This window comes from Perca fluviatilis, chromosome 3 (genome assembly GCF_010015445.1).
Source record: "Perca fluviatilis chromosome 3, GENO_Pfluv_1.0, whole genome shotgun sequence".
Taxonomy (NCBI): Eukaryota; Metazoa; Chordata; class Actinopteri; order Perciformes; family Percidae; genus Perca; species Perca fluviatilis.
This window is the reverse complement of record NC_053114.1, coordinates 11,580,321-11,724,499: the sequence shown is the minus strand read 5'-3', so window position 1 is coordinate 11,724,499 and position 144,179 is coordinate 11,580,321. Positions and strand designations below refer to the sequence as shown.

Here is a 144,179-nt window from a genome sequence, read left to right as displayed (position 1 = left end):
GCGACTCCAAATGTTTCTTCAAATTTGACGTAGTGTTTTCATAGCTAGATAGCACTTTGTCACCACCAGCACAGAGTGTACAACGAACCTTAATATTGCCATCTTTAGCTGACACAAACTCAAAATAGTGACTGTATTTCCAGCTAGAAAGCGCGCATCTCTCTCCTCCCTCCATTGTTGTTTACGTTTGTGTCGCTGCATGGTACACGTGAACTGTCCACATGCTGAAAATGTGACCTGTCCTCATGCTGAAAACGTGACTTGTCGCATACGTGACTTCACTCCCCGAGACGCAAGAAGAAAGCAAAAATATATATTTTTACTAAGGAAAATGACAAAAATAGTAACGCACAGTGACTTGGATAAGTAACTTTAATCTGATTACTGGTTTGGAAATAGTAACGCGTTAGATTACTCGTTACTGAAAAAAGTGGTCAGATTAGAGTAACGCGTTACAAGTAATGCGTTGCGTGGCATCACTGCAGATGAGGTTGAATTTCATGCACCATTGAAGAAAATGAAACTCAAGACATTTAAGGACACAGCTACCTCAAGTGTCACCAAAGTGAGAGGCCGGGAGATAGCCCTAAAAGCAGATAGAGATCTCTTCGCAAGGCTTATTGTGGTTGGAACAGTGAGGAAGATAGACATAGGGGAAATGCTGGTCTATAGTCTGGGGCCCTTGCCTGCAGCAATTGCAAACATTGATGGCTCGATTGTAAAAACAGACAAAGCCAAATTAATGCACTTCCTAGAAGGGTCAGTAAATCCACCAGCCACAGTTGAAATCCCTGATGGCTCAACCTGGGTGTGTGATGCAATGGCACTGGTACAAGCCATGAAACCCCAAAATACATTTGGAAGATTTGCCAACAATGTACTTAGGTACCTGATCAATGCAGCCAAAGCAAGTAAATCAAAAGTTGTGCATTTTGTCCTTGATACCTACAAACAGATGAGCATAAAGAACGCGGAACGAGACAGACGAGCTACAAAAGGATGTCAGTTGACTAAAATATATTCGGCTGACCAGAAAACACCGAAACAATGGTCCAAGTTCTTGTCTTGTGGTGACAACAAGGAGCAACTGCAACAGTTTTTCTTTGAGTCGTAGTCAGTCTAGGATAGATCAAATTGAGGACATTACATTGGTAGTTGGAAATGGCTCTGAGTGTCACGTAATCAGAATAAACCACAGCGGCAAAGACCTTGAGTCGTTACCACTGCCAGCATTGTCTACAATACAGGAGGAGGCAGACACTCGGCTGTTGCTTCACTGTGCGCATGCCTCACAGTACAGTACAAATATTGTGATCAACAGTCCTGACACTGATGTGTTTGTATTGGCCATTTCGTTCTGCAGGGAAATTGGAGCAAACGTCTACTTTCACACAGGTAAAGGAGAAAACAAACGCACCATACATGTACAGCAAATACAGAGCCATCTAGGTGATAAAATATCAGATGCTCTGATTGGACTTCACTGTTTCACTGGCTGTGATACAGTAAGTGCTCTGTATGGCGTTGGTAAAGTGAAGGCAATTAAAACACTGCTTTCAAACAAAGACCATTGTGCCATAATGACTAGGTTGGGAACAGCTTTTCAACTGAAGCTACAGAAGCATTTACCTGTGCACTCTATGACCTTAAAGACTGTAGGGATGTCAATTATGCAAGGTCTCAGCTGTTCAAGAGTGGAAAGTGCACAGACAGAAGTCTACCACCAAACAGGGATGCCTTGCATAACCACACCCAGCGGGCAAACTACCAGGCAGCCATATACAGAAGGTCCCTGAAGAGTCAGCCTGATGTTCCCCCACCAATGGCCCATGGTTGGAAGATTGAGGGAGACTTTGGGATTGACTAGATGACACTTCCCCCACCCCCTGTTGGCATCTTGGAGCTTGTGTACTGCTCCTGTAAAAAAACAATGTGTCAAAGGGAGATGCACATGCAAATTGAATGAGCTCCCATGTACAGACATGTGTCTTTGTGTGGACTGTGAGAACTTCCCAAATTAGGTATCAGTGTAGGAGTCTTTCTAGCAAGCGCAAAGAGAAATGTAAAATAAATTTTGTTTTAATTGCTTTGTTGTTGTTTTATGATAAAATGTATAACATTAAGGATAACTATTGTAAAGTAATGTTATTTAATGCATAATCCCATGACTAGCTATTAGGATATCTGCTGTTGATGTAAACCTATGTAATACATGTTATCTCTTCCATGCCTAGCTAGTAACGTTAGGTTATCTGTAGTTGATGTAATCTTATGTAGCTAGCTAATAATGTTACATGTTATCTCTTCTATTTGTTTGTTTGTTTTATTTGGATCCCCATTAGCGTCAGCATAACCTAAAAGCTATTCTTCCTGGGGTCCATGACTAGCTATTAGGTGATGTAGTGATGTCATATAATTTCCGGCACTACGTAGCACACAGTTATTCTATCAGGCTGTACAGCCTGATAGAATAACTGTGTTTACGTTAACGTTAACATGCACACTGCTAACATTACATCTAGCTAACGTTTACATGCTAACACGTTAGCTCTGTATCTCCTCAAAACAAATGTTTTCTTCTCTGTGATCTGTATGTCATTTCTAACAAATGTAACGTTACCTGTAAATACAAACATAAAACGGAATAACGTTATATGTTAGCGGTTTACAGAGTTCATGCACTAACTAAGCTAACATTAACGTTATAAGACAGGTATAAACAGCAGTATTTACCGGAGCCAATACACCTGGAATCTTGGATGCCGCTGTTAATGTTTCTCGACTTCGGATAGGATTTCTGCTGGAAAATGTTTGATTGTGTAGTTTTTGTTAGAGAAGATTTTATGGTGATTTCCTCAAGATTTTACACCATAGAAAATGTTCCCGCTGTTATGGCATGTCATGTGCTCATGGATGTAGCTAGCTAGCTAGAAAACGCATGTGCTACGATGTGCTCATTGACATATGTGCATGGATGTATGCTACAGTCGTGGGAACGGCACTTTGTTTTGAACGAATATTATTGGCAGACATTTGTCACGTGACGATAGAATTTGTTTTTTGATCGGTTAGATGTATAGTACTCACTCGCGTTTGCCTAATCCGTTTATTTAACGTAAATTTAGTTTTCAAAAAAATATGATTGACTTAACACTGCCAACAAACGGATACGTGTTCAGAAAAAAAAAGCAGCTACTCTATCGCCGAGGATCGATCATTTCAAAAACTAAAGCAGATAGCAGCGTTTGGCCCACCACCTATGGCCCTCAGTTTCAGAAACTGTCACACCAGGGAGTGGAGTAGCAACAGACCCCTCATCCTCCTCTTTGGATTTGAGACAAGGTGAGCTTATATCAAAATTAAAGCAAACCATGTTTAACCATTCTGACTGAAAGGTGTTAAGTAACACTAACATCTTAGTGTATGTTATTATATTAGGTTACAATTAGGATAAGAGGTTAACATCAAATGTATCGTTAATAGAGAAATGTGATAGAGAACATCTGATTGCGGATGATGGGAGCGAAGACAGCAGGGAGCATGAGTGTTGCTCTGAGCACAGTGTGGAAATGAGAGATGAGGAACTGGAAAGTAGGCAGAGCAGTGTAGACCAGTTTTTGCCAGAGGATCCAGGACTATGGCCAGATAAATTAACAGATGATCAGAGAGACACCATAGTACGCAGATTGGCAAGCAAAGGTACAGAGAAAACAAACAAAATGTAGTAGTAACCACAGTAAAGTAGGCTAGAGAATGTTGAGAAAGTAAGTTTGAAATGTGTGTTATCAAGCTACTCTAAGCATTACAGTTAATAGTTATTACCCTATAAACATATAGGCCTACAGATTCATGTGTACAGAGGCCTGATTCTAATTTTTTTTTTTTTAGGGGGTGTTGAGGAACATGGGGGCCCATCTGGACTGCCTATGCATAGGGCCCAGGGTCTGTGCATGAGGCATCAATACTTGAACATATTACGAGTAATCATTATTCACACATTTACATTGTTTTCAAAATGTGCATACGCATGGGTCAGAGTTTGTGTGGAGGACCGCACATTCTCCCATCAAGTTTGTTTTTTATAAATCACAACCTTTGCGTGGGAAGTGGATACACACATTTTCAGCCCCGTTTTGTGCATACGCCACGTTTATAATTGAGACCCCAGACCTGTTTCATTTAACCTGTAACTTTAGACAGCAGGGGCACTTTTGAGCTGGAGTTTTGCGCGAGCTGCGTTTGATGTGGCCACGTATCTTACAAATAGGGGAGGGGGTCTGCGGTCTCAGACGGTTAGGGGATTTATTTTATTTTTTTATGTTTTAACCACAATTTGCTTGGATCTAACAGTTCACCCTTTGCTACAAATTTATCAGCAAAATCCGGTAGGGTACACAAGACATGTATGCATGTATATTTTGAAGCTGATTTTATAGATTATATAGCGCGTATACAAGAGTCACATTTACGTAAAAGAGATGTAATGGCCTACAAAATAAATACTACAAGATTGCTGCTTCATCTAGTGACGACACCAAAACCAAGGGCTCCATTGTGTTACTGTCACGGAAATGCACACTCACCGTAGATAAAAGTAGTAAAGACTTATCAGGCAGGATATCTTATGCAACACAATAAGGAGTAGGAAAATAGCCTTTGTTTCAGTATATGCACCGTCTACATATGACTTAAGTTTTTGCCCGCATCTAACCAATGAATTACTCTCTCTCAATGAATATTCACTAATTATAGGGGGAGACGTGAATGCAGTGCTAGATTTAAATCAGCATAGATCAGGGGGCAACCACACAAAGGCCCAAAAACACACATCAGATATGTTTAGAGCAGTTATGGAATCTCACCATTTTACAGATGTATGGAGGATGCACAATCCTACTAGCAAGGATTACACCTTTTTTTCCACACGTCACCACACCCACTCCCGCATTGATTACATTTGTGTTCTAGTGAGCTTAAGGCAATGTTCCACACGATAGCAATAGAACCAGCAATTCTGTCTGATCACAATGCGCTGATAACCACATTCCACTGTGATATGTTAGGAGAAAGATCTAGAAGGTGGCAATTTAATAACTCCCTTCTCCAGAACACAACTTTTAATGCGGAGTTTAGAGTCAAACTGGCTGAGTTTATATCAATCAATACTGACTCAGTTTCGGACCCGGCCTTCATTTGGCAAGCAACTAAAGGATTTATTAGAGATTTCACATCTTCCTTTGCTACGGAGCCCCCCTGGGGTCAGCTGATAAAAAAAAACTAAACCGTGCGCACAGATTCATAATCTGTGCTCTTAGTTTTATAAACTGTGCGCTCTGTGCTCTCGTTTTTATAAACTGTGCGCACAGATTCATAATCTGTGCTCTCGGTTTTAGAAACACAAGCAAAATTAGAAAGATATTCACAGATTCAAACTTCTGGGATCAATTCTTTATAGCGAAATATTATTAAATCACAAACAACGCATCTTTCCTAAAGTAGTAAGGTTAACAACGAGCTACAAACTCATTTTCATTAAAACGAGCCATCCTCCGACCTGGAGAAATAACATTATTGGTCTCTATGAGCAGCCGGCGGTGAGACTGGGCGTGTTTAGGGACCATCTACAAACTCCAAACTTATTTTTAAAAGTAAGTGCTGTACACTGTAAACCCGGATTTCATATCTAATCAAACATTTAAAGTATAATGTACTTACATGATTCAAATCAATTAAGTTTTGATTGCATTACTAGCAAATGTAAGTATGGTATACTAATTTGTAGACCTAGTTGAGTCTGTGAAAACTTTAAGTGAAATGGCTTAAAATTCCCAAGTTTTTGTCATGACCATCTCTCTAGGCTACATAAAGTTACAACAAAGCCACAAGATCTGAACATAGGCTATTTTTTTTTCATTTAGAGTTGTATATAACCACAGCAAAATTAGGCTACTAGGCTATGTATTGTATAATAGGCTGTTTTTATTAATTAACACAAACTCACGGGAGTTTTGTGCATAAATAAATGATATTACTAACATTATGGTTACGTTAGGGCCGTTGCTTCCATATATTTCAGTTTAGTTTAGTACAACAGAAATTGTGATTTCTGTTGTTTCCTTATGTCTTGAAAACACCGTGACGACGCTTCGCTCTTTCATGCAATGCACGATGGGAACGTGAAAGCCGTCACTTTGCCGCCGTCCACTGTTTATGCTTTTTGCTGAGAAGACGTCACTTTGCTGCCGGGCACTGGACAGTGCAGTTGCTGCTAAAACTTGCCAGAGACGGTAAGAAGCTAGCTTTGATCTCGCTCTCCCGCTGTCCATTGTTTAGCTAACGTTGCTGCTGAGGAGTCAGTAAACTTAATGTTTCCGTGTTTGTGTGTGGATACAAGGGGATGTTGGTGAGTAGTGGGACACTAATTTTAACTAAGTCGGCAGCCATTTTCACCTGCTAGCTAACGTTACAGTTTGAACGTTTTTTTCACTTGGGGCGCTGTTTGTGAGAAGTCCAAATGAAGCAGTTTGACGTCGATGGACATTAATATTGCCACCCGTTAGCTAACTTAGCTACTTAGCTAGCTAGCTAAGTAAGTTACTTTTCTCACTGGAGGGGCTTCAGGGCTCTCAAGTTTTGAAGACAGGCAAGAGTGACACCCCCCCCTCCCCAAAAAAAAGATCATAGATTGGTGGCGGGTTGGACAAGTCGCAGGAATAGGGGTGTTTCATTAATATTATTAGTGTTTTTGTTGTTATTATTAATAATTGCTCAGATTTACACAAGAAAAGATTTGACACATGGCACTGACAATTCAACCAAATACAAAGTATTTATTCAATTTCTGCATGGTTACTTATGATAATGGGGGGGTCTGTGAAAAATTTTGAGCATTAAACTCTTCATTTCCTGCATTCTGGTGAATTTGTATGCACCTATTTATACCTTTTTCTGAATCAATTTATGCTGGAAATCTTTATGTAAAAGGTAAACATAGATTAAAATCCAAATATAAAAACATAATGGAATATATGGCAGTTAGGCTCAGGCATTCTGTATTGCTTTCATCTATTTATTCTCCTGTAGATCGAATTATATCTGAGTCAGCACACATGTAGCCTAGCATCATTTACTCTTCCCTTTTGCATCTTTTGTTGAGGAAGTAACCTCCTTAAATGTGCATATGACAATTATTCACGTCAATGATACATTAATTCATTTTAATGAATTAATAAACCCCTGGACTGTAATATGATTTGTTAGAGCAAGATTTCTGCTCATGTTCAAAACTTTGTGCACATTCAAAATATCTCTTATCTGAGTTTTGGAGGAGTCGTGATACTTTGAGAAAAATAAAGTCATAATAGTCAATATATTTCAGAAAATAATCTACCTGCACCATAGTCTGCTGTGCATTACGTGATTGCTCTGCTGATACGGTAGATATCAGACCTTCTGACAGACACAGAGCCCCGTTTGGGTCTCTGGTCTCTGAATGAGCGAATGTTTAGGGAAGTGTCTGTATGCTTTGCTTTTTTTTCATTGGTTGCTACATTAAATCTTACCCAGATAAAATAGTGCTTTTTTCTGATTGGCTATTGTGTAGCCCCTTTCTTTTTTTTGTTTGGCTGATAAGTGGCAGGCTCGATTTAGATATTAAAAATGTAAGCTACAAGCCGTGGCTTGGTCACGGTCTATGGGCTTGGTAGCGTTGCATTTCCCCTGACTCGTTTCCTGGTTCTATTTCTCCATAAAGAGAGGGTTAACTTTTCCTGCTACAGATTTCCCGCCGTGGTCAGAAAGAACAGGAGGAGACACTTTGTTTCTCTCACTATGACTCTAGAGTCGGTACTTGCTCCAAAGATAATCGCCGTCACTCTCTCACTTCTCCCTCTACCACACACTCCCCCCACACACACACATGTGGCTCGACGCACACACCAGCGCACAAGCATAAACATCAGGCCACTTATGTAGACTACTGCAAGAGCTCTGCGTGGAGCCTCCGCACAACTGTAAAACGGCCAGACGCGTTTGATTCCTGCCGGTTCCATAGTGAGAGCGGCGCAGCCAGAGAAATTTTGGGCGCTGCGGCATATTGAATTTATTATAAATAATTTTTACGCGTGAGAAATACAATGTGTGGCGGGAGTGCGTGACAAAAGACCGAAATGAGTGACTGTCACGCTCAATGCGTGACACTTGAGAGCCCTGGGACTTTTTGTGAATAACGTTAGTGAAAGACGTTTTAATAAGTTCAACAGACATCACCTAGCTATAGCCACTGGTTTGCTGGCTTAGCTAGCTAAATTGCCTTTCTCGCTTGACGCTATTTGTGAACTTAGAAAACTGTCGTTTTAACCACGGGACATTTTTCACCTGTAGCGTCTTGGCGGACGCCGCCCCGCTTTGAACCACCTCTCGACAGATTAAAAGGCGCCGCATTATTGTCTTATGCATGACATTATTTTACCTTCAAGCACTTAAGAGAAAGTGAATTAGCTTCTTATGCAATACATGTTTTGTTTCAGGTTTGTTATGAGTTCACCAGAGTGGTGGGGAAAAGTCTGCAAGAGAATTTCTTTGATGAACTTGACCGTTTCTCTCCAAGGCTGATGGACCTCTTTAGGAAGAAGAAAGGCCTGACTGGCCAGCTTTTAGCTGAGCTTTTACGTCAGACAAAGGTGGGTTTGACTACATTAATCTACTACCTCTTTCCTTTCTCTGTTCATCTCTTTTGTATTTTCTTTCTTCTCTGCTCTTTATCTTTTTCTTTCTTTCTTTTTCTTTCTTCCCATCTCATTTCCCTTCCTTAATCGTCTCCTTTCCTCTCTTCATTACCTAATTTTCATTTTTGTCCTCTCCATTTTCCTCTCCTTTTGTCTTCTTGTACATAAACATTGTGGGGAATTTCTGGAATTTATTTGATAAATACATGGGAGTATCCTTAGCAAGATATGTTTTAACTCTTGTGTCCACTATCTTGCAGACCACTGGGCCAACAGACATCAGGTGCCTATGTCTTCGGGGACTGCCTGTCATCTTGGCAGATGATTCTTCTGCCTTCTTCAAGACATGCTCTGTAAGTTAATTTTTTTTTGTAAATGGTTCAGGTGCATGCTCCTTTTTGTCTCATTTTTAGCTGTTAATGAACACTAGGGTTGGGCATTGTTTGGATATTAACGATTCTGATTCAAATTTCGATTCTTCCTTACGATTCTGGTTCTTATCGATTCCGATTCTTTGAGGGTTGGAGTTGAAACGGGTCACATGCTTATTTCACAAATAAGAGTAAAGTTTTATTTTGATTCAAAGGTGGGTTGCAGTTTGACGGGGCTTTTTCAATGTAAAATAAAGCCACACTAGAGCACCGCTTACTGTGCTCCATAGCTGCAACACAACAAGTGCCTGGCCTCTACGGAAACCAAAACTTGCGATTGTTAAATTTGGAACCCATGATCAGATTTGAAACCAATCCTCCAAACGATTCCAATAAAGAAATGATTTCGATGGAATCTTAAATTTTGAAACGATTCCAAGTAGGAATCGGTTCTCGATGCCCAACCATAATGAACACTGCCATTCATTTTCAGAATTATTTGATCAGCATCAGTGTCTCCATTAAGTCTCTATTTTATGGCCGAACAAAGATACTTTACCCACTTTCAGTCCCAGTCCTATTGAAAAGAAGTAGAAAATTGCTCCCAATAACTAAGGTTGTATGAATCCTTTTACATTTGCCCAATTAGTTTTTTGACTTTACTGTCACCAGTTGGAACTTGTGAAAATGTTTTTGGGTCTTAAACTCAAATGGGGAGTTCTGATTGCACTTGTTAGATTCTGGTTGCTCCAGTCATCAACTAACTTATTGTGTATGTTACTTTCAACTGGTAAAGTAAAAAAAAAAAAAAAAAGCAATTAAGGTGAAAGCTACGGAGAGTCACGACTGTGATTGAAAGTGGGTAAACTCCATATTTGGGGCAAAGTGTCGCAACCTGTACAGATCCGAATATGGCATTTGATAAAAAATTCAAGACTGGTATCGTCCTTTAATATAAATTACTTTCAGTGTGGTTTATATTGTACAATGCTTTTCATTATAAACCGTCACAGGTTATTTTTGGTGGACAAAACACCATTGTCTAACTGGCATGTTTATGTCCTCTCCTTGTCAAAATGTTTCTTTCACTGTTAGGATGTAACTGACAAGGACTCGTACAGTGACACTCCAGTGGGAATTCTCTGCCTTGGTCAAGAAAATAACCAGCTCAACCCATCCAGAGTAGGGATCATCTTGGAAGGGTCTGTGGTAATGGATGAACTGGCCAACCTGCCTCAGGCCTTCTGTGTCCTTTTCGGACTGATCTATGCCCTACACCTGGACTACCCCAAGTGCATGAAAAACACTTTCAACTTTATTCAGCAAGTAATGCTCAAACTGGGTAGAAGTGAGCTGGTACCCAAAATTCAAACTTTGAAAAATCAGCTCGAAGCATAACACGGGCTTCGAAATGGCTCTACTACTGTTCCAGATTTGTTTGCCCCAGTTTGTAACATTGTACTTTTATGAAAACATGTTTACTGTTAGGGTTTGGGGTACATGTGTCCTATTGTATTTGCACAAGATTCCATGACAGGCTTTGGTCAAATTTTAATTTCAAATGAGTTGGGTATTTTAGTTACATTACCAACTAAAAGGCAGATGTCTTGGTGCATTTTGGATTTTCGATAGATAGATAGATAGATAGATAGATAGACAGATAGACAGATAGACAGACAGATAGACAGATAGATAGGCTCCAGTCAGACCCGGAACGGAGAATCAGGCACACGAACACAGATGAGCTGATTACAGCGTTTATTAGAAACGTTGTTTGATAGTGGAGGAGGGAGGTGGCCAGGATAGCAGCTCCAGGTAGGGTCGAAGCCGGAGATCAGAAGGCGGGTGTGTGACCAGGCAGCGAAGAGGACGGCTGGGTGGAATGGCTGGTTGAGAGCGGAGCGGCGAGGTGAGGTGAGTAGGCAGCGAGGAGGCAGATGAAAGCTGGTGAGCAGCGGGTCCAGAGGCAGAATCTGAGCAGAGAAGGAATGCGTGAGCCAGAGCATAAATGAGGTAACAACCAAAACTGGAAACAGGGAAAACAGGGATAAGTCTCTCAAGCACAGAGTAGAGCCACGTTACCACGTGAATGGTTGCAACAAACTGGCGCCAAAGAGGTGAACAGCCCGGGTTGATAACTGGTGGTTGAGTACTGGAATGAGCTGCAGCTGGCTGTTGGTTGATTACTGGAAGGATCTGCAGCTGGCTGGAGCAGAGCAGGTGAGAGTGGCCACGCCCCTTGACCTAGATCTTCTTGAGTGACATGTAAGCTGGTGGAGACAGACACAGACAACACACACACACAAGGGAAAGGGGAACAGGAAAACAGGCAGGGACAGGGAGACAGACACTGATCCATAACATATATATATATAAAAGAATTTCTTCAATCGAACACAGCCCTACTAAACATGACTAAGTAGATATTTTAGTCATGTTTAGTCGACTAACATCGATTAGTTGATTTAATCGACAGATCTGTAAATCTGAGTTTCTCCGCAAAGAGTCATGCAAAAGCACCACTTTAATTCTTGTGTTTACCAGAGATGTTTTCGTACGTTTCTTGGAAATAAGTCATTCAGCATGAAAAAAAGCATAAAACATTACTAATCGACTAAAGAAATCTAAGTTGACTAAGACCAAAACGACTGATTAATCGACTAAGAGGGAGCAGCCCTAATGTTTAGTCATAAAAATGGGAATGTTCAACTATATAAAAAAATTCCCTAACGGGAATGTAAGCTATAATACAATTTTAATGTGATTTGTTGTGATAATCATGTACACATGCCTCAGCACAGTAAGTGTTTTGTTAGAATAGAGGCATGATGGTGATAGACTTAATGTTTATGCAATGTTCAGGGCATTAATGACACACATTTTGCCACTGTTTCAGGCTTATGATTAAAGGTTGTTAAAGCAGGGGACAACAACCTGTAACGTAATGCTGTTTTCAAATAAAACTGTAAAAAATGACTTTTGTATTGCGTATTTGTCTTAATTTAAATGTTCTAGTTTAGCACATTCAATGAATACAAAGGTTTAGTTACTTTAACTTAAAATAGTAAGTGGAGTTCATGTGACAAGGCAATTGATATTACAAGAGATTGTAAATTGAAATCATCTTGGCATTCAGTGTTTTGAACTTAAAATAATAATTCCACTCTTTCATGCATTTAAGTTAAGTGCACTCAAGTTTTCATAATCCATTACTTAACATTTTTAAGGCAACCGGTTTCCTCAAATTTTTTAAGTGAATTCAATTTATCCGGGCTTACAGTGTAGTACAACTACAAGGAGACAAGTTATAATTGAGGTAAATTTGGAGAGACACTTTAGATTATGAATCTGTGCGCAAAGTACGGGGGCTCCATACTTTGCGGTCAATTTGAAGAGAAAAAGAGAGGCAAGGATTACAGAGCCGGAAGAACATTGTAGATCTCTAGAGCAGTCTCTAAAGAGGTGTTTTTCTAAATCTACACATACTCTTTTGGTCACAAGTCGAACAGAGCTGAATGATCTGCTAAGAAGGAGAGCTGAGTTCATAATGCACAGAGTGAGGCAAAATTATTATTAATGGCTGTAAACCAAGTAAGTTGCTTGCTCTGAAATTAAAACAAAGCAACTCCAGAGCTACTATCAACAGAATCCGCACAGACCAAGGTATCTCAACAAATCCTAAAGATCAAAGCCACTTTTCAATCCTTCTATTCAAAGCTGTATGGGTCCTCCTGCAACCCAGATCAGACAAAGTGCCAGGAGTTCCCAAAAGAACTAAACCTGCCTCTTCTTGACCCAGAGGAGGCAGAAGAACTGGGTCAACCTATAACGTTAGAGGAACTTAAATCAGCATTAAAAACAGTTAAAAAAGGGAAAACGCCGGGGTTGGATGGAATCCCATCAGAACTTCTTCTACAGTCCTTTGACATATTAGGACCTATCTTTTTACAAACTTTAACCTCGGGCATTGAGATTTTTCAGCATGTTAAAAGTTCCAGCGTATTTGATCTATCTATAAATTGCAGGAACGTCTGTCTGTCTGTCTGTGTGTGTTATGCGTATATCTCTTGAACAGTTAGTCCGATGGATTTCAATCTTGACAGGTGTCTCGCTACGGGCACAAGTAAGTGCGGTGGCAAGTTTGACGTTTGGATTAGAAATGCAAAATATATTGTTAAATATATAGGTAAAAGAAGCACACCTTGGCTTTTGCCACTCTAGCTCCTGGCCACTCCCCCTCTCACACTGCACACTGACTGAGCACAGCGCAGGACGAGACACAGAGAGGGTCTAAGAAAGCAGCAGAGCTTTGGCAGCTAAAATGTAACATACACCTCAGACCCACAAAAATGTGCAAAGTAGCACTACTTTGGACTGTCTTTGACTTTAAATAAACAAACGACAATTCCCGAATTTAAGGACGTTTCAGAATCCCACACATGCAAAGCACAACCAGCTACAGACAACAAGTGGCAGACAGAGCGTGATGCCACTTAGGCAGGCTGGTGACAGTGTCTGGTAGGCAGGCTACCAGACACTGTTTTTGAGTCACATCATTTTCTGTGTTTGGGGGCATGTTTGGTGGGAAGGTAACCTGCACGCCACATGCAGACGCCCAGGGCTGTTTGAAGGAATTTGGGGGCCCCAAGCAAAATGGACATGGAGGCCCCCCCAACCCCCCGCCCCGCACGCACGCACGCAAAGCTTACAGGAACCACAGCATAGCCATAAAGTTTAAGTTCACCCACACTTTATATAAATAAAAAAAGGTTTAAAGTGCATAAACTGCTGTTGCATAAACTGTGCATAAATAAAAATGTTTAAAGTGCAAATACTCGTGTTGCATATACTGTGCATAAATTAAAAAAAAATTACAGTGCAAATACTGCTGTTGCATATAATGTGCATAAAATTTGAACATTTTCAACAATTGAACATTTGCAAGAAACACCACTGTACCATAAAATCAAATATACATTTAAAAGTGCACAATAACTAAATCCAACATACTTAAAAAACACACACATACACACTCACATTAACATTTTTCAGTTCTCACAAACATGTGCAAATTATCTAAAACTGCTGTTTGCGAGCCTTGTTTTCTGCAAAGGCAATCACAATGTCCTCCATGTCCAAAGACTGGCGAACATCTTGGCCCATGGTGGACCTCATGTAATTTTTTATCAGCTTCATAGCTGAAAAGCTCCTCTCACCAGAGGCTACTGACACAGGGAGAGTCAGGAGTAGACGCAAAGCAATGCTTAAATTACTGTACAAATCCAGTAGCTTCTCACTCTATATGTAATTAAGCATGTCAAATGGGGAAGTGGCTACATGGTCTGGAAAAGTGTAGAGAGATGAATTGTCCCAAGTCATCAGCATCAACGTCATGGAGGGTTTGTTCCAATTTTTTGCATCGTTCATGAAGCTTTCCATTCTTTATTGTCTGCTTCATGTTGTCCTTTGAGAACAGAAAGTCATAAAGGTCATAAACACCCTTCAATCTTGAAAACCTGTCACTTAGGCTTCTGAGGGCTGTGTCAACCATGGGCAGAAAGAAGTCTCTTCTGAAAGTCTCGTCTGGAGTAGACTGAGTGTCCTCTGTACCTTCATATAGAGACTGTCTTTTCTTTTTACGCTGCCTTTTCTCAGGAAGGGTCATTTCCATATCCAGATTTGTTTATCTTTGATATCTGCAATGTCTTTTGCATCAGTTTGACAGGAAGCAATCCCATTTTCCCTGAAGTCTTCAAGGTAGTATTTTACTCCTTCTGTTTCTGATCTAAGTGTTTCCATGGAAACATTTGGACTTTGTAGCAGCTTGCTGAAATGATTGATATGGTACAAAACATTGTACCAGGTCATTGTTCAAAGCAGAAAAGACCAGGTCACCATGTAAGCTTTTAGCAGTGGACATGGTCTCTGAGTCCCCCTTCTCTATAGCAAACGTCTGGAGTGCAGACAATGCATCCAGGATCTCTGGTAACTGGTATCGCACCACCTTCACGCAGTCAATCCGAGCTTCCCATCTTGTTGTTGACAAAGATTTTAAAGTGAGCTGCTTTACATGTTCCTTTAGAACTGCCCAGCGTTGCACAGAGGAACTGAATAAGTTATAGAGTCTTTGCAACACACCAAAGAAGGAGATGGACAGCACTGAGGACTCGGCAGCATCTGCCACAACCAGTTTAAGTGTATGACTGCTGCATGGAATGCAAAATGCTTTGCTGTTCAATTGCAAAATCCTTGCATGAACACCCTGTTTATGGCCCATCATATTGCTGCCATTGTCATAAGACTGACCACGGCAGTCAGAAAGACTCAGGCTGTGTTTCTGCAGGTGGTCAAGCAGGACTTCAGTCAGGCCCTTACCAGTTGTGTCTTCAACATCTAAAAATCCAAAGAAATGTTCTGCAATGGACACAGACGGTTCGCAATTGACAATTCTCAGAACAATGGAAAGCTGTTCCTTATGACTGACATCAGGAGTGCAATCCATAACAGAGTAATACTTTGCTCTGTGTACTCTTCTCACAATCTCTACCAGTATCTTGTTTCCAATTAGTGCAATTATTTCATTTTGAATAGTTCCACTCAAGTAATGCACTCTTGTCTCTTGGTTTTGTATCCTTCTTATGTGTTCAGTCATAACTGAATTGAAATGTGCCATAAGTTCAACTTGTGCCAGAAAATTCCCATTGTGTGGGTCATACAACTCACTTGTGGTCCCTCTTAAAGCCTGGTTGCGTTCTGCTAAGTGACAAATTATGGTAATCACTCTCCTTATGACACCTTTCCAATGCTCAATCTCGATCTGCATCAAGTCTTGTTGTCTTTGATCTATGGTTGTATTGGTTTGCAATCTCCTCTGCAGCTCATGCCAGTTTGTCATATTGTCACAATGCCCCTTTGAAAATTTGTGTTCTTTTAAATGATGAGCTAGGTTCCTCCATGTACGGAAGCCACAGTTGCTTAAGGCATTGTCATGCTTCCCAAAAACAGTGCAGGCAAAACAGAACACTGAGTCTGTGCTCATGGAATATAACATCCATGATCAAAGAATTTTCTCCCCATTTTTCATGCTTCTCATGTAATTGTCATTAGTGAATCTTCGAGTTGGATTCTCAGAATTTTGAGGGAATACAATGTTTATGACTTGCACTGGTCCTTTTTTAACAATTTGACAGTCAGGACTGCTGGCCACTGCGCTGGGTCATCAACTATAATTACAGTGCTTGTGGTACCTTGAGCTGTAGAGGTAACCTCAGTGTTGGGAAGTGGTGCAGACTCAATTTCTGTTCTGGATGTAGTGTCTTCCACTGTGAGAGATGCTATTGACGGTGTAGCTGGGGAAAAATAATTTATTTTAGTTTTTATTAATATAATCCATCTGTCGTGGTACAGAATGCATCACTGAGTGTCTGACACCTAGAAATTTGACAGACACTACTGTATATAAAAAATTCTGAAATGTCCATGGGCAAAAGTGACTGGTATTTACACAGTTTGGTGGGAATTCAATAGTGATTTGCACAGTTTTTTTTTCTAACAATATGACAGCACACACTTATCATTTTAAACTCTGGGCTGTGCAGGATATCAGCTATAATTATAGAGCTTGTGGTGGTGGTACCTTGTGCTATAGAGGAAACATGAGGATGAAGTTGATGGTGTAGCTGGGAAAATAATTGAAAAAGAAATCTGAAATTACCTGTGAAGTACGTTTTACCATTTCACTGTTAGCATATTGAAAGAGGTCACTATTAACAGCTCAGCTCAGTGAGAGAAATTCACTCTACCTTCATCAGTGGAGGTATCCTTAGGAAGAGCCTGAGGGCTGAGAAATTTAAGCAAAGCACCTTGAGGGAGAATGAAAAGATGGTAACACTTTATAATAACAATCATTAATAGATGGTAAATTGATAGTTAATTAATCTTTAGTTAATTGTCATTTAACTGTAAGCAAACAGTCTTTTTACTGTTAACAAACAATGAAATTATAATTAAATGTTTACTAATTATTAGTAGTGCTGTAAATTAACAGTTTATTGTAACACACATTATATTTATCATATAATATATTAGGTATCGGGTAATGATTAAACATTTTTTGTAAACCTTTAAGAAACCATTTTTAAAACATCTATAAACATTACATAGATAGACGGACCAGATATTCCTAACACTTTGTTAAGGGTTACTAATGCTTAAAAACATCCCAAGCTAATGTTTGATGCACGGAATTTATTGTGTGGTTTTCCTAACCCCCATTTGGTAAATAGATTATCACGGTGGAATAGTTAGTATAGCACGCTAACGGTATGCCACTTTCATCAAAACCTATTACAAAGCTATAGCAATGTCATGTAATTAAATACGATAAACAGTGATTCTGGAACAGATCTGCGTCTTCCTTATCCCGTTAAAAAACATATTACAGTAGTATGTAACCATATTCCGTCCATTCGGAAAAAAAAGTTGCACTAACTGTTCGTTACAAGCAGCATTTGCCGTCAGGCAGGTTACAGGTAACGTTAGCTAACATAAACATATTTTTGCTAGCCTACCTGCTGCAAAATTACACCAAGACAAGTAGAGCTATTTTATCCAGTGTAATTTATCACTTACCACTATCTTGTTTTTTCTTATCCTCCTCTTCCTTTCCCTTCTTCCTTTTCTGGCTTCCTGAAGCATAATTCCGCCTCATGATGACTACCGACCGAGGAGGTTTTGTATTTTGCCGGCAGCAGAGATCACGAGAGGGGCCCCTTGATGGGGATCCCGATAACAGTGTCATTGCACTTTACTGCATTGACTATCAAAGGGGCGCTCACACAGTTTGTCGTTGCATTTTATTCTTAACCAGTCGTTGTCTTGGGGCCCCAGGCCAGCTCGGGGCCCCAAGCAATTGCTCGGTTTGCTTGCCTTGTCGCGAAGGGCCTGCAGACCAAGGGGGTAAGCTTCGCTTCAGAACTCGAGCCATCTATGGCGCCATTTTGTTGCTACCTGGCCATCACCTCCTGTTAGCATTCCGCTGACCGACATTTTTTTTTTATGTCACTTGACTGCGAATAACTTTACATCTGAAGCGTTTAAAGACTCTATTTGTCCGTTGTTTATTTCTAAAGAAACACGACAATGTATAAAAGGCTCCATTACGTTGTACCTCACGTTATGGCTCCGTAGCAGACGTTTTTTGTAAAAATAGGCTAACGATTGTGTCACATAGTAAAGGAATTACCGTATAGTACAGGATAAGCTTGCAGGCAGTTTGGCTTATATGAGCTGTTTAGGATTAATTACTAATGTTAACTAGCATTTTCGTTAGCAATAATTAGCCTGTGCCTATGTTATCTCCTTACATATACCTACACTCTCTGTCTCTGTAAGATTGGGAATGATTGAGATTTCTCTTGGCGCAGCTACGAGAATACTTCCAACTTTCAGACACGTTGCTCACGTCACATTCTCTCAGTTGGAGGCTGCGCAGTAAAGCTGGCCATCACCGGAAAAGTGCTTCTAATAGCCTTCACTGGTCTCCGTCCAGAGCAACGGGGTCTGTTGGTCCATTATATACTGTCTATGCTGCAGACGCCACATGCAGAACGCTTTACAACGCTTTACAACGCTTTACAACGCTTTACAACGCTTTACGCTTTTCCGTGTCTATTTTTTCGCTAAGAAGAAACTCAACAAAAAGCCATTTGCCAACACTAAATATCAAACAAAAGCCAGACAATATATAGTATTAAGTTGCTGTGAGCTGTATCCTACATTCACGATTTCTAACCAGAGACAGAATATAAAGTAATCTCGGAGATTATTCCTTCACAGCACTGTGCAATGTGAGAAAATCTCAGAGCTGAACCGTGTCACGGGTACAATGTTGGACTCAAATGCATGCCTCCACTCTGCGTAAAAGGAAAGTTTGTTTATTAGAATATAAACAAACCAGGCAACGGTACAAATCCAACAGGCTGAAGACGTGGTCGAAAATACAAACAAAATATCTGGAAACACTGGAAAACAAACAAGAAAACGCTGGAGAGTGAGATACAAGGAGTAACAACAATCTGGGAAAGGGTAAGTGAACACAGGTGAGTATATATTCACGGGGGATGGGAAGATAACTAGACACAGGTGAATAACATAGGGCGGAGACAGGTAATCAAAAACGGTGGGAAACAAACAAAGGCAGGAAGACAAGTGAACAGGAATACAGACAGTGAATTACAAATAAAACAGGAAGTCCATGAAAACAAACAGAAAATATGAAACCAACTAAAACACAGAAACTTGACACAGGGAGTAGACGTGACAGTATCCCTCCCTCAAGGGACGGTTCCCAGACGACCCAAACTAAAAACGCAAAAGGTCAACCCAGGGAGGGCGGAGATGGTACGGAGGAGGGACGAATCAAAATGTCAAACCCCCGGAGGGACGAAGGGGGAAACAAAAAGTCAGTGAGGCCCTAGGGGACTGGGAACAGTGGGCACTTGGGAACTGGGGACAATGGGCACTCGGGAACTGGGAACAGTGGGCACTCGCGAACTGGGAACAGTGGGCTTGGGGACCGAAGTACTGCGGTTAGCTAAGCCCGGGGTCCAGGACTGCGAACAGTAGCGAAGGTAGAAACCCTCTGACAGGTCGGCGAAGGCGGATCCCCTCTGGAGACTGAGCATGTCGCCGAAGGCGGAAACCCTCTGCGCACACACACAGTCTGGTTCTGGTGGTTGATTAACGCAGATATGTGCTGATTAGCTCTCTTAACGGGCCAGGTGGGTAGCGCACTGCCATGAGTCCATGAGGTTTAATGTCTGGTTACTCCACATTTTCATTGTGATATTTTGTGATTACATTCTGAATCTGCAACGTTCTCTGTCAGGTAAATCAGTAAGTTAGTAGTAGGGTATACAGGGGAGTTGCATATGAAGTGGTTTGGGGTCCTTCTGTAAGTAATTTTGGGGTACAATTTGGTTTTGATGAATTCTACAAGCAGCAATACCACAGGCCAAGCAATCGGCCCATTCCAAACAGGCACATTTTCAACGGGCACTGCACTAGTTGTTTAAAACATGTTAGGGACTGTTCGTAATTTATTTAAGGGGCCACCGGAGGAGTTTTGGGACCTTTAGTCAAAATAGATATGACCTCCCCTCGCCAGTAAAACATTTTCTATGACCCTCCAAAACGATTTGGAAAAAAGGCATGACCCTCCCCCAATAATTTATCAATACCTTCTGTACTGGTTTGCACTTGGCAAATATATACAGACCCTCATTTTTTTTTTTACAGCCATGACATATGTGACTAAACCTCTGCTTTCTCATCTGATGCATCACACTCCTCTGTTATGGTGTGGTGGCCATTTCAGTAGATTTACTCAATAACATTGTTGTGGAAACACAATAAGCATGGAAACTAAATTTACACTTCCTGCATTACTGCATTACTTCAAATACTAAGTTACTCCTCTAGTAAACTAGTATTCACATGAAATAAAACAATAAAATATTGAGACCATTCAGCAAGGCACTCTGGGTAACATTCAACACACAAACTGGTTGCTATGGACTCGTCACTAGGCTTCCTCCACTTCGCCATTTAAACAAAGTGGAATAAACGTAAGTCCAAATCTACACAAAACCCGCAACCAATTAGTAAGCTGACATCAAATGTATATACATGGCATTTAGGAAACCTTTATTGCAACCTTGGCACGGTAAGATGTCCAGACTAGAACAGTCATTTTCGTTTTTTGCGTCCTGCTGCTCCCATCGTGAGCCAGGAAATATTTTTTTTACTAAAGCTGCAGTATATGAAATCAGATGTATTACCTACCACCATTTAGTTGTTTTGTGTTATTTAAGATATTTATAAAATATCTGGTCATGCCAGACGTAATAATTCCACTCATTTTTTAAACAATGCAATTATCCGTTTCAGCCACCAGGGGGGCAGCTCCCCCTGCCCCCAGCAAACTCATGGGTCAGACCCATCTGGTAGCAAAGGAGGGCCGAGACTAAGAGCTACATGGAAAAATATGCACCATGACCCTCCCCTCAACAAAGAATAAAAAAGACATGACCCTCCCCTATTTTCCTCTGGTGGTCCATTCCATAAATACTCAACGGTCCCTTAATCACGTTAAATCAAACCAGCGGGTTTGATTTAACGCTTTAATTGCCCTTTAAACAAAGGGCAGGTGGCGCAGACCGTGAGACACACGCATTTGATTGGTTTCACACTCTCACACGCCACACCCTTGATTACTCACGCTAAAGTGTCAACCCGGTCCGTCAAAGGCCTGAAAGATGAGTTTATCTCTAGATCTATCTGTTGAGCCACTTGTGATCGACTAGTTATGCTTTCAGAGACGGTGAGGGGGTTCAAGAGCGCCCCCTGTCTGTGGAATTTTCTAAATGTTCTCACATTTGCGATGCTACATCACAGGCCATCCCAGGTGCATTTTCCACTGCATTTCCCCGGCTTCAGGCATGTATGCTTTTTTTTTCTTTTTTATATTTTCTTTTTACTTTTTTAAACTTTTACAAAAAATAGAAAAAACCTACATACAAGATGGGTATACAGCATCTGACATTGTAACATGAAGTAAATGAAGTAATAAAAGAAAGACAGAGGCTATATGAGAATACATACAATAACCAGTGGTAGTCCAGTGCTTCCTGTCTCATGATACCGTCAGGAGCATAAATAGAAAATAAAACAAAAAGAACAAACACACACACTCACACAAAAAATAAAAAAAAGGCCCAGAGAGGAGAATCAAATCCCTTAGTCAGTCCCGAAAAAATACAAAAGAAAGAGATAAAACCGTACAAATGCATAAAAGCCTGTTTCATACATTGGTCATTTAGGTCTCATCAAGTAAAGCCAAAAATGTTTTCCACCCTTTCTCATAATAGTTTGGTGCATCCCCTCTGCTAAGGCGAATCTGTTCCATCCTAGAAACACAAACCATTTCGTTGAGCCACCTCTTAAAGCAAAGAGATGATGGAGACTACCAACACGCTTATTAAGAATGGTATTGTATTCATATTTTAATTTCAAGATCTTGTTGTAATCAGCGGTTAAGAGGGAAGATCTATAGGTCTCTTCCAGTACTGGAAGCATTTTTTCAATGTCCTTGAGGCGGCTGTTAAGTTCTCTTTTCTTGGGTGATTCAAATTAAATAATGTGGCCCCTCATAACTACTTTGAAGGTCTCCCACAAAATAGAATCAGAGACCTAGATGTTAAGCAGCGTTATCGGAAGGGAGTTAATATGCCCAGATATCATCAAATACCTGCCATATGGGTCTGCTGTCATACAGTCAAGGTGAAATGGTAAATTTTTTCGGAAAAGAATAGCAACCCCCCTAGACTTGCGGGTAAAAGGTGCTTGATAGACTTGGGAGATCCAATTCGCTCTCAACCTGCGCTGCTCATTTACACTAATGTGCGTTTCCTGAAGAAAAATTACGTCTGGCTTTAATGACTTGAGATGCAAGAAGACTCGATCTCTTTTAACCACATGACCCAACCCCTTTACATTCCATGAGACCAATGTAAACTTATCATTTATACTGCTATGGGTTATTCTATCGGATACTGACATCATCTCTGGAATAAAAGCAATCTGATATCCTCTCAAAAGTGCACAAAACACAATAAAACAAGACACATAAAGAACCTACCTTGTAATCTGAGGTAACACACTCAAACAAACCCATGAACCTGAACATGTCCCCTACCCGCCCACAAGCACTTCCCCAAACGAAGCACAGACATCCCTTCATGCCCGGGACCGTTACACGCACGGCTAAAACCCGCTTTCAAACCTGTAACTCACTATTAAAGCTGTGATAGCTAACTTAGCCCGGCTCCCTTGCCGAGCATACCTGACCGAAGTCAGAGAAATCAAAATGACAGTCTCTCAAAATGTTGAACACAGTTATCTAAATGAGAAAAGCAGCATCAAAATAGTGCTATTAGCCCTCTGTGTAAGTATACACTAAGGGACCACAACAGCCTTAAGATCAGTTCTTTAAGTCAGTGTTCACAAAAGTCATTGCCTCACTCGGTGTGCTGAAACCTTAAACCGATCCTTGTATTTTATCCGGAGCCTCGCAGGGAAGAGTAGGCTGTGCTCCACCTTCAGCTCCCGCAGCATCCTCAGGACCTCGGTGTATTCACGCTGCTGCCGCATCACCTCTGGCGTGTAGTCCGGGAAAATAAGCACCTTGTTGCCTTTGTACTACAGTTGTCGTTCCCTCCGGAGGCGCGCTCCTTCTCCCGATAAAAGTGGACCCTGGCGATGATGGCGCGAGGTTTAGCTCCGATTGTGGGCGGCGGCCGCAGGGTCCGGTGCGCCCGGTCAATAACCACCGGTGACTGAAACCCGTCGTCGCCGAAAAGCTTCGGAATCAATGCCTCGACAAATTCTGTTGGTTTGCCCCCCTCCTTCCTGCTCAGATATGCCGATAATCTTAATATTATTGTGACGCGACCGGCCTTCGAGGTTGTCCACTTTTAGTTTAAGTGCGTCGTTCTCGTTTTTCAGGCGGTTCTCATGGTCCAGCACTTGCACTTCCACCGACTCTACCTTCTCCAATAGCTCCCTTTGCGCGCTTTGTACCTCCTGAAGTGTCTGCTCTAATTTATCAAACCTGCCGTTGATGTGGTCAAGGATCTTATCAGAAACTTTCTCCCAGATTAAAGGCAGATGCTCCGTGTCGCTGTCGCTGCCGTAATGAACTGGCGAGCTACCGCTAGCACTGTTAGCATTAGCGCTAGCAGAAGCTGAGGATGGTCGAGATAACTCGACGTTTTTGACCGGCTTCTTCGGCATATCGTTGCATACACTTAACTGGTTAAGCCCCTCGTATGTAAAGTTATTCCCGAGGCTGATAAAATTAAGTACGAGACAATAACGATTTTAAATATTGGCAAGGAGGAGCCCCTGAAAGCACGTCTACTCCATGCGCTGCTCACTAGCGCCCCAGTTATGTATGCTTTGAGTATTTATTGAGTATATTTATTGAGTATATGCTTGAGTATTTATGCTCTTAAACTTTAAATAACGTTTGCTTATTCTATTGTTATATTAAAGGCATTTTGAGAGCTTTGTGAACATAGGCAATCATTTGGGTCCCTCTGACCTCTCCCCGTTGCTGGCAGGCCCTCGACGGGTGCATTTCCTCCATTTGCCCCAACGGTGCCTTGCACTGAAAGTGCGAAGGAACCTATTGTTTTTCATCAGATTATTATTTTTCCGGGTCCTTCGTCGCATTTTTGAAGGGGTTAGCATGCACGAAAACTCACAAAGATTTGCACACATGTCACAACTGGTGAAAATTGCAAAGTTCTGTAGTGATTGGGCTCGGGTGTTGCCAGGGGGCTCCATAGCGCCCCCTAACGTGCGCCTTAATTCCGAAAAAAGTAATAAGTTAATATACCAAGTTTTGAGGGAACATAGGTCTCATCTTGAACTCCATGGAGCTATTTTTAGAAAAAATTACAAAATTCAAAAATTTCCGAAATCTTGGTTTTCGTGCAATAATCTTCATTTTACGAACACTTGTTTGAGGACTTTAGGATGCACGAAAACTCTTAAAATGTTGCAGCTATGTGCAGAATATTAAACGCTTTCATCTGAATACACATTTAGGCTTGAGAGTGGTATGGTTGCTCTATAGCGCCCCCTAATTGGTTTTAGCCCTTGGGAAAAATTTTGACGGCCTCAATGTATACGAAAACTCACAAAAATTGGCGCCCAAATAAACACCTGGGAGCTTTGCGAGACTGTACAGCGATTTGGCTCATACCTGTAAGCGGGCTCCATAGCGCCCCCTAATGCGTGGAAGGCCTCAACTTGGACATAGTTGCTCCAATCTTCACCAGATTTAATACACATATTGCTCTTATCACTGCGGACATATTTCTCATTTACATTCATTAGCTCCGCCCAACCGGAAGGCGGCCATTTTTAATTATGCATTTTTCATGTGTTTTACATTCTTTCGAACTTGTCCTAGGCCGTGTTTTCAATCTTCTTGAATCTTTGCAGGTAGTATCTGTTGACCGTCATGACGAAAAGTTATCCAGAGAATTTTGATAGTTGAAAAAATGCGCATGTTATAGCAACTTCCTGTCTAAACAGGAAGTTGCATTATCTTGGCAACAATTATTCCGATTGGCCCGAAACTTGACAAGGTCGTTTCTCATGGCAGAATTTGCATCTCTGCCAAACTTGGCGGCAATCGGCCATTAGATGGTGCTGTTTTAATTTTGTTTAATTAATCCGCAAAATTGATATATGGGAAACCTACTCTGTCTAACTACTCCTGAGGCGTGAGTCCAATCGGCACAAAAACTTTCATACAGACTCGGAGGACCCTCGTGACAAAGAGTTATCAAAAGAACTGTGATAGCTAAAACAATGCGCAAGTTATGGAGAACCAACTTCCTGTAGGTGGGTGTGGAAACAGGAATGGCTGTATCTTGCCAATGGCTATTCCGATGGACACAAAACTTAAAACTGTTGTTCCTCATGTGCCAATGAGGTTGTCTGCCAAATATGGCGTCAATTGGCCTTTAGATGGCGCGGTTTTAATTTCTGTAATTAATTAGCAAATTCGCTTTGAGCAAAACCTCCTTTTTTAACTCCTCCAAGAGCGTGAGTCTCATCTGCACAAAAATGTGCACGTAGACTCGGTGGACCCTCATGACAAAAACACATCAAAAGAATTTTGATAGCTAACACAATGCGCAAGTTACAGAGGACCAACTTCCTGTAGGGGGCTGTCGAAACAGGAAGTTGCATATCTTACCAAGACTTATTCCGATTGCCACCAAGTTGTTCCGCATAGGGGCTTGACCATCCATGCCAAATTTAGAGTGAATCGGCCATTAGATGGCGCTGTTAGAATTTTTTTTATTAATTATTCACATTGCGATATATGGGAAACCTACTTTGTCTAACTCCTCCTGGGCCGTGAGTCCAATCTGCACGAAAACTTGGATATAGACTCGATGGACCCTCGTAACTAAAAGTTATCAAAAGAATTTTGATAGCTAACACAATGCGCAAGTTATGGAGGAACAACTTCCTGTAGGTGGGTGTCGAAACATGAACGGTTCTATCTTAGCAAAAGTTATTCTGATTTACATGAAACTTAGAATGTGTGGTCTACATGTGATGTTGCATTTGCCAGTACCCCTCGGGGCAAGAAGCGAGGGCCCGTCATCGCTGCTTGCAGCTTTAATTCTGTTTATTTTCTGATGGACCTTGGGGTTGGGAAAGGCCTTTATTGAATTTCCCTCACTGCCTAATCTAATGAGGTTTGTTCTTTGGCCACAAGTCCCCCTGATATCCAAAAAAGGTTATTTCTATTTATTTAATTTTGAAGGATTAGAATTTATGTAAATCAGTATTTTTTTTTTTTTTGCTGTACGGTAATGATGCTGAATGAGCCCAAAAAAATAAAAAGCCTTGTATGTGGCAAATTTTGGTTGGCCCCAGCAAATCTCACTCCAAGGTTTTTTGAAAAGTTGGCAGCCCTGGAGGAGAGAGGAGCTCAGTGTGTCAAAGGAAATCCCCCGGCAGTCTAAAACTATAACAGCATAGCTAAGAGCTGCAGAGAAGCAGATATAGGGAGGGGGCGCACCATGACTGTGGCTACACACCCTCCCCCGCTGGTCTAGGCAAATGCTGCAACTCCTCACTCCCTAAATATAAGCTTTCTATGAAGAGAAGCAGAGATAGGGAGGGGGCGCGCCATGACTGTGGCCACACACCCTCCCCCGCCAATCTAGCTTTATCAAAGAGGAGAGTTTTAAGTTTACTCTTAAATGTGATGATGGTTTCTGCCCCCGAACCCAGACTGGGAGCTGGTTCCACAGGAGAGGAGCCTGATAGCTTAAGGCTCTGGCTCCCATTCTACTTTTAGAGACTCTAGAAACCACAAGTAACTCTCCATTCTGGGAGCGTAGTGCTCTAGTGGGACAATAAGGTACTATGAACTCTTCAAGATATGATGGTGCTTGACCATTTAGAGCTTTGTAGGTTGGGAGAAGGATTTTAAATTCAATCCTGGATTTTACAGGAAGCCAATGCAGATAAGCTAATATAGGAGAAATATCTCTTTTCTTAGTTCTTGTCAGCACACACACTGCAGCATTCTGGATCAGCTGGAGAGTCTTAAGGGACTTATTTGAGCAACCTGATAGTAAGGAATTACAATAGTCTATCCTGGAAGTAACAAATGCATGGGCTAGTATTTCAGCATCGTTTTGAGACAGGAAGTCTAATTTTGGCAATGTTACGCAGGTGAAAAAAGGCTGTTCTTGAGGTTCGTTTTAAGTGGGCATTTAAGGATATATCCTGATCAAAAATAACTCCTCGATTTCTGACAGTAGTGCTGGAGGCCAGGGCAATACCATCCAGAGTAGCTATATCTTTAGATAATGAGGTTCGGAGGTGTTTAGCGCCCAGCACAATAACCTCGGTTTTGTCTGAGTTTAACATCAGAAAATTGTAGGTCATCCAGGATTGTATATCTTTAATGCTGTTACGGCCACACACAAACACTATTTAAAAAGTGACCATCAACACCTAATAACACCAAACCAGAAAGTAGAAAAACGTAGATCAAAATTTATTCACAAAGTAAACTACAATTAATTAAACCAAAACTATGGGAGTCTGGAGGTCTGGCCAAAATGAACAAAAGAAGAGAAGAAGCCTAGGCCAACCCATCAAGGGCCGTCGGACCCAGAACTTCCCCCCCTAACCAAAGAGTAAACTAACTAATAACAAACAAAGCCGCGAAAACTAGACTACCAGACCTCCATCCTCAAAACAAAGAAACACAAAAGCAAAAATAACAAAGCAACAAAAGGACAACGATAATCTGTGCCGCTTCAATGTCTCTCCAAACGATTTCTGTCTCCCTCTTATATCCAGGGGCGGGGCCACCCTCAATTACAGATTGGAAACACCTGGGATAAACAGAGGAGAAAAGAGAAGGGCGGGGAGCACATAACACCCCCACCCTAAATTAGTGACTATTATCTTCCATTCTTCTTTATACAAAAAGATATATGTCACCAACACCACAACAAGCTCACAGACGCGACAATGCATCAGCCACAACATTATCCCTGCCACGGATATGTCTGACGTCTACATTGAAGGCCTGCATAAAGATACTCCAGCGCATCAACCTTTGGTTCGAGTTACGCATAGTCTGCAAAAACACGAGAGGATTATGATCAGTAAAAACAACGACGGGAACATTAGATGACCCAACATACACCTCAAAATGATTCAAAGCCAGAACCATTGCAAGGGCCTCTTTCTCGATCATAGAATACACGCGCTGATGACGATTAAACTTTTTAGAAAAGTAAGACACTGGATGTTCCACTCCATCAGCACCATTCTGGAGTAGAACAGCTCCCGCCCCCAAATCGCTTGCATCAATTGCCAATTTAAAAGGTTGATCAAAATTAGGCGCCGCAAGCACAGGAGCAGCAGTCATCAGGGCTTTAATCTGCTGAAAAGCATAGTTACATCTATCAGACCATACAAATGGAACTTTTGGGCTAAGCAAGTCAGTTAATGGTGCAGCTACAGCCGAAAAGTTTTTACAGAACCCCCTGTAGTATCCGGCCATCCCGAGGAAACCAGATTAAGCGTCAGGCTCGCTTTACTTAGCCTCTCAAACACTTCCCCTAGTTGGTGAATATGACTTTGCCAAGAATCTGAATAGATTATCAAGTCATCCAAATAAGCCAGAAAGACCAGACAATACAATATTAACCAGTCTCTGAAAGGTCGCGGGCGCATTGCGCATACCGAAAGCCATCACTGTATACTGCAAAAAATCATCATTTGTCAACCAACAAACAAGGAGAACTCCATGAGCTCAAACTGGGCTCAGCAATACCATGGTCAAGCATGTACTCAACCTCTCTCTTAAAACGTCTACGCTTCTCGGGATTAACATGATATGCATGTTGCTTAATCGGTGCCGAAACACCTACATCAATATCATGTTTCAAGACAGTCGTGCATGAAGGGACGTCTGAGAACAATGACCTATATGACAAAAGCAGGTCCATAATGTCAGCACGCTGAGTATCAGGCAAGTGAGCTAAATGAGAATCAAGCTTGTTTAACATTTCTGAGTTCTGTAACCTGCCTTGCATCACGGCTTTAGATGGAACCACAACATCCTCCTCAACCTCCACAGGGTCAAGAGCCACGGAAAACACAGCAGGGTCAACCCCGTCAGCACTGGACAGCGCTAACACACAAACTGGGACAGATTTAACTTGATCAACACTGGACAAGTCAGCTGAAGACATAACGTTAGTTACAACTGACGGACTAGACGTAACACAGTCCGGACCGAGTCCAACCTCACGCTCATGGTACGGCTTCAACATGTTAATGTGACACAACCTATTTCTACGACTCCGGTCTGGAGTAGCAATAAGGTAATCGCGGTGACTCACTTTCTTCTGGACAAAATAGGGACCACTAAAGCGAGCCTGCAAACTAGAACCAGGGATCGGCAATAAAACCAACACTTTATCACCTGGGGCGAAAACTCTGCTCTCAGCTCTCTTATCATACCAGCCTTTCATTTTGCTTTGAGCAGCACATAGATTATCCTTTGCTAACTCACAAGCACGGTGTAGCTTAAACCGAAACCCACACACATAGTCCAACAAATTGTGGGTCTCGGCCTCACCTAGCCATTTCTCTTTCAACAGCTTCAATGGACCACGCACAGTATGAGCAAAAACCAGATCAGAGGGACTAAACCCTAAAGATTCCTGCACCACCTCTCTCACTGCGAACAACATGAAGTGGACTCCATCATCCCAGTCTTTTTCAAGGTCCAAGCAATATGCACGAAGCATTGATTTAAGTGTCTGATGGAATCGTTCCAGTGCGCCCTGTGACTCAGGATGGTACGCGCTCGAATGAACGTGACTTATATCAAACTGCTTAAGAACCTGAGCAAAAATTCGGGACATGAAGTTTGACCCTTGGTCAGTTTGAATAACCTTAGGCAACCCAAACACAGAGAAAAACTTAAAAAAAGCTTTCACCACAGCAGGAGCAGTTATATTACGTAGGGGAATAGCTTCAGGAAAATGGGTAGCTGCACACATGATAGTTAACAGAAATGTATTACCGGACTTGCTACGCGGAAAAGGACCCACACAGTCAACAATAACCCGTTCGAAAGGTTCGCCCACAGCTGGAATCGGATATAATGGTGCCGGCGGAACAATCTGATTTGGCTTCCCAGCAACTTGACACACATGACATGATTTACAATACTGCACCACATCTTTCTTTAAACCAGGCCAAAAAAAATGGCGTAACACTCGATCATAAGTTTTATTTACACCAAGATGACCGGCAAGCTGATGATCATGAGCCAAACTTAAAATGTCGCGGCGATACTTTAATGGAACTACAACCTGCGTTATCACACTCCAATCATCATCCGGCGAAGCGTCAAGTGGCGTCCACTTACGCATGAGCACCCCATGTTTAACAAAGTACCCCCGAGGCACAGACAGACTGTCCTCTGCCGTCGCAGCATTTACGAACAGACCAGATAACTCTGGATCAAGCTTCTGCTCACACACCAGCTGCTCACATGCCATGGACAACTCGCCAACCTTAACACTACTAACCCTGCTGCACTCTACCTCAGCAGGCGCCAGGCTATCAGGAGAAGATGGAACAACCGGCAAACCCAACCCCCCAGCATCAGACGGACCAACATCATCATCACATAGAACTTGACACTTAGACATGGCCCGAGTCACAGCACAGGCAGAAAACACTCCAGGGTACCTCTGGGCCAATTCATCCGGATAATCAGTCACCACAGGAACAGCAGTCACTTCAGGCTTCACCAGCACCTTACCTCCGGCCAAATCATTCCCCAAAATAAAGTCCACTCCCTCAATCGGGAAACAGGGGCGAACCCCCACGACCACCGGACCAGTTACTAAATCCGATTCGATAAAAACAGTATGTAACGGCGCGCCCAAATACTGCATGCCAAAACCCCGCACCAAGACGGAATCCACAGCAGAGTCAGCACAGAGAGACAACACATCATTCAACATGAACGACTGCGATGCCGCTGTATCCCTCAAAATAGTCACTGGAACTTTGACACCCTGCCCAGTCAAGGACACCACCCCCTCCATAAGAAACGGAGCAAACACTTCAAGCTCAGACCTACTAGATGCAGAGGTAACTTCTGACACAGGACGCGACTTGTTGACAAAAACAACAGACTTTGCAGGCCTCTTCTCTGGATGCAAGACATTACAATTTGCAACCATATGTCCCCGCTCCTTACAATAGAAACACACTGGGCTCTCCCTAGATCCCCAACCCTCCCTAAGCTTCCCATCTGCATGAGGCCTACTGGACAGAGTTTTAGAAGGAAAACCAGGAACACTTGGACCTACCCTAAACCGGTCATCACTAACCCGATTTTGCGCAACATATCTCTCACCAAACACAGATTTATGAGTGAGAACATAGTCATCAGCAAGAGCGGCAGCATCAGACAACTTTACAGGTTTTTGCTCATTTAAATAAGTTGTGACTTTCTCCGGCAAACAGTTCTTAAATTCCTCGATTAACATCAAAGCTCTAAGATCACCTAAAGTTTCCACTTTTTGCGCTGCACACCATCGATCAAATAACGACTCCTTTTCGCGAGCAAACTCCACATACGTTACAGGCTCCGGCTTCCTATACCCGCGAAACTTCTGGCGATAAGCCACTGGCACAAGCTCATATGCCCTCAAAATACCTGCTTTAACCTGCTGAAAATCAAGGCTACTTTCAGGAGACAACGCTGCGTAAACTTCCTGAGCTTTACCAGTAAGTACGCACTGCAATAACAGTGTCCACACATTTACAGGCCACTTTAAAGTTGTCGCTACACGCTCAAAAAGAATGAAATACTTATCGACATCGTCCTCGCAAAACACTGGAACAAGACGAATGTATTTACTCACGTCAAAATCAGCTGATCGTCCAGATGACATATGCAGCACTTGTTGAGACCCCGACGCATTAACTTCCAATTCTTTCAAACGCACAACACGCTTCGTCTCCTCCTCCAACATCCGTACCTGAAGATTACAATCGATTTCTTTTTCCTTAACATCCAACCGACGCAACTCCAATTCAAGCTCCTTTAATTTCACCTGATCAGAAAATGACTCCTCAACTTTGGGAGACGTATCCCCGCCCCCAACAGCTGACAGCACCCCAGTCTCTAACAACGCAGACCCAAGCTGATCCCTAATCACCTGCTTCTTGCCATGCTTACTGATAACAATGTCAAATCTGTCGGCAACTAATTTCAAATTCTCCTTAGTGCACACATCCAACTTGCCCCACGTCGGGTCAACAACAAAATCCTCTATATCAAACTCCATCACAAGCTAAAAACAAGCAACTAATAACCGAGAAAAACAGCACTTACATCACACCCCTAACTGTTTGACGAGCCCCCAAATATGTTACGGCCACACACAAACACTATTTAAAAAGTGACCATCAACACATAATAACACCAAACCAGAAAGTAGAAAAATGTAGATCAAAATTTATTCACAAAGTAAACTACAATTAATTAAACCAAAACTATGGGAGTCTGGAGGTCTGGCCAAAATGAACAAAAGAAGAGAAGAAGCCTAGGCCAACCCATCAAGGGCCGTCGGACCCAGAACTTCCCCCCCTAACCAAAGAGTAAACTAACTAATAACAAAACAAAGCCGCGACAACTAGACTACCAGACCTCCATCCTCAAAACAAAGAAACACAAAAGCAAAAATAACAAAGCAACAAAAGGACAACAATGATCTGTGCCGCTTCAATCTCTCTCCAAACGATTTCTGTCTCCCTCTTATATCCAGGGGCGGGGCCACCCTCAATTACAGATTGGAAACACCTGGGATAAACAGAGGAGAAAAGAGAAGGGCGGGGAGCACATAACAAATGCATACTTGAAGTAATGCTAGCTGACTGGTTTCGTCTGGCTTGATTGATAGGTATAATTGGGTGTCATCCGCATAACAGTGAAAGTTATTTGAGTGTTTCCTAATAATATTGCCTAGAGGAAGCATATATAAGGTGACTAGAATTGGTCCAAACACTAAGCCTTGGCTAACTTTAGTGTGCCTGGAGGATTCATCGTTAACATTAACATATTGAGATCGATCAGATAAATAGGACTTAAACTAGCTTAGTGTGATTCCTTTAATGCCAACTTGTTGTCTCTGTAACAGGATGGTATGGTCAATAGTGTTAATTGCAGCACTAAGATCTAGTAAGACAAGTACGGAGACAAGTCCTTTGTCTGAAGCAGTTAGAAGGTCGTTAGTAATTTTCCCCAGTGCCGTCTCTGTGCTATGATGCATTCTAAATCCTGACTGAAAATCCTCAAATAAACTATTGCTACGTAGAAAGTCACATAACTGATTAGCGACTATCTTCTCAAGGATCTTTGAGAGAAAGGGAAGATTAGATATAAAATCCTTCTCCTGACCTACAAAGCTCTAAATGGTCAAGCACCATTATATTTAGAAGAGCTCCTAATACCTTATTGTCCCACTAGAGCACTGCGCTCCCAGAATGCAGAGTTACTTGTGGTACCTAGAGTCTCTAAAAGTAGAATGGGAGCCAGAGCCTTCAGTTATCAAGCTCCCCTCCTATGGAACCAGCTCCCAATCTGGGTTCGGGGGGCAGAAACTGTCACCTCATTCAAGAATGAACTTAAAACTCTCCTATTTGATAAAGCTTATAGTTAGGGAGTGAGGAGTTGCAGTGTCCACCTAACTGGCCTACCTGCTTCTCTTCATAATTGTTAGATTAATAATATATAACAAAAGTAGAGGGAGGCAGGCCAGCAAAGCCCGATCTGGCAGGGGAGAGTTCAAAGCCCGAACAGGCTACCTCTCCTTATGACCTGTCTCTCTTAGTTACGCTGTTATAGTTCTAGACTGCCGGGGGACTTCCTTCCTTTGACACACTGAGTTGCTCTCTCCTATCCCTTTCTATTACCATTTGTGTGCATCCCGTCCCAGAAATGCTTGTTATTAATCCTAGCTTCTGGGGAGTTTACTCCCCGGAGTCCTTATGTTTTTCCCCCCAACGTATTTCCTTGGAGAACGTTGGCACCAAGATCCTGGTTGCAGCTGTCGCCGTGGTCCTGCTGCACTCCCTGCTGAGCTCAGCGGTGCCCTGCAATGTCATGCTGCGTCCTGCTGAACCCTGCTGCTTCCTGCTACGTCCATCCATGCTCTGCTGGGCCACACTACATCCTGTAACGCCCTGCAGCGCCCTGATATGACATGAACTACTGCGACTACCATTTTAAGTCACTGTTCCATTATTAGTTTGACTATTATCGCCACTGTTCATCATATCCCCAACCGGCCCGTCAGACACCGCCTACCAAGAGCCTGGGTCTGTCCGAGGTTTCTTCCCAAGAGGGAGTTTTTCCTCGCCACTGTCGCACTGCTTGCTCTTGAGGGAATTACTGTAATTGCTGGAATTGTTGGGGCTTTGTAAATTATAGAGTGTGGTCTAGACCTACTCTATCTGTAAAGTGTCTCGAGATAACTCTTGTTATGATTTGATACTATAAATAAAATTGAATTGAATTGAATATAGGTCTATAGTTGGCTAAGACCTCATGATCGAGGGTGGGGTTTTTCAGAAGAGGTTTTATCCCAGCTACTTTAAATGACTGTGGTACATAACCTGTTAATAAAGACATATTGATCATATCTAGTAATGAAGTGTTAAACAAGGGTAACGCTTTTTTAAGTAGCCTAGTTGGGATTGGGTCTAAGAGACATGTAGATGGCTTAGCTGAAGAGACTTTTAACATTAATTGTTGGTCTATAGTATAAAAGCAGTCTAAGTATATGTCAGGTCTTGTCGTTCTGTGTAGCGGTCCTGTTTTGTTTTTGTTATCATAATTAAAGTGATGGTTCGAGTAATATTTACCTTAGGGACCATAACATGAAAAACTAGAAGCTTTTTCACCTGGGTCTTACACTGGGTTTAAGCGACAGTGAAAGCAGCGAGTATTTAGCTATTAATGGACTGATCGTCTATCTTTTAAATACCCCTAATGCCCCGAAACTTATACAAAGCGAGTACACTATCTGTATATATAGGTTATACTCTCATAAAACGTAGATCGAAAGTTTGTAAGTACACCAGAAGTTTATGAACACTTGCCTGCTCTCTTCTGCTCTCTGTTGCTGTTGCGCTGCTGCTGCTGCTGCTACCTGCAGTTAGACGAGTGCTTAGGGCGACTATAAATTACATACACGAAAGAGATACAACAAAAATATGTATTAATTTAATGATTAAATAAGGTAATGTCTCCAAACTTACCTCAATTATTACTTGTCTCCTGCTAGTTATATTACATCACTTACTTTAAAAAATAAGTTAAATAAAAAATATTTTTGTTGCATCTCTTTTTGGTGTTGTAATTTGTAGATGTCCCTAAGCACTCGGCTCTCACAGCAACAACAACAGCAGAGAGCAGAAGCCAGCAGGCAAGTGTTATTTACATAAACTTCTGGTGTACTTACAAACTTTCCAATCCATCGTTTTATGAGTGCATAACCTATATATACTAGTGTAGACCTTTGGTATCATTTCGGGCATTATTAGTGGGGTCATTTAAGAGATACAAACGTGGGTCCATTAGCCCCGCGCTAAGCTATTCAGCGGCTAACGCTACTCTACGCTAACTCGCCCAATGTTAGACCTAGGTGAAAAAAGCTTCTGGGGGGGTGTTTGGCTCCAGGTCATGGTGCAAAGGACCCTAGGGTGAAATTACTCTGAACCATCACTTTAAGAATAACAGCTTTTGCTTCCAATTTAATTTTGTGATTCTTTTGAATATTGAAATAGTTACTCCCAGAATAAATGTATAGTTTCTTCTTCAATTTTACAAAATTCACATGTATTGTCCACAGCCACAAATCTTGAAACAGATTTGTTAGTGGGATAAATATTGTGCAATATTTTCATGAGATTGAGATTTTCAGTACTTTCAGTTTATTGGGGATAACAAATTTGTACGGTAGAAGCCATGTTGATTCCCAGTGAATATTAGAGAAAAAAAGAGTTCCAAACAAATTTCCCGCTTGGAGTGATTTTGCTTTTGTTAGACAACTTTTGCGATAATTTCATTTCATTGTAACTACATTGTAACACAAATTGGAGGCCTCCCATTTTTCCAAAGATAGTCTGTGGGATGAAGTACCAAAGGGATGCTGGAGCTTTTAAACATTTTTTCATCCATTTAATTTTAAAAAGGTATTTTTCACATAATAAAGTCGTTTCTCTGGTCTGCTAGAATTTCCTTTTTTAAACAATGGCATTTATTTTTCCAATTAAAAAATTATTAAAATGTCAATTTAGGTTCGGTATTTATGGAATGGACCACCGGAGGAAAATAGGGGAGGGTCATGTCTTTTTATTATTTGTTTTGGGGAGGGTCACCCAAAAGAATTTAGTCAACTTTTGTATTCATAAAACAGCAAAATTTCAAAGTGGCTTGTTTGGTGCATATTTTTCCATGTAGCTCTTAGTCTCGGCCCTCCTTCGCTACCAGATGGGTCTGACCCATGAGTTTGCTGTGGGGCAGGAGGAGCACTGCTCCCCCGGTGGCTGAAACGGGTAATTGCATTGTTTAAAAAATGAGTGGAATAATTACGTCTGGCATAACCAGATATTTTATAAATATCTTAAATAACACAAAACTAAATGGTGGTAGTTAATACATCTGATCTCATATACTGCTTTAGTAAAAAACATATTACCTGGCTGACAATGGGAGCAGCAGGACGTAAAAAATGAAAATTACTGTTGCACTATGTCTGGACACCTTGCCGTGCCAAGGTTGCAATAAAGGTTTCCTAAATGCCATGTATATACATTGGATGTCAGCTTACTAATTGATTGCACGTTTTGTGTAGATTTGGACTTTTATACGTTTTATTCCACTTTGTTTAAATGGCGAAGTGGAGAGGCCTCGTTCATCTGTTTGGAGCTGGCTGGTGAATGTGATGCCCGTAGTATAGGCCTTGCTGAATACACCATGACTCTATTTGTGGATCTACTGATCGCTGTGGATTACTTTTTTTCGTGTCATTGGATTATTGCAAAATATGGATCTTTTTTCTTAACATTTTATGGTGTGGTTGCGCTTGGTTTCTGCGTTTGGAGAGGCATCTCAACAGACTTTAGGTTGAACACTGATTGTTCACTGTTACATTTTAGTTGACTTTGAGTGTCGGGGCATTCCGCCACCGTCTGTCTATTGTGTTCCAAGACAGCCGTGCCGCGATTGGATTTCATAAGGGCGAATTGTTAAATTGTTACAATGTAATTTAAAATCTGCTTTAAAAATAAACATATGTTTTGAATATAATGTTCAACTTCTGCAGCTATGTGCTAAAATATACAATGACTGAGGAAGCCTAGTGATGAGTCCATAGCAACCAGTGTTGAATTTATTTCCCATTGTCCTTTGCTGAATGGTCTCAATGTTTTGTTTTATTTCATGTGAATACTAGTTTACTAGAGGAGTAACTTATTATTTGAAGTAATGCAGTAATGCAGGAAGTGTGCATTTAGTTTCGATGCTTATTGTGTTTCCACAACAATGTTAGTGAGTAAATCTACTGAAATGGCCACCACACAATAACAGAGGAGTGTTATGTGTAAGATGAGAATGCAGAGGTTAACACATATGTCATAGCTTTAAAAAATCAAAGGGCGTCTGTACGTCTTTGCCAAGCGCAAACTAGAACATAGGGCATCAATAAATTGCTAGGGACAGGTGACACAAGGGCTGGAGAACAGTTGAAAGTCATCATGGCCGGGCAGACAATCTCAAAGGCGGGAAAACAAAAGACAGGGAGATGACAAAATAAAACAGGAAACTAAGCATGAAACAGACACACAAGGAAAAACACAGAAGACAGAAAACATGAGATGTGAAACAACAAGGAAACAAAAAAATTGTATTTTGGGATTAAAATTCTTTCCTTGTCGTTCCTTAAGATTTTTAGAGATATGGATTCCAAGGTATTTAGTACTATTTTTCACTGGTATATCACACATAAGAGTTTCATCAGTGTTATACAGACATATAATTTCACACTTCAAGTCTTAAACCTGATGCCAGAGAGGATTGTATTTCCTTGATTGAGTTTTCAATTTGTTGTTTATTCTTGTGTTTATTAAGAACTGTGTCATCAGCTAGTTGAGAAATGTTGATCTCTCTTTCAAAAATCCTTTAACCTTGTAAATTATTACAGTGTAAAATATGTATTGAGAGCATTTCAACAACAATGAGAAATAGAAATGGAGAAAAAGGGCAACCTTGGTGGACTCCTTTGGGTGGTATTCAGATATAGCATGACATAGTTACTGATGTTTTTATAAAGCATTTTAACACCGGAGATACAATTTACACCAAAACCAAAAGTTTGAAGTGACCTAAATAAAAATTGATGCTCTACTCAAATGCCTTGTAAACATCCAGTGATTAGATCCCAGCATCAGCTTCCACATATTCAGAATAATCTATTAGATCAAGAATAAACCTAATTTTACAGCGTATTTGCCGATTAGCCATAAAGCCAGTCTGAGTTTAATTTATGATTTCACTTAAGCCTTTTTTTAAACGCATGGCAAAAATTACTGAAAGTATTTTGGAATCTACATTTAGCAACGTTAAAGGTCTCCAGTTTTCTAACAGAAGATGATCTTTATCTGGTTTGGGAAGCAATGTTATTACACCTTGCTTCATAGTTGTAGTCATATCCTCATTATCGATACAATCTGTTAACATGTTAAAAAATTTAGTTTCAATTATGTTCCAAAAACACCTATAAAATTCAACGTGAAGACCATCCATTCCTGGAGATTTTACTTTTTTCATTTTGTTTACAGCTTCAAGAATTTCAGGTTTTGAGATAGGTTTATCACAATCTAATTTAGAGTCATTTGAAATTTGTGCAAAAAATTCTCTAATTTTGCTGATACATTTCTCATCCTCTGTTTGGTTATAGTGGGAGCTATATAGATCAGAATAGAAACGAGAGGTATAATTTGCTATATCAGACGGATTTGAATTTATAGAGTTATCTATTTCCAAGGAAGAAATATTATTTCTCTTATAATTTCTTTTTGCCAGAAAAGTACAAAGAAATAGCTTGCATTCCGCTTACCTTCCTCTAACCATTTTGCTCTAGAGCATATAAAGGCTCCTTTGGTCATATTTATATACAACTCATCTATCTCTTCCTTCAGACTTGACAGTTTTGATTCTTCCTCTTCATAAGAGTTCCTTTATTTTTTAAGGAGTTCAGTTCTTTTATAGTTTGGAGTTCTCTGATAGTGTTGTGTTTTTATATTTAATAGCCAATTCTCTGATTTTGAATTAAAAAAATGTCCAAGTTCATTGGAATTGAAAATGTCACATGTCGTGGCTTCCACTGATTTACAAAAGGCGTCATCATTCAATAGATTACAGTTAAGTTTCCAGAAACCACAAGATTTTCTGGTTTGTTCTTTTGGATTAGCAAAAGTGATGACAATCAGTTTGTGATCTGAAAAAGGGGCATAGCTGTGTAATGTTTCAGAAACAAATTGCAATGTAAAGGAGGATAATAACCATAAATAAATTCCAGATTGTAGAGAGCCACTACCATTACTCCATGTATATTCTTTTTGATAAGGATGCAAATAACGCCAGACATCAATAACATTAAGTTGTTCACACAAATGTGATATAGGTTTAAACCTTGAGTTAGGGGAAACGCTTGCTGGTAATCTATCCATTTGGTCATCTGCTGCGTCATTTAAGTCACCACCAATAATTAAATGAGCATCTTTGTATTTCTCCTTCATCTTTTTTTAACTCTACTGCTAGGGTATACATGTTTTTTTGCCAAAGCATTGTAATTATGTCCATTTAAAGTATATTATTTACCACCAGAATCACATTATCACATTATCAGTGCCATCTTCAACCCACAGAAAGCGCACGCTGTGATACTTCAGCTTACGTCGTATTTACCAAACCTGCAGTTCATCAGGTAATCAGCGCCTTTCTCCGCCCACACTGTAAAACCTGATAAGTTCACAGTACTCAAAATATTTGACGTAACTGATTACACGAAAATATTTAAGTAATGCTTTTAATTTTTTTGAGTATATATATAAATAAAACATATTTGTTCAATTAACTTAAAATGTATCTTTAGTTGTTTTAAATTTTTTTATGTTTCTTTACTTAAAAGGTTACATTTTTCTTGACATATAACTCATATTTTTTGTTATACTTTTTTAAAATTTCTTAACTTAAAAGTATTATTTATGTTTTTAATAGTTTTCAGTCCTGCCAATTAAATAACATTTATTCCACTACACCTATTAAGATTAGATTTTACCGACTATACCTTAACTGAATAATTGTAATTTTGTACAAATTAGTATGACAAACTTACTGAAAAGAAAACACTTTTCAAAACTCAATTTAAAATACACAAGATGCCACATTTCCCCTTAATAATCCTCAAAAGAAATACAACTTCAATGTTACAATTCAAGTTTTTTTTTTATTAAGGAATAACAGTTTGCCTTTTCAAATCCCTTAACAATCATAACAAAGTAATGCAAATGTTTCTGCAAATGTATATATTCTCCAGGAACAATTAAAATACAATTTTCCAATAGCATACTAGTGAAACAGTATCTTCAAAAAACACATTAGAAACTGCTCTGACAGCAAAACCCTACCAGCTTTATCTTTTCTACCTGCACTGTATTTCAAAAAAAATTTAAGGCAATGACTATGCACAAAATATTCAGTTTACAAAAAAAAAGGTGCTTGGAAAAGTGCAAGTAAAATAAAACAATTCAAGTTGTCACTGAATTTGGATTTTCCAACATCACTCCACTGTTAACCAATAATTAACGGTTGATAAACAGAAAATCAAAGTGCATTCTTAGGCGAGGTAGATATGGCAGAGGAATATAAAAACTGTATAAAAACTATATATTTAATATGAAAATTTGCATCAAGGAACGCACTTAATCCAGTGTTTGATTTACATCATCTTGAACATTATCACTTGAATTGACAGAGGCACATACAAGGATTAACTGTGAATGCGCATCTACATTCAAAGCTCTCGCTTTGTTCACTCTTTGAACAACTCATTTTTCAGATTCAATAGGCATGGTTTGAGCGGTTTGTTATCATCAAGACACATCACTATTTTCTGAATAAAGGTTAATGTGTGGATGACTTTTTTTGGATATTCAAAATTCAATGCGTAAATCAGACCAAACAACACTACGAACCCATCAGCCAACTGGGGGAGATCCTTCATTACAATGTCATCTTCAATGACGACAGAAATGCTCTCAGGGTTGAAGTGGATTGCAGAAGTGCTGGCAGTCACTATGGTAAGGAGAGCCACTGGGGTGTCAGGAGTATCTGGTTCATCCCCCTGCTACAAATGACAAACAATTCCAAATATGAGAATAATTTCAAATGCAAGGTTTAAAATGTTGCAATATGATCATCTGTGCTCCCTCCACACTTTAAGATTAGTACAAGCTATTATGATGCTTTTGCAGTTGCGAGTGAGAATCAAGGGGGCCCCGCATACCTAGTGCTTGTAGCCACGTGTTGCTCATCAGTGCATGGCCCCACAAGGTGAGGTGTCTTTAAGAACACACATCACTAACTTTAGTAATCAAGTGTAGGTTTGTTTTCAAAACAAGTAAACCTAGTGCTGGACGATATGGCCTTGACATAATATTTTGATATATTTAGCATATTCCACAATATACAAAATATATATTGATAGTTTTGAAATATTTTGTCCTACAATTGAACTTCTTGGTTCATACAGTCACACCTGTATAAGAATTCTAGTTGTTCCCGCAACATGTTTGCATTATAACATTTGTTTATATTCATTAGTGGTTTCTATTTTATTTTTATCTTTTTTAACTGTAAGAAGTGAAATAGAAATAACTTATGGCATGTTTATGCCTCCATACAGCCTTGTTTTAAAAAGCTCAACAAAGATCCTTAAAAATAAGGGTTTAATTTCAAAGTTTAATTTAATGTTAATGTATTATGGATCGCAACCTCATGATTTTCAAGGAAACATGGTAATAACAGCGCTGTGCAACAATGTGCCGACGATGAGTGCGAAAGCAAGACACAGTCTAGATGACGTTAACCACGCAGTTACTCATGGACCCTCCCCCTTTCACACATTGGCCACCTGTGGCAGACTTGCTCTCTCCTCCTTTTCAACATGAAATTAAAAAGAGTCATCTAATTTGTAGGTCGCAAATGTGCGACTAGTTTTAAAAATGACTTGCACTGTCTCAAAAAATGGTCGCAAAATGCTGTCTGGAGCCTTGACAGATGAAACTCTGAATCTGTATGTGACTCGCCGGAGCCGCCGCCCAAGACAGCCACTTGAGGTCATACCAAACCACTGCCAGACAACAGACTTTATGGAACCAGTTCATATTCCTCTAAGTATTATATTTCTCCTGTTGCCACAGTGTAAAGTTGCGTTGATGCTTTAATAGTTTTTCTATGTGCTGCACTCACACACACACACACACACACACACACACACACACACACACACACACACACACACACACACACACACACACACACACACACACACACACACACACACACACACACAAACTAGTGTGAGTGGGCGGAGTGGGTGAGAGAGGAACAGAACCATAGGAGAGAGATAGAAAGGCCAAACACTAGTGATTGTCATGCCAGTGGGATAATAAATTGTGTGACGTCATATCGGTATTTGCAATATAGCCAGACCCGTTGCTAGACCTCAGTCTTAAGGGGGGCACATGAAATACATGGGGGGGCACAATTATTATTGGCGTACAGTACGTATATGTATAATAATCATATACTCTTGTTATACTATTCGCACGTAATCATCACGTTAAACATAACCAACAGCAATATGACCAGGTAGCCTATATAGCCTACAACACATTACATAGAAGCAATGTTATGAATATCCATAAAACACGTGACTATACAACATATTAGATGTAACACCAGAAGCATCTCTCAAACATTGCATTTTAAAGCAGTCAATAGAAGAATATGCATTGCTATGCATGTGCCATGAGACACACACGCACGCACGCGCACACACACACACACACACACACACACACACACACACACACACACACACACACACACACACACACAGACTTCGAACCTACCGGTACTTTGAGTGGAGACAGCCTGTCCTCTCTCCAGTCCCTCCTGTCAGTTGAAGCTGCATGCTTATTTAAGCCCTTGTCTGTAAATCTTAAACCCCTTAATGAAGAAGGTCGATCCGATGATACAGATGTGAATTTCCTGCAGGCATAACAAAATCGCGAGTCCTTTTCCACCGAGTAGCCTACGCAAGCCAGTCCCTGTTCAAATACCAGCTACAGCCTACTTTTTTTTAACCAAACATTTTGACTGGATATTTCCTCAACACAACCTGTTTGGGTTTGTCCGTCACACCCCCTGATTCAACAGTTAGTTGTGGCCCAAATTCTGCCCCAGTCGCAGTTGCACTTGACCTGCAGGTCCTGCCAGGCCCAGGGTCGGGCTCCACGGAGCTACTAGCATCAGGCTCAGACTGTCGTCCAGGGGCTCCTTCTCCAACGACAACATCAGGAGGCGTCGGTGCCGTATCCAATTTGGCAGAGGAGAATGTTGGTGGGCTTTTCAACCACTTACGGATATCCATGACGAACTGAAGCGAGTAAGCCGGCGAAAACTCATCCAGCTTTCAAAAATGTGCGGTAACTGTTGAGCAGCTACACTGACGTAGGCTACGTCACGTCGTAGCCTAACTTTCTTTTAGTAAGGCCGTGATAGGCTGTTGCAGTGTAGATTCCCATCAATCAAACAAAAATCACACCATTGTTTATTTATATTTATAATGTTTTAATGATAAAGAATGCAACATTAATGCAACACAAAATTAGCAACTATGATAATATAAAATTAAAGTAATTTTTTTAAGAGATCTGTGCCTCAAGTGGGGGGGCACAAGCATTTTTGGGGGCGGGCCCGGCCCCCTATGGCCCGCCCATAGCGACGGGTATGAATATAGCAATTAACAATATACCACGAGGGACAAAGTCAAAACTGTTATATATATCGATATATCGCCCAACACTAAGTAAACCAACACAAGATTTTGCTGATTTTCAACTTGCTGCAATTGCAGTATGTGCAGCTGGGAATAATGTGTGATTAAGGTTGGTTTCCTATACAATCTTAATACTGTAGTGATTAATTGACATATATGTTAGTACTTACATTGCAGGTCTTGAAGAACTCTGAGGCATCATCGCGCAGATACAGTGGGAGGGCCCGAAGGGCCAGTGTGCGTCTCATGTTGACATCATGTTGTTCCTATAATAAAAAATTAAAAAAAACTTTTAAAAGAAAATTGACACTCCAAGGGATTTAGAACTCAGTACAGACTTCATTCAAAGTCCCAAGATTGTGTTCATGTCTACCTTTATTTTATACTCACCTGGAGGTCATAAATCCTTAAAATCTCTCTCAACAAATCTGCCGTCTTGCCTGTCATGGAGGCCTTCTGCCTGTACAGGGCAATCAATCGTGGTGTGTGTCGGTCAAGCTCACAGTAGAATTGGTTGCGAAGGTTCACATTTGTAAGGCAATGGAACTCGGCAAACACCTGCAGAATGCAGACAAAAAAAAATTACACACACACACACACGAATTTATCAGAAAATGCATTTTTAGCAGTATGGTAATATTACAAAGTATGAATGTGACAAAATGTAATCTGGGCCAGAGACAAAATAATTATATTTATTTTCTATTACCTGTGACTGCATTAGTAGAGCTGGCCAGTTCTCAAAGAAGTCTCTCACTTGTGGATTTTCCACTATTTCTTTGCGACGAAGAGCAAAGGTTGAGTGCATGAGCTTTTCGATCAAAAGCTGGTTTCTCTCTGTCTTTTCAACCTCGTGACATATTTGTATTTTCATTTCTTCTAGAGTTTTTTGGGTCTCCCCTTTAGGAAAGTTTGGTAAGAAGTTCACCTCTGCACATCGGGCTCTCTTAATGTTGGCATGGGGATGCTCATTCTCAGGGTTGTTAGAGCTCCTCTTTCCTGTGTTGATGGAGACCTCAGCACATCCAGCTCTGGCTAGCTTTGAGCGATAATTCCCCATCTTGTACTTCAAATTGACCTTCCAACCATACCACCCAGTATCACTTCCACGCTCAGTGAGGCATGGATGAGTTGCAATCAGTGCTTCAGCTGCTTTACCCACTTCTTTATCGTTTGGATATGGCTTGAAGCTGTGCATCGTTTCGGCCATGCGTTCTAAGACGTTGTGCTTCTGGGCCCTTGTCAATGCAATTGTCTTTCTAGATTCTTCGAAGGCAGCATTTCCTTCTTCTAGAACGTGTTCCACTTCATAAGAAAATGTAGGTACAGGGAAAGAATCTGGCCAATTCTTCTGACGCTGTGTTACAGGAACATGTGGAAGTATGTCTGTGTCTGAACTTGCAGTGGAGGCATCATCACTTTCAGATCTCATCACTTTCAAAGTGCCTTTCTCTGGCAGCTTCGCAATGTCCAGAAGAACACTTAGTTGGCCATCAAAATCAGGGTCTTCATATTGAAGAGTAAAGTCGCAGTCTAGTCTTGGCTTGAACTTCTCTCGCATCATATTCATCAGCTCTTCTACAGATTGTGGTCGCTCAGTTAAAGTTAGTTTCATTGCAACATCTGTAGCAACATATACACGGAGCACAAATTTCTGGGGCGTAGCCATCTTGATTTGGAGTTGATGTTTCACGTTCTGTTATTTAAAAAAAAGAAAAAAAGTGTTTAACAATTCATACAATTCATTTTATATCTTGTCATGTCTCTTTCTATTTCCATCTGTCACCTAATTTCTCTTTCCCTTCCTTGTGTCTCTCTATATTCTTCTAGCTTTCCATGTCTCTGCCACATTCTCATACTCTGCCTTTCTCCCTCTCCAACCCCTTGGCTCTCTCTTTCTGTCCATCTTTCCTTGTCTCTGCCACTGTTTTTATATCTCTTTGACCCCTCCCTTCAACTTCTGCTTCTGTCCATGTATGTATAGCACCCTTTCAGCTTTTGTCTCTGTGCTGTTCTTTGTTCTCTTTACATATGTCTCCACTCTTTCTAGATCATTCTCTCCCCTTTCTTCCTCTCTCCCTCCAACTAAGCCTTTCACTTAGAAAAACATGTTTAAAACTTGTGCTACAATCAACAGGGCTTAATTTTTAGGCACAAGATGAAACCTCATTTTAGTTCAGTAATATGAATCTTTTCGGTGTGAGTCGTCTTCCATGTGTGCTGTATGCAGAGAGAGGTGATTTGTCATTGAGCTCTGAGATGTTCCGAACAGTTAAATTTCCTGGTGAAAGTTCATAAGACCGTAGATGTTCTATGTAGTTTGCTTTGTGTTCTCTGCCAAGAAAGACTACATGATTATTCACGAGGAGAATCTGCTCAATTTTGCAAAACTGAGGCAGCCCTCCCTTCTCCCCCACAGACAGAAATATTCCTACATCATAATCCATTCCATCAATGCTGACTTTAGATGTACTGTAAATCATGTTGCTCTCTGTTATTTGTTCAATGTATGCTTTTGCAACATTGGGAAGCAGTGAGACCATCACAGATGAGACATTTGATGTCTGTTGGTGAGGTTTAAAGAATGACAGGGCACTGAGATAGTAAGCCACCATATGTTGATGCCTGTTTGCCAGTGTTTTTAAAACATTCTTAAAGTTTTGCGTATCATGTACCACACGCTTGAATAAACGGTGTTTTCCCTCAAATCTCATTGTCCACAAGTGGAAAAGAGGGCCAAAGCACCGTATGAGGTCTGGGTAGTGTTCAATGTAGTGATGTTTTGGGCGGAGGATGAAATCAGGAAAGACCTCCTGCAGCATCTGTCTATGATCCTGTATTTTGGTCTGTAAATACTGAATGGATTCCTCAGTAAATGACGGGCAGAGTGCTAACTCGACTATCTCTTTCAAATCCATCAGTACAATCCATGCTTCATCTCCCTCAGGAACAGTGTCACCAATAATCAAAGGGAGTAGTCTAAGCAATGTACCATTTTCATAGCCATTGCCACCAATGCTGTTTTTAATGGCAAAGGTTTTTGGAACCGGCTTGGGTTTATTTACCTTGTCAGTATGTTGGTATGGAAATGTTGCAATTTTTCCATTTAAATACTCAAGGGTGAAGTATTGGCGACGGATCAACTCTCTAATACAAAGGGCCAGTTCTACAGGCACAATGCCCTCAAACAGATCATGCAGCACATCTGGTGGGAAGCCAGTGACTGGCTGTAGACTCTGGCTCAAGACACAGTTTTGCTTAACACCAAACTGATCCTGACTATCCCCTTGTAACACAGCATGCACATCCCTGTCATGGCTGGCTTTTGTCCTCAGACAAAATGTTCCACCTCCAACATCATGAGACTGAACTTCCTCTCTTGTAGCTGTGCAGAATCTACAAAAATATTTGGCTCTGAAACACTGGGTGAAACCTGCTAATGCATGGGCTGCAAGGTTATCGGACACCACACACATGACTGTGCCCCTTACTAGCTTTCCAATGGACTCAATGAACACACCATCTTGTTCAAGAGTATGGATGTCTCGTAACAGAGGACCAAGTGCTCGTTCATATCCAAACTCCTTAATGTCTGACAATTTACATAATGCTCCCAGCTGTATCACATGCAAGGATGATCTGTATTTACTTGGGAGATCAGCAACTACCCAGTAGACAGAACACAGTTTGTGAATTTTCCTCGATGTGCCAAGTGGATTAGCTATTTCAAGATCATCAATGTACAAAATGAGTGGTAGCTTAAGCCCGTCCGAAGAAGACAATAGTTCATTGTCTTTGAAGTATGAGCCATCTTGGTGGCTCTCATAATGACCCTTTTCTGCCATCTTTGTCTCTTGAATTTTGTCCAAAATGTCAGTGTGACTGAACATTTTCTGAATCATTTCAAGAATGGGAATGTGTACTGCTGTGTGCCCAGGTTTTAGCACATACTCGACAGGCATTACCACAGGGTAATTTTTCTCAACAAAGGATCTCCTTCTCTTGTTTGAAGACAACACTTCACCTTTGGCCGTGGCACTGACAAGAATGTTACTGTCCATCACAGCGCTGACTACCTCATCCAAAGTACTTTCACTTGCATTAATGTCATGGCTCTGTAAGACTTCTTTAATTGTATTTCTGAGGAGTGGCTGGGACAAAGTAAAAATCTGGGTCAAATGCTCCACTATTTCCTGAGATGCCATGTCGGATACATGAAGCACAGTCTGCATCTTTAGAAATAATGATGCCAAATTATGGTGCAACTGCTCCCTTAAACTTTCAGTGTCACATTGACTGTCCATATCAGAAATATCAAATATGTCTGCGTTCTCACACTGAGCAGGGTGTTCATCAACACTTTCAGCAGTAGGTATGACAGGGGCACTGTCATGTTCTGATACAAAGACATTATCATCAAAGTCTGCACTACCTCTATGGCGTCTACTTTTGTGCCCATTAAATGATGAATACACATTTGTTGTGTATGTACAGTTCTTGAAAGGGCATGTTACCATCTCATGACTTCTGAGATGACTCCTCAAATGACAAAATACTGTTGCCTCAGAAAATGTTTAAAGTCACATAGAGGACATTTAAACAGTGTATATGTTGAATGTGCTCTCTCAGTCTCATCTACTCTGCATGTATCAACATGGCACCGTCAAACGTGGGTTTTCAATGCATTAAAAGACAAATGTACAAATGCAATCAGTGTATAGACATGGCAGAGGACTGACTCTTGAGTAGTGGCTATGTTGCAAACGATAGTGCCTAAATAATCTTGCCCGGGTGTCTGAGGTTACAGAGCACAACTTACACTTCCACTCCATTGAATCACCTGTACCCTGCAATTTAAATAACATTTTTAATGTGAGTGATTATTTTTGTACCTTGCATTAAATAGGCATACATCCTTAGAATAACTTTAAGTGACCTAAATTAGATAATTTATTTCATGATTTCACAGCCACATTACTTTTTTTTAAATTAACATATTCATTAATCTATTTCATAGGCACATTTCTTCAATACTTTGGCATACTTTTTTTTTAATTGACCTAAATGGCAATCCATGAGATGCCTGTATAATCATTTAAATTACTATATTAATTCAAAAGCAATATACAACCCCTAAAGGATAACTAATCACATGAACATACCTTGAAATTCAGTAGTACTGTCAATCGCCTAAACAATGATAAAAAAAAAAGAAAATCATGTTAGCCCAGCTACAAAGGATGTCTTTAGCAATTGCTATTTTTTAATACAAAACGTAATAGCTGTCATGGCATGAAAATTTCACTTTGAGTTTGTTTTTAAACATTAATATGAGTTCCCCCAGCTTGCCTATGGTCCCCCAGTGGCTAAAAATGGTGATAGGTGGGTATCCTGCTCTGCCTTTGAGAAAATGAAAGCTCAGATGGGCTGATCTGGAATCTTGCTCCTTAGAGGTCATAAGGTTTCCTCCCCTTTCTCTGCCCAGAAATTTGACCCGCCCCCATGAGAAAGAGAGAGACATAATGGCTTGGTCAAGGCCAAAATATTGATGGAAAAACTCTTACAAATTATGTTTGCAATGGTATCAGTTGAGTCAGTCCATGGTAGGGCTGGGCGATATATTTTTAATTGTGATATGGAATTAGACTAGAGGTGTTGAAATTAATCAAATAATCAATGCATTGTATCGCGGACGATGCTGCATCGATGCAGTGGGCCACCATAATCGATTATAACGCAATGACGTCGCTTGTTAATTTTCCGGCTGCGGCATAAATATTCAAATGAAAAATAACCTTTTCAGTAGCCTAGCTAACCCGTTACACACACACAAAACACTGCGGTCAAGCCAGCCTCCACTTCAAAATGAGCGGTCAAACTAGCCACCCCTATATTTCGCGGTGCGCGTATACACTTGCTATTACGGTGAAACTAAAAAGAGGGAATTTTCTAACGAAGGCAATTTCCCATTCATTTATTCTGTCTGCCTGTCTGTCTATCTGCCTGCCTGTCTGTCTGTCTGTCAGAAAGAAAGAAGGAAAGAAAGATTTTAGCACACCTCACAACCTCTGTGACAACTGCATGATATGCTGAATTCCAAAATAAGAGCCCCCAAAACTCAAATATTAGCTGTTTTGTCTACACATTAAGAAAATCATGAAAATAAAAGTCCTAGCTTCCACAGACCAATTTCACCTCAGATGGAGAGGACTCCTTCTCAATGTGTGATCTACAATGTTTCAGGACATTCTGATGTTGTTTTCCAAAAATAAGAGCCCCCAAAACTCATATATAACGCTGTTTTGTCTACACATTCAGAAAGTTATAAAAATAAAAGTCCTAGCTTCCACAGACCAATTTCACCTCAAATGGAGAGGACTCCTTCTCAATGTGTGATCTACAATGTTTCAGGACATTCTGATGTTGTTTTCCAAAAAATAAAGGCCCCCCAAAACTCATATATTAGCTGTTTTGTCCATACATTCAGAAAATCATAAAAATAAAAAGTCCTAGCTTCCACAGACCACTTTCACAAAAAAAAAAAAAAAAAAAAAAAAAAATCAGATGGAGAGGACACCTTCTCGAGGTGTGATCTACAATGTTTCAAGACATTCTGATGTTGTTTTCCAAAATAAGAGCCCCCCAAAGCTCAAATATTAGCCGTTTTGTCTACACATTAAGAAAATCATGAAAATAAAAGTCCTAGCTTCCACAGACCAATTTCACCTCAGATGGAGAGGACTCCTTCTCAATGTGTGATCTACAATGTTTCAGGACATTCTGATGTTGTTTTCCAAAATAAGAGCCCCCCAAAACTCATATATTAGCTGTTTTGTCTACACATTCAGATAGTTATAAAAATAAAAGTCCTAGCTTCCACAGACCAATTTCACCTCAGATGGAGAGGACTCCTTCTCAATGTGTGATCTACAATGTTTCAGGACATTCTGATGTTGTTTTCCAAAATAAGAGCCCCCCAAAACTTATATATTAGCTGTTTTGTCCATACATTCAGAAAATCATAAAAATAAAAGTCCTAGCTTCCACTGACCAATTTCACCTCAGATGGAGAGGACACCTTCTCAAGGTGTGATCTACAATGTTTCAGGACATTCTGATGTACAGTTTCAAAATAAAAGCCTGTCAAAGTCTTGAATATGAGACAAATTAGATATGATTTTGGATTCAATTTAAAAGTAAACACCCTGTTATCAAACAATAAATCCACTTCAGGGTTATATTACACGACCCCGTGGTGTGACTCATTAAGTATCAAGACATTCTGATGTACAGTTTCAAAATAAAAGCCTGTCAAAGTCTCAAATATGAGGCATATTTAGGCTGGTGACAAATGGTCAAAAAGGGCTTTAGTTTTTGAGATACCCCTACTGGAGGTAGAACTAAACCCAACAATGTTTTTCCTCATCCCTAGGGTCTCCCATATATGAAATTGATTCTTGGATAAAGATATTTTACTGCTAAGATTGTTAAATTAACAGATATTGTTACACAACCCAAAACCAAAGAAGGACTAAAATATAGCCTGTCCATGGGAGTTAAGGCATCTAAACTAATGCAGATCAATCACACAAGCTCTGAGAGCTTTGAAACTTAGCATGTTTGTAGTCAGGAAGTTGCTTTACCTACTAGAAAAGACTGGATGTGAATATCATGATGTATGGAATAAATAAAGACATACCTAAAATAGGCGAACATGCAAAAAATTAATATCTATGCAGAATGTTTTCATTTACTTTGTGGTTACTTTGCCAGGGATTATAATAGAAACACATATGATTTCTTGTTGGAAAAGTGGGGTTGTGCTTAATCCAGCAATACCAAATGTGTAAATATAGCATGACAAATCAGGGTGTTCTTTCACTCAATGTATGATGTGTCTAAAATGAAAGAAGATGAAACACTGACATAATTTAGTCTCAAGTCCAAAGCCCATTATCAGTGGTATCATATGGCACCTTGTACTATATAGTCCATATGGAAACAAAGATTGAAATTGAAAGATAACACCTTACCATAGCACAAACAGAAGACCAGGATTCAGGATTGCAGTTTGACCTTAATGAGCCTTTTAATAAAACTATAATTTAACACAATACAAATTAAATGACTGTCTTAAACAAACAAATGGCAATCTAACAAAAGAAACACTGTGAGGGGGAATGACCCCCCTCATCACTGAATCTCAAGCTCTTTCTAGCAGCAACCATTTGGAACATGAACTGCTTTTGGTAGTCATTCTGGGGGTTAGGCCATCTCCAGTGGCCACTTTGGGGAGGTCAGCTCCCCATGATGTTACCACTGCAACACACCACTGTCACTCATCCACATTGTCATCAGTGACAAAGTGGGTCATATTTGGATAGCCTGGGAAAGGGCAAGAGCAAGACTCTGTGCAGGTCAAGCCCACTGAAAGACACTGGCATTTGGTAGCATCGTTGCAGTTTCCGTCTTTACAGTATAGTAGTGGGTGATGTCTCTAACTTCTTTAGGTGCTGGTGTCTTCTGTAACATCACAGGTTCAATGCACCCATCTTCTTTGAGCCTCCATCCTCCAACTGGGTTCCAGAGAAGAGGTTTGACCAGGTGGCTGTGACGCCACACTGCTGTTTGGTACAAGGCTCTCAGCACTTGTTGGCCCAGTACTGGCGATGTAGGTGCTGACAAAGCTAGGGATATTCTTGAGCAAAACCTGTAACACTGTGCGTGATTTGAGGCTAGGACGGAGGTTCACCTTCCAGCAGGACAATGACCCCAAACACACCTCAATCCAATAGAAAATCTGTGGTCAGACTTAAAGATTGCTGTTCACAAGCGCAAACCATCCAACTTGAAGGAGCTGGAGCAGTTTTGCAAGGAGGAATGGGATGATGTAGATGTGGCAAGCTCATAGAGACTTATCCAAAGCGACTTAGAGCTGTGATTCCCGCAAAAGGTGGCTCTACAAAGTATTGACTTTAGGGGGTGAATAGTTATGCACATTGACTTTTTCTGTTTTTTATTTCTAAAAAATAATTTTATGTATATTTTTCTCATTTCACTTCACCAACTTAGACTATTGTGTTTTGATTCATCACATAACATTCAGATAAAAAAACAACATTTAACTAAAGCCTCTAATGTAACAAAATAGGTAAAAAGCCAAGGGGGGTGAATACTTTTGCAAGGCACTGTACATGCAATACACCTTGCACAGTCACATTCTTGTCTAATTGTTGAATGTGATGATACAGATGTAATAGTTTTGCTGCTATACTATTCAAGCAAAGGGATGTTTGGATCCTCAGCAGTGTTTATGCACTCGGGACATGGCCTTAAGGAAAGATTTGTCCCTAGTTGATCGCTCAGAAGCTTGGAGCAGTGCTTTGTGATTGTTTACCTGCATGACACGTCCTCACAGGTTGTAACACCACAAGCAGTTTGTACAGAATTGGGAAGGCCACTGCCTTTACAAGACTGAAGACCCATCTTTGTAAGTTACAGGCAATTACTAAATGTGGACTCTCTGGTAGCCTGGAAGAGGCTTTGCCTGTGGCAAGAAGGTATGCCCTCCTTCTGTATGGCCAAAAGAAAAAGTTGGATGGACATCCAACCTGGATGTGCTGAGGTACAGATTAGCATCTACCAGAGATTCGTCAGCAGCAAATCTACCCCCAACAGAAGATGCTTTCCAGCATGTCTTCATGCTTTCCAGCTTTCCAGAATGTCTTGATACTTACTGGGTCACACTATGGGGTCGTGTACTATAACCCTCAAGTGGAATTATTCTTTGATAACAGGGCGTTTCCTTTTAAAGTGAATCCAACATCATGCAATTAGTCTCATATTTGACATTTTGACAGGCTTTTATTTTGAAACTACACATCAGAATGTCTTGATACTTAATGGGTCACACCAAGGGGTAGTGTACTATAACCCTCAAGTGGAAATAGTCTGTGATAACGGGGCGCTTCCTTTTAAATTGAATCCAAAATCATATGTTCTATGCCTCATATTTGAGACTTTGACAGGCTTTTATTTTGAAACTATACATCAGAATGTCTTGATACTTACTGGGTCACACTATGGGGTCGTGTACTATAACCCTCAAGTGGAATTATTCTTGATAACAGGGCGCTTCCTTTTAAATTGAATCCAAAATCATATCTAATTTGTCTCATATTTCAGACTTTGAGAGGCTTTTTTTGAAACTGTACATCAGAATGTCTTGATACTTAATGGGTCACACCAAGGGGTCGTGTACTACAACCCTCAAGTGGAATTAGTCTGTGGTAACAGGGCGTTTCCTTTTGAAGTGAATCCAAAATCATATCTAATTTGTCTCATATTTGACTTTGACAGGCTTTTATTTTGAAACTGTAAATCAGAATGTTCTGAAACATTGTAGATCACACCTTAAGAAGGTGTCCTCTCCATCTGAGGTGAAATTGGTCTGTGGAAGCTAGGACTTTTATTTTTATGATTTTCTGAATGTGTAGACAAAACAGTGTATATATGAGTTTTGGGGGGCTCTTATTTTGGAAAACAACATCAGAATGTCCTGAAACATTGTAGATCACACCTTGAGAAGGTGTCCTCTCCATCTGAGGTGAAATTGGTCTGTGGAAGCTAGGACTTTTATTTTTATAATTTTCTGAATGTGTAGACAAAACAGCGTAGATATGAGTTTTGGGGGGGCTCTTATTTTGGAATTCAGCATATCATGCAATGACAGGTTGTGAGGTGTGCTAAAATCTTTCTTTCTCTCTTTCTGACAGACAGACAGACAGGCAGGCAGACAGAATAAATGAATGGGAAATTGCCTTCGTCGGAAAATTCCCTGTTTTTAGTTTTGACGGGTCTCACCGTAATAGCAAGTGTATACGCGCACCGCGAAATATAGGGGTGGCTAGTTTGACCGCTCATTTTGAAGTGGAGGCTGGCTTGACTGCAGTCACAAAACGGCTGAGCGGAGACACGGCAAAGTGGAGAGGATCGCAAATCGAGAATAGGAAAGAAAACACTGAGAAACATGGAGAGACGCTAGTTAGCTTGGAAACGCTCTAAGTGGACTAACGAAACTGAAGAGGTGTAGTTACACTACGGCACTTTTCCTGTCTAACAGCAGTGGTTTAGAACAAACGTAATAGTGTGCCTGGCTAAAGTTGGAGCTGACGGACTAGCTAAAGTTGAAGCTAACTGACTAGCTAGCTAGCTAAAGTTTGAGCTAACGGCGGAGAGTTGCTGGTTCGGAGGACGCTGATTTTGGACCGGAGAGGACGACAGCGTGTCTCCCTGCTGAAGAGGACTTTGCCATAGCTGGTGACTGGTTTTCGTTTTCGTGTTCGTGTTTGAGCTGTGTTTCTTGGACTAACAGCTAACTGTAAGTTGGATTTCTGTGTGTTTGCTTCATTGAAGATAACGTCCTGCTGGCTGCTGCACGTCCACATGAGCCCGCAACTTTTTTCTTTTTTTTCCCTCTCGGCGTGTGTGGGTGTGGGTGGGTAAGTTTGTGGTAACACAGTGGTTTAAGAGGGTTTGAGTAAGTTTTACATTGAAATGCTTTAAAGAGGAGTCATTTTGTGTAGCTGGAGTGTTTTAAGTGGAAACTGATAGAGAAACGGGTTAAGGGGTAGCTAGTGTGTAATATCATTTGAAGAAATATTGCAGTTAGCATATTTGAAGTGTGTGATTTGTGTTATGCTTTTTTTTGTTATTCAATCTAATGGCTAAATGTTATTTATACATTTAAGTTATTGTTCAGTAAACAGTACCTTTTTTGTTAAAGAGTTGTCTGGGGACAGTTATTCCAATATAGCACAATAGATTTGCTGGTTAACAGTAGGGTGGTATATGACTAATCCAAAATAGGTCAACCTTCATGGTAGCTACCTTAAAGAAATGAACCCAAACACTTCATCATTCCAGTCTGAAGTTACTTATTGCAGCTCGGGCATTGCACTTGACAATGCGAGTTTGTCAAGTCAAATATCCTATATGGCTTTAATAGAAAAAATTATTTTGAAGCATCGTAATGCATCGAGATATCGAATCGAAGACCTGATAATCGTAATCGAAAGATCAGTGAAGATTCACACCTCTAAATTAGACCATATTGCATATATCGATATAGTTCAAATTTGATCCTTGCTCCAAGCAAGCTGCTGACCCGGAGCTCTCTGCACTGGTCCCCGTGCCCTCGCCACTCCTTTTGGATTGGCCAATTTTATTTTATAAGCTATTTTTATTTAAGATATTTTTTTAAATGTGCACCTTATGGAGCTTTGATTTCAAAATAGGTACTCCTGTTGTTATACAGTGTTTATGTTTACATGTTATTGTTATTTGAACAGCTGAGCATTTAATAATGAACCAGGTGAAGAAATCTGTTTATTATTTATTGATTTGATTTTGCAGCTGTTCACTGAAATAGACGGTTTCTATAAAACTACTTGTGACATGTCATATTTGGCTTTGACTGAACATTTGCGGAAAAAAATATCGGGATATTTATCGTATATCGATATTCAGCCTAAATATATATATCGGGATATGACTTTTGGTCCATATCGCCTAGCCCTAGTCCATGGGCACAAAAGAACTTAACTACAAACACCATTTCTGGGGGCATCATACCTGGTTTTGTCAGAAACTCTGCTTACCCTCCACTTGAACCTACAATAAAAGATCAATTTATCAGTCAAGGTTACCTTAAAATATGAATATAAAATGCTTTAAGAAACATACACATTAATATACAGTCAACTGAAATCTGAAAGTCAACTTTTATTCTTGTTTTAAAGACAATGAAAAATCTGAAACCTGTAACGTTAATGCTGTTTCATACACTTAACATTTCAGCGCACCTCAGCAAGCACTGCTCTGTTGTTTGAGAAAAATGGAGCAAAGTACACCTAGCTACGCCTTCAATGTGAAGCCCAAAAAGCAGAACGGTGCTCCGTACATGCGACAACAGCCACTGACTAATGTTAGCATTCTGACGTATCACCACAAACTGTAACGTTAGCTACATACAAAGTCGACACAGTTGGCGCAATACAAAATAAAACACATTCCATGTCATACAGTATACCGTGTTTCAACATACAAATTAGTTGGGTCAATTTGTTACTTACTTCGCCGATGTAAAAGGCTAACGTTATGTTTAAGATGTTGCTAGCCGACCTAACTTTACGCGCGCATTCCTTAAGTTAATGACAATGGTAGAGAATAAACGTTTTCATCTATTCTAACGAATTAACGTAGCTAAACGCATTAATAAAAATACAATTACAAAACTAGAACTGCAAGCAGTTATGACGGGGCCCAAGCCTCCGATGCCATTCGCCTCCGATGCCATTCGCCTCCGATGCCATTCGCCTCCGATGCCATTCGCCTCCGATGCCAGTCGTCCGCGATGCCCCGGGGAGCCGTGAAAGTCTCCACTGATGACCCACGAAGCTGCGCCAATGCCGGACCCTAAGCATTACGTAGGGGGGGGGGCAAACGTTTGTGAATATCGAGAGGTTTGATGCACGAGGTCTGGGGTACTCTGCCGTTGCAAATGTAGTGGTTAACAGTTCATCTCCATGCATGTACAGACTACCTTTAACAATTCTCTACCATAAACAAACTTCTTAACCCCCCTGACCACAGGGGAAAGCAGAGAGAAATGAGAGATTGACTTAGAGGGGGGAGGTACCGGCAGGTGTGGTGGTTGAAAGAGCAGGGGAGGTGGTCAGGTTGTTGTAAATGGTGTCATAGGCGCCGATTGATGTTTTCCTCCGTGGGTGCTCACAGGCGCATGTCGTTAAAAAAAAATAAAGTAGTCAAAAGTTGTTTGCATTTCAAAACCTTAGGAAATGGACAGCGGCCGACACGAACACACGCGCCAATTAACTCGATAATAAAGCCGTAAAGTAGGCTTTCAACTCAGGACAGCACCACTTCTCACAAATACAGATAGGATTGGAGATGAGAAGTTTAACTGACACGTAACTGCGATCACCTTTGTGGGAAATTAAGAATCAATGCCACCAACATACCCAATCACACTATGACAGACTCTCCACTTAGCACCAACTGCAATGTTTATTTGCACAGTATCAGCGCATATGAATGGTGTTGATTTTGGATTGAAAAAGTGGGAGAAAAGAGTTACACTTGTCCACTGTGAAGGTTGTAGAAACTTTGTCAGGTGGGTTAAGAAGTTTGTTTATTGTAGAACACCAGGGGAGCACGCAAATGCGAAAACCAAAACGTAACGGTAGGAGGTAAACGTCAGTAAATATTGAGAAGTGTGAGCTGCAAGGTCTTTGATACATTCCCATTGCAAATATTCTATTAACATTGATTAACAGGGCAAAACACTTTTATGTCTATTATAGCGCCCCCTAATGGCCGATTTTCGTGTTGATTGCTTCTACTGTTGCAGAGATATTGCAATTGAAAATTTCCCATTGAAATGTATTGAGAAAATTGGCGGGAAAACAAATAAACGTTGCATATAGCGCCCCCTAAAGGCCGTGCTTCGCCAAATTTGGTACAGAGTATCGTAGTGGAATGTTGAACAAGGATCTCAAGTCATTTGGTGATACCTTTAAATTTAAGCAAGATATGATATGATACGTGCGTGGTAGCTAGCTAGGACAATTTGTTTGGTTGTCAAATTGGCATACTTTAACGTAGCAAAATGATTTCCATAACTTTTTGTCAGGTCCATCTTGGAGATGCTAACTACCAGGTTTCGTACAGATCGGTCGCACGGCCTAGGACGAGTTCGAAAAAGTTGGTTTTGCACGTTGCGCGATACTGCGGAAAATTTTTTGCGCGGAAATGGACAGGGCCTATATCAGGCAATTCAGCTTGATTCAAGGAACACGTGGATGTAAGAATTTCTAATGTGTGATGTGTATTGTGGGAGTTAATGACAAAAAACCATTACAGCGCCACCTAGTGGTCCACATGTGTAATTTTTGGTAGGTGTGGTCGATGGCCGATTGTCCATCTACCCTGTAAATTTAAAGTTGTTCACATTAGTGTAAGTGGTGAATCTAGAGTTGGGTCACATTGGGTCCCATAGGCCACGCCCACTTTGACCCCACGGTACTCCATTCTAGGGTTGGCCTCAGGATTGGCCCTTGATGGTACCCATCAAATTTTGTATCAATCGGATGAGCCGTTCATGAGATATAAACTTTTTGTACTTGTAGCGCCCCCTAGTGACCAATTTTCGTAAAACGCATGGGGTACCTCCAGAGGGGCATGGCAAAGAATAATCTTAAGTTTGGGGTTGATAGCATTTATTTTGGCTGAGATATGCCAAAGTTGGTGTTTTCATAGTTAGCTACACAAATTTGTTTGTGCGTTATATGCGCAATTTTTATTGTATAAAAATTCTTTCCATAACTTTTAGTCAGGTCAGTCTGGAGATGCTACGTTCCAAGTTTCGTGCAGATTGGTCGCACAGTCTAGGAGGAGTTCGAAAAAGTAGGTTTTTGATAAATCACGATTTTTCACGATAAAAGTCTAGGCGGAAATGGGCGTGGCCTATATCACGTGATTCAGTTGGATCCAGGGAACGCGTTGATGTATTGTTTTTGAATGTCGGGTGTACGGTGTGGGAGTTATAGGGCCAAACGCGTTTGTGTCTGCTATAGCGCCACCTAGTGGTGGAAATGGGTGAATTTTTGCGCCTGAGGTCCTTGCAGAGTTTTGGACCAGTCCTGAAAATGGCAACTCCCCACTATTTACGGTTTAGGCTGCAGTCGGAGTTTTAGGCGGAGAAGAAGAATAATAACTAGAACTGCAAGCAGTTATGACGGGGCCCAAGCCTCCGATGCCATTCGCCTCCGATGCCATTCGCCTCCGATGCCATTCGCCTCCGATGCCATTCGCCTCCGATGCCATTCGCCTCCGATGCCAGTCGTCAGCCATGCCCCGGGGAGCCGCGCCAGTCGCCCCCGATGACCCGCGAAGCTGCGCCAATGCGGGACCGGAAGCATTACGTAGGGGGGGCAAACGTTGGTGAATGTCGAGGTTTGATGCACGAGGTCTGCGGTACTCTGCCGTTGCAAATGTAGTGGTTAACAGTTCATCTCCACGCATATACAGACTACTTTTAACAATTCTCTACTATAAACAAACTTCTCAACCCCCCTGACCGCAGGGGACAGCAGAGAGAAATGAGAGAGTGACTTAGAGGGTGGAGGTACCGGCAGGTGTGGTGTTTGAAAGAGCAGGGGAGGTGGTCAGGTTGTTGTAAATGGTGTTGTATGCGCCGATTGATGTTTTCCTCCGAGGATGCTCACAGGCGCACGTCGTTTAAAAAAACAAAGTAGTCAAAAGTTGTTTGCATTTCAGAACCTCTGGAAATGGACAGTGGCCGACACGAGCAAACGCGCCTATTAAGTCGATAATAAAGCCGTAAAGTAGGCTTTCAACTCAGTAGGAGGTAAACATCACTATATATTGAGAAGTGTGAGCTGCAAGGTCTGTGATACATTCCCATTGCAAATATTCCATTAACATTGATTAACAGAGCAAAACACATACGTTGATTATAGCGCCCCCTAATGGCTGATCTTTGCAAAATTTGGTACAAATCCTCAGAGCGGCATGCCCAACGATCAACCCATCTACAGTTCTATATATTTTGAGTCATCCAGTGGAAAAATAAACATATTGAACATTATAACTCATAATGGACAAACTATTGACATTTCTTACACACAGTGTATCAATCTTGGATGTAACAGTATGGATTAATTTCACAAAGACCCTATAAACTCTGGACTTCAAGGCTGTACGCAAAACCTTCTGTAAGGGCTAGGAAGACAAAGAAAACACCAGCAGAAAGGGGCAACTGTTAGCTTTTAGCTCCAAAAGACCCTACGCTTTGACTATTTATGATTATGAAGTTATAAAGGTATTATTAAGAAGTGCCGTTGGGCGTTGCATACAACATGCTCGACCTCAGAAGGGATTAAAAGGCCCAAACTGGTATATTCCAACACATGTTGACTATATCGCCCCCTAATGGCCCATCTTCGCCAAATTTGGTAAGGAGCCTCAGAATGCCATGCCGAACGAGCACCACAAATTTCGTGTTAATTGCTTTTACTGTGGTATTGCAATTGCAATTTTCCATTGAAATGCATTGAGTTAGTGGGCGAAACAAATAAACGTTGCTTATAGCGTCCCCTAAAGGCCCATCTTCGCCAAATTTGGTACAGAGCATCGTAGTGGAATGTTGAAGAAGGATCTCAAGGTATTTGTTGATCACCTTCAATTTAACCGAGATATGATATGATGAGAGTATCGTAGTGGAATGTTGAACAAGGATATCAAGTCATTTGGTGATAACTTTAAATTTAACCGAGATATGATATGATACGTGCGTGGTAGCTAGCTAGGACAATTTGTTTGGTTGTCAAATTGGCATACTTTAACGTAGCAAAATGATTTCAAAAAAAAAAAGTAGTCAAAAGCTGTTTGCATTTCAACACCTTAGGAAATGGACAGCGGCCGACACGACCACACGCGCCTATTAACTCGATAATAAAGCCGTAAAGTAGGCTTTCAACTCAGGACAGCGCCTCTTCTCACAAATACAGATAGGATTGGAGATGAGAAGTTTAACTGACACGTAACCACGATCACCTCGTGGGAAATTAAAAATCAATGCCACCGACATACCCAATCACACTATGACAGATTCTCCACTTAGCACCAACTGCAATGTTTATTTGCACAGTATCAGCGCATATGAATGGTGTTGATTTTGGATTGGAAAAAGTGGGAGAAAAGAGTTACATTTTGTCCACTGTGAAGGTTGTAGAAACTTTGTCAGGTGGGTTAAGAAGTTTTTTTATTGTATATAACACCAGAGGCCTGTACTACGAAGCAAGATCAACTTGTCCTGGATCTCTTTCAGTAATCCGGCTTCACCTAACCTAACAACCGCGGTCCATCATAACCTGTACTACGACGCTGGTTATCAACTAGTTCAGTCAACTCAGGGTTTCCCAATCCAGCGCACGCCGTTCACATAAAGAGGCGGGTGTTTGCGGCGCCCACAACCAATCCCAAACATCTACCAGAGCCGCATGTTATATAAGAAGAGCAAATTATAATTCTCCATAAATATGAAGAACACAGACACGGTTTTGCCAGCAGAAATGCAATACCGCTACTTCCTAAAACAGGAAGGAAAGCTGAAAAAAATAAATAAATGAATAGCCGACGGCTGTAGATGTTTAAATCCAACAACGCTTATTAATATCACTTCCCCATCAGTCAGGACCAAGATCTGACCATAATTACACTTGTGCTTTCCATAAACTGTCGTTGCTTTAGCCTATTATTTCAGTTGCAACCCTGGCAGTGGGAAGCGTCGGTGAGAGCAAAGAAAAAATATATAAAAACATAATTCAAACCGATGTGCGCACTGGTGACACATGGCTCAAGAAGCCGATATGTAATTCCCTCCCATTAAAATATATAGGCTATATTTCATAAAAATACCCATGTGAACGGGGTTGTTGGTCTCTCAATGTTTAACTTTTATGAGCACACCCCTCTCTCTCTCTCTCTCTCTCTCTCTCTCTCTCTCTCTCTCTCTCTCTCTCTCTCTCTCTCTCTCTAAATATTGAGAAGTGTGACCTGCAAGGTCTTTGATACATTCCCATTGCAAATATTCCATTAACATTGATTGACAGGGCAAAACACTTTTATGTTGATTATAGCGCCCACTAATGGCCGATCTTTGCCAAATTTGGTACAGCGCCTCAGAACGCCATGCCGAACGAGCACCACAAATTTTGTGTTGATTGCTTTTACTATGGCAGAGATATTGCAATTGCAAATTTCCCATTGAAATGCAATGAGAAAATTGGCGGGAAAACAAATAAACGTTGCTTATAGCACCCCCTAAAGGTCGATCTTAGCCAAATTTGGTAGAGAGTATCGTAGTGGAATGTGGAACAAGGATATCAAGTCATTTGGTGATAACTTTAAATTTAACCGAGATATGATATGATACGTGTGTGGTAGCTAGCTAGGACAATTTGTTTGGTTGTCAATTTGGCATACTTTAACATAGCAAAATTATTTCCATAACTTTTGTCAGGTCGATCTGGAGGCGCAACTACCAGGTTTCGTGCAGATCGGTTGCACAGCCTAGGGACGAGTTCCGAAAAAGTTGGTTTTGCACGTTAACGACACTGCGAAAAAACGTTTGCGCGGAAATGGGCGTGGCCTACATCAGGCAATTCAGCATCATTCAAGGAACACGTGGATGTAAGAATTTCTAATGTGTGATGTGTATTGTGGGAGTTAATGACAAAAAAGCATTACAGCGCCACCTAGTGGTCCACATGTGTAATTTTTGGTAGGTGTGGTCCATGGTCAATTATCAATCTACCCTGTAAATTTGAAGTTGTTCACATTAGTGTAAGTGGTGAATCTAGAGTTGGGTCACATCGGGTCCCATAGGCCACGTCCACTTTGACCCCACGGTACTCCATTCTAGGGTTGGCCTCAGGATTGGCCCTTGATGGTACCCATCAAATTTTGTATCAATCGGATGAGCCGTTCATGAGATATAAACTTTTTGTACTTGTAGCGCCCCCTAGTGACCAATTTTCATAAAACGCATGGAGTACCTCCAGAGGCTCATGTCAAAGAATAATCTAAAGTTTGGGGTTGATGGCATTTATTTTGGCTGAGATATGGCAAAGTTGGTGTTTTCATCGTTAGCTACACAAATGTTGTTTGTGCGTTATTAGCGCAATTTTTATCGGATAAAAATTCTTTCCATAACTTTTAGTCAGGTCAGTCTGGAGATGCTAGGTTCCAAGTTTCGTGCAGATCGGTCGCCACGGTCTGACGGTCGGTGAAAAAGTAGGTTTTGATAATAAATCACGATTTTTCATGCATAAAAGTCTAGGCGGAAATGGGCGTGGCCTATATCACGTGATTCAGCTGGATCCAGGAAACGGCGAGATGTATTGCTTTTGAATGTCGGTGTTACGGTGTGTGGAGTTATGGGGCCAAACGCGTTTTTTCTGGTATAGCGCCACCTAGTGGTGGAAATGGGTGAATTTTTGCGCCTGAGGTCCTTGCAGGGTTGTGGACCAGTCCTGAAAATGGCAACTCCCCACTATTTACGGTTTAGGCTGCAGTCGGAGTTTTACGCGGAGAAGAAGAATAATAATAATAATAATAAAAAAAAAATAAAAAAATCCTTAGAAAAACAATAGGGTTCCACGCTCTGCTGGAGTGTGAACCGCGTTGCCTTGCAACACGCGGTTCCCTTGCCCCCTCGGGCTTGGACCCCTAATAATAAAAAAAATCCTTAGAAAAACAATAGGGTTCCACGCTCCGCTGGAGTGTGAACCGCGTTGCCTTGCAACACGCGGTTCCCTTGCCCCCTCGGGCTTGGACCCCTAATAATAAAAAAATAAATAAATAAAAATCCTTAGAAAAACAATAGGGTTCCACGCTCCGCTGGAGTGTGAACCGCGTTGCCTTGCAACACGCGGTTCCCTTGTCCCCTCGGGCTTGGACCCCTAAAAAATCTTTAGAAAAACAATAGGGTTCCACGCTCCGCTGGAGTGTGAACCGCGTTGCCTTGCAACACGCGGTTCCCTTGCCCCCTCGGGCTTGGACCCCTAAAAATCTTTAGAAAAACAATAGGGTTCCACGCTCCGCTGGAGTGTGAACCGTTATACGCATTACCACGCGGTTCCCATGCCCCTCGGGCTTGGACCCCTAAAAATCCTTAGAAAAACAATAGGGTTCCACGCTCCGCTGGAGTGTGAACCGCGTTGCCTTGCAACACGCGGTTCCCTTGCCCCCTCGGGCTTGGACCCCTAAAAATCCTTAGAAAAACAATAGGGTTCCACGCTCCGCTGGAGTGTGAACCGCGTTGCCTTGCAACACGCGGTTCCCTTGCAACACGCGGTTCCCCTTGCCCCCTCGGGCTTGGACCCCTAAAAAAATCCTTAGAAAAACAATAGGGTTCCACGCTCCGCTGGAGTGTGAACCGCGTTGCCTTGCAACACGCGGTTCCCTTGCCCCCTCGGGCTTGGACCCCTAATAATAATAAAAAAAAGAATCCTTAGAAAAACAATAGGGTTCCACGCTCCGCTGGAGTGTGAACCGCGTTGCCTTGCAACACGCGGTTCCCTTGCCCCCTCGGGCTCGCCCCCTCGGGCTTGGACCCCTAAAAATAAAAATCCTTAGAAAAACAATAGGGTTCCACGCTCCGCTGGAGTGTGAACCGCGTTGCCTGGGCGTTGCCTGGGCTTGGACCCCTAAAAATCCTTAGAAAAACAATAGGGTTCCATGCTCCATTGGAGCTGTGAACCGCGATGCCTTGCATTACGCGGTTCCCATGCCCCCTCGGGCTTGGACCCCTAATAACGATGTTACGGATAACGTGACTGCAAAATAACAAGTTACATTAACGTTACTCGTTACAAATGAAAACGTAGCTAGCTAGCTAAGTTAGTAGTTAGCTCATTGCTGCGGACAAAATAAACGTCATTATTGTTACTTACCACACCACAGCACTTATCAGAAGCAGCAGCAACACACTTTAAAAAACAACCAAGGTTGATGAGTGGTGCAAGACCGACGTTAACGGCATTATTTAGCTGATTTTGCCTATGGCTACTAGCCGCGAACTCGCTCGCATCGGGTAGCCATCTTGAATCTCTTTGAACGAAGCCAGTTGCGTCGAGACGCTGATGATGTCAGACGTTTCGTCCGCCTGTTTACTCAAAAGTTGTCATTAAGATGTTGATATACACTGAAAAACATTAATCCACATACAATTAAAAGCACATTCGTCGTTTACAGGACTTAGTAGTTTATAGTTGTATTAACAAAATATGTGGTTTTGATTGCTGTACCCGTATAGTTTATGAGTTAGCAGTACTGTTCGGGTTTACAGTGCACTATACCGTAAATTGCGCTATAGCAAAGCATTAAGTACTTGTGCTATGATACGGCTGAGTGCAAACTGCGATATTCCCACTGCTGATGCTATGACTGTTTGAAATTATCCTGATGCCAATATTTATAATGTAGCGAGGAGTTTAACAACTGCTGTAATAGAATGTGAATGCTGAGTCGGAGATTCAATGTCATCTTTGATTTCTTCCAGTAACTGTAATGTTGCATGGCTGCTTAATCTGTAACGCTTAATGATTTTGTGTTCACTCAACTGAAAAAGTATGATCCTTGTGGCAAAAATCCTTTCAGCTCGTCTCCTTGGTCTATGTCTTCGTCTTGCTCGGATTACTGCTGCCATTTCACCAGGAGGAATATGCGAGGAAACCCGCATGCGGCTGGTTTACACCTGCTTTTAAGAGGCAGAGAATTTTCAGCACAAAATAGAGGCGTGCTGTCACGGGCGGTTTTTGTACATACCGCGGAATACATAATTAGGCGCACTTTACGCTTCCCCTCCCATCTCTTTTTTGGGAAACTCCCACTTTCCCCTTGACCCTCCCGTGAATGCATGACACGGAAAAGCGCAATTTGCCATTTTCAATTCCCGCAACAGGCAATCTGCGCTTTTACCTCAGTGTGGCCTGTCTGTACATACCTCGTCATGCTTTTACGCGCACATTGTGAAATAAATACGCCTGAAGTGGGCACAAAAGCGAGAGTACCAAGAAACAAGATGTTGAATTGTGAAAGGCCTTATTAATGACCTCATATTATGCTCATTTTCAGGATCAAAATTGTATTTAGAGGTTGTACCAGGTTTATGTGGTTTAATTTGCAACAAAACACAATGGGCCCTATCTTGCACTCAGCGCAGTTGGCTTTGTACACCGACGCATGTATCATTCCTGTTTTGCACCCGACGTACAGTGGACTTTTCCCTCCACAGACGCACGTCGGTAAATTGGGGAATGTATTTGCGCTCCCGGGAGCGGTTCAGCGAAAAGAGAAGGCGTGTTCCGGCGCAAAAGTTACTTGGTCCTATTCTGCAGTTTCAGAAAACAATTCCGCCACTGACCAGGAAAAACCTGGTCTAAAGTCAGTGGCGCTAGTCTAAAGTCAGTAGCGCGTTATTCAGATGCTATTTTAGGGGCGCATGCTTGGCCATAATGTAGCGTGTGCACAACGCGCATACACTTCTCTCATCTTAATGGATGCAGCAGTTCCCATTTTTGCAAACCATACATAATTACAAAGGAAAATATTACTGAAAATGCGCTTCAGGTGTTTGGATAGGTCAGGAGGCACTTTACAGTACAATCCTCAAAAAGTCGCAGCATTCTTTGTGGCTTGTTGTGTTTTACACAACATTTCCATGAATCATGGATGTGTTGATGACATAAATGAGGAAATATTAGAGGACTTAAGGAGATGTGATGTTGAACTACGGCGGGATCTGGTCCGGAAGTAATGCGCGATGTGCTCCTGATGGAGCGGGTGGACGGAGATGGAGTGGGGGGAAGAGGAAGGGGCACAACAGGTGCAGGTGGTGCGTTTGGAGGCCCACGCTCCATGGCTGCAGCAATCCTCTCCAGACTTGAGGAGATGCGCCCGAGGGGCCGCAGCAACATCGCCACCCGGCCAAGACGGGCATTTATTACTTTGCCGCATCTCGCATAGGCAGCTCCCGCTGGCGTGCGCCAGGCAAATCCGCCGTCATAATAGCAATCCGCCATGGAACAAGCGCGCCTGCTCTTAAAGGGAATGTGAGATGACGCTCTGATTGGTTTATTGCACGTTACGCCCAAACCACACCTAGCTACTTCAGATTTGCGTCGGGCGCAAGAGTCATTTATCCCGCCAGTATAATAGCAACAGCGCCCGAGATCAGCCCACAAAGCTACTTGCGTTTTGCGTTTCATACTTTAAGATCGTTAAAATAGGGCATTATATGTTTGTTGTACTGCATATTGCTGCAGCTAGTCTTTTCATCCTGTGTGTTGAGCTCTCTGTTTTAGCTACCGAGTGAGGCATCTCATTTCTGTTCGATCTTTGTTGGGAGTCGCACATACGCAGTACCTAGGTAAGGACTACTAGCCAGTCAGAAGCAGAGAATGAGGCCGTGCCATGCTAGCAGCTAGGCGCGCATTATAAGTCAATGAAGTAAAGGCTGGACTACAATAGAGCTATTTGAAGCAGTTTGTGAACAGTGTTTTCTGTTGGAGATGGTTAGTTCCTTTGGGGTGGACGTTGGGCTTTTTCACTTGGTAAACCTATACTGCCCTACAAAGGCAAAAGACCTTAACTCGCCAGAGTGTGAAACTGAGAAAAATGACTTTAAAGTTATGTCAATGTCCTGACAATTGAGTTATAGGTATAATATTGAAATTTTCACATTTTGTAGTGTATACCTGTATTAATCTATCTACAAAATTTTTTTTAACTCAAATTTGACCTTTGACCCTTTTTCGGAAGTTACTGTATTCTGCCTTAGCATTGCCCACAAAATGACAATCGGTCATACCAAGGCAAAAGACCTTAACTTCTATTTTATAGCACAATGTTATGATAACAATGATACATTTTACTTAAAATGTAAGCAATATTAATCCTATTGCACTCACTATGATAAAAATGGCTTCACATTTATCAACATCATATGAAAATTATATATCAATACGTTTTTTTCTGTATTTCATACTCATACTACCACATAGGCAGTCGCATGATTGATTCACACACTTGGACAGACAGACAGAATTAAGCATGAGAGTGTTTTGATGTTTTAAGCATATAAAGCATGTTCTTCGTTTGGATATGAGACACTAATTTAGACTCATTGCAAGAATGAAGACGTGAACATAAAGATGCCGTCATTCACGTGCATAAGTAGCCACGTTGGTTTGTTTTGATCTTATAATACATCCATAGATGCTCTGCAGAGAGGATGGTTAGTTTAACCAGAAGTTAACTTCACAAGAATTTGTCCACATTTCAAGATTTGTGGCAAACTAAGATAAACAGTTAGACTACAAACCGACAGCTTTTGTTTTAGCTTGTTTTTCAAAATTCGCTATTTAGAGTAGAGAACAGCTGTGTCTGTGTAAACAGCGCGGTGGACGAGAGTGGACTGCCCAGACAGAGGCATTTAAATATATCGCTTCCTACATGTGTCTGCCTGTAGACAGGTGAGTGGGTATTGATACGCATTTACGTTTAGGTTTTATTGTAGCCTACTTACAGTAACGAGCATAGCGATATTTTTCCCAGTCAGGTACATGTGCTGCGCGTCGCGTCGTCCTCTGTTGTGTGTGTGTGTGTGTGTGTGTGTGTGTGTGTGTGTGTGTGTGTGTGTGTGTGTGTGTGTGTGTGTGTGTGTGTTTGTGTGTGTGTGTGTGTGTGTGTGTGTGTGTGTGTGTGTGTGTGGTGTATGCGGGTAGCGCGCATTTACAGAGTACCTTAACTAAATTTGAACATTCTGAAGCGCCATGAAACTAAGACAAAGAACCGTAACTGATGTTACGGTATTCTGCCTTGGCTTCTCTACGGCTTTTGAAGTTACGGCAAAGACAACACACAATTTTCTCCCCAAAACAATAAAATTGACTCAAGATATTTGTCCACATGATTAAGCAGATCTTTAATATTCCAAAAATGACAATAACTCATTTTCGACCAAAATTGAGTTACGGTCTTTTCGCTTTGCACGGCAGTATAGCGTACACAAAAAGATATATAATACAATAAAGGAAAGGGATAAAGCCAAAAGCATAATATGATCACTTTAACATCAGGCTACTTAATTGTCCACTTGTCAAACATTAACTTGCCTGGTTGTATTACCTAGGCAACTTAATACTAGGTGAAGATTTTATGCAACAAATTTGACACCATCAATGAAGATGACCGGACCTTGCCATCTGGTCTTCTTTTCGTCCTTACGAGCCTGCTCGACCAGGGGCCACAGTTTGTTTCAGTATTCTTGTGTCAGGTCCTCGGCACTTCAGCATTGCGCGAGTCCTTCCAAATCTTATAACTGAAGGTACGCATGTTGAACTGTATAATCATCGGACTCGGAGTCTTGTCATCTCTGGGGCGCCCACCTCTGTGTACTGTATCGACTCATTATCTTCATGACTTCCTCTCTTACATCTTCGTTCACTCTTTCAGGGAGGTTGATGAGACGTAAATTCCATCTTCTGTTGTAGCGTTCGCCTTTTCTTCTTCTTCTTCTTCTTCTTCTTCTTCTTCTTCTTCTTCTTCTTCTTCTTCTTCGATGCTCTTATCTAGCCTTTTCACCATGTCTTCTGTCTCATTTGCTTGAAAACCAAGGCCTTTCATCTCTTTTTTTAATTTATCCGTTGTTCAAAGACGGAGAAGCGCACCTTCAGCTCAAACATGGCTTTAGGAATGTTGGCGTAAGAGACCTTGTTCTTATCTTTGTTGGCACATACATTCTTTGGGTTTGGACTATTAATTGGAGATTCAGGAAGAGGCGAACATAAACCTGAAAAGGCATCCTCTGTGTCCACATCAATTATCAGTCCCCCTTTTACACCTTTTTTTGCGTCTCTTTTTGTCATTGTGGTCCATGAGCCCCGTGTTATTAGCTTGGTATGTTAGGTACCTGATCGGTCTTTGCATGTTTCGTCTAGAAAGGGTTATTTTTGGCCGTCAAAGTTCTTATATTGGTAGTTAACCCTTACTTGTCGGTGCGTCTATCAAAATCTGTTCAGTAAGTTACGAAATAGCTGACGTTGTCATATACGTAATATAATTATTCTAATGTTGCAGAGCTTAGCACATGTCAACCACCACGGTCGCCATCTTGCTCAAACCCCCCATGAGTATGGACAGGGAATGGACAATGAGGGCGTTTTCACACATGAAAGTCCAAACCAAGGTCTGGACCAAGGTTCATGTTTTTGTTACATTGTACACATTTGATCCGATAAGTTTTGGTTTCACACTGCAGTTATGCAAGCGCACTAAAGATCTATACGTGACAAACCTATGTCTTGCTGTCATCACATACGTGAACTGTGTCTCCAGATACTTATAACTGATTGGTTTGTAGACGGTCTTCCCCGTCCTTTCGTATCCTCTCTGTTTTTCCTACTGACTGCTGCTCTCCCCTACTGCCGCGGCTCTTTTTGTTTTGTTGTGATGTTGAGAAGCAAGACACGGGAACTTTCTTTCTAGAGCATTTATTCAGAGACAAACTGAAATCTACACTGTACATTTACTACCACTTAACAAATAAACTGCTGATGTATTCTCTGCTCTGATAGCCGACAGGTGTCTGCTCTGAGCGCATTCACCGTCACTCTCTCTCACTCACTAAGCACCGAGCTATTCCTTAAAGGAGCTTCCCCGGTCTTGTAGGCAAGGCAAGGCAGCTTTATTTATATAGCACATTTCAGCAACAGGGCAATTCAAAGTGCTTGAAAAACATGAAAGAGCAGTTAGAAAACAATTAAAAACAATTTAAAAGACAAGAATACATTTTACAGTGCAGTATAAGAAGTTAAAGAACAGAGATAAATACGCAAATAAAGAGCAGTTAAGGACTTCCGGTTTGGCGAGATGGCGTAGACAACACTGTCGTTTCAGCACTCAAGGTAAAGCTAGACCAAATTCAAACTGCCGTGACGGACCACACCTCGAAGATTGCCTCACTTGAGACACACGTAAACGCACAGGATGAGCGCGTCCAAGCCCTGGAAACGACTTGTGCTGGCCTCGCAGAGATCAACGCTAAATTGCTAGCCAAAGTCGTGGATCTCGAGTCCCGTAGCCGGCGCAATAACATAAGAATTATTGGACTACCTGAATCCATTGAAGGGCCCCGACCATCCATCTTCTTCTCTGAACTACTACTACAATATGTTTCTGAAAAAATAAGAGACAAGAAATAGGCAATACACTAATGAAAAACCATTGATTCAAATTTGCTCAGCACTGCCTAGTTTGATAGTTTGATCGCAGTTCATGAGCTCTCATTGACACTGCGTTGAGACTCAGCTACAATTGGTTCTTTTCTTCGGGCCCGGTGGAAACTTGCTATGCCATTAGGAGCACTAGGGGGAGAATGTGAAATAGGTTTTTTTCACAGATTATCGGTCTCATTTTCTGCTGTCAGGATAAAGTGACTAGGGTAAGTTTCAGCAAATATATCAAAAAATATAATCAAAGTTACTTACTTAAACTTTACATTTTTTAAACATCAAGAAAAGTGTGATTCGTAAGTTTTCCATGCTTGTGTTGAAAAAAAGTGGTATTGGTGCACCTCCAATTCTACGGTGTGGTCTAAAATTTAAAAAGAACAATTATCATACATGAACAATAAATGGACATGCTCAAACTTTTACATTGCACAGTCCTTTCTGAACATTACAATTTCAACATCACTCCAGTCAGCTGCCCAACCGTCTTATCCCTCTTATTGTAGGGTATGAGCTTACCCACCGCTTTATTTTTAGCTATATTGGCCCTTACTTGTGGATCGTTGTTAATGATGTCTTCACATCTGTTGAGGAAGTCAGCTATCTTATGTCTTTTGTTGTATCCTGCCATTAGTTCTTCAAACTTATGTGGGCAAGATATGGCAAGCTCTGGAATCGCCGCTTTAGACCTCACTGTCAGCTCTGTCACTCCAGCATGTGCACACGCTTCTCCCAATTTCATGCCATGGTTGTATGCCCTCAACACCCTCTTGTATCTGTTGATGATCTCTATTGGGCTACTGGCTGCAAAAGTAGAGAAAAGTTCATAAAGATAAACTTGTCAATCATTTGACAACTATTTAAAATACACATACAGCATAAATAGGGATATGTATCCCTATGAGACGAAACAAAAAACAGTTAACCCTGTAGAAATTTGATAGGATTAAACTATAAAACCTAAATATTGGCACAAACTATAAAACCTAAATAATGGCACAACTAATAATTTGCCATATCCAATTCTCCTTCCACAATGTGACTGATGTCTTTAACCATCTTAAGTATTTGTAGTTCACTTTTAAAGTAAAATACAAAAAACAAATCTCCTGGTTAGGCTTCTTCGGGTGTAGTTTAGGTAAAAGTGATGTGCTTCAAGGGGAAGCTTACTCAAAATATTTAAAAAATAAAGCTCCTTTTACCCAGAGTGCTATATATCCATCCAGATAATTTTGGTGTACTCTCGCATTGCCAGACCTATTTCCACAGTGCAGTTTCAGCACTCTAGTAAGGTCTGGCTATACTGTTTTATCCTGGATGTAGCAGTGGTGGGGGAGGGGCATTTGGCACGTGAGAGACATGCCAGATGTCAGGCTTTAACCTAGCAAGGTACATATGTTGAGCCAGCATAGTTTCGTTGTGATTTGCAGAGGTTTGGAGATATCAGCTTTAATACAATGCACCAAGAATAACATTTGAAATTTCCACACCTTTTTCAGAAAGCATGACATAATAACTAACAATAATCCATAGACCTTGTTGTGAACAGTTTAATGGAAAACTATTATGGCAGGGTACTTTGTTGGAAAACAGTTCCCAATAAAACTGCTCACAACCAGATCTGAAGATTATCCTGTGTAACCATGTCATGATTTCTGGAAAGAAACACAGCTTTAACCTAGCAAGGTACATATGTTGAGCCAGCATAGTTTCGGTGTGATTTGCAGAGGTTTGGAGATATCAGCTTTAATACAATGCACCAAGAATAACATTTGAAATTTCCACACCTTTTTCAGAAAGCATGACATAATAACTAACAATAATCCATAGACCTTGTTGTGAACAGTTTAATGGAAAACTATTATGGCAGGGTACTTTGTTGGAAAATAGTTCCCAATAAAACTGCTCACATTCAGATCTGAAGATTATGCTGTGTAACCATGTCATGATTTCTGGAAAGAAACACTGCTGTTGAGTTTTTCCAATATATTTTTTGATGCAACAAACCCAATGTCATTCCTCTACGGTTGATATCTCCAAACCTCACCAAATCACACTGATACAATCTGGATGGATCAAGAGCACTCCGGGAAAGAGTAAAAACATGTTATTGTTTTTTTGCTTTTGGTGAACTTTCCTTTAAATTTTATATTTGTGATGAGTAAAACCACTTTGGTCATGAAATGGTTTGCATTCCAATCTAAAAATAAAACCTAAGTAGAAATGTTTCAGATTTCTAATTTTAACCACAATAAAAAAAGAAAAGAAAAATGTAATAGGACTTTAATTCACTTCTTTTGCCAAGTGATGTCCTTCCTTTTGCCACCTTCTTCTTTTGTCTTCTTTTTGTCCTTTTGGATGTATCTCTTTTTTGAGATGCTTCTTTTTGTGCCATTTTTTCTTCTTCTCGTCCTGTGAAGATGAGGAGGAGGAGGAGGCAGATGAAGAGGAGGAGTCCGATGAAGAGGAGGAGGTGGTGGTGGATGAGGAGGATGCAGATGACGATGTAGTTTGGTTAGACTCCGTCCCTATAGCAGTGTTCTTGGCTAAAACAATAGGAAATAGTATCAATAAAATAATCGTGTTAATATTAACATCAAATAGCATACCCACACTTCCAAAAAAAATTCAATCATGGCTTAACTAGGGTTAACTACAAAATGCACATTCTAGTAGTGCATTCTAGTAGTTGCGTTATAAATTTAAATTTGGAGGAAAGTGAAAATGCTATTGTGAGATCACATGTATTTTAATTTAGTCTGCCAAATGCTTCCAAAGTTTAATACTTCAAAAAATATAATCTAGTTAGCGTGCAATTACTAACAGCAAAATATAATATGCAGCATAGGAAGAAAAACACCTAATTGTTGGCGAAGGGAGTCCATGTCCTTTTTCAACTGCTTGACTTGTCTTTTCAGCAAGCCTTCTTTTATCTTTGCCTTTTGGAGCAGCACTGACGCTGTTGGAGACATATCGATGGCTGGAAATAAGAAGAAAGAAGAAGAAATAAACTTACATGCATCTAAAATCATAAACATTAAATACATGTCTTCTTTATGTGAACTGCTGGTTAATAGCGAACCTGGTGATTTTAAACCAGCTCTGTGCGATTACGAATGTTCCAACACGATTTCTACTGAAAAATTCCAAAATTTTAAACTTCTCAGTAGATTATTTTAGACCATATTTGACATCTGAGTACAATAGTCTGCTCTCAGAAAAATAGCATTGTCTTATTGTGACCAGTCTACACGATTACGCAGACATAAATTTATGCTTTCCTTACAGAAAACACAGTCTGTTTAATTGTAAAACTACATCACTGCATAACTCAGACAATCTCAATATTTGGTATTTGGTTATTTGTGATTCAATTCAATTTTATTTATAGTATCAAATCATAACAGGAGTTATCTCAGGACACTTTACAGATAGAGTAGGTCTAGACCACACTCTACAATTGCTATGATGCTATGTATATATGAAAACTAACAATATTTGACACTTTTCTTTCACACTTATTTAGTTTTGGATGTCTGGATTTGGTACAGGTATAACTTTTGTAGCAGAACAGTGACAAACAGGCATGGAGCCAGCTCTGCGGAGGAGTGTGTTAGGTCACAAGCGCTTCTTGCCTTGCCCTGCGCACTCTCTAAGTAGTAACGTTACAGATGGAAATTTAGCAGAACTATCTATCTTGCCATGAACTGTGCTTAACGTTAGCTATATGATCCCAGAATATGGGAAATAGCCTGGAAGCACAAATATTGTTAAATGCTATCCAGACCTGTAAATTACTATAATCAAATTCTAAACTTTTCCATAACATTACTGTTTAGAAATCTTAGTGAGCAGCCAGGGCTATCTAAAATTAAAGCAGCTAACCTAAGTAGGCTACAAGCCAACAGGTTAACGTTACCAAACTTACCTGTACTCAGAGATTGCTCTTCACAGTCTGTGTCATCAAATAAAATACAGAATTTATCCCTCTCAAAACCTTGACGCTTCTTGTTTGCGGGGTAATCCTCGTCGCTGGTAACTTTGGCATTAATGTTTTTGCAAACGGCAGTGTCCTCCAGGTTTTGCTGTCCACGTGCACCTTCACCAATATTAGCATCATGCTGCTAATGGTAACGTCAGGTGCTACTGTTTCTTTCGTCGACGCCGATGGCGTTGGTGTCCCTGATTTGTTATCCATTTTGAATCCTTTGCCAGATCTTATAAAATGTCTTTTCTTTCCCGACATGGTGAAGTTAGAAATATTAGCTAGCACAGATACTCTGTAGCTAGCCAGGTTCGAAAACTTCTGATTTCAGCAATATTGCCAACGCTCCCTGGTTATGCTTAGACCCACCCTACGCTGCCTCTGATTGGCTAGTAGTCGTTACCTTCGGTTTGTTAGAGTCGGATATGCATGAGGAATGAAATGGTTGGGTAGGGTTTAGAGCCAATCAGAGGCAGAGTAGGGGCGGGTTCCAGGGAACAAACTCGCAGACCGGTGGCGGGCGGGCTGTGGGCATTTAGGCACACTTTTGTCTCCAACAGGTCAGTTCTGAATAACTTCTCCATGTGTAGCCCATTTAATGGAAAATGCCTGGTTTAGCAAGTGAACTAAGGGAGTTAATTATTACTTTTTTTATTACTTAAGAGTTAATAAATTATTATAATAATAATAAATATATAATATAATAAATATAAATAATAATATAATAATTATTTTTTTGTAGTTTAGTAGTTTTCTTCTTTTTAGGCTAGGCCTACTATATATAAAGCTTGTTTTACTTTTTACTTAGCTAGGTATCTATTACATTTCTTTACTGATGCTGACCGGCCACTTTTCTAAACAGCTCCGTAAGTGATTTTCCCTATTTAATTTACTCTATTAAGGTTTCAGTAAATCCTTAGCCTATATAAATAGTTTTAAGCCTGGAACCAAGTCAACCAACTACAATATGAATAGTAACCATAAGACATTTGATTTGGCGCAAAAATGTAGTAAATCGAAAAATGACAAAGATAACGTTACAAGACGGTAGCCTATATAACTCTGGCAGACTTCAGTAGTAGCATTTTGGTGAATATAATAATAATAAAAGCATTCTTCATTTTACTTGTTGCCCCCTTGAAGGACCCCAAGGGTCCCAGTCCATGCTTTAGGAAGCACTGACTAAGAAAACAATGAAAATACAAATGTTTGCCATTTGTGCAATCTCAAGTCTCCTACTACTACATTTTTTATTGTTAAAAAAATGGTCTTGCATTGAAGCAAAACAATTTAAACAGAGATCATAACAATTATGGTATATCTTTGAATTCCATTGGATCTCAAGTTGTGGCATGTTCCATAGGGTATGTCAACAGAGGGCCAAACACAGAGCCATTGTCAGAAAATCCATCCGACACCAGTCAATATTCAGCCAATCCAAGATGTCCCTTTTCAACTGGATGCGATTTGTGTACAGGTATGGAAATCAAACTTAAGTTCAAGAATAACATGCTATACACCTACATGAATAGAAATAATCAAAGTGCCTGTAATTTAGATAATCTATTACACTAAAACCAGTGGTGGGCTACAGTATACAGAAAGTCAATATCAATAATTTTACTGATGCAATATTCTAAAGGCAAGTGAAATCTCCTTGACAATCACAGTGAATTGCTGCACCCAAAGAGATACTGGCACTGTTTATATTCATTGAATAAATTTAACACACCTTCTGGGTCCCATTAATGTAAGCTACTTTAGTTTATAGTACATATGGTAACAGCTTTCACTTTTTAAAGTGAAAGGTAGTGGCAAATGGCAAAGCACATAGTTGTTTTTTTAGGCAGTGGATGGACAATATGTCTAATTTTTACTAGTATTACTCCCATTATATATATCTTGAATCACTCTAATGCCCAAAAGAATGCTCTGCCAGGTGTAATTACTGAAGTATTATTTTCATAAGACCACAACATTTTCACCATTAATGTTGTGTATTTCCAGGTTTGCACAAGGCCTACGATTAAGACAAATCGACATGATGACAGATGACATTGTTGCAAGCACAACTACACTGTCAAAGATGGCAAAAAAGCTGCGAGATGGCAAGCCTGTGTTGAGGCAATGGAGAGAAGAAAAAGAAGAAAATGACAGAGGCTGGGAGGGCAGAACGAGTTTGTGGTTATTGATGAAAGTCACTTCAGACACAAAAGAAAGGTTAGTGCAAACACTATACAGCTAAAAATTCTCTGGGAATTCCCACAACAAGCCCAATGCTTTTTGGCCATTCTATTTAAGTGACAGAAAATAATCCACAAGTAAATCCACAATGAAAATAATCCTTAGTTGCAACTCTAGCAGTTTCAAGGTATGTCAGAGTATGTTTTTTCTTTTGCTTGACTTGGCTTTGATATAGGTTTAAATAGTGACTTACCAGTATTCTACTATCAGGAGGAGGATTTTTCGGGAGGGCTATGTCCTCTGGTATTTACTGAAGGCTTTGATTACTATAGGGTTTGCTTTGACCCACAAATTTATAACAATATGTTAAAGTGATGGTTCGGAGTAATTCACCCTAGGGTCCTTTGCACCATGACCTCGAGCCAAACACCCCCCCCCCAGAAGCTTTTTTCACCTGGGTCTAACATTGGGCGAGTTAGCGTAGAGTAGCGTTAGCCGCTGAATAGCTTAGCGCGGGGCTAATGGACCCACGTTTGTATCTCTTAAATGACCCCACTAATAATGCCCGAAATGATACCAAAGGTCTACACTAGTTATATAGGTTATGCACTCATAAAACGATGGATTGGAAAGTTTGTAAGTACACCAGAAGTTTATGTAAATAACACTTGCCTGCTGGCTTCTGCTCTCTGCTGTTGTTGTTGCTGCTGTGAGACGAGTGCTTAGGGACATCTACAAATTACAACACCGAAAAGAGATGCAACAAAAATACTTTTTAAATTAACTTATTTTTTAAAGTAAGTGCTGTAATATAACTAGCAGGAGACAAGTAATAATTGAGGTAAGTTTGGAGACATTACCTTATTTAATCATTAAATTAATACATATTTTTGTTGTATCTCTTTTCGGTGTAGTAATTTATAGACGGCCCTAAGCACTCGTCTAACTGCAGGTAGCAGCAGCAGCAGCAGCAGCAGCAACAGCAACAGAGAGCAGAAGAGAGCAGGCAAGTGTTCATAAACTTCTGGTGTACTTACAAACTTTCCAATCCATCGTTTTATGAGAGCATAACCTATATATACTAGTGTAGACCTTTTGGTATCATTTCGGGCATTATTAGTGGGGTCATTTAAGAGATACAAACGTGGGTCCATTAGCCCCGCGCTAAGCTACTCAGCGGCTAACGCCACTCTACGCTAACTCGCCCAGTGTTAGACCCAGGTGAAAAAAGCTTTTGGGGGGGTGTTTGGCTCGAGGTCATGGTGCAAAGGACCCTAGGGTAAATCACTCCGAACCATCACTTTAAGGAATCAGAATGAATGAAACAGTTGCAGAACATAAACAATTACATGCTACCTAGCAGCTGTAAAGTTACTCAGCATTCCGTCCGGCATTATAAATGTACAATTATTAGTTTTATACTTTTTTCATTAGTCACATAGATAGACAGTTGAACAGTCTACAGTTAAAGGAGAAATGGACAACATTTAAAAAAAAAAAAATTGAAATACCAGAAAATATTAAATTTCCAGACTAGGTCATTATGACAAATGTATTGTCCATATATTGATTTAATTTTAGGTTTCATCACTGCATGGCTGTAAGGAGATGCAGTAATTGCCACCACAAATAAAAATGTATTCCTCAAGCGGTCAAATTATAAAAGATCGTATTGAAATCTGTTCCAGTTAAGACACCAACGGTAAGCATCTGTGGTGGGGGTGAATCCATACTTATGGGGATATAATCATTTTATAACTCAGGAAAGTTAATCAATTGGCAGCATTCTATGTTTTAATGGTCAAATAATTACAGTAAATATTAGTTATACATCACCATGTGAATAATTACCATTTCTAATATGTGTCCAATTTGAATATTTTAACAGTACGGACATGGAAGAATTGCTGGTGGGTGGAAAAGGAAGAAGTGGGTGTTTGGGATGCTTGGTGTGAAGCATAGAGGACAGAGGACCATGCCTGTTCTCCGCCTGGTGGAAAGACGGACCAGACGAGAGCTGGTCCCACTGATTATCCACTACGTTCGTAGTGGATCCACAATATTAAGTGATGAGTGGTGGGCCTACCGTCAGGCTCTGCCTGCATTTGGATACAGGCATTACACAGTTAACCACAGTGTGACATATGTCAATGATGAAACGGGCTGCCACACTCAACACATTGAGAGGGCCTGGAGGAGCTACAAGGAGACAATCAGTAGACTCAGAGGGAATCGCACAGAGGACCTGCTAAGAGACCATCTGATTGTGATTGAGTGGAATGAATGGTTGGGTAAAAAACACCGTAATGGCCCCCCAGGTACGCCTGCTCCACAATATTGCTAAGCAATATAAATAGAAATACATGTAAAGTTTTGGGAGCTTGTGATGTTAATCACTTTGGGTCATTTATTGTTTATTGGGGCCTCTAAAGTACCCATACCCCTGTATTTAGATTATTGTATTTGTATCATTAATTTTATTTAAAAATTAAGGTGCCATTGTTAAGTTTTTGTATTAACTTTGTTTTAGTAATCCCTTTGTTTTTGTCTCCCACTGTGCTCTTTGTTGCATGACAATGACTTTCTTCACAAATGGGTTCAATTTACTGATCGGACTATATTATCATTGCAAAAATAATCACTGTTTTATGGACCACTAATAAAAGATTTAAGTGTACCCATCAGTTTCAACTTTATAATAGGCATTCCAATTATTCTTATAGATGGTTTACAAAGTATTTAACTATTAAACAAGGTATTATAGTCATCTGTTGCAACTTTATAATAACCATCCAGATAATGTTTATAGACAGTTTACAAACAAACTAGTAACCACTGACAACATATTAATTACCTAGCTAAATATTGTTTGTAGATGGTTTACAAAGTATTTATTAACTGTTTAACAAGGTATTATAGTCATCTGTTGCAACTTTTTAATAACCATCCAGATAATGTTTATAGACGGTTTACAAACCATCTAGTAACCACTGGCAAAGGATTAATTACCTAGCTAAATAATGTTTATAAATGGTTTACACAGTATTTATTAACTATTTAACCAGGTATTATAGTCATCTGTTGCAACTTTATAATAACCATCCAGATAATGTTTATAGACAGTTTACAAACCAACTAGTAACCACTGACAACGTATTAATTACCTAGCTAAATAATGTTTGTAGATGGTTTACAAAAGTATTTATTAACTATTTAACAAGGTATTATAGTCATCTGTTGCAACTTTATAATAACCATCCAGATAATGTTTATAGACAGTTTACAAACCAACTAGTAACCCTTAACAAAGTGTTAGGAATATCTGGTCCGTCTATCTATGTAATGTTTATAGATGTTTTAAAAATTGTTTCTTAAAGGTTTCCAAACATTTTTTAATCATTACCCGATAACTAATATATTATATGACGGATAGAATGTGTGTTACAATAAACTGTTAATTTACAGCAGTATTAATAATTAGTAAACATTATTTATTAGAATTTCATTGTTTAACAGTAAAAAGACTGTTTGCTAACAGTTAAATTAACAATTAACTAAAGATTAATTAACTATCAATATACCATCTATTAATGATGGTTATTGTAAAGTGTTACCCTTAGATTTATACAGCACATTTCACGAAACCCATGGACTAAGTACAGGGGGACAAGGGAAAAGAAAATAGTAGGCCAACACAAACACAGACTAAAAGGAATAAAACGTCCGCTCTAAATGGAAGGGGGACTTGATTTAATACAGGCTACTGACGTACAACCACATTGCACATTGTAAAGTTATTTTATGAATGAAACAGACATATTTCATGAATACCCGAGGGACGATTTGGGGACGTTTTTGAATCATCTACAATCCCATAATTGTCTCTATCTTTAAAAAATGTCTCTATCTTTAAAAAAGCCTGACAGTGTGACTTGGGGTTTCGCTAGTTGTCTTTCACTTTCCCTTTTAGCTTTTAGTTGTTCGTTTAATTTCCTTTTTTCTGTAATCGTCCTGCCCCAATATCAGCCATAACTACAGCAGATAACTTCTAAAATAAAATTAAAATACTATTAGGCCTATATAAAGAAATCTCCTGCTACCTTTTACCTGGCTGGATACAATAACACAGGCTTTTCCGGTGTTACACTGAAATCTGTGACCCTTCAGAATGTGTGCTCTGTAGCGCTGTCTACCTGCCGTAAATCATTTTATGACAAATGAAAAATCTGACCGGGCAGAGCCATTAATAAAAATTACATTAAAATAGCTTTCTTTTCCCTGTAAAGGCAGTTACGCACCAACCAGACGGCCAACCGTCGGCAGAAAAGCCAGTCGGACTGATCAGTCTCCCCGAGTTGGACCAAAAAGTGCTTCGGAACACACCGAAGAGACGAGACGTAATACGTCTCCATAACAGCAGGCAGCGCTAATCTGTATTGTTGCCCAAAAAATGAAAACCGGCAGCTGAATGGACAAACGCGTCACATGGGTTTGTTTTCTCCGGAAATTCAAAGCCAGACTGTTATGGCAGCTTGTTCAGAATACGATCTCATATTGTACTAAAATAGTTCACTGAAACATGTTTCTGAAAACATTTTAAGCGAGAAATAGGCCATGCAGTTGCTGAATCTGACTTCATTTCAGCTCAACAAAGGTCAAAAAAGGTCAAAAGATTTTTGTCAGATTTTGAGAGACTCCAGTCACGTTTATTCCGCTCGCCATTTCCAGGTGAGTCCCGACTGCCCTGTCTCCGACTGAACATGTCAGGTCGGCCAAAATGAAGGCCGACAGCTCCTCCAACGGACGACGGCACAGAACACACGGAACAGTCTCGAGTCACCGACCTCACCAGACTGTCCAACGGCCGATTATCGGGTTAGTGTGTCAGCGCCTTAAGTCTCGTTTCCTGTTACAGGTCATTTATGATCATCAGATGAAAAAGTACACAGTTCCAGAAACATTAAAAAGATTGTAGATTGGATTAAGACATTCCCGAAGAACAAACAAGCGAACGACAAACAAGGGTGAAAGTATTTTGTTTTTGCCGCAAAGTGAACTCTGCTCTCCAGCTTAAAAGCGCTGTATTTTCCATTGAATATTGAAGTGCATATTCAAGTGTTTGGCATACCTGGCCAAGTGGCACTATCCATGGTATTGCAAGGGGCATGTTTTGTTTTGTTGTGCATGATCAAACAAAAAAACCCACTCTTTTCACAAATCGCACACTGGTTTTAATTATATTGTATAGATATTAGTTAATATCGGTGATTTATACAGTAATGTTTAAGCTTACTGTTTATGTGTTTATAAACATGAGATGCCAAATCGGCTTTTATCAGAGCACAACTAGCTACAATTAAATTGTCTTGATTTGTTAAACTTAAAGGGGTGATAGAATGCAAAACTGAGTTTACCCTAGTTCGGAGGGTAAAATGGGCATATTATAGAACCTCAAAGTCCAATTGACACCTCTTTCCTATGCAAATCTCACAATTTAAAACTGCCGCTGAAAACGGGTGAATCCCAACGAAGCTAATAGTTGACGTCAACTGTACCTTAATTGGCTCTGGTCTGTACCTTTGTCACGCCCCAAAATTTACATACAGACCAGCTGGTGTTCTGAATGTAGGTCACGTAGGTCTCACACACTAGTTTAGCTGCGAGCTGCGCTGTGTACTTTCACGGGAATTAGAAAGAAGAAAGTTTGGAAGTTTTTCAAGGATATTGAAAATGAACCACAGTCATAAATGCAGTGTTCCAGGCTGTACAACGCAATACTGGCCCATGACTTTTTTTTTGTTCCCAACATGCATCCTTGGGGAACAAGGGGCTGTGGAGCCACCAGGACGAGACATGATAAGAACATAGTAGTTGCAACTCTGTCTGTGTGTCTGTGGGCTTCACTCTCCGCTAAATGTCTCCATGCTGAGACACTGAACTAGCTGGAAGTGGAGGTTTTTTATGTCCCAAGGGTAACGTTACAACACTAGTGGTTTTAATGAAAATGTTGAAACTTTGCATTGTGTGTGTGTGTGTGTGTGGAGGATGACTAAACTGTAACTAAACTGCGTCTCTGGTGCTTCGTACAGTAACATTTGTTGATGACTTTGTGTCGGAGCAGAAATGAAGTTTGAAGCCAGCCGGGGATATTTACTTGGGCCTCGGCTGCTCCAGCCATTCCTGCTCCGGCGGGGCCGCTAAAAGTTAAAAAAGGGATTGTGTTGCTGCAAGAGTGTATGGCTGCAGGCTCCAGGCTGCAGCCCTATCCGACTCTGTTGCTGTGCAGCTTCGTTCGTTGGAAACCAACCAATCAGCGTGCAGCTCATCTAAATATTCATGGGCATACATATAAGGGATAAAACCTCTCGTTTCATTCTAGGGCTATTTCACAGGGTTGCATTAGGGAGCATAGAACAGCACCCGGGCCATTTTCAGCCCAACCAATGTTACCCTATTCGGAGACCTTAAGGAACAGTGTGAAATACCCTATATAATCATTCTATCACCCCTTTAAATGTTGTTTTGAAGATGGGTACATGTTCTTGATTTGCTGCATCTGTGTAACCTAGTGCTTCCTGGTGGTATTGCTATGTACAACACATTCTCACTCCTATCGCGTAAAATACGGACGCTTGGTCAGGTGATGCTAAAAGTCTCCTTTAGCGTCATATCTAGATGCGCTTTATCTTAACACGCTTGGTCGGGAATATTGGCGTCACTTTTGACACAGTTAGGTTAAGGAAAAGATGGTGGGTGGGCTTATAAAAGGTACGTTTCCATGACACGCAGGACAAGCAAGGGACAGTTGGGTTTAGGAAAAGAAGAACGGGACAAGAACGGGACAGTTGGGCTTAGGAAAAGAACGGGCCAGTTGAGTTTAGGAAAAGAAGAAAGCGACAGTTTGGTTTAGGAAAAGTGACACGCGGGACAGGAACCCCTGTCTCCTGGGTGAAAGTCTTGTGTTGTTTGACCCATTCACCACCCCAACCACCCTCCCTACATGGAATTTGTGAGGTGACCAGAAAATAAATCAAATTGTGCAAAGCAATGTGACAATGTCAAGTTAGCTAGCTGACTTAGGTTGATTTACCCATTGAACTGATTCCCTTAGCCATCATTGCAGCAATTGCCACTGCCGCCACTGTCTGGCGTTATCACAGATAAAAGTGAAACACATGTAGGTCCAATGTATGCAGAAGATTGGGGTCAACAGTTTTTTTTGGCCAGGCTGCAAAGACATCCTTCTGTATGCCTACTGTACCTGATTGAGGATGTCATGTGAATCATCCCACCCTTGAGGCTTGTCACAGCTCGTCACTTTGAGATTGAGAAAGAAGTCTGAGACAAACTAAGGAAGGCTTCTTAGAAAAGGTCAGGCAAGGCTGTTTTCATAAATCTATTGCAATTCTAGCTAAAACACTATTGGATGTAGGTTTTGTAACTGAACCATTCAGTGTTTTGTTGACACACAAGAATATTTCCAATTTGATTTTAGGAAGATATGTATTAGTTGATGCATCTGAGAACTAATATCTTCAGTTTTTGATTTTAACAATTCTGATTCCAATTCTGATTCTTCCTTTCGATTCCAGTTCTTATCGATTCTCAATTTTAATTCTTTGTGGAGTAGAGTCGAAACAGGTCACAATGCTTATATCACAAATAAGAGGAAAGTTTTATTTTGATACGATGATGATTTACAGTTTTACTAGTTGTTTTTTTTACGTAAAATATAGCCACACTAGGGTTCCACTTACTGTGCTCCACGGCTGCAACACAACAAGCCCCTGGCCGCTATGAAAACTTGGGCATTTAAAATTTGAAACGATGAATGGATTTTAAACCAAATCTTCCAAAGGACTCCAATTTGGAACTAGTTCTCGATGCCCAATCCTAGCAATGACATGCTGCAGGGGAAAGAGCAAAAGACACCCACCACCCTCTCTAGCTTCCCTCTCTCAGTCTGTCCCTCCCTCCATCTCTCTCTCTCTCTCACACCCCCTTTACTGTGAGTACAGTACATCCCCAAAAGTTTCACACATGCACGCATGCACACACACACACACACACACACACACACACACACACACACGGACACACATGTTCATTCCTGTTACTAAATCGTTTTTTTAATTAAAAAAATAAAGATAAACCATTGTTTTTTCAATTAGGTTTCTTCCATCCTTTATCCAATTGTTTAATAAATTATAAAAAAATACATTAAATTGAGGTTTGTGTCTCCTTTCAAAGGAAAACAATGACATAGTTTTTTTTAAATACAACTTGCCTGCATTTATAGTGTTGTTTTTAGTTACAAATATCAATTATTTGAACATGTAACCAACCATTTCTTTAAAATATTTTTTTTATTGAGGGGACAAGAAAGGAATTAGTTGGCATGCTGTTTACAGTTTTTTTCGATTGCTAAACGACAGTGGGCACAACTGGAGTCACATGTGCAAAACGCTAACTACAGTCTGCACAGCAGCAGTTCATGTGGACCAAACTCTAGTTCGTTTTTCATTGCTTGAACACAGTTTTCAAAACTCTACACAGTTATCCCATGACTTTAACCACAACGTGCACAACGCTGTAGATTTACAGCACTTTGTTCAAATGCTAACACACTGCTGTCAAAACTGTAAACCACACATTCAAAACAGAATAGATTTCAGTCTGGTGCCTATCAAACACTGCTGATTGCAATTTTAGCTGAAAGCGTAAGCAGGTGTCTTGTTTTAGACTAGTTAGTGAACATATATGGTATTTATACAGAGAAAGCTCAGAAAGCCTTTTTTTGTATACAAACACCAAATAAGAATAAAACAATTATACACTGTACCGTTTGAGAGAAAAAGGTTAAAGAGCAAAGATACCAATATGTCCAGGTAAGATATCTGAGGTTATGTTCCTATAAAAGCTATAAAAAAAGTGAAAAACACTATATCTTTACAATAGTAAAACTGCGTTCTTACTGTTTTTCAGAAAGTAATGGAAGTGAAAGCAATGGAAACACCACATTCATTTTTATTTAGAGATGATGCAGACATCCAATGTGATAAAGAAAACTTGCCACATGATGCTGGAGAGAGGCAGGATTAGTCACACTATTCTTTGTTACTGTTATGTACCTTTTAGTTTTTTTCCCCAGTAATTCCATAAATTACTAGAGACAAAATACTATATTGAAGAAAACTGCTGATTTTCATTCCTTCTTGTTTACCTTATGTAAAAATTGGTATGCTATACAATCTATATTTTTTCCTTAAATAAACTATTGAGTAGTGTCAAGTCACTCAAATTGTTCAAACTTTAAAGATGAAAAAGTTTGTAATTTCTGTATGTTTGACACTAGTGTTTTTACCCTCAGTGTGTTCTGAGTGACAGTGTGTGTATCTCAGTGAGGCTTGTGCATAGTGTTTGGCTGCACTGAGCCTGTTTTGAGACGTGTGTTAAGAGTTGTGTTGCTTTGAATGAGTTTTGCAGGTGATTTGAACTGTTTAGCTCAGGTGACTGTACTGCACTGTAGTGCAGAATGTAGTTTGAGTTTTGCACATATGACTCCAGTTGTGCCCACTGTCAGAAAAATGCAACCATTTTCCGCTTGGGTCATTGAAAAATATTAAATAAAGTTGGGCTACCTGAGATTGACCAATAGCCTACACATTTTGAATAGTTAAATATGTGTTATTAGATCCAGTTCATTTTAGAAGAGTTACAACAAGCAAATGGCACCCATTCGGTGACATGGCTCATTAACTGTTACAGGTATGTTCTGCTGCTCATATTGTGGCATTTGACTCGGGGCTGATGAATGATGATTTTATCCAACTCACTCACTCATATCCTGCAAGTACTGGAATGCTGGCCACGCCTGTCTTCTGATGTGGGAGCTGAGTACAGACCGTGAAGGCAGCACCATTACTGTGAGTCACATGACAGGCCAGCCTCTCCGACTGATCTTATACACATCTAGCTAGTAATCATGGTAAGCGCTTTTCCATTATTTTATGAATTTGCATGTTTTCTCCGGATACCCGCCTATGTTTAATTTCGGTCAATGGAACAACTAGCTAATGTCAAGGGTCTTCCTTAATCCGATCTAAAATCGGACTTGAGTGTAAGTGCTACTATGGCCTAACGCTTCTGAGACAGCGTCAGACAGCGGCTAGCTACCGTTAGGCTAACAAACTGCAACTGAGTGCATAGGTGTTTGACACAACAGTTGTATTCACGTTATCTATATTACATTCACCATACCACGATATTCCGTGGTATGTGTCGGGTCAAATGAGACAGTAAGTGTAACGTTAGCCTCTGTGCTTTCTTTGACAAAACAGGTGACAGTGTAGAAACTAACGCTAGCTGCTGTTCTTCCGCTTTGCGGCGGTGTCACATATATTACTGAAGCTAAATGTTATTATGGCCTGAACTCGTCTCAGCGCAAGTTAAACCGAACTAAGGACATTGTGTCAGCTGGTGAGCAGCAGTGTTATGCCCAAACTTTACACATATGCTATATTTATATACATATTTTCGGACATATACTAACGTTACGTTATGTGCACGAATATGTTTCCCAACCGCAAACATAGCTAGCATACGATGCATTAGATTTGATCGCGCTTAAATGGGAATTGTAACGTTAATTGAGTAGCAAAGTTAGGCTAACTTATTTTGAGCAGCCAGTGTTAGCCCTATTCGCTACATATTTACGCAGCTCAGGATCACTGGCAGTTCGATCACTTAAAAGCTTTGGAAGAGAAGACAAACTTTGCAGGATGAAGCCTCCGTCCAAACCTGGTCCAAACACAAAAAATACATGAAATCAAAACAACTCAGCATTATCTGAATCTTATTTTATTTCACCATGAAAACAACCTGATCATGTGATGTTGTTCAGGTTTCTGTGATTCAGTTCTGTCCATTGGAGCAAAGTCAACTGCTAAATAAATTAAGCTAGTTAAAAATGCTGCAATTTCCAATTCATACGTATAATAGCATTGCATGACTGTTAGATGACTTTCTTGATTTATTTAGCACTGTGTAAAAGCCATTCCATTCTCCTGGTATTCCAGCCAACCACACAGCAGTCTCCCCAGGATGAACAGGAGAAGCTTCTCGATGAAGCTGTGCAGGCTGTCAAGGTCCAGTCCTTCCAGATGAAACGATGCCTGGTAGGGTGATTTCAGTATGTCGTAAATATCATTGTGGTTAGGATAATTGTTTAAACCATTGGTTCTCTGCCCCGTTTGTGTTCTGCACCCCACATGATGAGCTGACCAGTCTTAAAGCCCCCTCACCATACACTGTTACTTCCTTTTCAACGGTAACGTTCTGCCTCAAACAGATAATGGGGTTGTGGTTGATATTCGGGCGAAATCCATTACCAATGGCAACCAGATTGTCGATTTTTGAATGGATTTACTGTTTATTAGATCACGAATTAGCCAAGAATTAGTGGTGTGATTTCCTGTAATCCACTGTGTTGATGATTTAATTTTGTTAATACTTTTTAGCAGGGGTTAAAGTGGGCAGGAACGATCCTGAACGGTGTTCGGGCACCTTTAGATTAAAAAGTAAATCTAAATGGCAGGTACATCAGTGTTTCCTTTTCTTTTAAAATGATGCCATTCCAGTGTTTCCCAGGGCAACTATATGTGGTGAGTTCACACCAGAGATGTCAATCATCCTGTATAATACCATTCAAATTTCTTTTTTTTTAATATTCAATTATTCAATGCTCAAATGCAGCCTGTTATTAATATGTACTACACTACTCAGGCTTATGCATTTCAAATGCCATTATACGCATGTGGTTGTTACACGTTCTGTCTACTAGAGGGACCTCCAACATTAGCCTGGCCTTGAAGGGGACCTACGTCATGGGTCACATTGCATTTCTGGCACGCTGCTCTCTGTTTACATTATTTTCCACCACACACACAGCGACAAACACAAATCAACAGAGAACTCTGTAATGAAACATTATCTAACAAATGTATTGATACGGCTCTATAGTAAAGGCTAATGTTGCTCGGTTAGCACAATGAAAACATGTTAGAAAGTGCAGCCAAAACGATTTGTCATAAACTAAGTAATAATAGTGTTACCCCGATACTAACGGCATTGATAACTAAGCCCAACGGTGCTGTCACTAGTAGTGATTTAGAAGCAACCTGATTATGGCAGATTGTCACGTTACTGAGAAGACAGCTGTCAGAAGGTAATATATGAAGTCAAAGCTAACTCTGACAGCTGTAGGGCAGCTAACATAAACTTTAGCTGTCTCCATGAAGCTCCCAGCTAAGCTCCTATAACTCGCGACGCAGTTAGGAAAAAAGAATCACATTCGAATAGTAATTTCAGCATTCGAATAGCATTTATTTATTTATTTTTTTACTATTCATATTATAATCAACTTTCGGAATTTGTTCCAACAGCCCTAATGTATAACACCTTCTTCCCATTTTCCAGCAAGCAATCTAGCCACAGAGGGTGCTGTTGCTGTCCCCATTGCATTCCCATGTTGTTGGATGTACCATTTACTTTCATATAGCGTATAGTTGCGAACTTAGAACAAGTGTTATAGTGGGGTCAGAGGAGGGGGGGGGGGATGATTGCTGTCGGACAGAATGGCTTCAGCCTTCCTCCCTACTTGTCTGTTGAACAAATCAGTAAGCATACTCTGCTGTACCCCCAAGATCTTGCTGCTCACTTTCACTATCCTGGATAGTGCGTTTTTGGCCTTGATGCTGAGGTTCCTGTACCAACAGATTAAAGACAAGGTTAAAACGGACACAATATAACATCTGTTAAATAGGATCACGAGGGTCTTGTCAACATGAAACTGAGATAACTTCCGGAGGCAGAGCAAAAGTTGCTGGCCCTTTTCACATAGCCTCTCAAATAATAAAATTCAGCTTGTCATCAATAAAAATCCCCAGGTACTTGTAGTTATCTACAAAGTCTACCATCTGTCCCTTGATGATAGTACTCTCAGGGGTTGATGGCTTGTGCACAATGTAACAGTGATTGTTTAAATCTTTGCAGTAAGACTAGGGGTGGGCGATATATATCGTCTACGATAATATCGTCATTGTTGTGTTAACGATGTGCAAATTGACATTATCGAGTATTTAAATTACTTAGAAAAAAACACTTCAAAACACTCACTGGAACGCTACACATTCACTAATGTCAACAAAGATGGCAGCGCGCGATTGTGCAGTGGCTCCTAGCTCTCCTGTCGGTGTATATTTATACAAGTACAACCACACTGAACTAATCAATATAGGACTATGATACAACACAGCCGTTATGAGATCCTTCCAGGCAGCTCATAACGTCCTGGAGGACATAGCCAGACCGGGCGCTCTGTGGATTGTTGTCGGCAGCTAGCACGCCGAGCTAGTTACCGGCAGGATCGAGACAAGAACTGCGGCAAGACCAGAGGAGGAGGACTGTGCATTTTTGTGCATAATGAATGGAGTACCAACAGCAGGATCGTTGCCCAGCATTGCTCACCTGACCTGGAAGCCCTGTCGGTAATATACAGGCCATTTTATTTACCACGAAAACGGCACACTGCCGTCCACATAGCCCCCGATGCTAACGTTAGCACAAGTTTGGCTCACTGCTAACCATAGCGAACTAACTGCAGCGCGGGGGGGATAAATATTGTAGCAGGGGACTTAAACAAGGCGTCCTTAAAGTCTGTACTCCCCAGCTTTTTTCCAGCATGTAGATTGTGCTACTAGAGGGAAGAACACACTAGACCATGTATACTCTAACATCAGGAAAGCATACAGAACTGCACCTCTCCCTCACCGAGGCCGTTCAGATCACATCCAACAACTCCTGATCCCAGCATAAATCCCAGTCAGAAGGACTATACAGCCAAGTAGAAGGACTATCAAAACCTGGCCTGACACTACCCTATCCCATCTCCAGGACTGCTTCCAATAAGGACATGGTTGTGTGCAATATGTTACAGAACAGAGCCCTTTGTTTATTGTTATGATTTCATCTTGCTTGTATTCTGCACAATTTACATTACAGCAGAGGTGTACAACTGAATGTTTACTCAGAGTTCAATGTTCCTACACTAGTTCTATTAGTATAGTATTAGTATTTTGTATGTCTTTGAATTGTTTTTACTTGAATACTTACATTTTAAAGAAAATAAATAAGAACTGTTTTCATTCAACATTGTGCCTATTATTATCATCAGTGATTAAGTAACTGACTTTTAAAAACACATTTTAAAGGATATCGTCTAATTATCGTTATCGTCAAAATCGCCAAAAATATCGATATAATTTTTTGTCCATATCGCCCACCCCTAAGCAAGACTGTAGGTGAAACACTCCTTAAGCTAGACTAGACAGATAAACAATCAGGCACTACTACTAGGGCTGTGCAATTAATCAAATGACAAAAAGCAGACTGACAAAAAGCGATCAAAGCCTCGACGGCTGATTTACCGTGAAAACGACTTGAAATGTTGACAGCTACAGTAGCTTGGAAAATAGCGTTATGGGCACTGGATTTGATGAATGTATGGCTTATCAGACCCCAGGTTAGACAAGAAGCTAATGTTAGCGAACCCTGTGGTCCCTCTGTCTTAACTCCATTCCCCAGACACGCTGTATTCACAAACTGTTTAAAACGTTTTCCAGGTTAGTGGGGATGTATACCACTCAAAACCAACAAGAAATAAACATAGTAATGTTCCCTCAGCATTTTGTTTTGTTGCTAAACTGTGTGAAAAATGAGTGAAGACGTTAAATTATCTGTTTTACGTAATGGTATGTATACCGTCGATTTGCTGTATTTTTCCTCTGTGGAAGTTAGCAATTAGTTAGTAATGACAGTAGTCACAGTGAGTGAAAATGTGATCTGTGATTGCAAAAAGTGTTATGTATCTGGAATTGTTTATGTATGTATGTGTGATCTGTAAAGCTAAACGGACTCACAGTAGTAAAACAGATTTTATTCTGATCCAAAGACTCTTTCTGTGCGAACACCCCTAACCCCCACCCCAAAAGGTTAATGAGTAATCGTGATTTCAATATTGACCAAAATAATCATGATTATTTTCCCATAATCAAGCAGCCCTAACAGCTACTGTACACAGAGCTATAACTAAAGCCTATTTGCATGGGACTAGTATTAGGGGACCTCATGTGATTAAAAAATTACCCCCCTCCACGTCTGTGTTTAGTGTGCCGCACTTCAAAGGCAGCATTTGTTCTGTTCTGTTGTTCAACCCCTTTTTTTCTTTTTCTTTTTCAACCAAGAATATCAGGGGACTGGATTTGGAAAGTTTAAGACTCTTATTTTTTTTTATGACAGAGAACTATTCTGTACTGGGGGAAACAAATTGTGCAAATGTGCAACGACAAATGAACAACTTCCCTGTGTGTAGTATGGCGGCTACATCAAACAACAACTGTTATCTAGTTAGAGCAGAATAGGTAAACTATGCAGTTTACCTCAACGCTCCATGTAGCACACCCACAGAGGTACAGGTTTACGAGAGGACAGAGACTGCCTACTAGGGTTGGGTATCGTTTGGTTTTTTTTCGATTCCGGTGCTAAATCGATACTTTTAAAACGGTGCCGGTGCCTGAACCGGTACTTTTCAAAAAGTAAAAAAAAAAGAAGAAGAAAAAAAATAAGGGTAGTAAACAACAGTCAGTGACTTGTTTATTTCTAAGGCCATGGTCAAAATTGAAGATTTAATAATAATGTAATAACTATAACAATAACTTATTTCACCAGTAGGGGCCTATATTGCTGTTGAACCCCAGATGGGAAAAGGGTATTTTACAATTACTGTGAATGCACCACGACGCTACCTGTTTTAAGTGAATGCACCGTCTGTGTTGTTTAATTCCGACAATGGCAGCTGCAAGAGAACACACCATCTGTGTTGTTTAATTCCGACGACGGCAGCTGCAAGTGAAAGCTCCGTCTGTGTTGTTTAATTCCGACCATATAAACATAGTACTACTAGCACTACTACTGTATATCTATGAATTCCGACAACGGCAGCTGCTGCGCTGCATTGCAGACTGTTACATCCCGCTGTTGAAGTCCTCCACAGTGAAATACAGTCACACTTTACACTGTTTAACGTTAGCTGTCAGCATTTTACCGGTGTTTAATCCAGCTGCTAGCTAAAGGTAGGCTAACGTTACATGCTGTCAGGTGTAGTGTAAAGTCAAGCACCGAAATGAGGCACCGAAACTTTTGTTCTTATTCGGTCTCGTTACTACCGTTTACGTCGGCACCGGTTCCCTATTGGCACCGAGTTTCGGTACCCAACCCTACTGCCTACTACTTTGTATGTGTGAATGCTGAATTTGGGGATTCAGCTGAATGTCCAACATTGTAAGTTATACGAAGTCTTTGAAACCTTTAAAGCTGCAAGGCAGCAGTGTCAGGGTTAACAATAGTTAAGAGATAGATTGTATAGCCTCTTTTTCTTTTACTATGCAACAATAAAAAGTTGAAATACCTTTTTTTTTTATTTTTTATTTTTTTCAAAATGTTGTTTAACTGATAGTATTAATTGGTCTAAATTGTTATTATCGGTTAATGGGTAAAGGGTTCATTTTTAACATCTCTAGTTCAGTTACATAAATAACAGCTAATTTGACTTTAGTTATTAGTAACTCATATCAAAGCAAAAGTAGACTCTTACAGAAACACATTTCAAAGTACTTTGGGCACGCATTACACTAAGTTGCTAATAGTTTGAGTATAGAAAATATAGAAAGTCTTAGCAGTTAGCGAACACCTGAGTGTATGAGGTCCCCCTGGGAAGTAAACAAACCTAGCGTGTAGAGTACAGTAGTAGACAAAAAGAAGAATACATACTTTATTAAGCCCACAAGGGGAAATTACATTTTATACTCTGTTGTTACACACATTGCACACAGGCCTGAAATACACACACATGCCCACAATAGACTAGAGTGTGCTCATGTTGTGAGCCTTATCCCCGGTTGTCATTATTTTGTATGTTCATAGTTACTGGTTACATAGTTGATCCGTGGTCTGTATGGAATGCATGTGAACCGCGGATTAATAATAATGATTAATATCAGTGTGAAATTAATTTTTACTGTTACTTAAAGTAGGCTGATAAATCTTTATGGTGGGTTGCGTGAAAAGATACAGGCAGTGCAATTGCAGCAGCAGTTGGTAGTTGAGCTACCAGAGAATAGGGGGCTTAGTTAACACTAACATTTAGGGAGGTCACGAGAACCGATACTACCAACACCTTCTGTTTCTAAAATGACAAAACTCAGACGATGCCCATTTTTTTGAAGCACCTTTAGCGACAATGCCAGTGTTAGCAGTCCGGAACTGATAGGGGCAGTATATGCTTTAGAGTGTTCCAGTCGATACATTCAGAAGAAGGAGGTCACGAACAAGTGGCCAAAGTCACGTCCTTCTACTTCCAGTTCAACTCTACCCAACCTAAAAACGGCATGTTCACTGCAAACTCACGGTCCTCTCTTTCCGATTTACAGCCCCCCTCTCTTGGCTTCAAATAACCCACCGTTGTCTGCTACGGGCGCTGAACAGGCTACACGTTGTAAACAGCTATGGCCCGCTTGCCTACACAAATCTTGAAATGACATAAAATGCCCGTCCCTTGTAGCCGTGATAAATTAGCCTGAAGCTAATGCTTAGCTAACTGTTCAGGATGAAATTGGCCAACTCTGCGTCTAAGCTGTCTCCATCTTTCAAATGCATCTCCAATATTTACCCAGGGTTTGTAACGTCTCTGGTCACGCAACTGTTATAAACACTGTTGTTGTTTTTGCACTGTACCTTTTTGAAAAGATGCCTGGAAGTCTGGAATGTGTCTGGGGACACTAGTTGTTGCACTATGACCATTAATTGCACTTTATTATGTTGTTCCATGCTCTATTGCATTATATGCTATATTGCTCTATGACATTTTGATATTTTTCAAATAGTTTGATGAAGTTCATGTTTCAAGTTAAACTACATGGAATCTTTGAAAATCCTTTTTTTTTTTTACCGTGGTATCGAAATCGGCATCAAGAATCTTGTTATTTTACTGGTATTGGCACAGACTACTGAATTTTTGGTATCGTGACACCCCTATTAACATTACACTTGGCAGCAGATAATGTTAGCCTACCGTTAGCTAGTAACCTTAGCTGGATAAAACGCAGTTAAAATGCTGACAGCTGAACAGTGTAAAAGTGTGACTGTATTCCAACACCAGGAAGTTCAACAGTCTGCCGCTAAAGACACAAACTAGCCCTTGGTCACTGCTGTAGACTAAGGCCCTGTTTACACGAGAACGCTCGCGGGTGAAAGCGTAAAAATATTTTATCAGATGTGCCTTTTGTCTTTTGACGGTGACAGCATTTTTGGGGCTTAAAAATGCAAAAAAATGAAACCACCCTCCAGAGTGGAAATCTTAAACGCTCCACCGTCGCGTTCCCGTCTAAAGGGTACAAACGCAAAAGTCTGCAGCCTCTATTGTTGTGGTGGCTGGCGACCAACCCCACATTTCATTACATAAATCAAATGTAGAGTAATTACTCGCCCATGGCCACTCTGCCGTTGGGTATCCATAGCCTGCCTATACTTGGTCCGGATGGCTTTCAGCTTTGATGATATAGCGTCTTTCTTGTGTGGATATGACATCCCTCCATGTACAGGATACTGCTGAAGAAATTCGGTCCATATGTCTATATATTTTGACTGGCAGGACTCCGAGTCCACGCCCTGTTGTGCTACCTCCTCGTCTGTCCAGGCAAAATTGTCAGCTTTTGTTGTTTGCTTAGCCATGTTTTGGTTTCGCCCTACTAGGGAGAGGAGGAGGAGAGAAGTAGAAAGAAGGTTCTACGCAGGCATGCAGACTTGGTGTTGTTGTGTGGCAGTGCTTCACACTACCACCTAGCCGCCTGGTGTGCATACTACATCGAATTTCACACACTTTTGCGTCACCATATGCACACAGATTCCCCCCCAAAATGCTCGTCTAAACGAGCCAATTTTGTGTTTTCTCTTCAAATTGTTTCCGTCTAAACATAGCCTAAATGTTGTGTTTACTTGAAACCTCGTGATGCATTCAAAGTTATTGTATAATACCTTTTTCTCATCAGTTTGTCGTTTAATAGCAATTTACTGGTGAAATAAGGTATTATTGTTATAAGTTATTGTTATTAAATTTTTTATAAATCATTTAAATTCCCCCCTTTTTTTGTGCCGATCTGAGTTTTGTGATCCATTGCACCCCTATTCATAGCTTGATTGTGTTGCAGGACAAGAACAAGCTGATGGATGCTCTGAAGCACGCCTCTAACATGCTGGGTGAGCTGAGGACCTCCATGCTTTCTCCAAAGAGCTACTACGAGCTCTGTATCCTTGGCGGCTGGTGTGATCCCATGGCAAGATGCTCTCTAGTTGGTGTAATATTTGTTAAAGAAGGCAGACTAGAACACTAATATAACATGTCTCTACTTCTATTTACCCTTTAACCATGTAGAAGAGTTACAGAAATGTTAATGGGTTTGTCCTTGTTGTGTTTTATTTGCATGTGTTGTCTTTATGTTGCATGTTGGTCTATTTGCATGTGTTGTCTTATTGTTGCTTGTTGTGGTTTATTTGTGTGCGTTTTCTTATTGTTGAGTGTTGTGGTCTATTTGCATGTGTTGTCTTTATGGTGCGTGTTGTGGTCTATTTGCGTGCGTTTTCTTTGTTACGTGTTGTGGTCTATTTGCGTATGTTTTCTTTAGTTGCTTTGTGTCTTGACATTTTAGCAGTGGTGGAATAACTACTAACTCAAGTACTGTACTTTGAGGTACTTCACTTGAGTCTTTAATTTGCATGCCACTTCTGCTATAAAAAGTTGTATTATAAATGAAACTACTCAACCATATAAAGGCCTACAAGTCCAGCTGAAATGATTAGACCATTAAACACTTCGTTGATTGACAACAGTTTTGATCGTTTTCGGTTTTTAAAATGTGAGGATTTATAGCATTAAGTACTTTTACCTTTAATACTTTACTTTAAGTACATTTCCCTGGAGATAATTATATACTTTTACTTAAGTAAAAAATTTTATGCAGGACTTTTACTATTTTTACAGTTTGGTATTAGTACTTTAACTTAGAACTTTAGAATAGTGAATTGAGTGCTTATTCAAAAATGAAGCCAGTTTTCGAGTGTAACTACAGTAAGTGGTGTATTGGGTTCAGAGTGCTAGCATATTTTTTTGTATGTGGATGATTCATGATGGGTTTGCACTGGTCCCTAACAGTTTTTTCAGATATGGCTATATCTGACGAACTCCACTACCTAGAAGTTTATCTGACTGATGAGTTTGCCAAAGGACGCAAGGTGGCAGATCTCTATGAGCTGGTCCAGTATGCAGGCAACATCATCCCCAGACTGTGAGTATCACCTTATTAATTGAACTTCCTTCAAACATCAAGTAGTTTCATGAAGTAGAAAGGATTCAGACCCCTTATTTAAATTGAAGACCTTTTTTTTCTTTCGCCAATCTAAACTATTGCTTTTTTAATACATTGTTGTAAATTAGGGCTACATAATATTGAATGAGTATAAAAATTACACTATTACAGAACAAAATGGAATAATGACATATAGTGGTGCTTCTAAATTTGTAATTTTACCAGGGAATTGCTGAGGCTAGACGATATACCACAAACTACTGTATATCAAAAAGAGATGGAAAAACAGTTAAATGATAAAATAACCAGTCAAAAGTGGTAAAATGTGTGAAAACTTTTTTTCACTTCTCGTTTTAATTTTTTGGTGTGAACTTTGTTGAAAAAAAAAAATGGTTTGGTTGTCATCATTCCTAAATTGACTTGTCCAAAGATGCAAATATTGCGGACAAATATCTGGAGAATCAGGCAACACATTCTTGAGTCATCACATTTGGGGGACCTGCCAGAAGGATTAACAGGAAATAAGAGACAAACCATATTAAAACGACATTCATCTGTGGACAGTATTGCTGTACATGATCTCCAGCTACACTGTATATTAACTCACTAATAAAATAGAAAAGTTATTTCGAAATAGAAGAACACTTCACTTCACTTTGCTTTGCCTCTCTCTCCACAGCTATCTGCTAATCACAGTGGGTGTGGTATACGTTCGCTCCTTCCCCCAGTCTCGTAAGGACATTCTTAAGGACCTGGTTGAGATGTGTCGTGGTGTCCAGCACCCACTCAGGGGCCTCTTCCTCAGAAACTACCTGTTGCAGTGCACCCGCAACATACTGCCAGATGATGGAGAGCAGCCGGAGTAAGCAAGGCCAGCTTTTTCTCTTTGTATCTGATTGGTAAACCAGTTTAAAACCCTTCCTGAGAGCCCAACCCAGTCTTTGAGGCGATCCATAAGAATATCATGGCCATTTGTGTCAAACGCAGCACTTAAATCCAAAAGAATCGGAACAAAGACCTTATTTGCATCAGTGCTAATTTGGAGGTCACTGCCAACTTCAACAAAGGCTGCTCTGTGCTGTGGTTATCCCTGAAACATGATTGAAACCTAAAAATAACAATGTTGGTTAAAAACAAATGTTTCATGTATCTTGCTTAAAAAGGAAAGATTTGATATAGGTCTAAAGTTACTTAATGCTGCAGAGGTAAGAAAGGAAAAAAGCCAGGATTTGACAGAATGAGACCTCTTCCTGCAGCTCTCCCTCTTCCCTACCTGTTCCACGGGCATATGCATGAGCAGAGCAGCCAATAGAAAGCTATTGCACTCTCTCTGAAATGACCTGTGATTGACCAAAGTCTCCTGTCACGCCTAGATTATTCAAAGCCTGAGGACAGCGCCAAGATTAAAAACTTTAAAACTTTACTCTCAAGGTTTGACCTTTTCAGTAGGCGTTTTACAGCTGCAGTTTTCTTTTTTTAGGAAATTATGAAAAAATCCTGTTCCAAGGAAGTTGTCACTAATCTCTCAAACAGAGTTAAAGGGGTGATAGAATGATTATATAGGGTATTTCACACTGTTCCTTAAGGTCTCCTAATGGGGTATGTAACATTGGTTGGGCAGAAAATGGCCTGGTTGATATTTTATTGGCCCTTATGCATCCCTGTGTTTTGGCCCTATTTGTAACAAGAGCATTTCTTCAAATATGTTATGCTCATGAATATTTAGATGAGCTGCGCGCTGATTGGTTGAGCGAATCCCCATACACACACATTAGAGACGCGACAGAATCTGATATTCCAGACACTGCAATGTTTCGTTACCAAATTCACTTCTGAGACTTTTTTATGCGAGAAATCAACTATATAAAGCTCAAATATGGGCCGTTTTACAAAAATTGATGGCTAATTGCAAATTTGGTAAGACGTGTTGGACTTTAGGAGCTCCACACAGTCTGACGAGAAAGCGGCAGCCTGCTGGGCTCCATACCCAGGGCAAAGTCACCCTTTGTGGATTACTGCATTACGGAGACGCCCGGCTGCCGGCATAACTATAATATATTTACAGTTTGAATTTCGTCATGACACTTATATCACAGCTACCCCAAGGTCTTACAAAGCTAACAAAAGCTAACACTCCGATTTTGAATTTAAGGCATTTTTATGTTAGGAGGAGCAGCTAGCTAGCTATGTGTCCCATTCAGTACAATGGGAAAATATTGCGGCTAGCTAGCTACACTTTCGGCATAACTATAGTATATTTACAGTTTGAATTTCGTCACGCCACTTATATAACATCTACCCCAATGTCTTATAAACCTAACAATGGTGTCAGATTCCAATTTAATGAATTTTTGTGAACACTAGGGGCTTTGTTAGCTGCAACTGTCCCTTCAATCCTAGCTATGTGTAGCTACAAATCATGGATAGTTGGCTTCATTTTCGGCGTAATAAGAGTATATTTACAGTTTTAATTTCGTCACACCACTTATTTAACATCTACCCCAAGGTCTTATAAAGCTAACAATGGTGTCAGATTTCAAGTTAATGATTTTTTGTGAACACTAGGGGTTTCGTTAACTGTGACTGTCCCTTCAATCCTATGTGTACAGATTGCGGCTAGTTGGCTAGATCTTCGGCGTAATTAGAGTATATTTACTCTACTTTAATCTGTGAAGGAAGGCAGGCCAGGCGGCGAGGCAGCAACACAGGCAGCACCGGCCGCTGAACTCCGACACACATTCGGACAAAATTTGCAATTAGATATCAGTTTCCGTAAAACAGCCCATATTTGACCTCTACATAGTTGATTTCTCGCATAAAAAAGTCTCAGAAGTGAATTTAAGGTAAAATAGCAGATGAACAATGTATACAATTTCTGAGATCTCCACGACCTATATTCAGAAGACTATCTGATCTCAGGTCAGTTGTGTAGCCTATGTAAATCTCGGGCCGTGACAAAGAGAGAGAGACTAGAGCCAAATGACAAGGAGCCGCCGAGTTGACGATTTGCCCGTTTTCAGAGGCAGTTTCAAATTGTGAGATTTGCAGAGGAAAGAGGTGTCAATGGGATTTAGAGGTTCTATGTATGTCCTAGTTACCCACTAAACTGTCATTATTCAACTATGACAAGGTAAAATCGGTTTTGCATTCTATCACCCCTTTAAAAACACAATTAAAACAATTGTAAAAGTGTATTGCAGACAGGGTCAAGACAACAGGTAGCAGGTTTACTCTGAAACAATCTTGCAGAGTTCAGGGTCCGAAATTGTTCTGAATTTTTTTTTGTAGGTTGATTATCATAGTTGTGAGAACAATTTCTGTTCTAATAGAAGACATGCGATTAGTAAAGTAAAATTTAGCAAATTCCTCACATTTTGCAGGGGATGCTTGACTGAAAAAGGTGAAAGACTGGGCCAGGATTCAACAGTTGGAGGATGTAAATCCAGAAAATTCACATTAAAGCATGTATTGGGTTTAGGAGCTCGATAAATAACCACAAGGATGACTGGATCTGTACCACAAATTTTAAACATAAGTCTCTGAACGCTTGAGCAATTGTTAATAGATAGTAGAGTGTATAATTCAGCCAGCTGCCTGTGTTTATTTAGCTTGAACCAGGTCTTTGGAGCACAAATTCAAGGTATCTAGAAGTAATAAAACCATTTAGAATAAAAATCTTATTAGAAAGAGACCTGACATTAAACAAGGGATATGATGTTTCTGGATGCCGTCATTAATGAAGGAGGCACGATTCCAGAACCGGTTCACTTATATTAGAGTGTTATATTAGAGAATATTTTGACATGCATCCCTGTTCTAAACGTAACTCCACAGGGGAACAGAGGAGATGACCGGTGATATCAATGACTCCATCGACTTTGTCCTTCTGAACTTTGCCGAAATGAACAAGTTATGGGTTCGAATGCAGCATCAGGGTCACAGCCGAGACAGGGAGAAGAGAGAAAAGGAACGACAAGAGCTCAGGATTCTGGTGGGCACCAACCTAGTTCGCCTCAGCCAGCTGGAGGGTGTCAATGTGGACAAGTACAAACAGGTGTGTCTTTGTTTGTGTCTGTTGTTTCTAATAAGATTAATTTTACAATTGGATCCTTACAGTGGCGATATTTGTCTGCAGCGATACAACTTTAGTTTACACTCTTTTCTTCCAATGGTTTAAGTAAGATTAGAAAGATATGATACTGTTTAATTAAGGATCACCTTTAGGCTCCAAAAAAATTGCAGTAAAAGTATATACTAGTGTCTGTAGATGGCACAGCCTGTGCATCAAACTGATGAACAGTTATAAATATACAATCACCTTCCTTTTATATAGCCTCACCAGAATTAACCAGAAAAGTGGACAAAATGCAAATAATTAAACAAAAATGACGATAAATAAAGTCTATGACCCCATGGCAACTAGCATTGTGAATCTACATAAATTAAGTAGCATGCGACTGCAAGCAGTGTTGGACAGGCTCCTCTGCGCGCGTCGGGGTTACTGGCGGACACTGCTCCTTGCGACCGTGCACTCTGACACAGCAAATTGTCACCAATGAGTTCATTGATACCTCACATAAGACTCTACCTTAAACGGGTCACCAGTTATGAAAGGGGAGTGGCTTAAGCATAGGGGGCGGGCGCTATGACCAAAATTCAATTTTGCCCTGTAGATGTCCTCAGGCCTCCTCAAACGTGAGAAATTTCGGGCAGACATGACAATGTACACTAAAGTTACAACAACTACTTCGTTCATCGATAAATGCTCAAAATGGCCGCCACGCCACGGCCACACCGTTTGACGAAAAGTTTTTCTTTCAATAACTTTTCATCGTTGAGGTCTTTAGAAGACACAGACCGAATTTGAAGTTGAGCGGATGAAATCTCTAGGAGGAGTTCGTTAAAGTATAGCACGTATAGTTTTGGGCCTACTTCCTGTTGCTACTAGGGGACACTATGACTTTGACTCAATTTTGTCTGGTAAATGTCCTCAGAGTTAGTCTTATGAATCATGAAAGGTTTCGAGCCAATTGGACAATGTACACTCAAGTTACACTCACTTCCTGTTTCGATGGCGAAACGCACAAAATGGCCGCCCCGCCACGGCCATGCCTTAGGACGAAAAGTTTTTCTTTTAATAACTTTTCATCTTTAACGTCTTAAGATGGCACAGACCAAATTGAAGTTTGTTGGATGAAATCTCTAGGAGGAGTTTGTTACCGGGGATTTCCACTAGATGTGTAACGGCTGCGGACCGGCTCCGCTGCGTGCCGGCTGCGTGCTCCGACGTCCGTCAATACCCACCAGGTCCGGATTTGTTCCGGAACGGCTGCGGCCATGACTGACCGCTGTAGTCACGAGGACCAGGGTGGGAAATTAGCACCCGTATTTTTTCAAAGTGGCGGGTGACTTTGCCTGGAAGACTCTGACTCTGCCATATTGCATACTTGTTATCTCTGCACAAACGCTGAAGAATTTCCAAACAGTTGACATGTTGCATGTTAATTCACGAGGTTCCCTACATGTGCGAGAATAGCGCAGACACGCGCTTCACACTGCGATTGGGTACACGCGACGGAAAAGTTGAGAGATGGGGAAAAAGAGATTGTGCTGTCGCGTCCGTGTGTGCGTACGTCCTTGAGAACTGTAACTTGTATATGTTGTCAGGTAATTGTAGCATTGACTGGCATGAAATCGGCATATGTCAGACCGATCGGTGCATCTCTACTGGTAATACTGTTTTCCTCTTTGTTTGTTTCTCTCCACAGATTGTTCTTTCAGGAGTGCTGGAGCAGGTTGTCAACTGCAGAGACTCGTTGGCTCAGGAGTATCTAATGGAGTGCATCATTCAGGTAGACACCTAGGATTCAAGGTTTTATTATTGTCATTATACAATACAGCATTGTACAATGAAATATTGTTGTAGCCCCATCTATGCTACACACACACACACACACATGTATAAACTGTTTTTTTATTTTTTTTTTATTTAATATTTATTCAGGTAATTTCATTGAGACACAGGTTCTCATTCTCAAGAGAGATCTGATAACCACATAGAACAAACTATATAAAAGTGTTGTTTATAGTACTATGTGTATTAAAAACTATACACTGTATAAAATGAGAATTTTAAAAGTTCAGGAATGAGGGTAGTGGTATAACAGAAAGCTCCATGTTAATCATTTATGGTGGAGTGCAGAGGACCAGCTTAGCGCAGCGCCATTGAAACCATAAATGACATTGGCTTAGCTGCATCATCCTTCCCAGCTCCACCCTCTCGTCAAAAAATCGTCACTTCTGGTTTAAAAACAAAAAAAATAACAAGGGCCAAATTGCCAAACTCAAGGCTTCAAAATGGCAGTCCGCAAACCAATGGGTGACTCCACTGATGCTACGTCCATTATTTTTACAGTCTGAGCGCACAGACCTGGGGGGGGTTCCGGTGTTCAGCACTAGGGTGAGTGAGGTGTGGCCGCCAGTCTGGACTGTCTGTGGTTTGGTTTGAGTTTAACATGGGTGAACGTAATACCCCATTCAGGCATACACCGTGAAGTCGTGGGTTACTGAGGGAGTGTGTGTATGGACAAAAGGGGGAGGTGAAAACCCGACTTTTATCTGGCAATTATTGGATGTAATTCAATGCAATTCTGTGGTTCACCGATATAGTTTATGGTACTACACTAAATGGTAATGGTATTAATCGTTATGAATAGTAGCAGAAGAGTAGGCTAGATGTTGCACTGAATCCATGTTGTCTGTTGTGTCCATTGTACCTCCACACACTTCAAGTATAAGTGAAGCCCTACACTCCTGAACTAAAATAGTCTCATCTTCTAAGGTTTTCCCAGATGAGTTCCACCTTCAGACCCTGAACCCTTTCCTACGTTCCTGTGCTGAGCTCCATCAACATGTCAATGTCAAGAACATCATCATTGCCCTCATCGACAGGTACAATTTGATTCACTGAAAATTAACAAAGCTAATGGAAAGTGAAAGTTTTTAGGGGATAGAATAACTGGCCTTTCTCTGTGAAAAGGAAAATAACACTATAAAATGGGACCAGGATCAATAGGATAGTATACTAAAGAGACTGTACGCGTAATAACCAACTCAAAGATCTAGTGTAAATAGTGGGAATGTACTTGGATTTTCTCTGCTAATTTCTATTTTGTTTTTCAGACTCGCTCTGTTTGCTCATCGAGAAGATGGCCCTGGTATTCCATCTGAGATCAAACTGTTTGACATCTTCTCTCAGCAAGTGGCCACTGTTATTCAAGTAGGTTATATTCTGTAAGACAAAAAGTCAGTCTGTACACACTTAATGATTTCCACACTTTGATTTAAAGCTTTAGTGTGTAACTTAACTTGTTACATTCAAGCCATTGCCAAATGAGTTGCTACAAAGCTAATTAAGACTATCGGCTCCACAACTCTCTCTGTATTTCTCAGTATGGCTATGTTCAGAAGATTGTGTCGTCCGGCTCTTCTGAAGAGTCCATCATGTTTTTTTAATCCTCTGTGTCCTCCTTGGCTACTAGCAACTGTGCGCGCGACCACGGACGGTTTGTGTCGTGGATGCGCCGACAGTGTTGTTGTCATTACTTAGAATTCCTCATGGGGAAGACAGAAACTAAGCACTATACAGTAGACTTAACAATTTTTTTGTGCACCAAAAAGTACAGCTGCAAACATTTGAGGACATGATCTTGGGCTTTGGGAAACACTAACATCAAAATTGTGTAGACCAAACAACTAATTAAAGGTGCTCTAAGTAATGTTGGGTGACGGCACTTCTTGTTGACGTTCAAAGTATTTTCAAACAAAACAAGGCTAGCTCGCCCCTCCCTCCTCCTTATCCCGTCCCCTCTCCCTCCCTTCCGTGCTTCCACGAACTAACCCCCCAACCCCCACCCCACCCCACCAGTGCTTAGAGCACCTTTTTAATTAATCAAGAAAATAATCAACAGATGTTGCAGCCCTACAAAAAAGTAGAGTAATAAACTATTAAATATTGTTGAGTCAGTTTTAAGGTGTAGAGGAGATTTGATAAGATTCATGTCAGAACAACCTAAAAAGTTTATATTCTCCCCCATTCTGGTGTAGGACAAAAGAAAAGATATCCTCAGAAAATTAGATGAATCTTCCAATCATTGGTCTACATACATTTTCAACTTTCATTCATGTCAACTGCTTACAGTATGATGTTAGGCAAAACGGTCTTACTAAGCTATCCTTCTCCAAGCTATGACGACTCTAAGTTTAAATTTCAAACCGTTGGACTGACCATGCTGACAGTTTCATTCTATGATTCTTCCTCCTCCAGTCTCGCCAGGACATGCCATCAGAGGACGTAGTCTCTTTGCAGGTCTCTCTCATCAACTTGGCCATTAAATGCTACCCTGACCGTGTGGACTACGTAGATAAGGTCCTGGAGAGCACTGTGGAGATATTCAACAAGCTCAACTTGGAACAGTAAGTCCTAACACACTGAGATTTAAGAACACAATGATTATCCAGGTAACAGTGCGTAAAAGAGGGTGAGAGCCAAAAAATAAAAAATAAAAACATGCATGCTCACAGTAGATATAATCTACAAACAAAAATCTGGGTAAGAAGAGGGAGAGTGAAATGCCATAGAGGGATTCCTCATTAAGCCCAGTTCACACCAAAGATTGGCACTGAGACAAGTTGAAACTTGCCACTACTTACAACTTGCCGGTTTGTAGCGTTCTAAAACCTGCCAGTTCAGTTTAGCTTTTTGTAGCTGAATACATCATATGAATGTGGATAACGTTAGTGAGATGCTTGCTACAGTTACATTTCTAGTGATGAATCAGTGAAAATGCTTTTATTTCTCTGATTCACGGCTTTACAAGATGACTTCTATTGGCTGTTGAAATGGGTGACGTCTCTTGGGTTCTAAAACCAGCACTAGGGACACCATCAGCTGTTTTAAGTTGAGCTGAGACGGACCGGAAGATATTTAAGGGTTTAGGGTTTCCCGAATGTTCAAATCGGGCATGTTCATATTTGGGGTTAGGAAAATTCTCTCTCTATTACGGTACCAACTTTATTCATTAACCTTAATGTCTTCTTGCTTTATCCTTCATGGCAGTCTCAAAACATGATGAGAAACTATTAAAAGAGGAGGGTCACCAATATGCAGAGCAAAAACAGAGGGATTTAATCATTTTGGTTATTTCAGCTTTCCTATTGTTACCTGCTGTAAAAAATTACAGATATTTTTAATTGAATATATTTAATGGAACTGTAGAGGCCTGCATAAACTGACCAAATTAACCCTTGTGTTGACTTCGGGTCACATTGACCCGTTTTCATCCCAAGAAAATATGGGATGTAGAAATAAGCGCTGAAAATGTGTAGAAGAAAAATTTTAAACGTTGGAAAAAGCAAAAACAAATTGGAAAAAAAGGCGTCAAAAACGTTGAAGGTTGATGGGAAGACAACACAAGGGTTAAAGCAGGTTTTGAACAGGTTAAAAGCCAAGATTGTGTTCTTACAGGAAAACACCTATTAGCTAACGAGACAATTAAGATACGTAACTGAGGATCCCAACGGTAGATTCGTAATCGTACAGCCGCATTCTGTCTACATGTCTTAATTAATTAAATGTATACGGACCAAAAACAAAAAAAGAAGAGGGAGAGTGGTAGTCTTTGAGTTAGCGTGACAGCGGACAGTGATCAGAAAGCTGGATACTGTCATACTCATGTTTCATTGTTACTCCATGTAAACCTTTTTATCACAAACATGATCACAGACAGGATAGAATAAGGTTAATGATTGGCATTTAAATGCACACTGCTTTCACACTCGTGTCCCACTTTTACCCGTTCCGTTCTTTCCCCTCCCCTAGCATAGCAACCAGCAGCGCAGTGTCAAAGGAACTAACCCGACTGTTGAAGATCCCAGTGGATACCTACAACAACATCCTGACCGTGCTGCAGCTCAAGCACTTCCCACCACTCTTTGAGTACTTTGACTACGAGTCACGCAAGAGCATGAGTTGCTATGTGCTGAGCAACACACTGGACTACAACACCACCATTCTGGAACAGGAACAGGTTGGATTCCTCCCTACCACTAAAGCACAAGGGCATTAATTGTTGAAGCATCTTATTGTTCGACTGACAGGGCAATACAGCTGTCAAAACGTTTGAATATTCATTCTAAAAAAACATAAGTTCAAATATATTTTGAATAACAATTTTTGCGCATTACGTCCACAAGAAGGCGAACCAATACAATGGGAGACACTACTTAGGAATAGGAATATTTATTTCAACATAAACATGTCTTTTTAAAAGATCTACATACCTACACATTACAAAAAAAAACTAATAAAATAATCCTGTATAAAAGTAAAACTTTATTTAAAGACTGTAGGCAGGACATGACACTAATCACACTGCTAGGTTTGTAATTCGGTCATAAACAACAAAGTCTCTTGCCGTTCCTTGACGATTTCGCCGTTGGCCCTTACCGACAGAAGTTCCTGAATCTTGTCGTCTCTCACGTTAGACATTTTTTCATATGCATCATTGTGCTACATACATTCTTCACCTTTTGAATGTTTTTCTTCTGGTTTTTGTGCCAGCCGCATGATAAAAAGGTCATGAACACGCCCATTCACTCGCTGGGAATTCTCTGGCTGGGCTCAATTGGACATTAGACAGACTTTGTAGGGAATGTTGTTTAGAGAGCAGCGGCCCTGGCCCACACGAGAACGTGCGAGGCAGACAGCCTCACTAGGCCTGCTTTTATTTTTTCCCACAATAAAATCTTTATTTTCATATTTAAAGGTCCAATATGTTATACTGACAGCTAGCGTTTAAAATTGTAACTGCAGTCCAAATTCAAAATACTGAAAGAGTTGTCTCCCCCGGCCCCTCGTCCCCAGCGTCGAAGTTCACGGGAGTTGCCAAGTGTTGAGAACGCTAAAACCAACGTCACTGTCGTGTTATTTCATAAATAAGGAGCGTGATTCACTATTATCTAGCGTAACCTCTTTATTGGGTAGCCGCATTCAACCACACGTTTTTTCCCTTCCTCCCCGTGTCTCTAACATGTCCCTCCTCATACACAACTTCCATTAAAGATTCCTACCCATATAATGTGCAATAATACCACAGTCACACAATGTCAATGTTAGCTTGATGCTAGTCTTGCATTTCCAGACATTACTCCACAGCGTAGAGGAGTTGCTAGATGCTGCTATGTTGACTGTTCTAAAAGCATGTGCTCTCGTGGAGCTCTGTACGCAGAGTCATCTTTTATCGAATAACCGCCTTGCGGCCATCTGCACCCAGGGCACAGTCACTGTCTGGGCTACGCCCGCTGAACAGAAGCGGGGAAACAATTTTGGTACTGCTACTTCCAGACCCATTATACAGCTTGTCTATACACTGTACAGTCAGTACATTACACATTATGGTTGCATGCCAGTTTGTAATAAAGTGGGAATCCTCTTACTGTCCAACATATCATAACTGTGAAGCTGATGATGGTAACGTTAGCCACAATAACATAACATTAGCTACATACATTGCAAAGCGACCTGTAAAGAACACTGTGTCCCAATCCAACAATTCAGGCAATGGGATGTTTTGCCAAAGTTACATTGCATGTTTCCATTATGAGGCAGTCAAACTTGGGGTTTCTGGCATACAGTATGTCATGGATCCTATGTTAGCAGTTAGCGTTTATTAGCATGGCAGCGTTAGCACCAGTCAGGAACACTTCTCCTGCTAAGTAACGTTACTCTATATAATTTAATGTGAGCACATGAATGTTGAAATGACCGAAAATGTCTATCCCTACATTAGCCGTGATATTAATGAATGAAGCTCAACGCTTACCTGTTTAGGAGGAAATTAGTCAACTCTGTGTCCTTTTGGGCTCTACGCTGTCTCCATATTTCAAAGCATCTCCAATATTTAGGGCTGGGCATCGTTCAAAATATTTTGATCGGGTGCCAATTTCGATACCTCAGTTTTGATGCCGGTTCCTAACGATATTTTTTTCGATACCATATGTTTTAAAATCAATTTCAACATCAACAAAAATACATTAAACACTTTAATAAAGTTGCCTTGCCTTACAAGCTCAGCCTGTCAGTCAGTCATCAGGGCAAAGAAACCACTGTTGTGCCTGCTTGTCTAAGAGGAAGTGTAACGTCAACCGCACCGCGACCAATGGGGTAAGCTTCGCTTCAGAACTCGAACCTCCTATGGTGCCATTTTGATGCTACAAAGCGATCACCTCCCATTAGCATTGACTAGCATTCATTTTGACGTCACTTGACAGCGAATAACTTTACATCTGCAGCGTTTAAAGACTCTATTTGTCCATTGTTTATTTCTAAAGAAACACGACCATGTATAAAAGGCTCCATTACCTTGTATCTCACGTTATGGCTCCGTAGCAGACGTTTTTTTTAAAATTGGAGAAGCTCGCAGGCAGTTTCGACTTACATGAGCTGTTTAGGTTTAAATAATAATGTTAACTAGCATCTTAGTGATCAATAATTAGCCTGTGCCTATGTTATCTCCTTACATATACCTACGCTCTCCGTCTCTGTAAGATTGGGAATGATTGAGATTTCTCTTGGCACCGCTACCAGAACACTTACAACTTTCAGACAGGTTGCTCACGTCACATTTACATTGTCTCTCTCAGTTGGAGGCTGCACAGTAACGCTAGCGATCACCGGAAAAGTGCTTCTAATAACCTTCACTGGTCTCGGTCCAGAGCAACGGGATCTGTTAGTCCATTCTTATATACTGTCTATGACCCTGACCGCTTTCGGCTCGCCATTAATATCATATCTCATTAAACGCTGTCTGCGTGAAGTTTTGAAAAACTAACCACACTTGAAACCACTTTATCGGCATTGCTGACTTCAACGAAACTACAGAGCTGACGACGTAGTTTACTCCGTGTGTGTGTGTGTGTGTGTGTGTCGGTCGGAGCTCTGCTCTCTGTCAGTATGCAGAGAGGACAGATTGCGCTTACGCGTTCAGACGCTTTTGGAACCAAAATTTGGCACCAAAAGATTAATAATTTTTCGATATACATAGGATTTTTTTCGGTGCCATAAAAGTATCAACGTTCGGTGCCCAGCCCTACCAATATTTAGCTGTGTATTACCATGTCTCTGGTTATGCAACCATTTAGAAAGATAGCTAGCTTATTATTTTTAGGGCGGATAGAATTAATCTTTTTCCGTTGATCCCTTTTGTTTGTTTGCTGCTTCCATGGCTGTACTACAGCTGTAGCACACTGGGTTTGCATTTTTACAGGTATATCTGGCAGCTGGCCCGGCTGTCAAAATGGGCAGTTGATAACAACACACAGGCCAAAACGCAAACAGACATTCCGTCATGGAACGAAAATTTCAAAAGGAGAAAATACTGGCTTTAGCATTGTTGTTACAAAAAAACATAGTATTTCAACTTAGCATGTTTCCTTAATATCTGATGCCACATTGTGGTAATTTTTGGATTAAATACAGTACATATATAACTTATTGCACCTTTTAATGTTAATAATATATACAACTTAAATATATATTCAAATTTAGAATATTCATTGAAGGCCCTAGAGTGCAAGGCATCAGAAATCCTGTACATATAACAAGGCCGCATTACTTAGTGTTGAATGTGTGGCCTTCTCATACTACTGTAATTTACTGGGCAAGATTTTTGATCTGTCTCTGACCCATGACCTCATCAGCATAGGTCATCAGCCAAAAGCAGGAAGGAAATGTAGGAAAGATCCTGGAATCAAAACTCCTTACTCCCTCTCTGGTTTTTCTAGGTGGACGCCATCTTGAGCTTGGTATCCACACTGATACAGGACCAGCCAGACCAACCAGCTGATGACCCTGACCCTGAGGACTTTGCTGAGGAGCAGAGCCTTGTGGGTCGTTTCATCCATCTACTCCACTCCGAAGATCCGGATCAACAGTATCTTGTGGGTCCTTTCCTCAACAGTAAAGGAGCATGCCAGTGAATGAACTAAGATGTATACATATTAAAATGAAATAAAATGAACGTTACAATCAAGCCATTGCCAAATGAGTTGCTACAAAGCTAATTAAGACGATCAGCTCCTCTCTCTGTATTTCTCAGTATGGCTATATTCAGAAGACTGGTGTCCGGTGACATTCCCGTGCGGAAGCTCGAGTTAAGATAATTACCTTAACCTGAAGAGTTAATGTTTTTTCAATCCTCCGTGTCTCCTTGGCTACTAGCAACTGCATGGAGGGCGCAGTCATGGAAGGCTTGTGTCATGTGGACTCGCCGACAGTATTGTAGTCATTACTTAAAATTCCTCATGGGGGAGACAGAAACTACGCACTATAGCTTTAATGTGCACCTTGATGGATTACACACTGTTCATTGATTTACATCATAAGGAAATGAATGTAAACCAGTGGCTGCCTTGAAAGTATGAAAATGCATTTAAAAATCTGTAACTCTATGGCATGCTTTGGATTTAAAACTGCTGTGTGTTTCATGTTTCTATAACTTTCTCTGTTGGGGTTGGTAAGCCACAATGTCTTTGCTGTTGTTCATTAACGTTAACACTCTGGTTTGTGGTCAGATTCTGAACACAGCCCGGAAACACTTTGGTGCAGGTGGGAACCTAAGGATTCGCTACACACTCCCTCCTCTGGTGTTCGCTGCCTACCAGCTGGCCTTCAGATACAAGGAGAACTCCTCATTGGTGTGCAAACATCCCTTTCACTACATCTCACATGCTGTATTCCTAGTTTTGTCTATACTATTAAATTATTCCAAATGTGTCTCCCATCAGGATGACAAGTGGGAAAAGAAGTGTCAGAAGATCTTTTCCTTCGCCCACCAGACCATCAGTGCACTTATCAAGGCGGAGCTTGCCGAGCTGCCTCTTCGACTCTTCCTGCAGGGGGCGTTGGCTGCAGGCGAGATTGGCTTTGAAAACCATGAGACTGTTGCTTATGAGTTCATGTCACAGGTACAATGTTTAATTAAACAGTCTCCTTTAAATCTCTTGACCATTCAGGCTCACACAGTGTCTTCACAGGCTACATAGTGAAAGCAGTACGTCTTTGGTCCTGGCTAAAATAACCAAAGTACAGATCTGAAAGTGACCTGAGTTAAGTTAATAAACCCTCAGCACCTACCTAAAGAATGTGATTTTTAGAGTCTATAATTGAACCTTTGCATTTCATGCTGGCCTCACAGATTCCTGTCAAGATTTAAATGTTTTTGAATTGGGAAAAGCTTTAGGTGGTGTTGCTCTAGAAAACTCACAACCACATTATATACAGACGATGATAAACAAAATAACACTCAAAGTTTCACATATTGTTTTTTTATTTTACTGTACAAATTGAAAAGCTTGAGACAACTGTCGGACTAGCTAACTGAAAATGTATGAGGGAAATATCTTTAAACAAACGCTTGTGCATTTTGTATCTCGGACATAATTGGTTGGCTACAGCCTATAGTGTGGAGGACACTTAATTTAAGACAGCTATAGAGAGAGGGGCAGCCAGTCAATTGAACTCCAGTTACATAAAGAAAGATGACGTATGATAACTCAAAATATTTTATATTATATCCTGTTTTGAGTTGTTCAAGTGGATTTGTTAACACTTAAACATGGGCCTTTAATTTAAATATTCTGTGGGAGCATTTTTTTTTTTTTTTTTTTACAGCAAAATTTTATTTGTGATTTTTAGTTCATAGAAAAGTAGCACAGCAACTTGAGTGCCTTAATTTTGAATATTTGACTACTTGAGACCCCAAAACCCTTGTTAAATTGACCCGTTTTCAATTTTTGTTTTATATCAGAAAATAAGGGACGTAGAAATAAGCACTGAAAATGTGTAGAAGAAAAATTTAACAATTTAAAACGTTGGAAAAAGCAAAAACAAACTAAAAAAAAAAAAAAAAAGGTGTCGAAAAAGGTTTTCAAGGTTGACGGGAAGACAACAGGCAATTGTGGTGATTTCTTTCATTGATTTTGTTTCGCTTTGATTCTCAAATATTGCAACAACCAAACCTCTGCCTCTCTCCTTTTCACATCTTTTGTCTCAATCCTTTTCCTCCCTCCCTCCTTGCCCACCAACGCCACCTTTTGCATTTCTTCTCTTGCTTCTCAATACATCTCCCTCACCAGGCCTTCTCTCTGTACGAGGATGAGATCAGTGACTCTAAAGCCCAGTTGGCAGCCATCACACTGATCATTGGTACCTTTGAGCGAATGCGGTGTTTCAGCGAGGAAAACCATGAGCCGCTGAGGACTCAGTGTGCGCTGGCTGCCTCCAAGCTGCTGAAGAAGCCTGACCAGTGCCGAGCCGTCAGTATCTGCGCCCATCTCTTTTGGTCAGGTCGCAGCACTGAAAAAAATGGTGAAGAGGTGTGTTGGAATTGTTTTTGTGCTATTTCAAAAACACTTATATCTGAAAAAAATCTTGCGAAGGCAACTAAAATGAGCCGTGCTGTCCCTACATACCACCAGTATACTCAGTGTGAGTAAAGGTTTGTTGATGTAATAATGGCACCAACACCAAACGGAGCTCGCAATTGTGATGGGACCTGCAGTTTCCGAAATCAAGGAGTAAACTGTTATACTAAAATGGGGACGATAAATGACACTGTATAAGTGTTTTATCAATCTTAAGTACACTGTAGCATTTACTTTGGACATTAGATGCATTTAGCCTGTGTTAACGCGGCACATTTCAATTACGTGTATTTTTTGGGCAGTTTTGTCTTTATTACATAGAAGACATTAGAGAGGGGACAGGAAATGAGAGGAGGACGCTGGTGGATGACATACATCAAATGTCCCAGAGTAGATTTGAACCGTGGATATAACATTACAGGGTTACCTTCTTAACCCCTGTGCTACCAGGATGCCTCAAAAAGATTCTAATGAAAAATGCAGATAATGGGTACAGAAGGAAACGGTTTCTTTTAGATTTTCCATTAAGTATCCTTCAATACTATACTGTATCTGAGTTTGCTAGATCATTATTCGGACACATTTTGATTCACTTGATCTGTTTCCACTGCTGTCATTGCTAAGTACTGATGTTGCATTATTAGATACGCGATGGTAAGCGGGTGATGGAGTGTCTAAAGAAAGCCCTGAAGATTGCCAACCAGTGTATGGACCCATCACTGCAAGTCCAGCTTTTCATTGAAATCCTCAACAGATACATCTGCTTCTATGAGAGAGAAAACGATGCGGTAGGACACCACAAATGTCAACATAGTTTAGACACCTGTTCCAAGCTGTGTTGTTAGCAACTGTCACATTTTGAATGCTCTTAAATACCCAGGTTACTGTTGTTTCTCTGCAGTAACCTGGTTTGAGAAATGTCATGTAAACAAGAACCTGATTTGTTGTTTTCAGTTTTGTCATTCTGATGGCTTTAAATGAGTATGTTACTCTAACATCTTTGCTTTTAACCTTCAAAACACAAAGACAGTCACTTCCAATTGATGTGAATGAAGTCCATAAAAGCTATGTAGATATTACACTACAAACAGGAACTCTTACACTGTCCCTCATCCTCCACCTGTCCAGGTGACTGTCCAGGTATTAAACCAGCTTATCCAGAAGATCAGAGAAGACCTTCCCAACCTGGAGGCGAGTGAGGAAACGGAGCAGATCAACAAACACTTCCACAACACACTGGAGCATCTTCGCCTGCAGAGAGAATCCCCCGAGTCTGAGGGCCCTGCCTATGAGGGCCTGGTCCTTTAAAACTCACGCAGGTTGGAAGGATGTGAAGTCCATCCATAGATGTTTCACTATATTATAAATATACAACAGCACACACTCACAAGAACTCACAAAATCCCATCCTGTAGGCCGGGAATAAAAATAAATATCAAGAAGAGCTAAAGTACTCACTCCTTCATTTTATTATTATTAATTTTTCTGCATCATTTCCTCTTCACCGTCCCTCACTTGCAGAATGGTTTTCTGCAACAGGTTGGAGATGTTACATTTGAGAAGCGTGTGCCAACAACACTGCACTTAGCTTTAACGTGCACTTGTGGCAAGTCGTAGGCACTATTCCTTTATGAATTCCTGCTTGGCTAATTTGTCTTTAACCTGTATCATTTGATTATCAATAGATTTACTAGCTGTTGTAGGTGTACCTGCTGAGTCATCAACCCCTCATGTGTTCGCATCTTTCCATATTGAGAAGTGAATGTATTGCCGTGAGTGTATAACGGCTACAAGATCTAGTATTGGTGTTACAGCTGTATTGCATACGAATAACCCCTGAATAACTGCTGTTCCTTGGGATGGCTTTGTAGCTATTTTTAAACTGGTTGGAACAAGCGAAACTGAAGACCTGATGTATGGAAGTACATGCAAACTATGGCCCCACAGGAACAGTGCAAACAATGTTGTTTCCATTAAAAGCGTCTTTATCACCTGGTCGGTCAATTCAGTTAATAATTGTGCAGCATTTTGCATGATCCAGTTCTTCTGCTGTCCCAGCTGGGCTGCAAAGAAATACAAATAACCTTACAAATCTAGGGATTTATAGGTGGGAAAATTGTCATTTTGACAAGATCCTCTCATGCTTAAGCAGTGCTTCTTCTTAATAACATCAGATTTGTCTCTCATCTCTCTATGGACTCCATATTTCATGTATTGTTGATTTCTGGACTTCTCACCAATGGATTGGCACGTTCAGAACTGCAGCATGTATTTGCCTGATTTAGTGTGCTTGTAATATAAGGCCTGGTTTTCAGTTTACTCTACATGGATCCCACCAACTACAATGTCTTGACTGTTTCCAAATTTTGTTGATTAATTAAATCCTGTTGCTTGGCGACACTGTCATTGGGGTTAGTATGTTGTGGGAGGGTGCAGAGATTTCTCAGGATTGTATGCTAGTTGACAAGTTGCCATACTGAGAACCTACTGATGTATACATGTGCTGCAGCTTCTGACAGTGTCTGCTGATTTCTCTTCCTTAGCTATTGTTGATTTATTGGAGAGGGAATTGACCATTTTCTCTCCCCTTTTTAAATCTGTGTGAAAACCCTCTTGTAAATCAGATACAGAAAAAAACAATTCTCATTGTCATTTGCTGAAATAAAATAACAATTAACAATACATATTTGCATTTTGTTTTTACACAGCATATGAACAAAATACAATCTTATGTTACAATAAGTGACCATAACTGTTAAAACGATCTGTGTTAACACGTTACTCTTAATGTTTTTTTTTTCTGAAAGATCCAAAGCAGCCTATGAATATTAAAAAACGAAAAGGCCTATCCTATAAATGTTTAACTTTTCATCCAGTTTCATGTCGAGTCATGTCTACCAAATTCATTAGCTATACCCGCTTATCGTTTGGAGTGTTGCAGGGCGGCTAGCTGGATCTCAGCTGACATTGGGAGAGAGGTTGGGTAAATCTTGGACAGTCACAACAGGGCTGATAAAGATGGCCAACCATTCATACCTTTGGGCAATTTAGAGTTGCCATTGAACCTAACTTGCCTTTGGACTGTTGGAGGAGCCAGAGCCCCTAGAGAAAACTCGCATGCAGAGGGAGAGCATGCAAACTCCTAACAGAAAAGCTCCTGCAGGCGTTATGCTGAGTTCTGCCTGCTCGTTTTGCATGCACCTTTAGGTTTTAAAGATTTGTAGAGGTGGAGATGGGTATAATAAGATCTCTTTTTTCAAGCAAAAGATCTGAGGTATGTTTGCAGAAGTAACTGGAAGTACCTCTGAGTTTCTAAAGCCTTTTCATAAATCCTCCCAATCACAACACTTCACAACATAATGTCTTGCACAGCTTTGTAGGTTGGCATTACTAATCTAACGTTACAGATGAATAGGTTTGCATTTAAAAACGTATTTCCTCAGCTGGGATTCTGTACTGCTCTTAGAGAAATCGTCAGGAAACGATACTTCTAAAACAGTGCTGGTGCCTAAACAGTCCATGAACCAATAGTAGCATGAAGTGTTGGGAGTTAAGTAAGGTAAGGACTACTAGCTAGCTACTACTACTAGCTAGCTACCAGTGCTACAAAGAATTTCTAATAAGGGAAGAAGTTTCACTCTCTCGTTACTTCCAAGGGGGTAAGCTTTGCTTCAGAACTGGAACCTCCTGTGGTGCCATTTTGATGCTACAAAACGGTCACCTCCCGTTAGCATTCCATTGACTGCCATTCATTTTGACGTCACTTGACAGCGAATAACTTTACATCTGAAGCGTTTAAAGACTCTATTTGTCCATTGTTTTTTTCTAAAGAAACACAACAATGTATAAAAGGCTCAATTACCTTGTACCTCACATTATGGCTCCGTAGCGGACATTTTTGTAAAAATAGGCTAACGATTGTGTCACGTAGTAGAGGAATTACCGTATAGTACAGGAGAAGCTCGCAGGCAGTTTCGACTTACATGAGCTGTTTAGGTTTAATTACTAATGTTAACTAGCATTTTAGTTAGCAATAATTAGCCTGTGCCTATGTTATCTCCTTACATATATCTACGCTCTCCGTCTCTGCAAGATTGGGAATGATTGAGATTTCTCTTGGCACAGCTACCAGAAGACTTACAACTTTCAGACATGTTGCTCACGTCACATTTACTTCGTCTCTCTCAGTTGGAGGCAGTAACGCTCAGCGCTCACTGGAAAAGTGTTTCTAATATCCTTCACTGGTCTCCGTCCAGAGCCACGGGATCTGTTGGTCCATTCTTATACACTGTCTATGGTTACTTCCGGCTTCTGAACTGGTTGCAGTTCCACCAGAGTACCATATAGGGGGCGCTCACAGGCCAGTGCAGAATGAATGGGACTCTATGGAGCTATACCCCTCAAAATCCACTTTTCTCAGGATATAATTTTTTGTCTAGTAATTTGAATGTTGCATTCGAAAGGGGAGGCTAAGAAAATACACACTGCTGGGTGTTAGTTTTTTTTAAAGTGGCTTTTTTGTTCTAAAAAGCCTTTGAAAATGTCAATGACGTCGTACACATATACAGCCAGAGATACTGCTTCACGGCAAGCTCTGAGTCACTTCCTTTTTTCTCTCGAGGCATCGACAACACAGCTGATAGGTTAGGCTCTCCCTGTTAATACACATGCTAGAAAGAGGTTTGCTAATGTTTTAAAGACCACGCCGACATATTCACTCTGACATTCTGGTTCTGCTTCGGATGCCGTCAAGCAGGATCTCCGATCGTAATCAGTCCTTCACTGACCAATCAGCATTCATTAGCAGAATGCTAGCGTGTTATGGGCAACAACAACTCAACCTGTAAGAGATTGAAAGGACATAAGTACTCGTTCAATCAACTTTCAACCTATAATCCATGTTGAACTTGCAAAAACTACAATCAAATCTGAGATTGTTCAACGACAGTCAGGCAAAAGAGACAAATTTGGCCGTCTAGCTCCATAGAGTCCCATTCATTTTGCACTGGACCGCGATCACCCCCAGTGGAACTCTGGTGGAACTGCAACCAAATTCGGTACAATGGGTTGAATAGGTAGTGGAAAGGCTTTCCATAGACTGGCTTTGGGCGTTAGCAGACGAGGGACATGTAAGTAGTTCTATACAATTTCTAGCGCCGCTAGCGGTTAGCCACCTCGTTCTCAATGGCAACTGCTACAACACACACAAGTTCACCCTAATCTACAAAAGAAATTGTATAGAACTACTTACAGTACATGTATAGTGGAAGTTGTGTAGTGGATGTTTCCTTTGCAGCAGGGGTAGAGGTTTGAAAGTTTAGTAAACGTGAAACAAATAAGACAGTTGAAACTAAACCAAGTTTAGGTTTTTTGTATTTTATTAAAAAATATATATTTGCAAATATAGGAGCAACATGATTTCACAAAAGGCACAGTGGCCCAGTGTGAAGTCAGTCCCTCAAATGAGTGAACAAGAACACTAGGCTAATATGCATCTGAGTGACAGCACACACGCGCTTGGTTTATTATGACAATACAGTTTTTACAGGCAATCTGATACACATGAAGACAATCAGGAAAAACACAAAAGACATCTCGGAGCCATCTCACCTCCTCCTCCCTGTACGACTTTCACCCCCCCCAGTTACAACTAGAGATAGTTTTAGGGTGACCGTGTACCTTTATCGGTTCAGGCAAACAGTGCTCACATTATGTCCAATTTTAAAAAAAAAAAAAAAAAAAAAAACAGACTGGATGTCTCAAAAAATAAGAAAAAAAAAAAAAGTGGGAAAAAAAAAAAAAATTTTTGCGGGGGGGGGGAAAAAAAAAAAAAAAAAAAAAAAAAAAAATATAAGGAATTATGCTTAAATGCAATTTCGCCATTACACATGTCCCTCGTCTGCAGGTATTCCGCACAAAGTTGGAAGTGGGCCCTCGTTTAGAAGAAGTCTCCCAGCTAATCCTGCCTTGTACTGACCGAAGTTGGAGAAACAGTTAGCTGATGTGTTAGCTAAAGTGGTTAGCACACACCAAATGTTTCGGCCGATGACGTAGATAGCCCTGTCGATTTTGAACAGCTAACCAGAGACTGAAGGCAGGATACATTCAGAAACCCGTATCTCACTCAAAACAGCATGGATGTTTTTTTCCCCAAGTTTGTATGCATGTGGAAGCACCTGAGACACAAAATAACACCCCAAATCCCAGAAAAAAGTATTTTTTCATAATATGGGCACATTAAAGTTTGGCATTTTAACATGGGTGGGGGGGTCTTGACTGCGGAGATTCTCTGTTCTTTGTTTTGGTAGCCGGTCCAGCCACGCATTCATGGTTCCTAGGCGAACTGAGACAGCAAAGCTCTTGGACTGTAATGTCCGTCTAAAAGGCTCAGAATAGCAGCCAATATCTTCAGTTGGATTTCAGTTTGTTGTCCTTGGTCTCCTGTAGCAAGAGCTGAAGCAAAAGCTTTCTGCTTATCCAGCTTTGCCAAACAATTACCTAAAAGGGAGAAGGAGTTAACAACGAAACCACTTTGGTCAAACTTACCAAATATACAACGAGGGAAACCATGTACAATCCTCAGGGATACAAGGCACCTTGCACAGAAGTGACGGATTTACTATAGTGGAATCCTAAATATATCAGAATCAGCTTTATTGGCCAAGTAAGTGTGTACAAAAACAAGAATTTAATGTGCAGAGAACCTAAGAACAGGGTTCCGTTTCAGGAAGGAGGTTTAACAAACTCTGAGTCTAACCCTGATGTGTGAGTTGATTTACCCTGAGATGGGAACCAGAACAGCTGATATGAGTTGGTTCATGCACGTGCACCACCACAATAAAAAAGCAGCATGAATGGAGCCATGATACTACGATTCACCATGGCAACAACCACAAACAAACGGTTATGTAGCGTAGGCTGCATAACAGACTGGGTAGAAAAACGAATAGGAAGTTATCTGAAAATTAAAATGTTGGGGTTTCAATATCACCTCCCGACATATAACACCCTGCGAAATAAAGCAGAAGTAGGCCTAAAGCAGCTTCTTCATCAATGGGATTGTCAACAAAAGGAAATGCCATGTTTTTAGAAAAAAAAAACGTTTTATAGTCTGCCTAACATGGTTAATAAACCAACAAAAAAAATGTTGTTCATGCCGATAACAAACTGCGCTAAAATGCACCTGATACAGACTGAATGAATGAATGAGGAAATGAATGCGTGCCGTGTCAGAGGGAGGAGACTGAGAGAAACTGGAGGTTTCTGGAAGAAAACCTGCTCCCGACCAGGTTAGGTTCACAGGCTCAGTTACCATAGTAACTGACCCTGAGGTTAAGTTACCTCTCTTTCTGAAACCGAAAACCCAGAGTTTCCCTCATCTCAGGGTTAACAAACTCAGAGTTTTCACTAAACCTGCTTTCTGAAACGGGCCCCAGAGGCCTGTACTATGAAGCAAGATCAACATGTCCTGGATCTCTTTCAGTTATCCGGCTTCACCTAACCACCGCGGTCCCACATAAGCTGTATCACGACGCTGGTTATCAACTAGTTCAGTCAACTCAGGGTTTCCCAATCCAGCGGCGCGCGCGTTCACATAAAAGAGGCGGTGTTTGCGCACCACGACCAATCGCAGGTTTCTACCAGAGCCGCCTATCTTATATATAAGAAGAGCAAATTATAATTCTACATAAATATGAAGAACACAGACTCGGTTTTACAGGGAAAACGCAATACAGCCGCTGCTTCCTAAAACAGGAAGGAAAGCTGGCAAAAAAAAAAATAGCCGACGCTGTAGATGTTTAAATCACAACTCCAATATCACTTCCCCATCAGTCAGGACCAAGATCTGACCATAATTACACTTGTGCTTTCCATAAACTGTCTTTGCTTTAGCCTATTATTTCAGTGGCAACCCTGGCAGTGGGAAGCGATCGTGAGAGCAAATAAAAAATATAAAAACATAATTCAAACCGCTGTGCGCATTGGCGACACACGGCTCAAGAAGCCGACATGTAATTCCCTCCAATTAAAATATATATTTCATAAAAATACCCATCAGGGAATGTTAACGGGGTTGTCGGTCTCTAAATGTTTTAACTTTTATCAGCGCACCCCTCTCTCCCCCTTTATCCCTCTCTCTCTCTCTCTCTCTCTGCGCACCGCCGCCTGATCTTCTTTAAGAACGGTGACGCCGTTATCAATCGAGTATTGATTGGTCAGTAGGTGGTGCTTTTACACCGGTTGATCTCTGATCTCCAACATAACCTGCTCCTGACCAGGTTAGGCGTTCAGCATGAGTTACTACGGCAATTGAACCCGATAACAAGTGATCCACCTTCGTGATACAGAAAATCCTGGGTTGAACCTGAAGTTAGCTTGCTAACGCCAAATCCTGCTTCGTAGTACAGGCCTCAGGTCATAAAGGTCTCAACCATACAATAATAGGCAAGCCCCCAGCTGGAAAATGCACACATTGTAATCAACCAGAACCAGTCCAACATGTACTACTATGCTGTAAGAAATACAATATCAAGAGAAATCACTTCTTCAATGAATAAGGAAGACAAAATATCTTGCTGATTTAGCTAAAAGAATCTAAAAGTGTTTTTTATTTGTACTCTGCATAATCTCTTGCTCCACACTCCAGTCCAGTTGGTGGTGGTAATGCACATCTAAGATCTGCCAATAAACTGAAGAAGAAGAAGAAGAAGAAGAAGAAGAAGAAGAAGAAGAAGAAGAAGAAGAAGATTTATAACTGAAGGCTGATCTTATGAAACATGCATGAGGCTGGTGAGGAGAGTGTGAAGAGAACAATTGGGAAACATTCCAGGGAACAAAGTTATAGGCCTATCAAGACTGAAGTTAGGGCACACAGGTTTAAATAAAACAATGCACTTATTAGGGAAACATCCTACAGGATTATGTGAATGTGGTTTAGAAGAAACGGTTGTTAATGGATGTTATCTGTCGCTGCCAGAAGTATAAAACACAGAGAGGAAAACTAAAGAAGGAATTGAAGGTGTGTGGGGTAGAAGTATTGAATCTTTAGAATATATTTAGCATTGAAGAAGGGTTAAGAAACTGGATTAATGAAAATAATTTAATAACCTGTGTTTTTGTTTGTTGAGTCTATTCTAGTATAGTTGGTTGTAATGCACCTATTTGCCACCCGACATTAAACAAGAATAAGACATTTTTGGGAAATTAAACACATGGACATTACAACAGTCTCTGCAAATAACTCTGGAAAGATGGTGTTAAAACACATTTTCGCATATCTACAACACACTGGACTAATCACAAGAGTATGAGAAGAATGTTACAAGGATAGAGTAGGTGGCGGTAATGCTCCGTCTGGTTGCAAGTCGCCATTAGAAAGAAGAAGAAGAGCGTGAAGGGCCTGCTTTACCATTTTCCTCATGGAACTTGAATGCAACACACCAGCAGCAAGATTCCCCCTGCGCATGCTCACAACGTTAGCCTTAGTACTGAGATGTGTGTTTTTAGAAGGTGTGTTGTCATCCAGGCACTTCGGTGTGTGTTTTTTGCATGCATTTTTTAGTGTATTTGGAGCAAATCATTTTAAGAGACAGTTGTAGCTACCCTACAGCTGGAGGAAACGGACTATGTCGGCAAATAAAACAAAGAAAGTCAAAATGGCTACTAAATCTTGTCCTGAATGCGACCAACAGGTGAGGAGAATATAGGTTTCCGTTTTGAACGTTGTTACTGATTGCGTACCTTATGGAATGTTCGTAGACTACTGTCATAATAAGTTCGTAGACAACAGTCATAATAATGTTGCATAACGCTAGGGCTCTTGTATACGGAGATCAGTGGCAGCCCACACACGTTGAACAAGTTAACGTTAGCTGTGGCTTTCTGTTTAGCAAAGAAATCCTTAAAATTTTCTGAAATGTTGAAATAATTAACATATTTAAACCTATGTCGGCATTTTGTGACACCTTTGTATTCGGCAGATCAACGTCATTACACGATAGAGAAACGTGAGCTGGGCAAGCAGTTTAAAAGTTTATGTACCGACTTGAAGAGTAATAAACATTTGACCAAAATCTAGGCCATTTCATTACTTTATAGCATCTGAACTTGGCTATAGCAAAGAGTTCAATTCAATTTCAACATTTCTCGATGGGATTTGGCATGATCGTATCTGTCAGGGCTATCTTTTTTTTTTTGTGGTCGTGGTGATTTTAAGACGAAGGAATTACAGTAACGTTATACTCATTAGGCTTTCTCCTGATATTTCCAGAATAGCATACAAGAAAGCATTCCACAAGGTTGGTCAACATTTTATTGGGCTCGCAGTAATGCCAGACCTACAGCGTTTTCTCGTTTAAATGGACTTTTCTTTTTTTTTTTTTACAGTTTGCAGGTCTTAGTAGTGTCACAATAGCTGCATTTTGACTTCAATACCAAATTTAGTATCACAATACTGTATCAAAATGATACTGAAACGACACTGATTCGATAATCCATACCTAATAGGCTAGATCAAACACAACTCTGTAGGCTAATAAAAACGAGGACTCGATGAGACACGTGGACATACAGGGTGCAAAACCTTGAGACCCACAGTGTAGAAAATACATTTACAATGGGTCTTCTTCTTCAGGTGTGCAAAGGTGAGAAAGGAGTAGGGCTGCCCCTTCTTGGTCGCTTAGTTAACAATACATATGTACCTTTTGTCTCTGTAATGTTGTTTATCTGTATTGAGACAGATCTTAAACCATCTTCCTTGACTGGAAAGCACTTTGAGTCAACTTCTGTTTTAAATTATTTGAAATGAAAATGAATTGACTTGACTAATCAGCCGTTTTGGTCTGATAGTGTGTTCCATTTACCTCGGAACTCGGAAGCCCGAACTGAGAATGACACCCGAGTTGACTGCGTTCCATTTAACAAGTCGGATTTTCACTGTGGGGTTAGCTCTAGCCAGAGGCCTATACTAAGAAACAAGATTTGGCGTTAACAAGGTAACTTCAGGTTCAACCCAGGGTTTTCTGTATTATGAAGGTGGATCACTTGTTACTGGGTTCAATCGCCGTGGTAACTTATGCTGAATGCCTAACCTTGTCTGGAGTAGGTTAAGTTGGAGATCAGAGATCAACCGGTGTAAAAGCACCACCTACTGACCAATCAGTACTTGATTGATAACGGCGTCACCGTTCTTATAGAAGATCAGGCGGAGCTTGGTGCGCAGAGAGAGAGAGAGAGAGAGAGAGAGAGAGAGAGAGAGAGAGAGAGAGAGAGAGAGAGAGAGAGAGAGAGAGAGAGAGATGCACTCATAAAAGTTAAAACATTTAGAGACCGACAACCCCGTTAACATTCCCTGATGGGTATTTTTATGAAATATATAGATTTTAATGGGAGGGAATCTGCTATTTGCCGGCTTCTTGAGCCGCATGTCACCAATGCGCACAGCGGTTTGAATTATGTTTTATTTGCTCTAACGATCGCTTACCACTGCCAGGGTTGCAACTGAAATAATAGGCTTAAGCAACGACAGTTTATGGAAAGCACAAGTGTAAATATGATCAAATCTTGTGCCTGACTGATGAGGAAGTGATATTGATAAGCGTTGTGAATTACGCATTTACAGCATCGGCTATTTGTTTTGCCAGCTTTCCTCCTGTTTTAGGAAGCAGCGACTGTATTGCGTTTTGCCTGCAAAACCGTGTTTGTGTTCTTCATTGTAGAATTATAGTTTGCTCTTCTTATGTAAAATATGCGGCTCTGGTAGATGTTTGCGATTGGTCGTGCTGTGCAAACCCCGCCTCTTTTATGTGAACGTGCGCGCTGCTGGATTGGGAAACCCTGGGTTGAGTGAACCGCGGGACTGCGGTTGTTAGGGTTAGTGAAGCCGGGTAACTGAAAGAAATCCAGGGCATATTGATCTTGCTTCGTAGTATAGGCCTCCGGTGAGCCACTGTTAGCAATACCAGTTGATAACAGCACATTACACTGTTTTTTGTACAAACAACGTAGCAACATGTCCACAGATAGAAGTTGGACAGGACTGTGTACGACTGATTTAGTGAGACACAAATAAGACAGAAGTGCTGTCTGAAAATGCGCACAGTTATCACCATATTTAAACAATTTAAACGAGACGGGGATCATCACTGCCTGGTACTCCAGTGCGACCATTCGGAACAGGTGTAAACACTTACCAGAATTACCAGCTGGACACACAACCACTGCAGGCCAAAAGCAGCTTCTTATTTTAAGAATGTTAAACTTACTCAAGGTGGAAAAGAATTCCTTACGAGGCAAGTGTGAAACATATAGCTTTTTTGTCAAATTTACAGAATATTACATTGATCTCCTGTAGAGATAGAATATGCACGAAAGGAGGAAAACTACTCTGAAATGTGTTGTGAAAAAAAGGCTAGCTAAACCTTTGAGCCCCACTGACCCAGGTGTTTTCAGAGTTGCACCTTTCTTGTTAGTCTCCTCTCTGTTCTGGCTTTTCCCACACCAAAAAAATTTAAATTGGAAATATAGATACATAAATCATTGTATATTGAAAAAGGTTTACTGATACGCGTAAGACGGAACTTTTTTTAAAAGGTTAATTTAATAAAATTTATTCCAAAAAGCAGCTGAGAGCATCTTTTTTTGCTATAACAACAGCTACTGCTACAGTATCCTAGCTAGAGCACTATGTGGAGCAGTGCTAACGTTAGATAAAACTAAGCGGTGGAGCGAGCTAGAGAAAGAACAGAGAGAGAGAGTGGTGTTGCTATAAAACAAAGTGAGTTCCCTGAACAGGGAGTACCCAGTCATACCGTATTTGGTAAAACTTGCTGTGCTCCGACTCCATTTTTTCTTGTTTTTATGGAAACGACAGGTCTTGCTACTCCGCTTGTCATTGATCGGCTGTCATAAAAGCACTTGAAGCAGGGTGGGGTTTTTTTTTCAGAAAAGTTTAACTTTTTTCAACTTCAAAAAGACGAGCTGCAAAAAAGAAGTCGGCAGTGGCGTTTAAAAAAAAGCCTTCAGGACTTTTTTGAAAACACAGTTCACTCCATAGGATTATAATGTAAAGACGCTGGCAGCTTAAAGTGCTCATATTATGCTTTTTGGCTTTTCCCCTTTATTGTGTTATCTTTTCTGTGCATGTTATAGGTTTACAAAGTGAAAAGCCCAAAGTCCACCCCAAAGGGACTTACCATCTCCAACAGAAAACACTGTTCACAAACTGCTCCAAACAGCTCTATTGTTGTCCAGCCTTTACTTCCGTGATGAACGTGCGTCACTTTGTAACACGTAATGCTCACCTAGCTGCTAGTGTGGCACGCCCTCTAGAGGTGTTGAAATTAATCAAATAATCGATGCATCGGGATGCGGACAATATGGACGATGCTGCATTGATGCAGTGGCCCACCATAATCGGATTATAACGCAATGACATTGCTCGTTAATTTTCCAGCCGCGGCATAAACATTCAAATGAAAAATAAAATTCTCAGTAGCCTAACCCGTTTCACACACACACATAGGCAGACAGACACACAAACGAAGAAACACAAACACACACGCAAAACGGCTGAGCCGGAAGAGTGGAGAGAATCAGAAATCGAGAAGAGGAAAGAAAACATTGAGAAACATCGAGAGATGCTAGAATAGTTAGCTTGGAGAAGATCTAAGTGGAATAACGAAGCTGAAGAGGTGTAGCTACACTACGGCACTGTTCCTGTCTAACAGCAGTGGTTTAGAACAAACATTGTGCCAGTGTGCCTGGCTAAAGTTGGAGCTAACGGACTAGCTAAAGTTGGAGCTAACGGCGGAGAGTTACTAGTTCGGAGGACGCTGATTTTGGACTGGAGAGGACTTTGCCGTAGCTAGTGACTGGTTTTCGTGTTTGAGTTTCTTGGACTAACCGCTAACTGTAAGTTGGATTTCTGTGTGTTTGCTTCACTGTAGATAACGTCCTGCTGCACGTCCACATGAGCTACCATCCGGCCCGCAACTTCTTCTTTTTTTTTTTTTTTCACTCAGCGTGTGTGGGTGGGTGGGTAGGTGTTTATTTTTATTTTTATTTTATTAGTTTATTTGTCAGGGACCATGCACAGTTCAAGCCCTGTACCAGAGTTAGCTATACAGCTAATTTACATCTGTGGTCCCTGGGCAAGGGGGATAGAAGACAATACAGGTAATACTATCAAAAACAGATAAAAACTCAACAACAACATGTAACAAGCATTACTCATACAAAACTAAAATACACATGTACATTCCATGTTATAAAAGGGTCAATGATCACATATTTGATTTGCCTTCAGCCAAGTCTTTAAGGACATTTTAAAACTGCTTAGACTTGCACAATTTCTAATATGAAGTGGAATTAAGTTCCACTTTTCTACTACAGTAAATGAAAAAGCTGATTGACCAAATTTAGTCTTCCTAAATTGAGTGTAACAATCACCTCTTACAGAAGCCCTAGTGATCCTTACATTATCTCTGCGAAATGACACACATTGCTTGAGTGGGGGTGGTGCAAGATCATGGATCAATTTATACATCAGGCACATGTCTGCAAAACAGAGAAAACTGTCAAAGGTTAATAGGTTATATTTTTTTATGATGTTACAGTGGTGATAGTTTCTTGGTTTTTTGTCAAGAACTTTCAGAGCTTGTTTGTAAAGGGTACACAAAGGTTTTAGCGTAGTCCCACCGGCCTGGGACCAGCTTGTAGAACAGTAAGATAAATGTGAAAAAATCATTGAATGCAAAAACAGTTTTGCTGCGGCTATTGGTAACTGGTGTCTTATATGTCTAAAATTTGCTAAACTAGCTCTGACGCAATTGGAGACCTTTTTTATGTGTTTTTTAAAACTTAAGTTAGAATCAATAATTATGCCCAGATACGTGAAATGATCAACAATATGTATCACCTCTCCCATAATATAGATATTGGGCTGATGTTGTTTAACCTTCCTCTTGATAGAAAAATACATGCCCACTGTTTTGCTTACATTAAGAGTAAGACAACTAAGAGTTAACCAATCTGATACTTTTATTAGAGCTGCAGTAAGTTTTGCTGCAGCTTGTTCTCTGGTTTTCGCATGGGTATAGATAACTGTATCGTCTGCGTACATTTGAATGTGGACTTCTGGGCAAATTAATGGTAGGTCATTAATATATAAACTAAATAAAATTGGTCCTAAAATCGATCCCTGAGGGACTCCAGTAGTGCAGTTAGCAAAGGAGGAACATCTATCATTAATCCTGGTGCACTGCTTTCTAGAATCTAAATAAGACTCCATCCATGTCAGAGCACTGGGAGAGAAATTAATCTTTGACAGTTTGGATAACAAGACATTGTGATTCACTGTATCAAATGCCTTCTTAAAATCAAGAAAAACAGCACCAACAACCCCTCCATTGTCAATGCTGGATTTTATTTGCTCAATAAAATAACAATTAGCTGTTTCTGTGGCATGATGTTTCCTAAATCCAAACTGCATGGGATGCAGTGGAAAATGGCCTTGATTTAAATAGGCTAGTAACTGGTCACAGACTACCCTTTCCGTTACTTTGGAAACAGCAGGGAGGATACTAATAGGTCTATAGTTTGTTATATTAGTTGCATCTCCAGCCTTAAAAATAGGGGTTATTACGGCTGATTTCCAGGCATTGGGAAAAAAACTTTGTTTAATGGATAAATTTACCAGATGAGCAATTGGAGTACAAAAGATACTTTTATACTTCTTCAGAAATGCACAATCACAAGAAAAAACATCTTTAGCATTAGAGTTCTTAAACTTGCCTAAGATTTTAATTATGGAAGAATCTGGCACTTCAGAGATGCTAAACAGTGGAAGATTATCATTTGATGGTGTAATGACCTTCCCTCTTAGACCAAAGCCTTGTGCCAAATCTTGAACTGAATCTATAAAATAACTATTAAACATAGAAGAAATTTGATCTTTGTCTTTAGTTAAGGCTCCATTTACTTGAATTTCAAACTCTTTATCTCTTTTTTTGGTATTCTTTAAAGCTCTATTGATGTTTTCCCAGGTTTGCCTACTGTTCCCTTTGGAATCATTTATAATATCAATAAAAAACTTTGCTTTTGCCTTTCTCAATTCATTTACAACTTTATTACGTAACTGTTGAAAGGTTCTCCTATGATGGGCTAACCCTGATTTAATTGCAGTTTTTAGTACATGATCCCTCTGCTTCATTATGTGTTAACACAGTGGTTTAATAGGGTTGGAATAAGTTTTACATTGAAACTGCTGTAAGGAGGAATCATTTTGTGTAGCTGGAGTGTTTTAAGTGGAAACTGATAGAGAAACGGGTAAAGAGGTAGTTGTGTGTAATATCATTTGAAGAAATATTGCAGTTAGCATATTTGAAAGGTGTGATTTGTGTTACGTTTTTTTTGTTATTTAATCTAACGGCTAAATATTATTTGTACATTTAAGTTATTGTTCAGTAAACAATACCTTTTTTGTTAAAGAGTTGTCTGGGGTCAGTTATACAGCACAATAGATTTGCTGGAAAAAGAAAGGTGGTATATGACTAATCCAAAATAGGTAAACCTTCGTGGTAGCTACTTTAAAGAAATGAACCCAAACACTTCTAACCTGACTCCGCCAGATGGATTGCTTCGCATTTGCTCGGCATATCCATCTGGGAACTTTCCGTTGGAGAACTTTTGGGAAGGGGCGAAAATACTGGTTAGCTGATTGGATGAACCATCTGTCTATCCCCTATGTTGGTGATAGACGGGCCAAATCAACCAATCAGATCCACGAAGCGTATGAAAATACAACCACAAGCCCACCCCTGCTGCTGCAGGCAAAGCATAGCTCGTTAGCTCCTGCAAGCAAGCAACATGTCGGTAAAGGATATTTGCCGTTTGTGTAACGAGAATTTAGGAATAAAAGGCACCCTTTCAGGTTCCTGGACCATATTCCAAAAGAAGGATCCAAGAGAAAAAAAGCATTAGCGAGTGGCTAACAGAATTGGGGCTACCGCTGTCTGAAAATACTGTTTAGCTGATTGGATAAACCATCTGTCTATCACCACCTAACCCACCTCAAAACCAACGCTGATTGGCCCGGTCGTTTGGCTAACGGCTCCAAATTTTCTCTATCTCAAGATGCCAGACTGATCTGCGAGTGGAAAACTGGAGCTCGCGAGATCAGGACGGTCTCACGAGGCTAAAACACTTCATCATTCCAGTCTAAAGTTATGTATTGCAGCTTGGGCATTGCACTTGACAATGCAAGTTTGTCAAGTTAAATATCCTATATGGCTTTAATAGAAAATTGTTTTTTGACGCATCGTTATGCATCGAGATATTGAATCGCTGACCTGATAATTGTAATCGAATCGGGAGATCAGTGAAGATTCACACCTCTAACGCCCTCATACTCTGCTTCTGACTGGCTGGTATTCCTTACCTAGCTACTGTGCATGTGCGACTCACAACAAAGATGGAACAGAAGTAGGGGTGGGCGATATATATCGTTTACGATAATATCGTCATTGTTGTTAACGATGTGCAAATTGACATTATCGAGTATTTAAATTACTTAGAAAAAAACACTTCAAAACATGCATTGGAACGCTACACATTCACTCATGTCAACAAAGATGGCGGCGCGCTATTGTGCAGCGGCTACTAGCTCTCCTGTCGGTGTATATTTATACAAGTACAGCCACACTGAACTAATCAATATAGGACTACAATACAACACAGCCGTTATGAGAGCCTTCCAGGCGGCTCATAACATCCCGGAGGACATAGCCAGACCGGGCGCTGCGTGGGTTGTCGTCGGCATCTAGCACGCCGAGCTAGCTACCGGCAGGATGATCAAATAACTCCGGCAAGACCAGAGGCAGAGGACTGCATTTTTGTGCATAATGAATGGAGTACCAACAGCAGGAACGTTGCCCAGCACTGCTCACCTGACCTGGAAGCCCTGTCGGTAATATACAGGCCATTTTATTTACCACGAAAACAGCACACTGCCGTCTACATAGCCCCCGATGCTAACGTTAGCACAAGTTTGGCTCACTGCTAACCATAGTGAACAAACTGCAGCGCGATCACCTGGAGGGGATACAGGGGACTTTTACAAGGCATCCTTAAAGTCTGTACTCCCCAGCTTTTTCCAGCATGTAGCTTGTGCTACTAGAGGGAAGAACACACTAGACCATGTATACTCTAACATAGCATACAGAACTGCGCCTCTCCCTCACCTGGGCCAGTCAGGTCACATCCAACTATTTCTGATCCCAGCATAAATCACGGTCAGAAGGACTATACAGCCATGTAGAAGGACTATCAAAACCTGACCTGACACTGCCCTATCTCATCTCCAGGACTGCTTCCAATAAGGACATGGTTGTGTGCAAAATGTTACAGAACAGAGCCCTTTATTATTATGATTTAATCTTGCTTGTATGCTGCACAATTTACATTACAGCAGAGGTGTACAACTGAATGTTTACTCAGAGTTCAATGTTCCTACACTAGTTCAATTAGTATTAGTATAGTATTAGTATTTTGTCTTTGAATTGTTTTTACTTGAATACTTACATTTTAAAGAAAATAAATAAGAATTGTTTCATTCAACATTGTACCCATTATTATAATCAGTGATTAAGTAACTCAGACTTTTAAAAACACATTTTTAAAGGATATCGTCTAGGGATGCACCGAAATATGGCTACAATCTGATAGTCATATACAGTATATAGTAGCCTAAGAACAGAATAGCTTACCTATTGTTGTTGTTGTTGTTATTATTATTATTATTATTATTATTTGAGGCACTTTCTTGCAGGATTTCACTGAACATATCAGACAACGAGGATGCATGCCCCTCATTTGGTGCAGAGAGACAAGTCTTTTTTTTTTCTGCGCTCTGATCTCCTCCTGCTCCGTGCGCTGCTCCGTCTCCGTCTCCACGCGGGTTCTCTGCATCCATCGCGGCCTGGATCATTTCTCGTGCACCCTGTTTATTTCCGCATCCAAGTAATGGTCTTTATAACGCGGATCAAGTACAGTGTGTACCAGACCGGTACATAAAGTGTACATAAAGTGCAGAGGATCCGAATAGATCTCACTGAAACGTGTGCTGACCGACTCTAAGAGCGTACTTTCATTGTTTTCACTCCGTGGTCCGTCTCAACCTCTTTGCTTAGGAGACGCTTTGCAGGTGGAATGGATCGGGTACTGACACGTGCAGGTCGCGGTTTCTGTTTGCGTCATCTCAACATTTCGGCCATATTGTTTCGGTGATAAAAGTATTTCGGTGGCCGAATATTCGGTGCATCCCTAATATTGTCTAATTATCGTTATCGTCAAAATCGGCAAAAATATAGAGAGATTATTTTTTGTCCATATCGCCCACCCCTAAAGAGAAGTACGATGCATCACTTTGTAGCTAAAACTGAGAGCTCAACACACAGGGTGACAAGAGGAGCTGCAGGCGCAGTAAAACAAAAATATTGTGTAGGACATTGCTATTTTATGTTTGGGTAACGGGGTGATCCCCAATCAGCACCTTTGTTTTGGGGTTACAGAAAGGACACCTGTTTGCGCGGGCTGATAAGTTTCGTTTTTGAGTTAGTAGTGAGAGTGGCCGGGAGAAGCACATGTAGATATTTCTGTGGTGTATCGTTGTTGTCTGTGTCGCCATCTGTGCATGTGTGCGTACAGAGACATGTGAGTACATTGGTGTAAATGTTTACATATGTGTATTTTCGGTGCCTTAGCTTATATAAATGTTATCTGTTCTGGCGTACTCATTTGAAATGCAGTATGTTAGCAATTCGCTAGCAGCATGCTAATGCCTAGTATTATTAGTGTTACATTACTATTGTGTTTATATGTGTACTCCCATGACACTGCACAATTATTATCGGAGTGTTTACAATGGTTGTGTAGTGGAGAACTATGATTGGGCATAAAAGTGTTGAGGTCATGGGTCGATAGGGAATTTATTTTATTTTGTATTTGAATTTTTTTCCCAGTGGCAGCAAGGGATAGGTAGGAATTTTTTTGTTCCTTTACAGTAGCGATGGATACTCAATTTTTTCATAACCTAGCCTATCTGTTACTACATGTACAGTTGTTGCTTAGTAAATTGAAAACATGTCATTCACGTGCATATTAAGTAGCCACATGTATCTGTTTTGGTCTTATAATACATCCACAGATTTACCGCTCCAGCGGAGAGGATGGTTAGTAGGGCTTTGACTCCGAACTTCGTTGGTCGAATGATATTCGAATATAAAAAAAAAAAATGATATTCGAACGAATATTAAAAAAAAAAGATATTCGAACGAATATTAGCCAGCCCCTAATATTCGAACCTGTTATGGGCATTATTTTTTGTAAATGCGTTGGCTTGTAAACGTTGTTTTTAGTTCAGATTCCGAGGCTTTTTCACGCATTTCAAAATGTAACTACACGTCGCGGCGACGCACGTCTCTCAGCCGTGGCTCGGTAGCATTGCATTCCCCCCTAATTCTCAAAAAAGGCTGGCTTGCCCAGGGCCAGGCCAGCTCCGCAGCGTCTTTCTCCCGTCGCGTTCCGCTGTCTATCCTACCTACACCGGCCCCGCACCCTGTCTCTTCTCCCCTTATACCTGCCTGCTCAGTACTGCTGCACATGAGGAGAGAGCACAGAGGGGAGGGCGGGGCTGCTCCTCAGTCACAGAACAAAAGAGAAAGGTGACTGTTTCGGCGGCCACAGGAGAGAAATACCTTGCGTGCTCGCTGGACAATACTGGCGACTCTTTTTTATTTTACAGAAAGTCGCCAGATTTGTCGCTAGTCGCTTTTGTGAAAAAAAGTCGCTAAGTTGGCAAGACCGCCCACAGCATTCAGTCTAAAATAACGCATGCGCAGAACGGCTCGTGCAGGCAGAACGGACTGCTAGATTCAGTCTAAAATAACGTTAAGTCAAACATAATGGGAAAAGCAGGCTACAGCTAAATTAAGACTTTACAGTAATAACAAAGACAAGTATTGAGTGATTGTATTTTAGTAGAACTGACATAACAGCTGTTATATATGTTAACGTTTATTTTCAAGTTTTATTTTGAGGGTCTTTTAAAGTTTACATGCTGTCTCAGCTAGCGGTTAGGCGAATTAGCTGTTAGCTAAACTAACGTTAGCTGGAGGCTAGCGTGGGAACAGATTGGGTAGTGTCGTAAATCCTCGTACCACAGCACTTGCGTGAACATGTTGCGCATGCGCAGAACGGATTATGCAGGTTACTGACACCAGCACACGAGTATAAACATCAGACCAGTTACGTAGGCATACGGTGAAAGCTCCGAACTTCCTGTCGAAAGCATACTGTTTGTGTTTAATCCAGGGTCTGACTTTAAATTTTTTTTTTAAACTGAAGGCATTTAATGGTCAAAATATTATTAATAAATATTAGAATATATTCGAATATTAATATTAATTAAAGCTGCGAGCAGCGATGGACGGGCCGCTCCTTGCGACCGTGCATTCGCTCGGCACTTAGATGCTGCAAATCATCACCAATGAAAAGGGAACTCCCTGCCGAGTTCAACGATACCTCACACAAGACTCTACGTCATACGGTTCATCAGCTGTGAAAGGGGGCCAGGCTAAAGCATAGGGGTGGACCAAACCATTACCAATGAATAAGGAAGTCTCTGCTGAGTTCAATTATAGCTCACACAAGGGTCTACATCAAACGGGTCATTAGTTATAAAAGGGGGCGTGGCTAAAGCATAGGGGGCGAGCCAAACCAACACCAATTAAAAAGGAACCCTCTGCTGAGTTCATTGATACCTCACACAAACGTCAACCTTAAATGGTTCAAATGTTATGAAAGAGGGCGTGGCTTAAGCTTACGGGGCGGGTCAAACCATCACCGATGAAGAAGGAAGTCTGTGCTGAGTTCAATGACACCTCACACAAGGGTATACCTTAAAAGGTTCAAATGTTATGAAAGGGGGCGTGGCTAAAGCTTAGGGGGCGGGTCAAACATCACCAATTAAAAAGGAAGTCTGTGCTGAGTTCAATGACACCTCACACAAGTGTATACCTTAAACGGTTCAAATGTTATGAAAGGGGGCGTGGCCTGAGTAAGTGGGCATGGTCATATTATAGGGGGCGGCTCAGTATCACATGTAGACCACACATTCTGAGTTTCATGCAAATCGGATGATGTTTGTCATATAAGGCGCATTTCATGTTGCCAGCAGGGGGCGCTATGACCAAAATTAAATTTTGGCCTGTAGGTGTCCTCAGGCCTGGACCCTTGTCAATTGTGAGAAATTTCGGTGAGATAAGACAACGTACACTCAAGTTACAACAACTTCTTTGTTCATCGCCAAACACTCAAAATGGCCGCCACGGCCACACCGTCTGACGAAAAGTTTTTCTTTCAATAACTTTTCATCGTTAAGGTGTTGAGATGATACAGACCAAGTTTGAAGTCCATCGGATGAAAGCTCTAAGAGTAGTTTGTTAAAGTATTGCACCTTGACTTTTAGGCCTACTTCCTGTTGCCACTAGGGGGCGCTATGACTTTAAGTAAATATCGGCCTTTATTTGTCTTCAGGGTTGGACTCTTATGAATCCTGAAAAGTTTCGAGCCAGTTGGACAATGTACACTCGAGTTACACCCACTTCCTGTTTCGGCGGCGAAACGCACAAAATGGCCGCCCCGCCACGGCCACGCCCTATGACGAAAACTTTTTCTTTTAACAACTTTTCATCTTTAGCATCTTAAGATGGCACAGACTGAGTTTGAAGTTGATCGGATGAAATCTCTAGGAGGAGTTCGTTAAAGTACGACATGTGGAAATGGCCAAAATTTCGAACTTTCAATTCAAAATGGCGGACTTCCTGTTGGGTTTAAGGTATGGCTCTAATGAAGTTTTTTGTACATCTTGACATGTTACATACAGTACAGGCCAAAAGTTTGGACACACCTTCTCATTCAATGCGTTTCCTTTTTATTTTCATGACTATTTACATTGTAGATTCTCACTAAAGGCATCAAAACTATGAATGAACACATATGGAATTATGTACTTAACAAAAAAGTGTGAAATAACTGAAAACATGTCTTATATTTTAGATTCTTCAAAGTAGCCACCCTTTGCTTTTTTATTAATAAGGGAAAAAAATTCCACTAATTAACCCTGACAAAGCACACCTGTGAAGTGAAAACAATTTCAGGTGACTACCTCATGAAGCTCATTGACAGAACACCAAGGGTTTGCAGAGTTAACAAAAAAAGCAAAGGGTGGCTACTTTGAGGAATCTAAAATATAAGACATGTTTTCAGTTATTTCACACTTTTTTGTTAAGTACATAATTCCATATGTGTTCATTCATAGTTTTGATGCCTTCAGTTAGAATCTACAAAGTAAATAGTCATGAAAATAAATAAACACATTGAATGAGAAGGTGTGTCCAAACTTTTGGCCTGTACTGTATGTGTACCAAGTTTCGTGAGTCTACGTTAAACGCACTGCAGGGGCTCAATTATTTTAACTTTCTAGGGGGCGCTAGAGAGACATTTTTGTGCGGCTATTCGCGAAACCCTTAGAATACGTACATTTTCACCAGACTTGATGCGACCGCCAAATTTGGTGAGTTTTTGAATATGTTAAAGTGATGGTTCGGAGTAATTCACCCTAGGGTCCTTTGCACCATGACCTGGAGCCAAACACCCCCCCAGAAGCTTTTTTCACCTGGGTCTAACATTGGGCGAGTTAGCGTAGAGTAGCGTTAGCCGCTGAATAGCTTAGCGCGGGGCTAATGGACCCACGTTTGTATCTCTTAAATGACCCCACTAATAATGCCCGAAATTATACCAAAGGTCTACACTAGTATATATAGGTTATGCACTCATAAAACGATGGATTGGAAAGTTTGTAAGTACACCAGAAGTTTATGTAAATAACACTTGCCTGCTGGCTTCTGCTCTCTGCTGTTGTTGCTGCTGTGAGATGAGTGCTTAGGGACATCTACAAATTACAACACCGAAAAGAAATGCAACAAAAATATTTTTTAATTTAACTTATTTTTTAAAGTAAGTGCTGTAATATAACTAGCAGGAGACAAGTAATAATTGAGGTAGGTTTGGAGACATTACCTTATTTAATCATTAAATTAATACATATTTTTGTTGTATCTCTTTTCGGTGTAGTAATTTATAGACGGCCCTAAGCACTCCTCTAACTGCAGGTAGCAGCAGCAGCAACAGAGCAGAAGAGAGCAGGCAAGTGTTCATAAACTTCTGGAGTATTACAAACTTTCCAATCCATTGTTTTATGAGAGCATAACCTATATATACTAGTGTAGACCTTTGGTATCATTTCGGGCATTATTAGTGGGGTCATTTAAGAGAAAATAGAAGCGGTCCATTAGCCCCGCTTCGCTACTCAGCGCTATCGCTTACTCTCACGCTAACTCGCCCAGTGTTAGACCCAGGTGAAAAAAGCTTCTGGGGGGGTGTTTGGCTCGAGGTCATGGTGCAAAGGACCCTAGGGTAAATTACTCCGAACCATCACTTTAAGCCCCTCAAAAGGCCAATTCATTTGATGGGAAAAGAAAGAAAGAAAGAAAGAAAGAAAGAGAGAGAGAGAGAGAATAATTCCTTCAGTTTCAATAGGACCTTCGCCGCTGTCGGCGCTCGGGCCCTAATGAACATACGAACTTCGAATATGATTTTTGGGCAAAAGTCAAAGCCCTAATGGTTAGTTTAGACAGCAGCTAAGTTTACAAGAGTTTGTCCAAAAATCAAGATTCGTTGCAAACTAAGAAACAGTTAAACTACAAACTGACATCTTTCATTTTAGCTTGTTTGTAAAAAGTCGCTATTTACAGAGTAGAGCTGTGTTTGCACAGCGCATTGGGCAAGACTGGACAGCGCAGTCAGAGCAGACTGAAATATCGGTTTCTACATGTTTATGCCTGTAGAACAGGTAGGTGGGTATACTGTTAAGTATTGACTTTTTAATCATGGAGGGTTTATTGTAGGCTACTTACAGTAACGAGTGTAGCGTTAGTTCATCTGCGCCAGCGGAAGTAAATAATGTATAATCTGTAGCTATCGTTTGAAATGTGCTGCGTGAAGTAACGCACACACATCGGCTCTGCTGTGTGTGTGGGTGTGTGTGTGTAGACGGCCCTAAGCACTCGTCTTACAGCAACAACAGCAGAGAGCAGAAGCCAGCAGGCAAGTGTTATTTACATAAACTTCTGGTATACTTACAAACTTTCCAATCCATCGTTTTATGAGAGCATAACCTATTTGTACTACTTGTAGACGTTTGGTATCATTTCAGGCATTATTAGTGGGGTAACTTACGAGATACAAACGTGGGTCCATTAGCCCCTGCGCTAAACTATTCAGCTGATAACGCTACTCTAGGCTAACTCTCACAATGTTAGACCCAGGTGAAAAAAGCTTCTGGGGGGGTGTTTGGCTCAAGGTCATGGTGCAAAGGACCCTAGGGTGAATTACTCCGAACCATCACTTTAAACACAACATATAGTTCATGAGTGGTTTTATCTGCCCTGTTTAACGTGTTGAAGCTCCCCAGCGGCGCAGTAGCGCTGTAGCTGGCCGCTGAGGGCTGCTTGAAGGCGCCGTCCGCACGCTGCTGCTGCTGCCTGGACACAGCAACGTTAAGTGCCGCTGCGGCGACATCGGGTCCTCTTCCAGCATTGCTGGAGGACAACAGGCATCTTGCATCGCAAGAGTGCTGTACAAAAATGTAATTATAGTTTGCCTCAAACTTTTTATTTGTGTATTTATTTAATAATTAATTATTAAAAACTTTTGGTTTTGCACTGACAAGACATTTAAACACATCACCTTGGACTTTGAGAAACTTGGATTTTTGTTCACTATTTTCTGACATTTTGCAGACCAAACAATTTATCGAGAAAATAATTGGCGAAAATAGTTGCAGCCCTAATCTTCTGTATGTTTCCTTTTTGATTCTCTCTAGATTCCAGTTGCGTGCAAGTCCTGCCCATGTGGTTATGTGTTTATTAGCAGAAAACTCCTAAATGCCAAGTTAAATGAGCGCTCCTCTCCAGCCATAGCAGGTAAGGTTCAGCTTGCAAACGCTAATGAATTATGTCTGAAAATGTAGTTCAACCTTGTGTTTAATGGTTGATTGATTCTTCTTAATATGTTATGAGCAAAGTAATATTAATTCTATTACATACAGAAATACAAACAAGCCAGGGTGTTTTTCCCCTATCCCAGAATACATAAGCAGTGAAGCCAGACCTTACTCGAGTACTGACACAGTGCTGTGGAGATAGGCCTGGCAATATGAGACTATAGGGGATGTGAGTGGAAACACATCCAACATGCTGACACCCATTTGAGATGAGGAAAATACTAAATCCTTATCCCTGCTGCTTGAAAGCAGGAGTTAAGGAGCATAACAGGATGAAACAATCACTGAAGCAGTTGACAGTTACATTACATTACACCTAATTGTTAAACAATTGTCTGGAATCGAATACTCAACAATTCACAGGGTTTCCGCGAGGTCTTAAAAAGTCAAAATTTCAAAATCAGTCATCATTTTTAGGCCTTAAAAAGTCGGAAATTCGCAAAAGTATTGTGTTCAAGGTCTTAAATAATTTCAAACAGGTCTTACATTTTCCTACGTCCATGTAACGCTACCTCTAATGCTCATTGAAATGTTTTTTTTTTTTTATTCCGTGGTGTTGTAGTTCTTTCTTTCGCTCATCCAAATATAATTTGCTCTATATGTACAGATTATTATAACTCTGTGCCGCTTTTATTCAATTTTAATATTTCATAATCAATATATCAATTTTAATTTTATTTATTTTGCAAGTACTCGTGACTGCATTTAATTTTATGTTGCGATATAGGTCTTAAATTTCATTCATAATGGGTCTTAAAAAGGTCAGAAAAAGTCTAAAATTTGACTTCGATTTTTAATTTTGGGATTCGGATATACGTTTTTTGGCTGAGCATGCACATATACTGCGTAGGTCGTCAAACAGTCCGGCAAATAGGCAGGTCTTTCCATTTGTTTTGAATGCCTGCCGCAAAAAGGAGAGACCGATTTCAACTTTTGGAGAAACGCAACTCAACATCACTCTGCTGTGGCCAATCATGTAAACAGAGACCAGACTACAGCAGACAACACAATAAAGTGCAGCTCTACAGACTCCACAGTCAGTGAATTGTTACATTTCATTCAGATATCTTGACATGATTGGTCAAGGGAACCCTTTTAAAACGGCCGTGCAAGTTTTTCCCTCTCCAAAACATAGCCTTACTTTGGAGCGTTTTTTAACCTCCTTTCTGAAGAGCTAGCATTGTATAGTTTGTACCAATGGGTTCCTTAGGTCTTTTCGTTTCATATGATACAGATTCATTTTATGAATCAATATTGGATCATTCAAGTGAAAGTCGATATTTTTTATTTATTTTTTTAAACCCCGCCCTATAAATTATGGGGATATGTTTTTCATTATCCATGTTGTCTGCTTCAGACAAGCTGGACTTTAAGCGGAGGAGGACAGAGCGCATTCGCAGAGAGAGGATAGACTCTTCTTTAACCAATGACTTGGAAAACAGGAGAAGATCCCGGGCAAACAGCCAATCAGATCCCATCCGGAGAGGAAGGGGCAGACCAAAAACAGTGGGGCTGAAGAAACACGAAGAGGAGAAAGGTAAAAGAAGTGGTTATTTACAGTTTCTTATCACAGGTCTCTTGTGATTAGGCTTGCCGCGGTAGTCGGTGTTACCGGTGTTACACTGTGAATCGATTACATTTTTTGCCCAGCACCCCAATTGTGGTCTTGTTTTTATAGAAATAACCAACTGAGACCAACACGACGATGGTGGGGGATTTGGCGTCAAAGTGAAAAGGAAAAGTGCAGAATCAGATGATTTATATCATGTATAATATATTTATAATAGATGATCAGTGTGTTTTTTGCCAGATTCACTCTCAGAGCAAATAAACCAGTAACCTGATTGTTAGCTGACCGCAGAGCCAAGTTGTTAACTCTGTGGGGCTGAAGATGTCATATACGACATCAAATAATACCTTTATGGAGTCTGAATAGATGCGCGGAGAGAGGATTTAGGCAACAGACATTTAAAAACCTTGAGACATCTGTGCCTCGGAGCCGTTGATTAAAAGTGACGTCAATTAAATATGACGTGGCACAGCTGCATCAGCTGTTCATTGTTTTGTCATATGCTGTACTTTATGATCTCTCTCAGATAAGCTGAACAGTGTTCATGACAAATTATGTATTTACTTTAAATTCAATTCACAACGTGGCATAATATGACAAGAATGTATGGATGTTGTACATTTCTATTTGTTTAACACATTTATGTATTTATAATATACATACACACTAGTCTATATATATATATATATATATATATATATATATATATATATATATATATATATATATATATATATATAGCTATTTTAGTGTAAAACTACAAATGTTGGTATGAAAAGAATTAAACAAATATATACAGTATATTATATACCCACAAACACTCTTATCTATTGTTGATGCGTGGATCGGCTCTTCATCCGTATCCGTGGGTAGGTTTAAAATCATCATCCAAATGAATTAATTATTTTCTCCAAATTTAGAGACCGCCTGGAAACTTCACTGCTCCTTTACAGTCCCT

The 144,179-nt window shown here is 40.5% G+C and overlaps 3 protein-coding genes across 5 annotated transcripts in view; all 3 read left to right on the top strand.

Annotated features, from left to right (window-relative positions):
- The first annotated feature begins 55,344 nt into the window (after positions 1-55,344).
- On the top strand, positions 55,345-81,269 carry LOC120555651. Of its 2 annotated transcripts, none has more exons than XR_005638741.1 (4): positions 55,345-55,822; positions 77,690-77,803; positions 78,334-78,546; positions 80,399-81,269. XR_005638741.1 is itself a non-coding variant. In XM_039794534.1 (4 exons), exons 1-4 carry the CDS (start codon positions 74,801-74,803, stop codon positions 80,463-80,465), a joined length of 441 nt encoding a protein of 146 aa, XP_039650468.1. In that variant the 5' UTR covers positions 74,794-74,800; the 3' UTR covers positions 80,466-81,269. The 2 variants fall into 2 exon arrangements, 1 of the variants encoding a protein (XP_039650468.1); XM_039794534.1 differs by lacking the exon at positions 55,345-55,822 and adding an exon at positions 74,794-74,847.
- Positions 81,270-88,366: 7,097 nt separating this feature from the next.
- On the top strand, positions 88,367-117,460 carry vps35 (VPS35 retromer complex component). The gene is made up of 17 exons (XM_039794533.1): positions 88,367-88,498; positions 89,589-89,687; positions 97,833-97,929; positions 98,843-98,966; positions 99,667-99,849; positions 102,822-103,041; positions 104,756-104,839; positions 105,829-105,938; positions 106,170-106,266; positions 107,314-107,462; positions 108,868-109,075; positions 112,830-112,985; positions 113,619-113,741; positions 113,832-114,011; positions 115,182-115,421; positions 116,114-116,257; positions 116,598-117,460. Exons 1-17 carry the CDS (start codon positions 88,496-88,498, stop codon positions 116,775-116,777), a joined length of 2,397 nt encoding a protein of 798 aa, XP_039650467.1. The 5' UTR covers positions 88,367-88,495; the 3' UTR covers positions 116,778-117,460.
- A 7,417-nt stretch (positions 117,461-124,877) lies between these two features.
- Positions 124,878-144,179, top strand: part of c3h16orf87 (chromosome 3 C16orf87 homolog) — a 25,590-nt gene continuing 6,288 nt past the window's right edge. Inside the window, exons 1-3 of one of the 2 annotated variants that reach the window (XM_039795832.1) lie at positions 124,878-125,161; positions 141,472-141,571; positions 143,009-143,188. In XM_039795832.1, coding sequence (XP_039651766.1) covers positions 125,096-125,161; positions 141,472-141,571; positions 143,009-143,188 — 346 coding nt within the window. In that variant the 5' untranslated portion in view covers positions 124,878-125,095. The remainder of the gene's footprint in view (positions 125,162-141,471; positions 141,572-143,008; positions 143,189-144,179) is intronic. The other variant, XM_039795833.1, reaches the window with a different exon arrangement.

Coding starts and splice junctions, on each gene's coding strand:
- vps35 (XM_039794533.1), top strand. Junction 89,688..97,832: donor TCCAGATGAAACGATGCCTG/GTAGGGTGATTT, acceptor ATTGTGTTGCAG/GACAAGAACAAGCTGATGGA. Junction 104,840..105,828: donor TAATGGAGTGCATCATTCAG/GTAGACACCTAG, acceptor TCATCTTCTAAG/GTTTTCCCAGATGAGTTCCA.
- LOC120555651 (XM_039794534.1), top strand. CDS start 74,801: ATGAAGAGGAGGAGGTGGTGGTGGATGAGGAGGATGCAGATGACGAT. Junction 74,848..77,689: donor AGGAGGATGCAGATGACGAT/GTAGTTTGGTTA, acceptor CATGTTCCATAG/GGTATGTCAACAGAGGGCCA. Junction 78,547..80,398: donor ACTTCAGACACAAAAGAAAG/GTTAGTGCAAAC, acceptor ATATTTTAACAG/TACGGACATGGAAGAATTGC.